This window comes from Cupressus sempervirens, chromosome 4 (genome assembly GCF_028749045.1).
Source record: "Cupressus sempervirens isolate cs-2001-9-10 chromosome 4, ASM2874904v1, whole genome shotgun sequence".
Lineage (NCBI taxonomy): Eukaryota > Viridiplantae > Streptophyta > Pinopsida > Cupressales > Cupressaceae > Cupressus > Cupressus sempervirens.
Window position 1 is genome coordinate 50,934,010 of NC_143121.1, and position 144,179 is coordinate 51,078,188.

The following is a 144,179-nucleotide window of genomic DNA, read 5'->3' on the forward strand; positions in this document are numbered from 1 at the left end:
AGGAATAGGAATGACATAGTTGGACCCATTTTTGTAGACATGTCAACAATGGCATGAAAATTTTTAAGGGAAAGGTGTATAAATAATACGGGGAATTTGAATAAGTTGATATATATAGTAAACTAGGATTTTGGGTTAATGGATGAGGTACATACTTGGGAAAAATACCTACAGGCCTTAACATCAATAAAAGGTCAAAGGTATTGTATGTTCATGGAAGTATATACAGCCAAGGAGTTGGATAAACTCGATGATTGGATTGAAAAGATATTTGCTGGAAATAAAGTCATGGAAAGACTACATGTAGATATTTAGAAATTAAGAGATCAAACTCAAGAGTAAATTTTGGAAGTAGAAAGGTACTACTATGCTACTTGCCTTGAGAGAGTCAAAATCCAAGCTCATTGCGACACAAGTAGTAGTCCAACCATTATAAGGAACACTCAAGAATGCTTCATCAGATGAAGACATAAGGCAAGCATTTAGAACTATAGAGTATTTTTGGAGCTAGATACAAAGCTTGAAGAATTTTTAGATACTCAGATCAAAGTAAGTAACTATCAGTAATTAGTAAAGGAAAAATATGAAGCTCTATATTTTCTAGAAGTTTCCCAAGTAATGGAGACAATAGAGAAATTCAAGAGAAAACATTCAAACATCATTTTGGTCTAGTAGGGAAGGAAACTTAGATGCTAGAAAAGTAGTTTTGACACTTAAGAAAATTTTGGATTTTGGAACCTGTCATCAAGGTGCACAAGTGTGTAGGTGAACTTTTCACAAAGGTGCACCAATGTTTTTGAAGAAGTAATGTTACAATAATTAATTGTTTGTTCCTAATTTAGAGCATTCCATGCACTGGAAACACATTTTAATAGTAGTTAAACTCCTAGAAATGCCTAGAGAAGGTTGAGCTTTCATTTTTAGAGCTTCCAAAGGCTCCTAGATCATCTTGAATTTGCATTCTTCTTATCTTCTCATTCTTTTATTCTTTTGTTTCATGTAAAGGCTCATGAACCCATTAATTTATACAAGGGTGGAGACCTACTTAGCAACATTTTGTGAGTCAATTTGTATATAATTAGATTTTTTTTATTAGTTTATTTAGCATGAGTTGCATTTTAATAAATTTCTCTCCTAACACAAAGGGAGGAGATAATTTCCTATAAATACATAGATGTAATATGTACTCTAGGCCATTATTTTTATGTAATAATATATGCTATTGGTGTTCTCATTCTAAGTGTAGTTATTCTTGGTGGAGTACGTTATTTTTGTGAATGCATGTTCATGAATAATTGTGGAGCCAATAGTTTTTTTATGTTTTTATGATTATGTGACCTTTTAGTCCTAATATTTGCCTCATGCTAATGAATTTCATTGACATATAGAGTTGGAGAAAAGATCACCTATTGTTCCTACATAGCTTCTTATCTTGCATGAACGTACTTTCTATGGCCTTGTGATTTGATGAGAAGTGAAATATCTTTTAGTTATTATTGAGTTCCCATCGAAAATTGCATTAGTGGAATTGAGGAAGCACTACTATTTTTATTAGTTTCCTACCCAATCTTTTCAAAAATTTAACTCATAGATGTATTGTTATTGTGGTTTATGTCTATTAGGAATTTCCCTTTCAAGTTATTTGTTTGAATCTCTCATTACCTTATCTTTTTATTTTCTTTTCTAACACTTTCTTAAAATTTGAATTCATATAGTTGCATCGATAAATTGCATTCATCATAAAATAGAAAATACCAAAAATATATCTCTTTTATGGTTACTTTTCAAATAGTAGATCAAACATCTTATCCAAAATTGTTCAAACCAACAAATGCCTCCTCATGAACATACACATTTATCTTCAATTGATTGAATTCTAGTAGGTCTCAAGATAATAGGGAACCTTGGAGTTGATCCTAGATTATCTTTTTAATGGAGGAGTTTGAAAGGATTTCTGTCATTAAGCATCATTCAAAATGACAACTCAATAATAATAGTTTCTTGATTTAGATTATGTTGGAATAATTAACTATTGTAGTAACATATTTTGCCTCTGTTGTAGACTAGGAGATGTAATTCTTCTTCTTGCTTATCCATGATACTAAGCTCTTTCCAAGAAATAATGCTCCTTCATTGGTGCTTTTCCTATCATCCATGTACTAACCTTGAAATTCTTGTAAGTTGAGTATGCAAGCAAATTTCTAACTCTTTCAAGTCTAGCCACAAGAGCAAAATTTTCTCCATAGTCAAATCCTTCTTGTGCATAACCCTTGCATACCAATCTTTCTTTGTTTCTTGTTACTTCACCATTTTCATTGAGCTTGTTCCTAAAAACCCACCTTGTTCTAATAATATTTTTGTCTTTAGGTCTTGGCACTAAGGTCTAAGTATTTCTCTTCTCAATCTAGTCAATTTCTTTGTTCATAGCTTGTATCTAATCTTCATTATCTAAAGCATCTTTTATTGTTTTAGTCTCAAACTCACATATTAAGCATGTGTCAACTTTGAGTTTTCTCCTTGTCTTCACACTTCATTTAGCATCTCCAATGATTTCATCAGGTTTATGATGTCTTCTCATATATTTTACTAATACATGTAGCTTTCTTCTTGGTTCTTCTTCAAGTTCATCTAGAAATATAATCTCTTGGTCATTGCCTCTTTCTTGTTTTGGTTCTAGTTTAGGTTATGAATGCTTAGAATTCACTATTTGATGGTCAACATTATTTTTCTAAGACTCAAAATCTTTAGTTTTTTTCTTAGGACACACTCTTTGTTGTTAAACAATTTTGCATTTGCATTTGATCATTTCCTATCTGATGGGAACTTGCAGCTTGAATTTGTTGTGATGTGGAAACTGGTCAGACTTATAGGTTTATTTAGCATAGTTCCCTCCAAATTATTTCTATGGGGGTTTGGGAGCAATGCCCCCAAGATAGGGCCAAGGGGCAATGCCCCTATAGAGTCTTGGGGCATCACAATACAAGGTGGGGTCAAGGGGCAATGGCCCCATAGGGTTTTCTGGGGTAACAGCCCCAAAGCCAAAAATGACCTTATATTGTAAAACACATCAGCTACTATTTTTATATTATTCTAGCCCTAATTTTGTAAGCAACAAAAAGCTTGTGTAAAAAGGCTTAGTGTTAGGAATTTTCATAATGTGTGATGCAAAAAATTGGTTCTTGTGGTAGTATTGAGTTGTAAGTGATTACAGATTGTAATCATTGGATAATAATAGTTTTGGACTTGTTGTTAGTGGGTGTAGCCCAAGAATTGGGTGAACCACATTAAATCCTTGTGTCTTGTGTTCTCTTATGTGTGATCTATTATTTTTTAAAATTGGATATATTTGCATGTAACTATTATTTTTGTCTGAGGTTAATCCTAACAAGTGGTATTAGAGCAAGGTTGGTCATCATTTTTTTTTAAGCCAGATCAATGTCATTTTTTTTAGTGATCCTTTGTAAGATGGTTTTACAGTTGAATGGGAGTCTCACAATTGAGTGGGAATGATGGTAGACGAAGGTAAGAAGAGGGTTGACAAGTTTAATAGGAAGAACTTTCAGTTATGGAAGATGCAAATGGAAGACTATCTCTATCAAAAGGATTTATGGAAGCCATTGGAAGGAAAAACTAAAAACTAAGGAACTATGACAAATGAGGAATGAGAGATTTTAGATAGAAAGGAATTTGGAAGCATTTGATTATACTTGGCACCATCAGTGACATTTAACATTACAAAAGTGAAGACAACAAAAGAGTTGATGGAAACCCTAGCAAAATTATATGAAAAGCCCTCTGCTTCAAACAAGGTATTTATCATGAAGCATTTGTTTAATATAAAAATGGTAAAAGGTGGATCTATTGCAGATCATTTAAATGATTTTAATACTATTAATAGTTAGTTATCTGCTATGGGTATTAATTTTGATGAAGAAATTAGGGCTCTCTTGATTTTGTGTTCTTTTCCTAAAAGTTGGAATCGATTGGTAATGGTTGTGAGTAATTTTGTTTCTAGATCTAATATATTAGGAAGTGCTTTGAATACACAAACTATAGGTAGAATGACCGAGATAGGAAATAATTCTAGAAATCATGGGAAATCAAGAGGAATTTCAAAGGGGAAGAGGTCTCAATCTAAAGGACCAAGAGATTGCTAGTACTATGGTAAAAAAGGGCATAAGAAGAAAGATTGTTGGACTCAAAAGAAAAATGAAGGAGGTAAACCCAAAGGGAACAAGAAGGAAAATGTGGTAAGTAAAAAATCTGAAGAGGATTCTTTTCTTCTCTCTTTAGAAAGTGTTGAAAATTCATGGGTTTTAGATTTTGGTGCTTCATTTCATGCTACACCTCATAGAACTTATTTTATTGATTATGTCCAAGGGGATTTTGGGCTTGTTTATTTGGGGGATAATGAACCCTATTAGATTTTTGGAAAGGGAAAAGTTAAGATTAAAATTTTGAATAGGAATCATTGGCTACTACATGAGGTAAGACATGTTCCAATGTTGAGTAGAAATTTAATTTCAACAAGGCAACTCAGTGATGAGGGTTGTATAGTTACTTTTAATGATAAAAATTGGAAGGCTTCAAAAGGTTCCCTTGTAGTAGAAAAAGATGAGAAAGTATGCACCTTATATCTTTGTAGAGGTCATATTGTGTCTTCTACTTTGATTGTTTTAGAGAAAAATGAATGTTCAATAATAGTTGCTGCAATTGAGTAGTGGGAACAAATAGCTACTATAGATTTTGATACAGTGCTATGGCACAAAAAACTTGGGCACATGAGTGAGAAAGGTATGAAGGCACTTCATTCAAAGAAAGTTATACCAAGTTTGAAATGTGTCAATGTGGATTTCAATGAAAGTTGTGTGTATGGAAAACAAAAGAGAGTGAGTTTTGTAAAGACTGGAAAGGAAAAGAAAAGTGAGAGATTAGAGCTTGTGCATACAGATGTATGGGGAATAGCTTAGGTATCTTCCCTTGGTGGATCTCATTATTATGTTACATTTATTGATGATATAACTAGAAAAGGATGGGTTTATCTCCTTAGATAAAAATCTGATGTATTTCAAACTTTTAAGAAATATAAATGCTTGGTTGAAAATGAGACTGGTAAGAAATTAAAATGTCTTAGATTTGATAATGGTGATGAGTATTATAGACATGAATTTGAAGATTATTTCTCCACTAATGGTATTTGTAGACAAAAAAACTATTCCAAGGACTCCACATGAAAATCAAGTGGCTGAATGCATGAAGAAGACTATAATGGAGCATGCAAGAAGCATGAGGTTGCATGTAGGTTTGCCCTTTGTAAGAATTTGGCTTAGGCCAGAATTCATCCAAGAACTAAAGAACTCAACACAAGAATACAGTAGACCAAAATAGATAGAGTATGATCCAAATGATGATATTCATTCAATGATTGGATGAGAGTACACTAGGAGTGCCTCAATATAAAGGCCTCAAGAGAGCTTCTAGAATGCATAGAAGTCAGCATCATGATATGTCATACAACTAGGCACATGTCCACCAAATATGGGTTATCCTCCATTAAGCATGGGATTAAGTGCGATGATGTGAGGATAAGCCTACAATGGTGTAGCATGCAAATCAGTGGTGTATACAACATGTACTAAATGAGGAGTGGGGATAACTGTGTTGTCATCATGACAACTCAGTGAATGATGCATACTCCTGTGTTGTAGACACCATGTGCATAATTAGAGTTGCATAACTCAATGAGAGTACACAAACTCCTTAGTGTCTCACCTAAAATAACAATAAAATAATGCAAAATAATTAAATAATCCATTAACCTAAGTAAAACTTAAGTAAGTGTAATAAGTATATACTTATTTACACCAACACCCCCCCTTAAGTGCAAGTTAGGGGAATGCCCTTAAGCTTACAAAATCTAGGATGATATGCAAGATGGGTCCCGACTACTAGGCCATATTAGGTAACCATGTACATAATGATATGTAATCTCCCATAAAGTGAGGAAATAGGGAAAACCTCATGGGAAAAACCCTCCCCCAAAAAGAGAGATAAATAGGGATGCATAGATGGATGGAGTGATCAAGACCCCCCCATTACGACATACATCTAGTATATACATAAGAGAATGATGAGAAGAGGAACAGAGATAGGATAGGCTCCCCTCCCAAAGAAGAATGCCGAACAGTGACTACTCTAATGAAGAAGCTGATGCAAGACTACAAAATGGTGTTCCTCCCCTTAGGAAGAAATAATGCCAAGGGTACAAATGAGATGCTTCCACTATGTGTGGAAAGAATCCCATGGATAAGTAATGTCTCTGAAACTTGCTCAACTGGCTGAAGAAACTATCCCAAAGAATTGTCTATCTCTACAACTAATGAAGAACCCTGCTGCAACTGCTGATCATAAGTATCCACAATCACTTCAACCTATGATGATTGATCATGTAGAGAATGAACAAGAGAGTGTGGAACCCTTGTGACACCTAAAGAAGGTAATTTTTCATCAAGAGGAAGAGGCAGATCATGAATACTATCCCCCAAATCTGTCACTGAACCTGTATCTAGAAGACTAGATGTACCTTGTTGTTCTGGACCTATCACTGTGGCAATGTATGCATGTGGACTGAACTGATGAAGTGACCTCTCACTATATCTGTTGATAGAACCCCACATTTATAAAGTTGTTGAAGTGTTTTCGCTGAAATCACTATTAGTTTCCACACTATATGATGTGCGAAGAGGAGTAGAGGACAAGCTTGGTGAACTTTCCTCAAAATGTACATCCTTCTCCACAAAAATTTGATGAGTCTCAGGATCTAGAAGTCTTACCTTTACACTATCTTCATAACCAACGAAGGTACAAGGCTAAGATGACTGTGCCTTGCATCCCCTAGAAGATCTCTTTGCCCATGTAGGACAACCGAAGACTCTGAAGTATGTCACAATAGGTTTTCTACTGCACCATGTCTCAAAAGGAGTTTTTCCATCTAAGGCTGGATGAGGAGAACAATTAAGAATGTGAGTGGCACTTGAGATTGCTTCAACTTCTAATGATGGATCAAGAGACTTGGCATGAATCATGCAACTTGCCATAGATTTAAGAGTTCAGATCCTCAACGTTGCAACATCTGTCTTATGTAGACTAAATGCTGTAGGAGTTTGAAGATCAATGCCCTCATGTTTGCAAAAGTCCTTAAGTCTTCTGTTCACATACATGCTACCATTGTCCATGCAGAGTACTTTGATGGCTCTCCTGAATTTCCATTCTACATGAGTCTTGAAGTCTAGAAACTTGTCCAACACTTCATTCTTGTTATGCAAAAAGTAGACCCAAGTGAACCTTGAAAAGACATCAACAAAGGTAAGTATGTAGCGACCCTAGCTAAATACAAAAGTACCTGCTAATACCATGTGAACCATTTGTAGAACACCTATTGCTTTAGAGGACTTCCCTCTTTGTAACTTCCCTTCTGGATGCATATCCATTGAATCTATTGAACATTCACCCTTAGAAAAGTTTATTTGAGGTAGACCTTTCGCCATGTGGTATGTACAAAGTTGCTAAAGATAGTGGTAGTCAAGATGACCATACTACTCATGCCATAATTGCATGTTTGAATTTGATTGTGATAGAGAGGCCTTTGAAGGAGACTTGGGTACAAAATGAGAGAAAGAGTACAATCTCTTGTGATCATTCAATTTCCCTACTGCAACCAAGGAATTGTCTTTAAGACTGTGCACTTGAACTGAGTTTGGAAGGAACTCAACTCTATGTCCATCTCCAAGGTGAGTGATTTGGTAGATTGATAGGAGATTTGAACTTAGATTTGGAACATAGAGAACCTCTTGAAACTCTCCATTTTCCATCTCCACGTTTCCTTTCCTTTCAACTTCCATTTTGCTATCATTCCCCATGAAGATGTCTAGTACCTTTGAGTGATTCAATGAAGAAAAATCCTCCTTTGAAGAACCCATATGATATGAGGCACTTGAGTCAAATATCAATTCTTTTGAAGAGTTTTCATTTTCCATGAATGGTTGCCCTTTGCTAATTGAATCTGAAGATGACCCTTTCTCCTTGTAAGAATTAGGCAATGGAACATTATGTTTCTTCATGATGTTGGTTAACTTATCAATTTTTTAAAGATAACACTCATGCTCTTCATGACCTGATTTCTTGCAATAAGCACCCTTTTTCTTCTCCTTATTGTTGTTGTCCCCTTTCTTGTTGGAATTCGAGGACTTTCATTGTTGATTGGATTGAGGTGTTGTCTTTTCTGTATCCTCATATTTTCTCTTCCATTTCTTCTTACCCTTTCCTCTATTTGAAGATTGTCCAGCTGAATTTTGAGAACCCTCATTGGCCACCAATGCTTTGGACTGAGGTGATTTGAAAATCACCATTGATCTCAACTTCTTTTCTTCATCATCCAATAGTTTTGCATATTCATCAAAAGTGACTTTCTTGTAGGTAGACCCTAAAGTAGTCTTTGAGGTTTTAAAAGAAGATACAAATGTGGAATACTCTGATGGTAGCTTGTTATGGATGAGATAGATTAGTCTGTCATCATTGATGGAATTCACACAATTAGTAAGCTTTGTCCTTAATTCATTCAAATTAATAATGAAGTCCTGTATTGAGTCATATGACTTAGGATCTAAGGATACAATCTCATCTACAATTTTAAAAACATCCTCTTCAGACACTTTACCATAAAGGATTTTGAGGGTATCCTAAGCTTCCTTGGATGTAGTACATTTCTTGATCTGATACATGATCTTATCATCTACCCCCAAACATATATCATCTAGGGCTTTCCTATCCATTTCTACCCAATTAGATATTTCACTTGTTGATACATTATCACCTACTGGTTTAGAAAGAGTACCATTTACATATTGTGAAACTCCATTATGCATTAAGTGATACAACATTTTGATTGACCATGAAACATAGTTATGAGGAGTTAATTTAGGAAACTTAAAGTTTCCCATAATGCAAAAAATGAAAGAAAAGTGCAAAAAAGAGAGAACACAACACCAAGAATACCCCCCCTTTTCACTAAATCAAGAAACCCCCCCAAAATAGATGCTTTGGGCACTTTATCAGTAGTATGATTACAATGGGCCACTTGCCAATTTTGGCCTTTGTGGACTTTTGAATTTTCTTGTTACAACCTCTTAATAGAGTACAAATTTGAAACTTTACAATGTGCTACAATTATGAAGCATTACAAAGCAAAGAAAGGCCCTATTGCTGAAAGTTACAATTTTGTCCATACAACACTACAATCTGATCCTAGATCTAGAAAGTAGACAAAAAAAATGCACTTTCAAAAAAAATGGAACCTATTTTTGACTCTAGATGTGCCTATACAAAGCATTTGAAGTTGCCAAATGTAGGATTATCCAGGTACAGTCGCAAGAAAATGCAATTTCTAAACAATTCGTGCACAAAACTAGAAAAGAGTTGCACCACTAAAAATTTAGAAAATTTTACCCAATTTTAAAAAGCAATGCACCTAATTTGGAGTTTGGATGTCCAAATTATGGCCTCTTGAAATTGGACTGCAAAAAAAAAAAAGAATCTAGAGAGGGGTTGCATCAGCGAATGATGGGGTTAAATTTGATGGTCATACAATCGTCACAATAGTGCAATTTGGCCTTGTAATGATGTCCAAATGGGCATCAATTTTAAGCTTTAGAAATTGATGATGTCAACAAACCCTTGGCCAAAGATGACATCAGCATGATGTGGCACTTGCTCCATCATACCATACGTAATTGTACAGAATCTATGACATGTCTATCCACGTGGCATATGATCTACTTACTCAGTAGATGAGGCAGATGTTGAATGCAATTCTCAGGTACACTGGCGTGTCTATCTATATCATTGCTGATTGGGCATGATGTGGGTGACAGTGCTAATGTGTATTGCAATAGGCATTGACTGGTCGTATTGCTGATGTCCACATGTCAAGCGTAGAATGGTTCACATGGACCTGTGATGTGGGTGTTGACTCATGGGGTGCCTGACTGAATTTGCAGGGAGCTAGAATATTCACCCAAAGATTCTCTGTGTTATGTCAGAGAACTCAACTTTCACTTGCTAAGTTTTAGAGAATTGTCCCACATTTGTGGGTATAGTGCATCAAGTTCTTTTTAATAGAAAACTGCCACCATTGAATAAGAAAAGAGGAGGCCCATCGATGAAGTAAGATTTACTGAAATGCTGTGGAAAAATGACATCGGGTATTCGAGGAAATATTCATCATTGCCTAGATTTGATTCACAGAGGTGTACAAGCTGAGATGAGTGGAATACAAAGCCTGCAGAATATGAATTTAAACCTTGCAAATAAAATACAAATATTCCCTACCAAAATAAAGAGCCAAGATGGGTGTCACTACTCGGTTTGGCAAAAAATTTCTTTTTCTCTGCCCTCAAATTTAAAAATTCTAAAAATAATAAATTCAAGAAAAAGTTTATAGAGAATAAATAAATGTAGATCTGAACATTAAATAATCAGATCAAATAAAATGATCATACCCAATTGCAAATCTGGGCCTCCGAGTTTCGATTTGCAAAAAAAATTTGCCTCATGATCAACTTTCACCCAAGATAGGCAAGTTTTTAGTGGATCTTCACTGAATTGACACTTTGGATGCAACAGTGAGGTCAGATCTGGCTCTAGATGCTCCCAATTTTGGCAGATCCTTTGGATTCATGTTGAGGTGTTGAAGCATGAATAGTCTCAAATGGCTACGTGATGAGAATCTCCCTTAGCTCTGATACCATGTAAGAATTTGACTTAGGCTAGAATTCACCCAAGAACTAAAGAACTCAACACACAGTAGACCAAAATAGACAAAGTATGATCAAAATGATGATATTCATTCAATAATTGGATGAGAGTACACTAGGAGTGCTTGAATATAAAGGCCTCAGGAGAGCTTCTAGAATGCATAGAAGTTAGCATCATGATATGTCATACAACCAAGCACATGTCCACCAGATATGGGTTATCCTCCATTAAGCACAAGATTAAGTGTGATGATGTGAGGATAAGTCTACAATGGTGTAGCATACAAATTAGTGGTGTAGACAACATGTGCTAAATGAGGAGTGGAGATAACTGTGTTGTCATCATGACAATTCAGTGAATGATGCATACTCCTATGTTGTAGACACCATGTGCATAATTAGAGTTGTGTAACTCAGTAAGAGTACACAAACTCCTAAGTGTCTCACCTAGAATAATAATAAAATAATGCAAAATAATTAAATAATGCATTAACCTAAGTAAAACTTAAGTAAGTGTAATAAGCAAATACTTATTTACACCAACACCCTTAAATATGTGGGTAGAGGTTATTAGTACTATTTTACATTTGATTAATAGAGGTCAATCTACTCCTTTAGGTTGTGGTATTCCAAAGGAAGCATGGACTAGTAAGAAGATGAGTTATTCTTTTCCTAAAACCTTTGATTGTGATGCGTTTTCTCATATTTGGTTTTTAAAAATAGAACCAAGCTAGAAGCTAAGTCAAAGAAATTCATATTTGTTGGATATGGCATTAATGAATTTGGTTATAGGTTTGTGATTTTGAAAATCATAAATTGTAAGAAACAGGGATGCCATAGTCAATCAAAAAGTGTTGTACAAAGATCTATTGCAAAAACATGAGACGAAAGAAGATGATTATGTACTATTGGATGATACTCCAAAAGATGATGTTCCAACAATTCTTCATTGATCTGCAACAACTACAATGACAAATACCATACACACCAATGAATGTTAGATGGTCAACAAAGCCAGGTAGACCTCTAGAAAGATTTTCTCATTCTTTGTACTCTATTTTACTTACTAATGCTGGTGAACCTAAAGGTTATGATGAAGTTGTGCAGGTGGATATAAATATTCAATGGGAGTCTGTAATGCAAGAAGAAATGGACTTTTTGCTGAAAAATAATACATGTGATTTATGCAAGTTGTCTACGAGTAAAAGGACTTTACAAAATAAATGGGTTTATTAATTAAAAGAAGAGGATGTAGGAAAGAAAATATTTAAAGATAAGTTATTTTTAAAAGGATTTGCATAGAAAAAAGGCATTGATTTTGATGAGATATTCTCTCCTATTGTTAAAATGACTTCTTTTCATACTATTTTAAGTATTGTGGTTACTAAAGATTTGCATTGGATTAGCTTGATGTTAAAACAACCTTCCTTCATGGTGATTTGGATGAAGAGATATATATGGCACAACCACAAGGATTTGATGTCAAAGGTAAGGAGAACTTAGTGTGTAGATTGAAAAAAAAATTATATGACTTGAAGCAAGCACCTCAGCAGTGGTATCTAAAATTTGACAAGTTTATGCATGAGCATGGATATAGTAGGTTTCATTCATATCATTGTGTTTATTTTAAGAGGCTAGATGATCACAACTACATTATTTTATGTTTATATATTGATGATATGCTTGTAGCTAGGTATAGCATGGATCACATTAAGGGGTTGAAGGAATAGTTAGCATCTTCATTTTCTATGAAGGATTTGGGGGCAGCAAAAAAATCCTTGGTATGTAGATTTGTAGAGATAGGAAGCATAGGAAATTGACATTATCTTAGTTTGATTATATTGAGAAGGTGTTGCAATGTTTCTCTGTGGAGAATGCTAAAGTTGTCAACACACCTTTATCTGGTCATTTGAATTTGACTAAGGAGATGTTTCCTAGACACAAAAAGAGGAGAATAATATGTCTAAGATACCTTATGCTTGAGCTATAGGAAGCTTGATGTATGCTATGGTATGTACAAGGCTAGATATTGCACATATAGTGGGAGTTGTTAATAGGTATATTATTCATCCAAGTGTTGAGAATTGGAATGCAATTAAATGGATTCTCAGATATTTGAGAGGAACATCTAGTAAGTGTCTTCATTTTGGGGGCTCTACTACTAATTTATAGGGATATGTTGACTCAGATTTGGCAAGGGATATTGATACTAGGCAGAGTACTATAGGTTATGTATTTATTATTAGTGGGACAGTAGTGAGTTGGGTTTCTAGGTTGCAGAAGGTTAATGCTTTATCCACTACAAAGGTAGAGTATGTTACTACTACAGAGGTAGCCAAAGAGATGATATTTCTTTAGTTCTTCTTGGAAGCATTGGGACACCATCAGAAGGATAATTATGTGCTTACAAATTGTCAGAGTGCCATTCATCTTACAAAGAATTCAGCTCTGCATTCAAAGACAAAACACATACAGTTGCAATACCATTTCATTTGGTTAGTTTTGGATGATGAATAATTAAAGCTAGAGAAGATACATATAGATGATAATCTAGGAAATATGTTTATAAACGTAGTAACAATGGAGAAGCTAAACTCCTTTTCAGCTTTGGTTGGTCTCCTAGACTAAACAAAATAAAAAAACAACAGAGTCTAGGGTGGTTTGATATATTCCAGTGGGTACTACAGATTTAGTGGTGCTATGATCAATCTTCAAGTGGGAGGTTATTATTTTGGAGTCTGATCAATCTCCAAGTAGGAGATTGTTGTGATGTGGAGCCTAATCAGACTTAGAGTTTTATTCAACATAGTTTCCCTCTAGATCATTTTTACAAGGGTTTTGGGCTAGCACCCCCAAGATGAGGTCAAGGGGCATCATCACTACAGGGTTTTGGGGTCGAGGGGCAATGCCCTTATAGGGTTTTCAAGGGAAACACCCTCTAAGCCAAAAATGACCTTATATTGTAAAAGGTATCAACTACTATTTTTCTATTATTCTAGCCATAATTTTGTAAGTGGAAAAAATCTTGTATAAAAAGTCTTAGGGTTAGGGATTTTCATAATGTGTGATGCAAAAATTAGTTCTTGCAACGGTATTGAGCTGTGATGGATTATAGATTGTAATCACTAGATAATAATAATATTGGACTTGTTGGTGGACGTAGCCTAGGGATTGGATAAGCCACATTAAATCTTGGTGTCTTGTGTTCTCTTATGTGTGATCTATTATTTTTTGATATTGGTTATATTTGCAAGTAACTATTATTTCTGTCTAAGGTTAATCCTAACAAACTTGTCTGTTCATTTTGAGTTTTGGGAGCATCATCATCCACATAGATGAATTTACTATAGTCTTAAGATATTTTTATTATATAAAGCATCACCATTTTCTACAAACTCATCAACTCTCACATTTGCACTTTCCACAACTTTGTTAGTGTTAGAATTTAAACACTTATAAGATTTTCTTTTTGTGGAATAACCTAGGAATATGCCTTCATCACTCTTTGCATCAAGTTTTCCATTCCTATTATCTTTCAGTAAATAGCATCTACCTCAAAAAATTGTGAAATATTTAATATTAAGAGCATAACCATACCATAGTTCAAAAGGTGTAGCATATGTACCTTTATTGACTTGAACTCTATTCAGGGTATAGACAATAGTACATTCGCTTCTCTCCAATTTTTTTTGATACATCTTTCTCTGGTGCATCATTAGTATTCTTGCATAGACCATTATTGATATGTTTCCTCTTTTAGGTATCCCATTCTAAGGAGGGGTCCTTGATGCTAACATCTATCTTTTAATTCCCTTATCATTGCATAATATATTGAACTCATGTGAAATTAATTCACCATCTTTGTTAGATCTCAAACACTTCAAACTCTTCCCTGTTTCTTTTTAAACTCTAGCTAAATACCACTTGAATAACTAAAAAACATCAGATTTAACTTTAAGAAACATCATAGTCATCATTCTACAGTATTCATCTACAAATAGAATGAAATATTGATCTTCACAATAAATTTTAACACCAATTGGTCCACATAAGTCAGTATGAACCAATTCCAAAATATCATTAGTAGTATATTTCTTACTCTTAAAACTAGACTTGGTCATCTTTCCTAATTGATACTATTTATACATAAAATTGTTAAGATTCTTTAGTTTAGGCAATCCTCTCACTTCATCTTAATAGTATTCATGAAATTATCAAAATTCACATGACATAATCTTTTATGCCATAACCAAACATCATCTTGTTTTGCAAATATACACGTCTCTCCTAATAGGTCTTGATAGAATAAGTTACCTCTTGTTTTCTCACCAGTTCCAATTATCTTACCATCATCATCATATATCTTGGCCTTGTTGTTGTGAAATTCAACTCTGCAACTTGATTAGTTCAGCTATGAAGCACTCAACAAATTATAGTTAAGTCCTTCAACCTAAAAAATATTTTCACATGTTATCTTGTCAATTAGTTGAATAATACCTTTACCTTTTATACCACATGGGATATCATTACCAAATTTAATGTATCCACCATTTTATGGACCAATATCTCCAAATTTTTCTTTATCACCAATCATATGATTGGAACATCCATTAGCAATTATCCATCTATCACTTTTGTTCACATAAGAAATTAATGTAGTTTTCTCATCTTCTTCAAACTCTTCTTTCATAGAAACATAGACAACTTCATCATCATTACTCTCAGATTCATTATTGGTCTTTTCTTTAGCAATATAAAAATATTTCTTACCTTTTTAATCCTTTCTTCTTTGGTAGTCTTTGTCATCTCTTCTTCCTTTGTACTTTCTTTTCTTCTTTTCATCTTTGTCTTCTTTGTCAGGACGTCTTGTAGCAATATGACCAAATGTGTTGCATGAAAGAAAAATGATAGGTAATTTACCTCTTCCTCTTCCAAACATTTTTACAATGAGGGCTTCAAGTTTATCAATCTCATCATCACAGCTATCACTTTCACTCTTCACATGTTTTTGTTTCTTCTTACTAGGAAACAGTTGTGACTTGAAAGCATATTCAATGGTAGCAAGTGTGTAGTTATCAAAATTAGACATCTTAAAAGTAGCAAGTCTACCAACTACACCTTATAAGGTCAAATTGTTAGTTGATGTGCATCTCAATTCCTAAATTGTAGAGACTCTAATGACATAGATAGGTACTAGAGTCCTCAATTCCTTGCTTATCATTGTTACATCTTTAATTGTTCCATTTTCTCCTCAAGTAGCATTAGCAACTTCTTTAACTCTTATGTAGTATTATACTATGTTTTCACCTTCCATCATTCTCATATTATCAAATTTACCTCTCAGGCTTTCTACTTTGGCTCTTAGTACATTCTCATCACCTCCATATACGATCTTCAATCTATCCCACATCTTCTTTGCAGTATTGTAAAATTTTAGGTCATTAAACTTGGCATAGCTTAGGGCTGAGGAAATCTCCAAAATTTCTTGGTTGTGATCTAACTTTTGTCTCAATTCTTTAGTGTTCAAAGGAGTAGTTTTTACCTCTACATATTCATTGATCAGAAAATTGATAGCAACATCAGTAATACTAGATATGTGCAGCTTCATTAGGGCCTGCCATGCAAAAAAGTTCTCCTTATTCATCTTTGGTACATCTCTCTTGTTTTGCATGATCTTTAGCTTTAAGTACCTTCAAAATTTTCTCTGTAAGCATTGAGATCTAATACCACATCAGTATTCTTCTTATCCTACTTTTGTTCAGTCACTACTATAAAACTATCATATACTTAACTTGCATTACATAATGAAAATATTATCACATGTAAAACATTCATAAGAAATTCATCACAATTTGACACTAGGATTTTGCATGGAAACCTAGTTTGGGAAAAACCACCAGCAACTTGTCACTCTTTTTCACTATTTTGAAGTGGGCTCTATTAGGAGCCAACCCTATTAAAGATTACAATACATACTATTAAATGTGACCTAGTTAGAGAATTTAATCACCCTATTAGGAGTGGCCTTGTAAGAGGACTTTGATCATTGCATCTAGAATGTCACCTAGTTAAAGGATTTACACAGACTGTTAATTCTCCAAATGATAGTTAGGTCAACCTCTGTTAAGAGGATTTCAATACAAACTATTTACAATTATAAGAAAGAAAATAGTAGGTTTTGATCTATATGATTAAAAATCACTTTTCTTGGTTCAAATCTTTGTTTAGTCCTTATGTTGGTTCACTGATAAGCCTTTCATTGTTATATCTGATCTTAATTTTCTTGGATGCCCTTCTAGAAATTAATCCACTCTTCTCATCAACACTTAAGTTGTCTTCTCAAATTCACTTATCAACAATATCATCACATCTACAAGCTTTCTCTTTTATCTTTGCATCCACTCACTTGTGTGCTTCTAATCAACCTTTCTCTATATGACTTCCTTCACATACAAACTCACATACACATTGGATGGGGCTGGACTAGACACCAAGTATTCAATTTTGTATTACCTTAAATAGGCAATCTGTGCTTTTCCATTTTCTACATCCACCATAGATCTTAGGATTTACAATCATATTCAACTTGATCCAATGTATTTGTACATCTTCTTCACCATCCTCTAGAAACTTCTCTAGAATCCTTCTATTAGGTCTTTACCTAATCATCACCTTGAATTCAATGATCCAACTCATCAATCTTATCTTCAACATGTTTTGCATATCCTAAGAAATCAACCGAGTTGGCTTGATCTTATGATTTCTTTGAATTTGATATTTTACTATCACTTAGAAATCATTCAATTTTGAGACTTGGTCAATATTGAAATACTTGGTTGTTGTTTAAGCCTTCTGGCTTGGCATCAACTAACTTTCTCAGTCGATGCTAATCACTAGTACATTTGACCCCATTTTTTGACCATCTATTAAAATGTTTTAGATTGGTCAGAATATGGAAGGAAAAATATGTTTGTTTTTAAATCCATGCCCGTGTTGGTAAAAATTTTGACCAACATGGGGTTGAAATTTCAACCAACACGAGCTTAACATGTCAAAATTAAAAAGGGTTTCAAATATTTCATTATTTTTTTTAACACATACATGTGAGAGCTCTTTTAAAGCAATATGAGAGGCTATAGAGGCTAATAGACTTGATATTTTGATATTGGGTACACTTTGACTCATTGATTTGGAGGTGGGTTTTGGGTGCAAGAATTTTTTCTTGAGGGTTGTTGCAGGATTCATAGCACCACAATGTCTTCTCCAAGCAAGAGGTGAGAGATGGATGTTATTAAATTGTAAGTAATTAATATTATTTTTCTTGATGTTAGCTTTATGATCTTAATGTTGTTCCAATGGGCATCAACATTTTAGACCACATTCCATTTTCCAAGATGAGTAAACTTATTATTATTATTTGTGTTCTTCAGTGTTGTCAATTATGAAGGATTTTATAATTTCCTACTTATTTTATTTTTGGGCTTGTTCTTGGCTCTTTGTATTGGTGGTGAATGAGTTTTGGGTGCTTTTGGCCATTGTTTTGAATCTCAAGGTACCGGTGAAGATTAGGTTATTGAAAATTTGAAAGGTAGGATATATTTTGTTATTTTTTCCTATTTTCTTGCTTCAGCGATTGCAAAAAATTGGGATGTAATTTTAGGAGCATGCCCATGTGATTTTAGCTGGCAAGATATTAAGGTAGCATTCATTGGGGTAGGGGAAACCTTCTTTGATGTTAAGAAGAAAAACTTTAGGGCCTCAAGGTTTACAAGGTTGTGATGATTCTCTCCAATTAGATTTATTCTGTGGCTCACTAGAACCACCAAGCCAGTTCTAACTAGGATGTATCCTCTGCTGGAGAAATTTAAAATCTTTGAGATTTGATCTTGGATCTCCTAAAAGTATGGGGAACATCTGATCCTTGAGATTTAGCAGTCCATAAGAAATGTTTCCTTATGCCAAAATACTCATGAACCAAACATTGGTTATATCCTCATAGAGGTTTTGATGTTTTGAAAAGAGCATAAATTGCCTAAGATTTAGATCCCATATTTGTTGACGAATATATATTTGGGTATCTCATTTATTCAGTGACCAATTTTGTAAGGAAAGCCCACTTATTGGTGTTATGAAAAGGTGATAGTATTGATACTTTATTGCTTGCATGGTAGGGTTGAACTTGCAATAAGTTGGAACCTCAAAATGTTGGGGTGATGTTGCTGTAGGCTGCATTTTCTATGTTATTGGATTGTCTTCCACTGTCAATATGTGAATATTCCCCAATGAATTATTTTCTCTGTATCTGATCTTTGAAGTTGGTTTTCTAAACATGAATAATATAGTCAATGCTTACCAATAGAACACTGAGCATTTGCATCTCAAAACAATTTAAATTTTTTTGTTTATTGGTATCTATGTGAACTGAGAGTTCTAAAATGTTTAAGCTAGGAAAATTTACCAAATCTATATTTGTGGACTTGACTTTTTGAGATAAAAATTCACTTAGCAATTTCAATAGTCATTAGGAAATGTTCCATATATTTTAAAATTTCTATAGATAATTCCTAGCTTGATGGTATTTGTTCTTGTTAGATGTGCATTATATTTCACAAGTGGTGGGCATTTTCTTGGAAGTAGTTGTCACAAGTTCATATTCAAGTGCATTTATGATTGTACTTATTCTTCAGGAACAATTTTTTTTGCACCTAGTTAACAATTTGCCAATTTTACATTTTTGATCCCTGGTTCTCTTAAAAATTAATCAAATACATTATGATGATTGATCATGATTTTATTGGATAGATTTGCAAAGTATGTTATGATTTGGTAAAGAGTGGATATGGTCATTGAGCTTTAGTACATGTGTGTCAATTATGATCTTGGTTTGTGCTAAACTAGATAGATTGGTTTACTTCAAACAATTGGATCCAACTTTGAGAAAAGTGATTCATATTGAGATGTGATTAATTGCTATCTAAAAGCACTATATCCTTTTTTATAGGGTTGTTTACCCAAATTTCACTCATTATTTCTAATGATGGAATTATTTTAAGGTACAAGGTGAAGAAATCTGGTCCTCATGATTGGTAAACAATTCCAGAATTCCTAAATTATACTATCCTAGATACATGATTCACATTGGTGGAATGCCATTCTTTCCTATTGTCAAATTTTTTACCCCAAAAAGGAATATTTGTGCTTGCTCTGTAGTGCATATTTGCTTAGTGTTACTATATTATTCTCAACAATTTATGAACAAAAAGATTAAGGATTTTTTTGATACCAATTATTCTGGATATATATGATGTATATTTTGATCTTTATTTTTGGAATGTCATAATTTCTCACAGTTATTACTTTATTTCATACCAAGGATTAATGCCATGTTCGCTATGCAGTGGACACATGCTACTCTATACAACTTGGTATGCTTGTATTAGGGTTAATGCCATACAAATGATAGTGACAAAGAAAGAGATTCAAAGATTTACTAATTAGTGTACTAATAAATTTGACAAACATTGACCATTCCTTTTCCGATATTTATTAATTACCATGTAACATGGTTGAAACATTTTCAATTAATGACCATTAAATTTAATTTTCAATTAGAATAATATGTCTAATGTAGTCGAGGATATTTTTTTTTGTGAGCCCAACCTTAGTTGGTGACCATTGACAATTGTAAAGTGTTGTCCAAGATTTTTTAGCCTGATTTTCTATGAATGGTAGGATTTATATAGAAGGTTGTGAATCTTAGTTCTTTGTTAGTGTTGCCTTAATACTTTTAGCCTTGATGTCATAATATGCTTAGGAAGAACTCTCCTACAAGTCAGTTCATCACCACTTAGATTTTTGTGCACTTTTATACCAGATTTGTTATGTAAAGTTTTACATTATCTAGAATTGGAATTCGCCCATCTTAAGGGATGCATCATTTTGGTAATCTTGTTTATTGTTCTATGACTATTCGATTATTTGCCATTAACAAAGGTCTCTTTTGTCAATGGTCACTGAGCATCTTTTTGCATATGTGGTTAAAATGTCTTAGCATTATTTTTAGTTCATGAAAATAGATAGAGAAGGTTATATTATAAGAGTATCAATAAACATTGTAAGTCTATAAGCTTACAAGCTATCAGGGAAGGCTAGGTATCTGGGACCAAACATATTCATGGACAAAACTATAACAATTATTATCTACCAAACAGTGTCATGACTGCCATGAGGACTAACAAGACCCTAAACAACCATGTCTATCTTAAGAGTAACATACACATCCAAAGATTAATAGGCTTAGAATGTCCTTTAGTTATTGACTAAAGAAAATTAAGTTTTAACAATAGCATGACTTAGAAATATCAATATATAATATCAAAATCTAGTACATCCATCAACTACATTCATTTTTTATTATCATAATCATGAGTAGTAACATAGAAATGTGTACGCAACACACTTTTCTTTAGTGCAAGGTTTTTCTATTAGAGGAATTCTACGAATCTTGTCCTTTTGGTAATAATATTTGAGAGATTTTCAAGGAGCACTAGCTAGATAAACCATTGGGAGAGTATTAGCACAGTGTTTGAAGTAAACTGTTTATATGCTTTCTTTGAAGTGTTGGTTGGCTATAGTGCTTTTGTAGGTTTTTCATGTTTTTGCATCATCTACATCTCATTTGTGGGTTGTTCTAATTTACAGTCCCAGCTGAAGATGAAAACATTTTCTTTTTCAAAATTTAACAACAGTATATGGATTTTCTATTAAGGAGTGGTTAAAAAGCTTGGTAGTGATTTGGTTTTAATTAATCAGGTATGCTTCATGTATTCAGACTTTGTCTACTCAGAATTTAGCTCTCGTTTATGGTCTATTATTATTATGAGTTTTATAAGTTTATATAGTTAATTTCTTTGTTCAAAATTGCTATTACATTTTGGTTTTCTTTGTGTTGTACATAATCCAAATTATCCTCACTGTCTTGAACTTCACTTATTCATCTACGATAGTGCTTTAATTTTTTAAAACATATCTCTCCCTTATGCCACTTTGCATCTTCCAGATTGGTAAGGGGTTTCTCCTTTTCTATTGTACCAAGCATTCCAATTGCATTTGATGATAGTGATTATCTATGCTATGGCCCTTTTTCTATGTTCTTTTTTGGGCTTCTTTTATATAAAATATCTATGATTTGATTATGATCTATAAGAATGGGGATTTAGGCAAGCCTCTTTGATAAGTGCTCAAATCTATTTTAACTAGAATCCATCTCTCTTCTTACTTGAGCTAAGTATAATTTATTAAGATTTGAGAAGGATCACATGCAATAGCATTGTTTTTCAAGATAGTTGAATGAAATCTATCAATGTATGAAGCGATGGCCTTTTTTTAGAGAGCCATCAACATACTATTTGAGAGTATACAATGTTTAAATAGGCATGAGACAAAAATAATTGTGGGGTGAAATCTTCTATTATGTTCTTTAGTTTATCTTCCTTTCAACTATTCTTTGTATGATCTCTTATTATAACTGTAAAATTCTATTTAATCTCTTTTTTTGTCATTATAAACATTAGACATGTCACTTGGAGTTCCATCTAAACTCTAACAAGTCTAAACAAATTGGCTATGGAGGAAGGAAGTGGTCTTGCTTACCCATAAGCATACATCTCAAGATTTTTAAGATTGGAAAAAGAGGTGATATAGAGGTGCTCTAGTATGGTTAGATTTTGTTGCTTACTTGCAAGCCCTAGGCTCTGCAATTTTTCTACATAATTGGAGTTTATAGCTAGGTGGGATAGATATAGAAAACTTGCCAAACTCTAGCGAATTTCACCTTTCTAATTACTTGGAAGCTAAGCATATTATCTATATTTCTTGGTTATTGGGTGACTTTCTTTAGCAACTCTGGTAGGGTTTCGTGTTTCTTCTAGTTCTTCCAATACTATGGTTATTGTCATTAGTATTGAGACCTGCCATGCCTTTTATGCTTTAGAATTATATGGGGCACAAACCTTACCAACACGTAAGGTTTAATGTTTCCATTTTTTTGTCTTTTTAATTGAACACTATAGATATTGCTAATTAAAATGATATTTGTTACATATTAAAAAATCTAGTAAAAATAGTCATACTTTGAGAGTCTGGACAGAATAATAGTCCAAAATAGAAATTGTTATATTTTTTACAAATGTTGTAATGTGTTGGCTTATCATTTTCATTCACCTTTAGTGCTGCAAGCCTGCATGTGCTCTACTTTGCTTTAAAATAACTCTCTATTGTGTTTGATTGAGTGTTGTTTCAGTTCTGTCAACATAGTTGTTTCTCTTGCAGCCATGATAATTGACTTTAATGGGTTTCTTCTGCACATTTTATAGAGAAACCTTTAACTTGTAGCTCTTTACAGTTTCTAATAAAAAAATTCTTTGTAACTACTATTGTTATTTTTAAATTTTATCCAGCTTAAATCCAATAAAAAACATACACTATGAGAATGTAATAATAAGGATCAATGCCTATTTTTTCCATATGCATCCTTTGTTTCCTTGAGATGCCTATCTAATCATTCACTGAATAAAATTTGAAAGATTTTTCAAAGCTTAAGGAATTTTACTTTTCTAGTTAAGTAAAGGAAATAAGCCTCTTCAACTTTCCAGTTTAGAAGTTATAATCTCTACAAACAAATCCCACTAAGATTAAACACAGTAATTGGAGTTTGACTTTGGAAACCACCTAAAAAACAAGTTAAAAAGAGTAGCTTGAACCTCCTCAACTCTCCAATATCAAATCACCATGACTAGGATCCCCTTGATAACAATCCAATTTTGTATCTAGACTAGCCATCTTGTCATAATCTAAGTTGGCCCACTATTCATTAAGTCACATCTTTTCTTTATTTTGCAATTTGTGTATTACTTCTCCAAAAACAAAAGCTTTAATTTTTCCTCTATTGGGAGTTTCCATGACTCTTACCTTAGACATTTTTACCTTATAAAAATTCCTTAAGTAAAGCTATAATTCTTGATCAGTAGATTATACTTTTATTTATTTGGAGGTTGAAATTAGATGTTCAATGAAAATGAGTATTATTACGTACAACTAGAAACAAATTCTAGATATGAATGAAAGCTAAAAGAGTGATGCAGGATTTATTTTTCTTCCATGACTGAGAAGCATTTTTTATCTTATACAGTTTTGGAAAGCATACATAGTGCATTATGTAAGAATTTTTGGCCTCATTCAGAAGATGAGATTTACTCCCCATAAGACTATGGTGCATAATTGCTTCTGCTTGTACTGGAAACTTTGTGATGATTTAAATCAAATTCTAATTAACAACTACTGTCATAGCTAGATGTGAATAAGTTACATACTTCTCCTACATTGGTTTGTACTAGTTTAGTGCTAATATCAACCATGGTTTCATGTTCCCATTGTAATGCATGACAAATCCACCATCTATCAACTACATATCAATGCTTGAGTAATAGGTTTATCTTATTAAATGCCACTAAGGATCAATTGGTTCAACTAGAATGTAAGAAAACCTGAAGCAAAAATTGCTAACCTCCAAAGAATTTGATCAACTTTCTCATGCTTTTAATAATGATATTAGATTGTCAATTAAGCTTTCTTCCATATAAAATAGGCCCACCCACAAACATCTGCGTTGAAATGAGAATGAATTTTGATGTCAAATAATTTGAGATATTTATGGTACCAATGAAGTGCATCATAATAGGTTTCAATGGAATTAGTCCCACTTTGATGCATATCTTTAGAATGAAAGTCTTGTGAAGTCTTTTTGACCCATAAGATCATCATCTAGGAAGACCACTTCCAACTATAGGGGATGGCTAAGGGATATGGAAACTTAAATGTTTTAGTATCGAGTGGTACTTTGGATTCTAAATCTTAACAACACTCTTCATATTCTTAGAACCTTTAAAGTAATAGCTATTTGTTTGCACATCTTGTAGGTGCTTCATAGTAGAGCATATGATGCATTGTGCCAAGTAAATTCATCTGCATTCTACACTTTTTTTGTTTCTCCCTTGTAGCCATTCATAGCGAACCAAGTCTTCATGGCACCATGATTGACATCATTGGTGTGTATGGAAGACAAGCTGCTAATGGTATTCAACATTCTCAATTGTTGAAGTTACCACCATAGATATTTTAGGCACATTATTTAATAATACATTGATATGTTAGGATTGTGATTTTGCCCATTTGTTTACTTCTGAAGTTTATTATTTTTGGACCATTCCTTAATCTTGTGCCCAAACACTACGTACTCTTGGGCATTGCCTTCATAGCTAACTATTCTAATGTTGTACTCTATAAAGTGGCCACTTTTATGTGTTCTACCAAAGATTTGGTGCCTCTTGTAGGTGCTTTATCTAGAAATATTAATTGAGAGTGTGAGAATTGGGGATAGAATTAAAAAAAATTCATGGTCAAATTAGTGAACAACAAATGAATTTGATGGGGGTTTCATTATTTGGCAGAATGTAAAGGACTTTAGAAACTTTAGCTAAGACTAATGTCTATCTATTGGGCTAGAGTCACCTCCTATTACCTAATTTATCAGTGCCCTTTAAATCTTGAATTTGTTGCACAACTAAAATGCATCTCCTTCAGAGAATATTTAGCCAATCCTCTGCTTCTTTTTTTTGGATCGGTAAAAGGCCAAGGCCCTGTTGATTGTGTATATTAAAAGAATGAAAAAATCAATCCTTCTCTTTTGAGTTCTAATTTTAGACTAGAAAGCTTTAAAAAAATCCCGCTAGGTGGAAATGAATTTGCATTTGTCTCTAATTGCCCATATTCTTTTTGGGAACTCTTAAGTTTTTCTTGTTGTCACAATCTTCCAAAGCTGCTGCTATGGAGATGAAAATTTTCATGAATGCATCTTTGAATTTTTCATTCATCTTCAAAATCTCTTCAATATTATTTTTCATTAATAACTCTAAATTATCGAAGAGTTGCACTAGAATTTGGAATGAATGCTGACACCACATAGATCCAAATATGGGGCTCAATAATACTAATGACAACATTTCTAATTTGTTAGAAGAGACACCACCAATTCTTCTATTGAGTGAGGAGCCTTTTACCATTATTTAATTAGGCTCTACTTTTCTTCATACTATTCATTGTTTAACACAATTCTTGGATAAGTGCATTTAAGTAAACATGTCAAGAGATATCCCATTATTCAACATCTAGTTACAAAGCTTCCAGGCATTATCCATAATTGGATAATAATAGTAAAAATTAATAAGATTACTTCATGTGAAATAATTGAATTGAAATACTCTATCTACTTTTTGGTTCAAAAGGTCATTGGCTTCTTGTTGTTTCCCTTCCTCATTCAGCATATAGTTTTATAAATAAATATTGTCACAAAAAATTCACATGCCTTGTCTATGCTTCTATTTTTCAAACATGTCTACCATGGAAATTGTGACTACAACATCTAACAAAAATTATTTATGCTTTAATGCATGCCCATAGCTTATTCCAAAGTTCTTGTTTCGGCACAGGCATTAATAATGCTGGCAAAGGTTGTGTGACTTAGCTTTATACCAACCAATTGCATTTGCTTGAATATAAACACACATGTTATATATGTGTTTAAACATATATAAACACATAGATTTCTTTCTTAGTTTCAATGGTGTGAGCTCTTTATTTGCCTCTTGGTCTATGGACTATAGAACTTTGAGCTCAATGGGCAGCCCATGGTTATCCCAACTAGGCACATAGTGCACCTTATACCCTTCCAGAAGCATATATCTATTGATAAAATATTTTAGTATCTTGTTCAAGGCATGCCCAATATGCAAATCTCCTAGCATAGATCCTACTCATGATTATGAAGGCACATATCCTACACATGACAAAGGCCTTGATGTGCATCACAGAGATGGAGGTACATATTCAATTTTTATTGAAAATTAATTATGTAATTATTAATAAAATTTGGCATCTTAAATTGCAATTGGTGTAACCTTTATGTGATAATTTTTGAGTATGGAGAATTTCATGGTAATGGAGTTGAGCATGATGTTAGTGTTGAGCATGTTCAGGTTGGGGCTAAACAAAATGTGGTAGATGATGTGGCACTATCAAGCAAAGAAAAATCCATGTTATTTTCTTTAGATTAATGAAATACTTATAACATTAAAAAAAAATGTTTAGAATTAAATTTATTTATTTCTTATTACAGGGGTGCATCAGCCTTATGCTTGAAAAAAGAAGAGGAAGCCTCATGTTATAATATTAGAACCACAAGAGCCATAGGAGAATGCCGAAGATAGTCATGATGTGCTTATTAGCCTTCATAATCATGAGTAGGATCTATGTTTGGAGTAGAAGGATGCATTTTATTATTATTCTCCTTAGCATAAATTGTTGTTTGTCCTCTAGAATTTTATATATATATATATATATATATATATATATATATATATATATATATATATATATACAAACTATCTTCCATAAGTATATATACCTATATATGTATACATATGCAGATCTGAATCATTCATACACTCTCCTTTGTATATGTATATTTCTATTTGTGACCAAAGCTAGAAGTGTAAGATGCTAAATAGTTTTATGGATTCCTATTTTGAGAATAGGTGACTTGTCAGATATTTGTTTTAGGGGGGTAAGACCTATTAACCCCTTACCCCCCTTCTTTTCATTGCCATGGAATATTTTTTTTTTATTGTAGGTTATTCAAGGATTGCAACATTTACCTCTAGTGTCCACCATTTCTTTAACCATACCAGAGATCTCAAAATTTTATCGCTCCAATTTCCTCCAATATTAATATTTGTAATCCCCAATATGTTGGGAAGGGAATCTGGCTGAGACGGATTTTGATCCAACCTTGTATTTTTTTTTGGAGGTTCTTCTATTAGAAATTCTCCCCTTATATAAAAGGAGGTATGCCTTCTTAAAGACCATTATAAAGGGCATCTATAATGTATACAGGACTCTGGTCCCAGGCTATACTAGGGGTTTTCTGTGCCCTTTTCTTTTTCCCCTAGTGCCTGTAGTTGAACAAGAAAAAACTTTTGTAAAATATTTTGATAATATAGTATAAAATCTTGATTACTATTGTGTATTAATGAATTTTATATCATATTAATGAATGTTATGTGATTTTATTGATTGAATGTTATAGTTCATAAATGGATGAATGAAATGAATGAAGTATGCAATTAGATGTTAATGGGGAATTTAGATTGATGTTAGGGGGAGGGGGCTGAGGCCAGATGGGTTTCCACCTTCACGTGGTTGGACTTATTAAGTAGAGAATATTATAGTATTCTTGAAACCAAGTGAATCTCAAACTAACATACCAAGGAATCGCAAAACCCAAATCCATCTACCTCTCATCTTCTCATCCCAATAAGTCATCTTTTCTGCCACTTTTATTTGGAAGGGTCTAAAGCTTGATCAATTCATCATCTACATATCCTAAAATCATAATGCTCCAAAGAAAAGAATGATGTGCTTGAATAATGCACACTATTTCTTTTACCCACTTTATTTGGATGCCAATTGTATCACCAAGTTGAGGTAGTGTAACTTGTAAGCTGCCCAAAATATGTGCTCATATCTCACCTCAATTGATGTAGAGTCTACAACCTTAATCCACCAAAATCTTCTTAAGTGCCTAGTAGCACCCAACCCACTACAAGATGCCATTAAACTCTTTAGCTCAAAAGCTATATGAAACAATGTGGGGGGAGAAATAAAAAGAAGATTGGATGAGGCCATGTGGAAGAAACCAATCTTGAAGCACTTGAGATGGTTCACAATACTCCTAATTTGCTTCCATCAATGCATGTCATTTATAATATGTACTTCTTTGAATACTGCCTCCCACTGGGGTAGTGTTTGCAACTCTATGCACTTTTTGATTGGTTTGACCCTATGAGAGTGACCTCTTTTTGCCACCCACCTAATCATATTCTATTAGAGCCTATGGTAGGAGGTAGAAAAACATTTACCCTACCTTCTGAACTATGGTGCACTTCATTTTGATACATTCTAGACATGCCTACCTTCAATGCTCATGAGAGAGAATTCCCACTTGAGAAATTCAATCAACTATCATTTAGTGATAACCTTTGAGGCTGCCATGGCTGTTAAATTCTATCAAAGTGCATGCTACTTCCAAAAAAAGTTTCTCTATCCTTCTTTCCTGACCCCCATCTGACTTCTACCTTCTCTAACCAAAGTCAAGGTGAACAGAATATTGTCAAAGTAGAAAGATTTTGTTTGAAGAAAATATTTATAATAATTAGTTTGCATTTAATCTATAGGTTGGAGATCTTAAAGGAATATTTGGAATTTTAATGGTCCAAATACATGTTTTATGTACAAAATTTGGTGTCTTGGACATGTCATATGGAGGTGGAACAGGAAAGTTCTTTAACTTAAGAACCATGCTGTGGGTGGCATTTTCTTAATGCATGGTTATATTCTTTCTTTTAATATTTTATAAATATGTCATTAGTTATATATTGCTTGTTGTGAGAGAAATTTGTTATATTGGTAAGAGCTGATATTTTGGCATGTGCAATCTTGGCCCTTCTATATATTTCTTTACTCGACTAATCTAAGTTTTTCATATTATGCAGCCAACATAGCACTTATATATCATCATGGGAAGATACTTGCACTTTTAGAGGCAGATAAGCCTTGTAATACTTTCTCTTTCTTCCCTTTGTCATTACAATATTTTTGATTGGTTAAGCCAGGGAATAGAACCTATTCAATTTGGGGATCCTTTGAATATAATAAAAGTGATTGAATAAAATTTTAATACCTAGTGCTATGTCTTATTACCATATAACAACACATAAAATACACAATGGTGAAATCTTCAAAATTTGAAAGCATATGTGGATATAGCTTGAAATCTTATTTTAATTCCTTAATCTCCACAACTGATGCCATTCACAGATAAACATAAATTTATAGTAGTAACTGACAATCTTTCTATTTTGTTCCTATCTTTATACTAATTTAACCAAAAATCAAATATTCTAGAAAATCAACTATACTTAAAAGCATCTTTATCACTTATAAGGATGAGATTGAAGATTAGGCCAACTGACTAGTGAAAAATTATAAGTAAGACTTATTTGGCTAAATAAAATATTTCACTTAATCACTACAGTGACATACAAGATAGATTAAGTCAAAGCACTTCGAACTCGAACACATTCACACTGAACCTATACATAGGTTCCTATATAACCTAAAAATTTAACAGTGAAGTACCAAGAAACTACTAACATGAATGACATTCTTCATCAATAGCTTGTCTATTAGCATATTTTCTACCCTATTGATTTTTTTTTCTTTTTCTCATTTCACAATAGGATACAATAGATAAGAAACTATTTAGTGTTTCAGGGAAGGAAAAGTAATCATATATTGAACTTATTTCTTATTTTCTCCTTTGTAGATGCTCTTCGATTCATTGAATATGGATATTTGTAGACTCTTGGATTGATGGATTATGATGAGAAATTAACTCATTCATTCATTACACACCCAAAGATTGATCCGAATACAGGTAGCAGAAAAAGTTATGTTTTGATAGTTAAAACTTAATGTAGTTAAGAATGTTCAAGTAAGAAATAGGCTAGTTTAGAACAAAAAAGAAGAATCAAATAACTTTAATGCACAGCCAAAGTTTGACTTGATCACAATAGAAAAACATGTTCAAATTTTATAGTAAATCTAATTACTCATAAAGGATGTTTGAGAAAGCTATAGACTACTTTAAAATATAGATTTATGTGCCTGATCACTTTTTCCATTATGTACAAGAGAAATGTTTACATTTGGCTACCAACATACTCCTCCCTATGCTACTTATCGAGTTGTCATGAAGGACGGAATAATGCTTGATCTAGTTCCCATTACACTTTCAAAGCCTATCATGATGCATGACTTTGCAATAATTGATAACTATGCAATTTTCATCGATCTTCCTCTCTATTTTGCCCCAAAGGTATTTTTATTTTAGAGTAGTCTTATATAATTGCCTTTCTATTTGAAGAGTATGGAAAAGTTATTGGAAACTATCTAAACTCAAATAATTCAGTTATATGAATAATGTATTTAAAGCCTTAGAACTTTAGATCCTTTTTGTTCTTCATAAAGAAAATATAGGATAGAGGTTGTCTATACATCTCTCCAGAATAAATCAAACTGCTCAATTTCACTTACTGCTATCTCAGGATATGGTGAAGGATGGAAAATTCATTATTTCTTACAATACTACAGTGAAAGCACATTTTGGTATATCACCTCGATATGCCAAAATTGATCTTCAGATGAGATGGTTTGAGCTACCAAACTACATCTTTCACAATGGTGATGTTAAGACACAAGCATTATATTATAGTATTGTCTTGATAACTTACAGACTTTTTTGCCTTAAGTTTCCTTCAAGACTCATTTTTCCTCACATTTTTTAATGTTATATTTAATAAACTTACATTTTTCTCTTTTACAACTAGTAGTGGATAAGTTCATATTACTATTGTTAGTTTTATGATTATCCTACATAGGCTGGTCAATCACTCTGAAAACAAGCTGAGATATCTCTTAGGAGTCTTATATATTTTTCTAATTTTCTCTCCATTTTTGGTTGATCTTATTGCCTTGGATACAAGTTTTATTGGGAAATATCTAATTCTACTTTATGATTGAAAATGCAGGTAGAAAATAGCATTATGTGTATGGTAATACACTAGATTCAGTAGCTAAGCTCAAGGGACTCGTAAAGTTTCAGATCAAAGTTGGAGGCAATGTACTAGGGATTTTTGACTTTGGATCTGCAAGATTTTTTTTTGAGGAAATATTTATACCCAAGGATTCTAGGTTAGATTTGGAGGAGGACGATGATTACTTGATCTATTTTGTTCATGATGACAACACTGGGTATGGTTCTAGCTTACACTTAGCTTTTTTGAGTCCTAAGTTCTCTTATATTTTTCTCTAGAGATGATAAGAAGAAACTTATATTTATGTGAAGGCTATTTTCTCTCAAATACATGATGAATAGGTTGTCTAGTACATGCCACTATTTTGAGAGATATAGTCTTTAACAAAATGCCTCAGAATAATAACAATACCATAGCCAATACTAAAACTAGGATTGGGATAAATCATAGTATTTACTATTAATCACTATATTAGTAGGTGACATGTCAGGAAAAAATTTATTATGTTAGAGAAATCAGCATTTATGAGATGCTCAATCAAGAGGAAACAATTGAGAGCTTAGAGTGACACAATTTTTAGATGATCATATGAAATGAAATGGGCATGTGAGTAGAAAGAAACTAGAAAGAAATTGTGTATAGATGAAGGCATGAAGTGGATGGTTTTGGAGCACTCAACACAGACACTCAACATTTAGTACATATCATCATTCGAGATCAAATGGGTGTGTGGGATTATATGCACAGTGAACAATAAAGGAGGGAATTGAACCCTTCCTGAGGCTTACACTTGTTGAGGTCTACTTCAGAAATGGCCCTTCCTGTGAAATTGTTGTCTAAAACCTTTCTAATAAGATAATGTTTTAGACAAAAATTTCATAGGAAGGGCTATTGCTGAAGTGGACCTCAACAAGTGTGAGCCTCAGGAAGGGTTCAATTCCCTCCTTTATTGTTCACTATGCATATAATCCCACACACCCATTTGATCTCAAATGATGATATGTACTGAATGATGAATGTCTATGCTGAGTGCTCCAAAACCATCCATTTCATGCCTTCATCTGTACACAATGTCTTTCTAGTTTCTTTCTACTCGCATGCCCATTTCATTTCATATGATCATCTAAAAATTGTGTCACTCTAAACTCTCAATTATTTCCTCTTGATTGATCATCTCATAAATGTTGATTTCTCAAAAAAAAATTGACCAAGCATTGGTCAAAGTTTCGACCAATGCTTGGAGGTTTTCCACCAAGAATTGGTTGAAGTTTTGACCAATTCTTGGTAGGTTTCCACCAAGCATTGGTTGAAATTTTGACCAATGCTATGTAGTTTTCTACTAGAATTGGTCAAAATTTTGACTAATGCTTGGCAGAAATTGTGCCAACAATTTTCAAAATTTTGACCAATGTATTGGTCAAAATTTTGACCAACTAGTAAGTTGGTTGAAATTTTGACAAGAAAAATTTTAACCAATTGGTTGGTCCAAATTTTGACCAACCTAGGTCAAAATTTTGAGCAATAGAGGTTGAAAAATGAGCCCAAATATACTAGTGAATGCTTGGTCAGCACTAGCTTTGGCTTGGTTGACACTAGCATTAATTGACACTCCTTAGTATTTTACTTTTTTTCTTGACTAGGCTTAGCTTCCTTGATATAAAAAAATAATTTACTTTATCAAAGTCTATCTAATCAATGTCCATTATAAATCCTTTTCACAACTTCAACCTTTCCTCTAGGTGCTATTGTTATAACTCTCAAATCCTCTTTATCAATCAAATAGATATGACATTTAGATTAGGTAGAAATGTGTCTCATTCATAGATTTTACATCAATGACAAAATAGCAATTGTTCTAATTGTAAGTTTCCAAAAATTTCCCTCGTTGGCATTGATGGAAACATCTCAAATATCTAAAATATTAACAATAAATTAGTTACCATACAATCCAAAAGATTTCACTTCCATGAGTGACCACTATATTTAGTTTCATTCTAATTCTCATCCATTCAAACTTTTAAACTCCCTCTATTAGTTTTCTCTCTTCCATGATTCTCTCCTTATGAGGTTTGTCTTTATTTTCTCATTAATCTTGTGAATTCTTAGTAATCTCTCCCTCTTTCTTCTTCAATCTTTTTCTAAAATCAATAATCTCTCCCCCTTTGACAATAATGTCAGACATGTAGTTGTCTCATCTGCAAATTCTTCATACATCTAAATTATGTGTATTTTTCATGTCTAGTTGATTTTTTCATCTATCTATGACTGATATTTTATGATGTACTGAAGTATTCTACCTTAGGAATGTCCCAGAGTAGAGTTGTTTTGCAACACCATGTAGAATGTTCTATTTAGCACATGTGTTGTAATTCAACTTGGCTTCTTAATTAGCATTAGTTAGGGGAATAACCCCTAATTTACCTCTAATATATTCATGAGCATCTTTGGGTAATGGTTTTGTGAATATGTCAACAATTTGTTCCTTTGTATTCACATATTCTAGCTTTTTATCTTGAACTAATTCTCTCAAGTAGTGATAATGGATAGCAATGTGCTTTGTCTTAGTGTGCATTACTGGATTCTTTGAAATTTTAATATCACTTGTGTTATCACAATAGGTAACTACTAGATCTATAATCTCTTCTTGCATGCCTTTCAACAATTGCTTAATCCATATTATATTTGAACAATTCACTGTAGCTACCACATACTCAACTTCAATAGTTGATTGGGAGATACAATTCTATTTCTTGCTTATCCATGAAATCAATCTCTTTTCTAGAAAGAATGCACCTCCACTAGTGCTTTTCCTATCATCAATATTTCTTACCCAATCTAAGCTAGTGAAAACCTTTAGTTCAAATATATCACTTCTCTTGTAGTATAATCCATAGTCTTATGTACCTTTCAGATACCTCATTACCTTCTTACAACCATTGTGATGTAGGCAAGAAGGATGAATAACTAGGGCCAAGGGCTCACCCAGCTATCCAAACCACCTTGCAAGAGTTAACACAATGGAAGAAAACACAAATGGACAACAACCAAAAGAGGAGAAGAGGAAATACTTCTATTGATTCATCAAAATATCTTCATACATGCCCAGCTGTGAGGCCTTTTGGGTTATGGCCAATTACAATACATTCACATTCAAAGATCCAACAGCAAATTCACACTTTCAGTTCTGCTCCGTCAAAACTTCTCTCTTCTTAAAAACTTGCTTAGCTCTAAGCCTAAACTCTCTATTTATACTTGCCAAAATGGCTTACAGATCATTCTAGAATCATTACATAAGAGGAAGGCCAACCCAACAATGGTCTAGACTCATCCCAATAAAAGATCTTAAATTAAATGAAGCAAATTAAAAAATTCCTGTAAGTTGGCTCGCAAAAATCACATCCAAATACTGGCACTCAGCATACACTAGGTAACTTAGCACATGAAGGATCACTTGGCATCCACTCATTAACTTGGAACCTGAAGGAATGCTACAGTAACTTGGCACTTGAAGAGTACTATAGTAACTTGACACTTGAAGAGTGCGACAAGAACTCAGCACCTAAAGAGTGCTATAGTAACTTAGCACCTAAACAGTGCTACAGTAACTTGGCACCTGAAGAGTGCGACAAGAACTTGGCACCTGAAGAGTGCTACAACAACTTGGCACCTGAAGAGTGCTATATTAACTCAGCACCTAAAGAGTGCAATAGGAACTTGGCACCTGAAGAGTGCTATAGTAACTCAGCACTTGAAGAGTGCTATAGTAACTCAGCACTTGAACTCGACACCAACTACAAAAGAAGCAAAAAAAGAGCAGGATAACAAGGCAACCCAAGATGCTCCTATATCAGACAATCGGGGTTGGAATAAATGATTCTCTTGAATCATTGAGATGTCCCAACCTGAGTTAAATCCAACTCAAATTGAGAAATCCATGAAGCATCTTCAATAGGTTTGTTCTTCCACTTCACCAAATATTCATAGTAATCTTTTCCTCTTGTACTCTTGCCAACTCTCTGATCCAATATCTATTCAACTTCCTCAATCTTTTTCTTAGGATAATCATCTAGTATAACAACTTCATCCTCTAATTCATGATACTTATATAAATCAGCAATGTTAAATATAGGAGATATATCCATGTCATCAGGTAACTCAACTTCATAAGCATTACCACTGTCAAACTTTTTCAAGATCTTACAAGGTCCAAATTTTTTCATCTTCAGCTTGCTATATGTTCCAACTGGGAATCTTCCTTTCTTTAGATGAACCATCACCTCATCATCAACTTTAAAATCATGGTGTCTTCTAGACTGATCAGCATTCTCCTTATACTTATGATTACTTTGTTCCAACCTCAACTTCACTTCTTTATGCAAGGACTCCATAAAGTCAGCAAATTCTTCTCTAGTAGCGCTTTTCTTTTCTTCACCAACAACATCTCTCAAATCTGATATACTTCTAGGATGCATTCTAATAACAATCTCAAAAGGTGTCTTCCCTGTACTCCTATTCACAGAATTGTTATATGCAAATTCAGCTTGTGCCAATACCATCTCCCAATTACTTGGCTTATTTCCAACCAAACATCTTAGCAAATTACCCAAGCTTCTATTCACAACCTCTATCTATCCTTCTATCTGTGGATGGAATGTAGAACTAAACTTCAATTCAGTACCCATCTTCTTCCACAAAGTCTTCCAAAAATAACCAACGAACTTACTATCTCTATCTGAAATAATGCTTCTTGGTAATCCATGCAATCTCACAATCTCTTTAAAGAAAAGTTCAGCAACATGCCCTGCATTTGATGTCTTCTTACATGGTATGGAATGAGCCATCTTAAAAAATTTATCCACTAAAACAAATATGGAATCATACCCCTTCACTATTTTAGGCAATCCAAGAACAAAATCCATATTGATATCAGTCCAAGGTTTCTTAGGAACAGTAATAGGTGTATACAAACCAATATTTTGACTCATTCCCTTTCCAACTTGACAAACTTCACAACTCTTTAAAAAATTTTGAACATCCTTATACATTTGTGGCCAATAATATTTCTCTTTCAACAAACTCAATGTTTTATCAATTTCAAAATGTCCAGCTAATCCATCACTATGGTTTTCCTTAATCAAATTCAACCTCATAGGACTTCTAGGAATACACAACTGAATACCTTTGAACAACATACATTCTTGAATGAAATACTCATCATACTTACTTATGTGATCTATTAGATTTGGTGCTCTGCACTCTCTCCACACCTCAGAAAAATTAGGATCAGCATCATATAACTCTTTCATCTCATCAAAACCAAGAACTTCAACCTTCATTTTAGTCAACAAAGAACATCTTCTACTCAATGCATCAGCAACTTTGTTAGTAACTCCACTCTTATGCTTGATCACAAATGCAAAACTCTACAAATACTCAACACACTTCATATGTCTTTGATTCAATTTATGTTGACTTCCCAAGTATTGTAAAGCTTTATGATCAGTGTACAACACAAACTCCTTAGGCATCAAATAATGTGTCCATTTCTTCAATGCTTGAACAATGGCATAGAATTCTTGATCATACACAGAATATTTCCTTTTAGTATCATTCAACTTTTCACTAAAGAAAGCAATAGGCTTACCTTCTTGACTTAATACAACTCCTATTGTGTTACCACTTGCATCACATTCAACTTGAAATACTTTGTTGAAATTAAGTAAAGCCAATACAGGTAATTCAGAAACCTTTTGTTTCAAACTCTCAAAACTCTTATTAGCTCTGTGTGTCCACTTAAATTCTTTTTTATCTCCCCTCATTGTTGCAGTCATAGCATTACAAACAACACTGGAATTCTTTATAAACTTTCTATAAAAACTAGCCAAACCATGAAATGATCTTACCTCACTCACATTCTCAGGTGTAGGCCATTCCAAAATTGCTTTAACCTTTTCAGGATCCATCTTCAAACCATCGGCTGAAATCACAAATCCCAAATACACAATCTCTTCTTGCATAAAAGAACACTTTTTCAGATTAATCATCAACTTTTTCTCTTTTAACCTCTGCAATACTTGCCTAATATGCTCAAGATGTTCTTCCTTAGTCTTGCTAAATATCATAATATCATCCAAATAAATGATCACAAACTTACCCAAGAATATTTTTAGAACTTCATTCATCAACCTCATGAAAGTACCAGGTGCATTAGTCAGACCAAAAGGCATAACCAACCATTCATACAAACCATATTTTGTCTTGAAAGCAGTCTTCCATTCATCAACTTCTCTGATTCTAATCTGATGATAGCCACTCTTCAAATCAATCTTGGTAAAATACTTTGCTCCAATCAAACAATCCATTATATCATCCATTCTTGGCATAGGAAACCTATATTTTTCTATTATCTTGTTAATGGCTCTGGAATTAGTACACATTCTCCATTCTCCATTCTTTTTAGGTGCTAATATAGCAAGATCAGCACATGGACTCAAGCTTTCTCTGATCAAACATTTCTGCAATAGTTCATGCACTTGTCTATTAAGTTCTTCATTCTCTGCAGGTGTCAATCTATATGGTGCTTTGTTTTGCAATCTAGCTCTAGGGATTAGGTCCATAAAATGACTTATACTTCTTACTGGAGGTAAACCATCAAGATATCTTCAGCAATAATGCCTTATACTCATTTAGCAACACTACAATTTCTCTTGGCACTTGGTCAATACTACCATCTGTCACTCAGTCAACACTAACTGGCACTTGGTTAACATTGTTTTTTGGCACTCAGTCTCTATTGAAAAAACTTGGTTTTCTTGGAATTATAGCAAAAAAAACTTGATTCTTTTTTACTTCTTTTTCAAATTGTTTCCCATTAACCATGCAAATTTTTATAGCAGTACAATTAACCTCATCTAGAACTTCAATCAAAGACAACAATGTTTGTTTCCTCCCATTTACCTAAAGAGTATATTGATTCAATCTTCCATCATGTACAACATATCTATCATATTGCCAAGGTCTACCCAACAAAATATGACAACAATCCATGGGTATAATATCACACAAAACTTCATCAACATAATGTCCAATTTTGAATTTCACAAGGCATTGCTCACTTACCAATATCTTATGCTCATCTTTGATCCATGAAACATGATAAGGTTTGGGATGTTTGAGCCTCTCCAACTGCAACTTTGTAACCAGCTCTTCTGATGCCAGATTTGTAGAACTTCCACTGTCAATGATCACTTTACAGCATTTTTCAGCCATCTTACATCTTGTCTTGAAAAGACTTCTCCTTAAAATAGGTTCCTCATTACCTCCCTTATTACATAAGGTTCTTCTCACCATCAAATTTTCTCCAGCCTCAGGTCCACTTGGTGAACCCTCATCATCTTCTTGAATCACAACATTTCTATTATTCTACCCACCTTCAGAATATCTACATTCAAAGGATCTATGCCCTTCTTTGCCACATCTAAAACAATTACCATGAAATCCACCTCTAGAATAATAATTACCTCTTCTTCGGTAAGAATTAGTGCCTCCTTGGTAAGAATTACCACTTTTCCATTCAGTCTTGCCTTTGTCATCATTCTTCCATTTAGATTTGCCTTTATCCTCCACAAAAATTTTAGATCTACCACTTTCTCCATAAGATCTACCTCTGCCTCTCTAGAATCTACCACCTCTACCTCTCTGTCTTTGTTCATGCTTCTTTTTCAAGATCTCCTTAGCTTTCAAGGCATATTGATATGCTTCTTCTACACTTTCCAGCTTCACAAAACTTATTTCATCTTGTATTCCAGATCTCAATCCATTAATGTACCTTGCAATTTTCTCAACATCATCATCCACATGTCTAGATCTGATGTCCAGTCTATAAAATTCCTTAGTATACTCTTTCACAGTCATGTCTTTTTGCTTCAAATTTTGCATTTTTCTCAAAAAGCTAACTTGGTAGTCAGCAAGAAGGAATTTGTTCTTTACCTTGTTCACCATCTTTGGCCAAGTTCTGATCTTCTCCTTTCCTCTTATTTGTCTATCAATTTGCAAGTACTCCCACCATAGGGATGCATGACCTTTCAGGCTAGTGATTTCTATCTTCACCTTTCTATTATTATGAGTATTTTCATACTCAAAGAACTTCTCCATATCAGAGATCCAATCTAGCACAGCATTGGTATCCAATTTTCCATCATAAGGAACAACTTCTATAGCAGGCTTTGAATTCGCTCTAGAAAATATTCTCAACAATCTTGCTTCATCTTGGTCTTCCTCAGGTTCTGGATTATGGTTTGGTGCTACTGCTTCATCATCACTTACATCATCAAGATGTGCTCCTCTCCTCTGGGCTATCTCCATAGCATCTAATCCGGCTGCAATTTGTCTCAACTGATCCAATATAGCATTATCAACATAATTTCCTCTACCATGAACCATCTTTACAAATCAGGTTCCTACAAGATCGTAACCCTTTGCAAGTTATAGGTCAAATCCACAGATCTGCTACCCTACAAACAAATCCAAATTAGGGTTCTACATGATCCAATCTCCACAAGGATGAACTTCAAGCTCTGATACCGACTGAAGCAGGCAAGAAGGATGAATAACTAGGGCCAAGGGCTCACCCAACTATCCAAACCACCCTGCAAGAGTTAACACAACGGAAGAAAATGAAAATGGACAGCAACCAAAGGAGGAGAAGAGGAAAATATTTCTATTGATTTATCAAAATATCTTCATACATGCCCATTTGTGAGGCCTTCTGGGTTACGGCCAATTACAATACATTCACATTCAAAGATCCAACAACAAATTCACACTTTCAGTTTTGCTCCCTCAAAACTTTTCTCTTCTTAAAAACTTGCTTAGCTCTAATCCTAAACTCTCTATTTATACTTGCCAAAAAGGCTTATAGATCATTCTAGAATCATTACATAAGAGGAAGGCCAACCCAACAATGGTCTAGACTCGTCCCAAGAAAATATCTTAAATTAAATGTCGCAAATGAAATAATTTTTGCAAGTTGGCTCGTAAAAATCATGTCCAAATATTGGTACTCGGCATACACTGGGTAACTTAGCACATGAAGGATCACTCGGCATCCATTGGGTAACTTGGCACCTAAAGGAATGTTACAATAACTCAGCACCTAAAGAGTGCTACAGTAACTCGACACTTGAAGAGTGTGACAAGAACTCAGCACCTGAAGAGTGCTATAGTAAGTTGGCACCTAAAGAGTTCTACAATAACTTGGTACCTAAAGAGTGTGATAGGAACTCAGCACCTAAAGAGTACTACAGCAACTTAGCACCTTAAGAGTGCTACAGTAACTCAGCACTTGAAGAGTGTAACAGGAACTCAGCACCTGAAGAGTGCTACAGTAACTCAACACCTAAATAGTGCTACAATAACTCGATAGCTAAAGAGTGCTACAGTAACACAGCACCTGAACTCAGCACCAACTACAAAAGAAGCAAAAAAAGAGGAGGATAACAAGGCAACCCTGGATGCTCCTGAATCAAATTGTGTGATTTTCTTTAGGATTTTTTGAAAATATAGCAACTATCCCAACTGCCAATGCAATATCTAGTCTGTTGTGAATAACATATTACAATTTTCTTTCATGGATCTATATAGGGTCTAGTTCACATTAGTAGAATCATCATTCTTAGATAGCTTATGTCTTATAGACATATGTGTGTTCACTAGCCTCTAATATCCCATGCCAAAAGTTTTCAATATTTACTTCATGTATTTGGTTTGTGAAATGAAAATACCAAAATTCATTTGACATATTTTTAATCCAACAAAGAATTTGATTTCACCAAACATAGACATTTCAAATTTCTTTTTCATTTTAGTAGAAAATGATTTACATAATGCTTCTCTTCCTCCAAATATGATATCATCAACAAATATCTTAGATAACAGTACTTTGTTCTTGCCATTCTTCAAATATAGATTTTTGTTTTCATTTTTCCTCTCAAAACTAATTTTCACTAAATAGTTATGTTTAGGAACAAGAGTCTAGGTATTGTTCCTTTTAATTTTCTCAACTTCTTCATTCATTTCCTCTATCCAACTTTCATTGTTTAAAGCATCTTTTACAGTTCTAGATTCAAACTCACTAAGAAAACAAGTACCTTTTATTTTGTTCCTTATTAATATGCCTCATGTCTGATCTCCAAATATTTGTTCAGGTGGGTGATGCTTTTTGACATATTTAGTAAGTACAGGTTCCTTCCTTCTAGATTCTAGACTTGTTTCACTTGGTTCACCATGTTCAATAATTATGTGATCTTTTAATCTTTTCTCGGGTTCCACTATCAAAGAATCAGTTCCTCCAATCTTTGACTTGGGTTCCTCTAACTATGACTTAGTTTGCACTATTTGTTCTCTGGTTACACTTGCTAGAACTTTTTTTGTACTACAAACTTGGGTGACTCAGGTGGTACAATATACTGTTGCCCAACCATATTTGTTTGTAACTTGGGCAGAGTCTCTGGCTCATAGTAAACAAAGTTTTTGTAGTCTTTAGGTTCCTTTTTGCAAACTCTTTTCTACAAACTCATCAATTTTCACATGTATACTTTATATAACCTTGTGAGTAGCAAGATTCAAAAATTTATATGTTTTGCTCTTATTCGAGTAGCCTAGGAATATGCCTTCATCACTTTTTTTATAAAACTTTTCTTTCCTTGCCTCTTTCAAGATATAAAATTTTCTTCCAAATACTTTGAAATAATAGACATTAGGTTTATAGCCATACCATAATTCATAAAGTATTTGATTTGTACCTTTCTTTAGTTGAACTCAATTCAAGGTATGAATTGTTGTGTTGATTGCTTCTTTCTAGTATTTGGTTGAAACATTTTTCTCTATCATCAGTTTTCTTTCATAATCCATGCTGGATCTATTCCTTCTTTCTATTATGCCATTCTACTGAGGTGTACCAAGTGCATATACTTATCTGTTGATCCTTCTTTCATTGCAGAACTCATTGAATTCATTAGAGATGAATTCACCTCCTCTATCTAACATTAGGCATTTTAGATTCTTCCCTATTTCTTTTTCAACTCTAGCCAGATACCACTTTAATTTTTGAAAACCTTTAAATTTTTCTTTTAGGAACATCACTATCATCATCCTATAACAATCATCAACAAACACAATGAAATATTTGTCTCCATTGTGGCTCTCTATACCTATTGGCCCACAAAGATTTGTATGAACTAGTTCCAAGACTTCTTTTGTAGTAATTTTTACTTTTGAAACTACTTTTACCAATTTTTCCAATCTAACATTATTTCCACATGGCCATATTAGATTTCTTCATATTTGGAATGCCTCTTACTATTTTGTTCTTTCTTATGGTAATCAAGTTACCAAATTTTACATGACACATTCTTTTATGCCATAGCCAACTTTCCTCTAGTTGTGCAAAAAACCATGAAATTTTAGTAAGATCTAGATATAATACATTACTTTTAGTTTAATTTCTAGTCCCAACTAGATTTATTTTTCCATCAAGCAACTTGGTTGTCCCATTCATGAATTCTACCTTGTATCCAATGTTGTTTAGTTGTGCCACACTCAGAATATTTTTCCTCGGTCCTTCAATCTAGTAGGCATTCTTTTCCTTTTACATAACATGGTTCATTATTTCTAAATCTAACACTTTTTCCATCATAGTGCTCCAAGTGTTCAAACTTAGTTTTGTCACTAGTCATGTGATGAGAACAACCACTATCTATTATCCATGTGTCATTTTTGCTAACATGAGAAATAAGTGTCATCTTTTTATTTTCCTCACTATCTGAATCATCCTTAACAACAATTTATACCATTTCATATTCATCATCACTATTAGAATCTTTTGCAATGTAACAAGATTTTTTACCTTTTTCCTTGTAGTCTTGGTAGCTCTTGAAATCTTTCTTTTCTTTGAACTTATTGAATTTTTTGTCAGTTTTTTTCTTTGTTTGGATACCTTGCAGCAATGTGACCAACCTCTTCACAAGAGAAAAAGATCAATGATATTTTAGCTTTATATTACCTTTGCCTTTTGGTAACCTTCTTGAAAAAAGGGCTTCAATAGCTTCAAGGTCATCCTCAAAATTATCATCCTCTTCATCAATATGTTTGCCTTTTGTGTTTCCTCCTTTTCTACCAAGAGTTGGTTTGTGTTTGAATGCAAATTCTATGTTGTCAGTATTAAGAAGATAGTTATCAAAGTTATCCAACTCAAAAGTTGTCAATCTTCCCACCAATGCATCCAAAGTTATATAATTTTTAGGATTACATCTCATCTCTTTATTAGCTGAAACTCTAATTACATAAATAGGAGGAAGAGTTCTTGATGCCTTGTTGACTACTATTGTACCATATTTTTTTCCTCCTACAACTTTGATTGCACTTACACTTACTTTGATTCTTTCATTGCATTTTGCACTATTTTCATCTTCTTTCATCTTCATTTGATCAAAGTAACCTCTTAGATATTTTTACTGTGCCTCTTTTCACATTATAATATCCTCCATAGATCTTTTCTAATTTGTTCCACATGACATGGGTAGTAGGGAAATCTTTGACTTTGTCAAATTTAGAATAGTTGAGAGAGGAAGAAATATCAATTATCATTGTGTTGTGATTCTTCATGTTCACCATTTGATCCATATTTAAAGGCTTAGGTGGTTCCACATACTGGTTCAACAAAAAGTGTATACCTATGATGTAGGAGCATCCTGGGTGTAAAGGCAATCTTACATCACCCAAAAATATTTTATTTTTAGCATTTTCCATTTTAATAAGGACTAGTAGATAGGGTGGTTACTATTTATGGAAACTTTTTATTTTTAGCAAGTTTGTCATACAAGCTCAGAATGTTCTCATTTTCTTCAAGAAGGTTCATTTTAGAGATATAAGCCTAACATAAAAATCTCATTGCTCTAGCTTAAGTATCAAAGATGTTATTGCAAATTTTTGGTGGAAGAAATTGTAGAAAAATATTTAGGCTCACCATTGGAGGCCTTAGAGTGCTCAGATGAGGGCTGAAAACTAATCGGAAGGGTGCTAGCATGATTTTAAGCCTGTAGATCAGAAGCTAGTATTTTTGAAAAGTAGTTATAATAGCCAATCAAAGCAATGATTCATGAGTTATGGCCTTTGAAAGTTGGGCTACCAAAATTTCTAAAATAATTTGTCAAAGATGTATTTGGCCAACTCTATGTGTATTGTTAGGGTCTGTTAGCCCCAGGTATTAAGTTTGAGCATCTAGAACCTTCCTGGGCGGCATAAAACCACCTATTTAAGAAAAGTCCAAACATTGTCTAGGATAGCTTTGGGTGATAGTTTACAACATTGTCTTGTAGATTACTATAATGAAAGCACCCATTTGGCTTAGCATATTATAATTGAGAATCCTATAATTCTACATTTGCAATGATAATAAGAAGTCCATATTTTGTTTCTTGCATTTGATGTTATTTCTTTGTTTTTGTTATGAGTTTATGGTATTAAGGGGAGTCCCATACATCAAGTGGTATTAGAGCTAGAGTTCTTGAGCATGTGGATAGATCACTGACTGTGAGGTAGATTGCACTAGGACCATGGTTTGGGCTAAGCATTAAGATAGATCATCAATTGTGAGGTAGTTTGCACTAGGGTTTTAGCAGAAGTGAAAAAATGCCTCCACGAAGAGAGCATGACAAAAGAGCTGCAAGTGTTACACCTGAGGGTTTTCAAGCCCTCTAAAGATAAATGCAAGTGTTGGAAAAACAAATTTGGAGAGGAATGAATCTTCCCATAAGAGATGAAAGCAAAGATGAGGATGAATTAGAAGAAAATGCCAAAGCAGAGGTAGTTCTAAACCTAGAGGAAGAGAGGCTTTTTAAGGCCATCTCCAAGATTGGAAAAAGACCTAAGTTTGAGGTTCTCATATTTTTAGGAAATCTTAACCCAGAAGAGCTGATTGATTGGATCAATGAACTAGAGGAGTACTTTGAGTATGAAGATATTGAGGATCTAGATAGGGTCAATTTTTCTAAGGAAAAATTGAAGGGACATGCAAAGATCTGGTGGCAAGAGGTTCAGTTGAAAGAAATAGAAAGGAAAAGGAATAAATCACCAGATGGGATTAGATGATAGCTAAAATGAAGTGAAAATTGATTCCTATGGATTATGAGCTTGATCTGTTGAAGAAGATGCAAGGAATGAAGCAAGTTGGAAAATATTTTCAGGAGTATACTGAGGAGTTCTACCAAGTTCTCATTAGAACTAGTCATGCAGAAGCTGATAAGGAGAAAGTTACCCATTATCTTAATGGGTTAAGGCCTAGCATATAGGATGAGCTAAATCTGGTTCGAATGAACAATATTGAGTAGGCATACCAATTTTCCTTAAGAGTTGAGGAGAAATTGAGCAAGAAGTGTGACAATAATAATAGTGGAAGAGGTCGTGGTAGAAGATCTGGTAGATGATCTTATGGAGGCTATAATAATGATAAGAAGAATAATGATAAGGCTGGAAGTAGCAACTAGAACCAAAGGGAAAACAATTCTAATCATTTTCATGATCAGAACAATAGAGATCAGAGAGGAAGGGGTAGAGGAAAAAGATTTGGAAGAGGAGGCTTCTATGGAAAATGTTTTCACTACGAGGAAGAAGGGCATAGAGAATTTGAATGTACCTAGCACCAAGGAAGGATAGATCAAAGAACAAAAGGTCAATCAAGATTTGTACATGTTGATGAAGATACTAGATCCTCACATTCTAAAGATGTTGAAAGAGGAGAACTCCTAGTTAATAGAAGAGTCCTATTGAGTGGTGAGAATGAACCTGATCAAAGAAGGATTTTGTTTCGAACAAGGTGTAGATGTGAAGATAAGTTTTGTGATGTGATCATTAATGTTGGAAGTACTAAAAATTTGGTGTTAGAAATGATGGTCACCAAGTTGAAGCTAAAGAGATGGAAACACCCACATCTATACTATATTGCTTGGGTGCAAGATGACCACAAGGTTATGGTCAATGAGCAGTGCTCAATGAAGTTCAAGATTGGGAGCTACCAAGATGAGGTACTTTGTGATATCATACCTATGGACATATGTCATATGTTGTTGAGTAGACCGTGGCAATTTGATAGGCATGTTTTACATTATGGGCAAGAAAATACCTACACTCTAAGGATGGAGTGAAACATAAGTTGAAGCCATTGAAGGATAAAGAAGAAAAGGTACATAGTATTGCAAGAATATGTTTTGTTGATGGAAAAGAGTTTCTTAAAGGTATGAAACATGAGCATATTTGTTTTGCTATAATTCCTAAAGATAGTAAAGAAGAAGTAGAGGAGGTACCTGTAGAAGTTGCAGATATGTTGGAAGAATTTTTTGATATTGTATTAGATAATGTGCCTGATGGATTGCCCCCAATGAGTAAGATTAGTCACCAAATAGATTTGGTTCCAAGAGCTAGTTTTCCAAACAAGGCAATGCATAGAATGACACCAGTAGAAAGTGAAAATTGAATAGGCAAGTTCATGAGTTGTTGTAGAAGGGCTTGATTTGAGAGAGTCTAAGTCCATGTGTTGTACCAGTGGTGTTAGCACCAAAGAAGAATGGAGAATGGAGGATGTGCATAGATTCTCATGCTATCAACAAGATCACCATCAAGTATATATTTCCTTTTCCAAGGATGGATGATATTACAAACTATTTGAGTGGAGCTCAGTATTTAACAAAGATAGATCTAAAGAGTGGGTACCATTAGATTTGTATTAGAGAAGGTGATGATTGGAAGACTACTTTCAAGACAATGGAAAGACTGTATGAGTGGTTACTCATGCCTTTTGGGCTAACCAATGCACTAAGAACTTTCATGAGGCTCATGAATGAGGTACTAAAGGAGTTTCTAGGTAAGTTTGTCATTGTTTACCTAGATGATATATTGATCTTTAGTGAGACATTGGAGGAGCATTTGATCCATATTCACAAGGTGTTTGAAAAGTTGAGGGAAGAAAAGTTGTTGATAAACCTGAAGAAGTGTAGTTTTCTAAAGGAGTTGGTGTACTAGGGATTTGTAGTCTTAGGAGAAGGTCTAAAAATGGACCCAAAGAAAGTGAAGGCTATCCTTGAATACCCTACTCCAAGGAGTGTGATAGAGGTAAGATCTTTTCATGGACTAGCTACATTTTACAAAAAGTTCATAAGAAGTTTTAGCAGTATTTGTGGACCCTTGACTAAAACAATGAGAGGAGATAGGAAAGAGTTTAAGTGGACTGTAAGAGTAGATAAGGGTTTCAATCTATTAAAATAGAAAGTTACTAAGTAGCCTATTTTAGCACTTTCTAATTTTAACAAGATGTTTCAAGTAGTCTATGATGCTAGTGGTACTGCAATAGGAGCTATTTTGAGCTAGGAAGGTAGACTAGTTACTTATTTCAGTGAGAAGTTTAATGATGCAAAAAGAAAATATTTTGTTTATGATCAGGAATTTTATGCTAAAGTTCAAGCATTGAAGAAGTGGAGACACTATCTTTCCCAAGGACTTTGTTTTGTATAATAATCATCAAGCTTTGCAATATTTGAATGGTCAAGGAAAATTGAACCAAAGGCATTTAAACTGGGCTGAGTTTTTGTAGAGTTATACATTTGTTTTGAAACATAGAAGTGGGGAGTATAACAAAGTTATAGATACTCTTAGTAGAAGAAAAATTTTGTTGACAAAAATGCAAATAGGGGTGGTTGGATTCAAGGAACTTAGTACATTGTATCTAGATGATCCTAATTTTGGTGAAGCGTGGAAGGCTTGTATAGAACCTATTACACTTGACAAGACAAAGTGGTTGGATTTTATGCTCCAAGATAATATGTTGTTCAAAGGAACTCAATTGTGCATTCCAAGAAGTTCAATGAGAGAGAACCTCATCAAGGAGAAGCATAGTGGAGAATTGGCTAGACATTTTGGTAGAGATAAAACTATAGCTTTGGTTGCTAAAAATTATTATTGTCCATAGTTAAAACAAGATGCGACAAAGTTTTTACAAATTTTTCAAGTATGTCAAATGGAGAAAGGAGTGAAGTAGAATATAGGGTTGTATCAGCCATTACCTGTACCCGAGAAGCTGTGGGAGAATGTTAGCATGGATTTTATTCTTGGATTACTGAGGACATAGTGTGGGCATGATTCTATTTTTGTGGTGGTTGACAAGTTTTCAAAGATGGAAAATTTTATTCCTTGCAAGAAGACTAGTGATGCTATTCATGTAGTAGAGTTGTTTTTTTAGAGAAGTGGTGAGATTACATGGCATGCCAAAGAGTATAGTTTTAGATCAAGATACCAAATTTGTTGGGTATTTTTGGCATACATTATGGAAGAAGTTGAAGATAGATTTGAAGTTTAGTTCATCACATCATCCGCAAACTGATGGAGAGACAAAAGCTATGAATCACAGTTTGGAAAACTTGCTAAGATTCTTGGTTGGAGATAAACAAATAGAATGGGATATGATTTTACCATAGGAAAAAATTGCATATAATAATTCCATCAATAGGAGTACTGGTAAATCACCATTCCAAATTGTATATGGGAGTAGTCCCAGAAATGTTTTTGAATTGAGGGAGTTGGATAAGGGAGAGATAAGTAGTGCTAAAGTAGAAGATTTTGCTAAACATTTGAAGAACATCCATGAGGACGTGAGGAAGCACATCATAAAGATGAATACACAATATATGACTAAGGTAGATATGAAAAGGAGATATAAGGAATTTCATATTGGAGATGAAGTCATGGTTCCTTTGAGAAATGAGTGTTTTATAGTAGGTACATATAATAAGCTGAAGATGAAGAAGTTTGGTTCATGGAAGATAGTGAAGAAGCATGATTCTAGAAATGTGTATGAAGTGGAGTTGCCTGTAGAGTTGAATATTTTAGATTTGACAAAGTATTATGAAGGAGGTGATGGAGATGAAGTTGCAGAAGCATAGTGGCATGCCAACAACTAGTTCGGCTACCAAGGAGATTGAGGAGATACTAGATAGTTGTATTGGAAAAAGTACTAGAAATAGAACTTATGAGGAATATCTATTCAAATGGAAAGGGAGAAGAGTTGAGGATTCATCATGGCTAGCAAAGGAGGAGGTAAACCATCTTGGTTTTCCTTTAAACACCTAAGTTGTGATGGGATCACTTCTAAAATTACCCTGGGTGTCTAATGTAGGAGCATCCTAGGTGTAAGGGCAATCTTGCATCACCCAAAAATATTTTATTTTCAGCCCTTTCTATTTTAGTAAGGACTAGTAGATAGGGTGGTTACTATTTATGGGAACTTGCTATTTTTAGTAAATTTGTCATACGATTTTGGAATGTTCTCATTTTCTATAGGAAGGTTCATTTTAGAGATATAAGCTTACCATAAAAATCTCATTTCTCTAGCTTAGGTATCTGAGAAATTATTGCAAATTGTTTGTGAAAAAATTTGCAGAAAAATCTTCAAGCTCACCATTGGAGGCCTTAGAGTGCCTAAATGAGGTCCAAGAACTCAATAGATGGGTGCTAGCACAGTTCTAATTCTTTAGATCAAGAGCTGGCATTTTCAAAAAGTGGTTATAATAGCCAATCAGAGGAACAATTTGGGAGTTATTGCTTTCGAAAGTTGGGCTACCAAATTTTGTAAAATAATTTGTCAAAGATGTATTTGGCCAACTCTATGTGTACTGTTAGGGTTTTTCGGCCCTAGGTATTAAGTTTGACCATCTAGAACCTTCTTCGGTGGCATAAAACTGCATATTTAAGAAAAGCCTGAACATATTCTAGGACAACTCTCGGTGATGGTTTGTAGCACTGTCTTGCAGATTATTGTAATGAAGGTGCCCATTTAGGTTAGCATATTGTAATTGAGAATTCTATAATTTTGCATTTGCAGTGATAATAAGAAGTCCAGATTTTGTTTCTCGCATTTGTTGTCATTTCTTTATTTTTGTTATGAATTTATGGTATTAAGGAGAGTCCCGTACATCAACCTATATCTCCAATGATTCACAAATATAGCTTCAATAGTTCCTACCATGCTGAAAAGTTATCTTGGTTAAGCTTAGGGAACTCTCTTCTACAAGACATCTTGATCTTTAGCCTAGGTCTTTGAAACCTTTCCTACAAGCACCAACAACTCTAATACTAGTTGTTAGAAATGCAATGAGTAACTAAGAGGGGAGGGGTGAATTAGTTACTACAAAAACAATTCCAAGTCCCTTAGATGTCAATACAAACTTCTCATTGAGTAAACCAAATCCTTTCTTTGCTTGGTTAGAACTAGATATTCACTATAACTTGGTTAACACATAATACTTATGATATTAATGTGTATTAACCTTTATTAACTTAGTTGCAAAAATATAAAGCATTAATAAAATAACATGAACACATGAGACACCAAGATTTAACATGGAAACCCAATTTGTAAAAACCACCAATGCAACTAGTTACAACTTTTAACTCTTCTTGAGTGAGCCCTATTAGGATCCAACCCTATTAAAGGTTACAAAACACATGGTTAAGTGTGACTCTGTTAGAGGATCTGAACACCATTTTAGGAGTAGCCTTGTTAGAGGTCTTAAAACACTTCAATATAGAAATACCACCTTGTTAGATTATTTATAAAATGATTGTTAAGACAACTATCTTAAGAGATTTCTTCATTGTTACAATTCTTAGAGAGTAATAATGATTGACCCGATTATTGAAGCAACTAACTTTGTATATTTAGATCATTATTCTAGTTTATCCTCTTGATCCTTCCTGGTCAAAATATTCTTTTTAGCTCCTCAAATGATCTTTCTTTAATCAAATGTCCTTATTTTGCATATTTCTCATTCTTCTCATTGTTCCAATTGTATTATTCAATCGAAAACTTTACCTTTCATATATATGAAACTCAATATCAAGTTAGCTTGAATACCCTTTCAAAAAAACATTCAACATTCATTTATTTAGTTTTTATTAACCATTTAATTTAAAAAATTAATATTTCTAATAGTCGGCTAACACTGGATTGATCACTCAGTTAATGCAAAAATTTCTTTGATAACTAAACAAGCTCAGTTAAGACTAACTTTCTTCATTGACTAGCCTAACTCAGTTTACACTAACTTCCTTTTATGACCAACTAAACTTGGTTCCTATTGAATTCTGCTCAATTGATACTAGAGTCTTCTATAGTATCTGATTGAGTTTAGTTAACACTAGTTGTGCTCGATTAGAGTGTGACATTTGTGTAACATCAATGACAATATATAATTGAATAATTATTTTCAAATAGATGATGCTGAAATTTTATTACATACCCTTAAGCTATTTCAATCTAGATAAACATGTTTGAAATCAGATTTAAGCAAATAAACACACAACACAAGATATATGGGGGAAAACCATTGTGGGAAAAAGACTACCCTCCAAAAGATAAAAATAATTGTATTGTATTATCAACAAAAACAATAGCTACAATATAATCCTTGAGCCAATGCTCATCATGAGATATTACAGCAATAGATAAATCTAAAGAATATCTGGCACAACAAATAACCATACAAAATGCAATAAAAGACTACATATTTATAGAGCTCAATAGAAGTGGAAAGAGCCAATGGTTTCCAAAACCATCTATAAGACCAAAGAGGTGTTTAGTGTCAACTTGAAAAACCAATGACATGTTTCACATATAAACTTCTAAAATAACTCAACCACATGTTGATCCCAATTGGCACTAAGAGGGGGGTGAATCAAAACCTTCAAGAAAATTGGTTGTTCTTCCCATTGGTTTAACTACGCTTAGGAAAGCCACTTGAAAATGTAAAAAAAAGATAACTGTAGTAAGGTAAAAGAAAGTAAGTTCACTTGCAAAGATATTCATCAAGTTGAGAAAAAAATTATACATGGAAACCCTTGACGAGGAAATTAAAACCAGAATAGGGATAATATACCCACTATCCCTTGTATTGCAAGTAAACAGTTACCTTCTTAGGAGCTACAAATATTTCTTCTAGAAACACATCCTATTAGGAATACCTATAACCTGTTAGGGTTACATAATTCTGTGAAAGTTGCCTAGTTAGAGGATTTACAAATCTCTTTTTGAGAGACATCTTATTAGAGGATTTTACAATAAGCTTATTGATTAAGATTTTCCTTTTAAGAGCTTGCAAATAGATGCACTAGTAAGAAATAATATTGTGATATTTCTATCAATACTTAACCGTGTATTTTTTGAGTCAAAATCCTTGATTCATGTTTCATGAGTAGTGATTCGCATGAATCCACATCTCATGACAATAAATGGAATACTTAGCACTCATTAGATCTAGGTGATGCTCACAAAGGTGAAGCATCAGGACTTCTTAGGAGGTCACCCATCCTAATACTACTCCAACTCAAGCACACTTAGCTAAAAACTTTCCTCTATGGTTAAACCCACTCTGCATGTAACCACATTTGAAAAACCTTCACCAAGTGTTGTGCCTTATGAACCATTCATTAAAAACCCTCTTAATATCATAATTGATAAGTAGGATATATATTTCCACAGTAAGTGAAATTGTGATATTACTATCAAGATTTAACTATGTAGTTTTTGAGTGAAATTGCTTGACTTATTTTCCATGAGTAGTGATTCACACAAGTCAATATCTCATGACAATTAATGGAACATTTAGCACTCATTGGATCTATGTGATGCTCACAATGGTGAAGCACCAAGACTTCCCAAGAGGTCAATCATCCCATACTACTCCAATTCAAGCATACTAAAGCTTGTAGTTTCCTCTATGGTTAAACTCACTCTACTTGTAGCCTTATTTTCAAAACCTTCACTAATTTTTTTTCCTTATGAACCATTCATTATAAATCCCCTTAAATTCATCAATTGATAAGTAGGAGATATTTTTCCATGAGAAGTCAAACTGTGATATTGCTATAAGGATTTGACTATGTAGTTTTAGAGTTAAAATCCTCGAATAATTTTTAATGAATAATGTTTCACACAAATTAATCTCTCATGAAAATAAAGGGAACACTTATCACTCATTAGATCTAGGTGATTCTCATAGAGGTGAAGCACCAAGACTTCTCAAGAGGTCACCCATCCCAGTACTTCTCTAGCTCAAGTACATTTAACTATAGAGTTTTCTCTATTGTTAAATCTTGTCTACTTGAAACCTTATTTCAAAAACCATCACCAAGTTTTTTTCCTTATGAATACTTCATTAGGAATCCCCTTAAGCTCATTAATTGATAAGTAGGAGATATTTTTCCACAGCAAGTCAAATTGCAATATTGCTATCAAGATTTAACTATGTGGTTTTTGAGTCAAACTCCTTGACTCATGTTTCATGAGTAGTTATTCACATGAATCCATATCTCATGAAATAATTGGATACTTAGTACTCATTGGATCTAAGTGATTCTCATAGAGGTGAAGCACTAAGACTTCCCATGAGGTCACTCATCCCAACACTACTCTAGCTCAAGCACACTTAACTATGGAGTTTCCTCTATAGTTAAACCCACTCTGCTTGCAACCTTAGTTGAAAAACCTTTACCAAGTGTTGTACCTTATGAACCATTCATTAGAAATCCCCTTAAGGTCATCAATTGATAAGTAGGATAAATATTTCCACAATGAATCAAAATGTGATATTGTTATTAGGATTTAATTGTGTAGTTTTTGAGTCAAACTTCTTGACTCATGTTTCATGAGTAGTGATTCACATGAATCTATCTCTCATTAAATTAAATGGAACACTTATCACTCATTGGATCTAGCTAATTCTCATAGAGGTGAAGCATCAAGACTTCTCGAGAGGTCACCTATCCTAGTACTACTCTACCTCAAGCACACTTAACCACAAAGTTTCCTCTATGGTTAATCCCATTGTGCTTGCAACCTTATTTTCAAAATATTCATCAATTTTTTTGCCTTATGTACTAGACATTCAAAATCCCTTTAAGCTCATTACTTGATAAGTAGGAGATATTTATCCACAACAAGTCAAATTGTGATATTGCTATTAGGATTTAACTATCTAGCTTTTGAGTCAAAATCCTTGACTTGTGATTCATGAGTAGTGATTCACATGAATCAATATCTCATGAAAATAAATGAAACACTTAGCACTCATTGGATCTAGGTGATGCTAATAGAGTTGAAGCATCACAACTTCCTAGGAGGTCACTCATCCTAGTACTACTCCATCTCAAGCACACTTAAATATAGAGTTTCCTCTATGGTTAAACCCACTCTTCTTGTAACTAAATTTGAAAAACCTTCACCATCTATAATGCCTCCTAAAAAAATCATTAGAAAACCCCTTAAGCTTATCAATTGATAAGTAGGATATATTTTTCCATAGAAAGTCAAATTTTGATATTGCTATCAAGATTTTCATGTGTATTTTTTTAGTCAAAGTCCTTTACTCAAGTTTCAAGAAAATTGATTCACCCAAATCTATCTCTCATGAAAATTAATGGAATACTTAGCAATCATTGTATCTATGTGGTTCTCATAGAGGTGAAGCACTGAGACTTCCTGGGAGGTCACCCATCCCAGTACTACTCCATCTTAAGTGAACTTAACTACTCAGTTTCCTCTATGGCTAAACCCACTTTTCTTGCAACCTCATTTGAAAAACCTTCACCAAGTGTTGTGCCTTATGAACCTTTCATTAGATAGCCAATTAATCTCATCAATTGATAAGTAGGAGATATGTTTCCATACTAAGTCAAATTGTGGTATTGGTATCAAGATTTAATTGTATAGGTTTTTGAGTCAAACTCCTTGATGCGGGTTTCATGAGTAGTGATTCACATGAATCTATATCTAATGGAAATAAATGGAAAACTTAGAACTTATTTAATCTAGGTGATGGTCATAGAAGCTTTGGGAATTCCTGGGAGGTCACTCATCCTAGTACTACTCCATCTCAAGAACACTTAACTATAGATTTTCCTTTATGGCTAAACCAACTCTACTTGCAACCTCATTTGCAAAACCTTTACCAAGTGTTGTGCTTTATGTACTAATCATTTTAAATTCCCTTAAGCTCATTAATTAATAAATGGGAGAAATTTTTCCACAACAAGTCAAATTATGATATTGTTATCAAGATTTAATTGTGTAGTTTTTGAGTCAAACTCCTTGACTCATGTTTCATGAGTAGTGATTCACATGAATCCATTTCTCATGATAATAAATGGAAAACATAAAACTCATTGGAATTGGGTGATACTAATAGAGGTGAAGCATGATGACTTCCCAGGAGGTCACCAATCCAAATATTACTCCAACTCAAGCACACTTAACTAAGAAGTTTCCTCTATGGTTAAACCCACTCTACTTGCAAACTCATTTGTAAAACTATCTCCTAGTTTAAAGCCTTATGAACCATTCATTAGAAATATCCTTAAGCTCACTAATTGATAAGTAGGAGATACTTTTCTATCGCAAGTCAAATTTTGATATTGCTATCAGGATTTAATCATGTAGTTTTCAGTCAAACTCCTTGACTCAAGTTTTATGAGTAGTTATTCACATGAATCCATCTCTCATGACAATTACTAGAACACATAGCACTCTTTGGATCTAAGTGATGCTCATAGAGGTGAAGCACTAAGACTTCCTAGGAGGTCACCCATCCTAGTACTACTCCATCTCAAGAACACTTAACTATTGAGTTTCCTCTATGGTTAAACCCACTCTTCTTGCAAACTCATTTGCAAAACCTTCACCAATTATTGTACCTTATAAACTATTCATTAGAAAGAATCTTAATCTCATCAATTAATAAGTAGGAGATATTTTTCTTACAATAAGTCAAATTGTGATATTGCTATAAGGATTTAAGGTACAACAATTGGTGAAGGTTTTTAAAATGAGGTTGCAAGCATAATGGGTTTAACTATAGAGTAAATATTATAGTTAAGTGCACTTGGGCAAGAGTAGTACTAGTATGGGTGACCTCCTCGGAAGTCCTAGTGTTTCACCTCTATGAGTAACACCTAGATCTAATAAGTGTTAAGCGTTCCATTTATTATCATGAGAGATGAATTCATTTGAATCAATACTTAGGAAATATAAGTCAAGGATTTTACTCAAAACCTACATAGTTAAATCTTGGTAGCCATATCACAATTTTACTTGCTATGGAAAAATTTCTCCTACTTATCAATTAAGAAATTATTCTATTGTATTTAGACCTAAGATGTAACACTAGATTCCCATGTATATCTTCACTTCATACTCTTAAAGATGCACTGATCTTCTTGTTCTCTTGGTGAGCTCCTCATTCTCACCTCTCCCCTTGGTTGATTACAATAGCATATTGTTGTCCCTTCTTCCTTTATAATTTATTTTTCTACAAGTCATCTTCATGTTTCTCTTCACATTCTATGTTATCTTCTACTCTTGATGTACAATATTAATGAACTTTTTTGATTAAATCATTTATATATCTATATTTTCAATGTCATAGTATAGTTACCCATAGTCAAATTATCCCACTCATTTTCAAATTTGAATTTTTAATTCCATGTTTGAACTATTCATGCTTTAATAATTTAGAATTACTAAAAAGTGGGTGAATCAATTATCCTCAAGTCCATGATGTACTAGTTCAATTTTTAACAACTTCAAATAACTTAATCAATCTCATAAAATAACTTGGTATATATCTCATATCATCAGTAATTTGACATTTTTTAACTCTCTATATTGTCTATGAGTGCCAACTAATAGTAAAATAAAAAAAAATTAAAATAGCATGCATAAATAAACATCAACACATGTAAATAACACTTTGACACCAAGATTTAATGTGGAAACCCAATTTGGGAAAAACCACGAAGTAGCATGCTAACTATTTTTCACTCTTCTAAAGTGAGCTTGGTTAAGAGCCAACCTAGTTAAAGGTTATACAAAACATTATTAAATGTGACCTTGTTAAAGGATTTAATCACCTTATTAGGACTAGCCTTGTTAGAGGACTTTGGATTATTTCATTAGAATGTCACCTTGATTAAAGAATTTTGACTACCACAATGGTTAGAATGTAATAGTAGGTTTGATCTATAAAATAAAAATCACAATGCAAATTTAGGTCTCCATTCACTCATTTGTTGGTTCATTGACTAGCTTGCAATATCATCTTCATCACTAATCTTCTTAGCATCCCTTTGAGCAATCATACCTCACCAAACTCTTCAAACTTATCCTCGGTTTCTCTTCTCTTTACATATTCTCCTTAATATTACCAATCAAATCTTTAAAAAACATCTCTTATGCCTCCTTAAAAAGTTAATTTCAATCATTTTCCTCTTAAACATCACTGTAGATCTTAGGGTTTGGTCAAATTAATTGAATCCTTCCATCATTTTATTCTACTTATTATTCTAGAAACTTATGTTCAAATCCTTGCCTTTGATCATATAAAAAATTCTCTTCATTCATTAAATACTCTATCTCATCAATCCTTATCATCCACACACTTTGAATAATCCAAAATTCCAAATATGTCAGCCTCAAATTCAATTCTTTCACAAATTATAACTTTTGTTTTCACTTAGAAATCACTATGTTCTTATGCTCAATCATCATTGTGTAGCTTGTCGTACACTATACTATCTCGCTTGACATCAACTAGATCACTTGGAAATTACTACACTTAGTTGCTACTAATGTTTCCTCATCAACTTGCTTGGAAATAACTATCACTTAGCTTTAACTATTTGTTCAGCTTGTACTTAATTTCCCTAATCTTCCACTTCACTTACTTCATTAACCAACCAATACTAATAATCTTTATTCTAAGAGTTTCACTCAAATCTTCTCATTTCTCTCATGCATCAATCCATTTATCTTCTTCACTTTATGTAATATTTAAATAACACATTATCTTTTCAAGGACTAACTTATTAAGTGGCCATTGTAATTCCATGATACTTCACTTTTGAACACTCAAAAACATCACCAACTCACCTTGTTATCTCTTATTTTCAAATCCACTTCATAAATCAAATGATATGGCACTCTACATTGTTAATAAAAGTCTCTCTAGTGATTTAACATTGTATCTTACCATTAGGTTTGGAATCAATGACAACATAACAATTGTTCTAGCAGTAGTTTCCAACAATCCCCCTCTTTGGCATTGATGACAACATCTTTTGTTACTATGCAATCCAAAATCTTCAAACTTGTACTACTTTCTCTCTCTTTGTTAATGTCCTTTCTTTCTTTATTGCATCTACTCTTAGTTTAGTGCCTTGATTTTCACAATTTTAGACAAATCCTAAACTGTGAGCTCATGGATCAATCTATAAGATATTCTAATCATAAAAATTGATGCAATGCAACATCTCTACTCGATTTTATTTAGGTAGGTGAATGACCTCTAACTTGCCTCTTAGATACTCAAAAGAAACCTTAGGTAGTGCCTTAGTGAATATATTATCTAATTGTTCCTTTTTATTCACATATTCTAATCTCACTTCCTTGTCTTGTACTAGCTCTCTTGACTAGTGACACTTGACCTCATTATGCTTAGTCTTTGTATGCATCATAGGTTTCTTTAATATACTTATAGAACTTGTGTTATCACAATAAATTACAACAAGTTCAATGATCTCTTCATACCTTTTAACAATTTCTCGATCTACATAATATTTGAACAATTCACTATTGCAGCAACATACTCAGCCTTTGTTATAGATTGTGAAATATAGTTATGTTTCTTGATTATCCACGAGATCAATCTCCTTCCTAAAAAGAAAGCTCCTCCACTCATACTTTTTTTGTCATCGACATCTCCTTTCCAGTTAGCATCTATATAAACTTTCAATTCAAACTTATCACTCTTCTTGTACCATAATCTATAGTCGTGTGTTCCTTTCAAATATCTTAGTATCCTTTTCACTATTGTCATATGATTTTCTCTAGGATTAGCATAGAATCTACCAACAATACCAACTCCTAATGCAATGTCAGGTCTATTGTTTACAACATATTGTAGTTTTCCAATCATTGAAATTTATAATGTTATACTCACCTTGGTTAAATCATTATTCTTTGACAATTTATGTCCGATCATCATATATGTTCCAACAAGTCTTGAATCATCCATACCAAAAGTCCTCTAATTTTCCTTGATATACTTAGATTGTCTAATGTAAATCTCTTTATTCATTTTATAGACTTTCAATCCAACAAAGAATTTTATCTCTCCAAACAATGACATCTTAAATTCCTTATTCATCTCATTAGGAAAATATTTTCTTAATGAATCTTTTCCTCCAAATATGATATCAACTTAAAAATATTTTAGTTAGCAATATCTTACTTTCAGATTCACTTTTTAGGTACAAATTTCTATTGTCATTAATTCTTGCAAAAAAAATTTTACCAAATAGTTGTGTAACCTTTCATACCATGCTCAAGGGGCTTGCTTCAAACCATATAAAGCTTAATGTAACTCACATACCATATTTTTTTGCTTGGATCAACAAATCCTTCAGGTTATTCAATGTAGACTTCTTCCTCCAAAATTCCATTTAGAAATGTAAATTTGACAACTATTTGGTACACTTTGAATCCTTTTTAAGTAGCATATGCAAGAAAATTTCTCACTCCTTCCAACCTTGCAATTGGGGAAAAAAATTCACCATAGTCAACTCCTTCTTTTACATATCCCTTACAAACTTGTATTGCCTTGTTCCTGGTGACTTCAACTTACTCATTTAGCTTATTTATGAAAACTTAATTAGTTCCAATCAAATTTTTATCCTTTGGTCTAGGAACCAATGTCCAAGTCTTGTTTTTCTCAATCTACTCAATTTCTTCATTCATGGCTCCTTTCCAATCTTTATTCTCTAAAGCCTCTTTGACTAATTTAGGCTCAAACTCACATAATAAGCATGCATCATTCTTCAATTTTCTTCTTTTCATGACTCTTGAATCTTTATTTCCAATTGATCTAACCTAGTGTATGATGTATTTTTTACAATTAACCATAGACAAAAATAACAATTATATATGCAAATATAACCAATGCCATAAAATAATAGATCACACAAAAGAGAACAAAAGAAACAAGGATTTAACATGGTTCATTCAATCATTGGGCTACATCCACCAACAAAAAGTCCAATATTATTATTATCCAGTGACTGCAATCAACAATCCCTTATAAGTCAATACAGCCATAAGAAGCTACAATATCACCATACATTATGAGATCCCTACCCCTAAGCCATTTTATACAAGATTTTGCCGCCTACAAAATTAGTGCTAGAATAAGTCATCTAATAGAAAATAGAAGCTGACATCTTTTACAATAGTCATTCCCTTTTGTCTTTGAGGGTGCTACCCCCAAAAATCCCTGGGGGCATTGCCACTCAACCCCACCCTATACTACAACAAGGAGAGTACCTAGGGCACTACCACCAAACATCCATAAAAATAATATAGAGGAAATCACATTGAATAAACCTTCGAGTCTGATTAGGCTCCACATCACAATAATCTCCTACTTGGAGACTGATAAGAATCCACAATAATAATCTCCCACTTGGAGACTAATCATAGCATCGCTAAACCTATAGCTCCCATTGGAATATCAAACCACCTTGGACTCCATTGTTCTTTTTTTTTTTTTAGTCTAGAAGACCAACCAAAGTTGAAAAGGAGTTCAACTTCTTTCTTGTTACTTCCTTGGTAAACATATTTGTTTGATTATCATCTATATGTATCTTCTCCAACTTTAACTATCCATCATCCAAAACTGATCGAATAAAATGGTACCACAACTATATGTTTTTTGTCTTTGAATGTAGAACAAAATTCTTTGCAAGATGAATGACACTCTGGCTATTTGTGAAAAATAATTATCCCTTTGTGGTGTCCCAATTCTTCCATGAATAATTGAAGCCATAACATCTCTTTTCCACCTCTATAGAAGAAACATATGTTGCCTCTATAGTGGATAAAGCATTCACCTCCTATAACTAATAAATCCAACTCACTTCTACCCCAACAATAGAAAATATATAACCTATAGCATTCCACCTTGTATCAATATCCCTTGTAAAATATGAGTCAACATAGTCTTTTAAATCAATAGTAGAGCCCCCAAAATGTAAAAACTTATTGGATATTCCTCTCAAATATCTAACTATGCATTTGACTGCATTCTAATGTTCATTTTTAGGATGACTCATATACTTGCTAACAACTCCCACTACATATGAAATATCTATCCTAGTACATACCATAACATACATCAGGCTTCTTATAGTTGAAGCATAAGGTACCTTGGACATCTTATCCTCCTCTTATTGTGTCATTGGATACATCTCCTTAGTCAACTTCAAACGATCAAGTAAAGGTGTGCTGACATCTTTAGCATTCTCCATAGAAAAATGTTGCAACAACTTTCACAATATAATTAGCTTGAGTTAAAGTTAGTTTTCTATTTTTCCCATCTCTGCAAATCTTCATACCAAGAATTTTTTTTTTGCCCCCAAATCCTTCATAGGAAATGAATGTGCTAACTATTCTCTTAACCCCTTAATGTGATCTATATTAGACCCAACTAAAAGCATATCATCAATTTATAAACATAAAATAATCTAGTTGTAATCATCCAACTATTGAAAAAAATTGATCAATTGTATATTGTCTTTAATAATACACAAAATGTCATATCTTTACTAGTTAGTGTATGTCAAGTTCACTCAGGTGATGAAGATAGTGTCTTGTGTCTATCAAGTAGTCCAGTGTTTGCTAATTTTAGAAAATAGTGGCTACCAAGTTCACTCTGTTGTCAAAGAGGACACAAAAGTTGAGTGTTAACCGAGATCACTTAGGTAACAAAGGAAACTTGGACGAAACTAGTGTTAACTGAGCTCACTCGGTTACCAAAGGAAGTTTTCAAAAATGAAGTGTTAATTAAGTTCACTTGTTTAACATAGGAAAATCATTTTAGTGTTAGTGTCTACCAAGAAGGGTCAGCTAACAAAGGATTTTCTTATTTTGGAAGATTGAGTTTAATGGATTTGTTTGTTGGTTCTAGCCGACTGAGGAGATGAATATTAATTATTCTAAGTTGTATTCAAGCTAATTTTATAATGTATATGATATAATTATATGGTCATATTTAGTATTGAATGTGTGTGAAAGTGTGGAAGAGAAGAAGACACTTAGAGGAAGTCCATTGGAAGGATAAGTAAAATATCCTTGCTAGGAAGAAAATATTAATCTACTTAGGGAGGATCAAGTATTCAAGACAAAATTGAGATTTGAAATCAGCAATACAATTGCATCAGCAACTAGGTCATATTACTTTTACTCTCTAATTATTGTAGCAGTGTATTGAATCTCTTAACCGAGTTGGCTTAACAACTATTTTCTAAATCCTCTAACAAGGTGGCATTTCTAGATTGAAGTGTCTAAAGACCTTTAAAAATGTCACTCCTAATAGGTTCACACCTAATAGTGTGTTTTATAACCTTTAACAAGGTTGGCTCCTAATAGGGCTCACTTCAGAAGAGTGAAGAATAGTAACCAATTGCAATTGGTGGTTTTTCCCAAATTGGGTTTCCATGTTAAGTCTTGGTGTCACTTGTGTTCATGCTATTTTTATTTGTATGAAACTAAGGTTAATCATAGTTAATATTGTAAGGTCCTCATGTTCATTATTTCCCAATTAATAGTTGATATTATAGTATTTTTTGAGTTATAACATATTGTTAGTGTTAATTGAGTGCCTGTGTGTTAATTGAGTGACAATAGTTTTAGAAGAGCTTATGTTTTGTATTGACATCTAAGGGATTTGGGATTTATTTTAGTGATAACTAATTCACCCCTCTCTTTTTAGTTACTCCTCTTATATTTCCAAAAATTGGTATTAGAGCTTTTGGTGCTTACAAAGAAGGTTTCAAGGACCTAAGCTAAAGATTAGGGTGTCTTATAGGAGAGAGATTCCCAAGTTGAAGAAAGATAACTTTGAGGCATAGCAAGAACTTATGAAGCTACATCTTGCAACCATCAATGATTTAGGTCTAAAATATTTGAGTGCTTAGTATAAGGCTCTTACTAGAATAATGACTATGAAGGAGATTGCTAAAAAGAAGAATCATAGCATTATTATAATTGACATTGCATCAAATCTTAACTATGTTGAATTTGATGAAGTCAAAGGATGTGCTACTACTCATGAGATGTGGACAAAACTTAAGGATATCTATGGAGGTAATGATAATGTGATAAGAGTGAAGAAAAAAAGTTTGAGAGGTTATTTTGATTAGATGAAGATGAGAGAGGATGAAAACATTACAAAATATGTTGAGGGAATCAAATCTAGTATCAATGTAATCAAAGCCTCTAGAGGGAAAATTGATGATGTAAAAGTGATAAGAAAGGTACTTAGAACCCTTCTTCTTATCTATTCAATTAGAGTACTAGCAATTCAAGAGATGAGATGTGATCCAAATAATAAGATAAACTTGGATGCCCTAGTGGGAAGATTGATTACATTAGAGCTAGATAACTATTATAATTATGTTCCTAGTTCTAGCAATCTTGAGTTTGCATTTGATGCCAAGTTGTCACTCAAGAAGAAATTTGCACAATCTAAAGGCAAACAATCTAAAAGTGAAGAGGAAGAAAACTCTGATAGTGATCTTGAAGCCATTGAAGCACTTCTTGCAAGAAGATATCCAAAAGGCAAGGGAAAATACAAAGGTAAAATTCCTCTAATCTATTTTTCTTTTGAAGAATTTGGTCACGTTATTGCAAAATGTCCAAATAGAGAAGACAAAGATGAAAAGAAGAATAGCAAGTATAAAGGCAAGAAGGATTTCAAAAGCTACAAGGCCTACAAGGACAAAGGTAAGAAGTCTTGTTTCATGGATAAAGATTAATATAGTATTGATGATGATGAAATGGTCTATATTGTTGCAAAGGATGAATTTGATAATGAAGAAGATAAAATGGCCTCATGTTAAAAAATATATACATGGATTATTAATAATGGTTGTTCTTATCATATGACTGGTGATAAGACAAAGTTTGAACATATGAAACACTATGATGGTGGAAGTGTAAGATTTGGAAACAATGAACCATGTTGCATAAAAGGAAAAGGTTGTATTTCTCTAACCAATGAACTTAGATGTGATAATGCTTATTGTATTGAAGCATTGAAACATAATCTACTAAGTGTGGTACAGTTGAATAATATTGGATTCAAGGTATAATTCATGAATGGGAAGGCCAAGGTGCCAGATTGAAAAGGAAATCTATTTGGGTCTGATAACCAAACAAAAGGTAACTTATTCTACCTAGATCTTAGTGGAAGTTCATGTTTCATTACTCAAGTAGAAGAAAGTTGGCTATGGAATAAAAGGTTATGTCATTTGAACTTTGATAACCTAATCAAGATAAGTAAAAAAAAAAGAATAAGAGGTATTCCTAGCCTAATGAAACTTGATATGGGCCTATGAAAAAATTGTGAAACTGGTAATATGGGCAAGAAAACTTTCAAGAGCAAAAACTATAATTCTGAAGAAGACTTGGAGCTAGGTCATACAGACCTTAGTGGACCTACTAGCATTGAGAGCTACTATGGAGATAAGTACTTTATTTTATTTGTTGATGATTACTCTATAATGTATCTAAAAGATAAAGTTGAAGCTTTTCAAAAGTTTAAGTGGTATCTAGATAGAGTTGAGAAGGAAACAAGAAAGAAGTTGAAATTTTTGAGATTAGATAGAGGAGATAAATTTATTTCTAATGAATTCAATGAATTCTACACTAAAAGACAAATCAAAAGACAAACATCATCCCTTGGTACACCTCAACAAATGGTATAGAAAAAAGAAGGAACATATCAATCATGGATTGTGCAAGAATGTTGATGGTAGAAAAGAATGTTGTAATCAAATACTAGAAGGAAGAAATCAATAAAACATTTCATACCTTAAATAGAGTACAACTAAAGAAAGAATCAAATCAAACTCCTTATGAACTATGGTATGGATACAAACCTAGTGTAAGTTACTTAAAAGTATTTGGTAGCAAATTTTATATTTTGGAGACTAGAAAAGGTAAATTTGATGTCAAAAGTGATGAAGGCATATTCCTAGGATACTCCAATAGAAGTAAAGCATACAAATTTTTAAATCTAACTACTCATAAGATCATAGAAAGTGCACATTTGAAGATTGATGAATTTGCAAAAATGAGTGAAGAGAAGAGCATCAAAGAACATGAAGATTACATAAATTTTATTTACTTTGACCTTGATATAGTGCCTAATCCAATTTGAAGTCAGCAGACTTCACCTCTCAAGTCCCCAAAATCTCCAGAAGCACCTAAGTTACAACTAGTGCAACCAAACTCATAGTCTCCAAGTCACATTTAGAGGCTACTAAGCTAAAGCTAGTGCAACCCAAGTATAAATCTAATATACTTGAGTCACAGACAATGGGACTCAATCATGATGCAGAAGATCATGGTGAGGCAAGTGGAACAATTTCTAATAAAAAAGTACTTGTATTAGCAAGATATGTTAGAAGGAACCATGCACCTGAGTAGATCACTAGAGACAAGTGAGATGGTACAATGACAAGGAAAAAATTGAAAGGTACATGTTTGCTTAACGAATTTGAACCAAGAACAGTTAAAGATGCTTTGAATAATAAAAGTTGGATTGAAGCAATGAATGAAGAGACAGAATAAATAGAAAGGAATAAGACCTAGACTCTTATTCCTTGACCCTGGATAAGAATTTAATTGGCACAAAGTGAGTTTTCAAAAATAAGCTGAATGAAAATGGAGAAGTTTCAAGAAAAAAAGCAAGGTTAGTATGCAAAAGTTATTCTCAAGAGGAAGGTATTAACTATGGTGAAACTTTTTCTCTATTTACAAGACTATAAGGTGTTAGGATATTACTTTCTTATGCTACACATAAAGGATTTAAAGTGTATCAGATGGATGTGAAATTTGCATTCTTCAATGCAATTCTATAAGAAGAAGTTTACATAGAACAACCTCAAGGTTTTGTAGATCCTAGAAAAAAGGATATGGTTTATAAACTTCATAAAACATTGTATGGTCTCAAGCAAGCTCCCGGAGCTTGGTATGAAAAACTTCATAATTACTTGATGAAGATTGGTTTTCAAAGGACAAATGATAACATCAACCTTTACATTAAATAAGGACTACACAAGAAGATTGTGTTGGCAGAAATCTTTGTCGATGACACATTGTTTACTAGAAATGATGATTTGTGCAAATATTTTTTAGAGGAAATGGGTAAAGAATTTGAGATTTCAATGTTTAGAGAAATAAAATTCTTTGTTGGTTTGCGGATTCAACAGAAGAAAAATGTTATCTACATTACTTAAACTAAGTATATCAAGGAGATACTGAAGAAGTTTGAAATGGAGGATTCAAGACCAATTGGAACACCTATGTCTAATGGACATAAAATTTCCAAAAATGATGATTCTAAGGAGGTAGATTAGACCACCTGCAGATCAATTATAGGCAAACGTCAGTATGTGTTGCATACTAGGCCTGATATTTCTCTTGTAGTTGGTATGTTGGCAAGATTTTTGGCTAATCCTAAAGAAAATTATATGATGGGCATAAAAAGAATCATGAGGTATCATAATGTACTAAATATTATGGATTATGGTATAAGAAAGGAGAAAATTTAGTTTTGAAAGCCTTCACTAATGTAGATTGGGTAGGAAGTGTTGATGACAGGAAGAACACTAGTGGTTGAGTGTTCTTTCTTTGTAAGAGACTAGTGTCTTGGATAACTAAGAAGAAAAATTGTATTTCTTAGTCTGCAAAAGAGGTAGAGTATGTTGCAACAACATTTAATTGTTCCAATGTTGTTTGCTTCAAGAAACTATTGGCAAGTATGAAGGTAGAAATAAAGGATCCATTGGTTATCTTATGTGATAACACAAGTGCAAATAATATATCAAAGAATCATGTGATGCATACCAAGACCAAATACATTGCAATAATATATCATTTTATGAGAGAATTCATGCAAGAAAAAGAGGTAAGATTGGAATATGTGAATACTAAAAAATAATTTGCAAACATATTCACCAAGCCATTACCTAAGGATGCATTCTTGTATCTAAGAAGTAAGGGGTTATTCCCCTATATGAAACTCACTAAATAAAGTTTAGTGATGCATTTTTTATTGATATATCAGTCAATTTTTTTATTGGTGTCGCACACTTATTCAAATTGTATATAGCTACCAAGCTTGTTGAATAGTTTATAGTGTTTTCCATGTAATTTAGGAGCCACTGAGTTCTACAATTGCTACCTAGTCCTTTGGACTGATTCCAGTGGTTACTAAGAAGATTCAATAAATGTGAAGTCTAACAGTTCATACTATGCATTTCAGTATATGTTGAGTTTATCAGTGGCTACTGAGCATTGCACTATCTACTATGTTCATAGTTCGTATGATGCAAAGCCAGTGTTAACTGAGCTATTTTATGCTAACCAAGTGATTTAGTGTTTGCTGAGTTGCACAATATCTATTGAGTCACCAGTGTAGACTAAGTTCAAGACTACTTAAAAGTGATTAGTATGGATTGAGCTTCTACATCTACCGAGTGCATGAGAATTCCAAGCATTGACATTGGATGTTTAGTATCAGAAGCTCATTGACTCAGTCTTCAGAACTCGAGTATCATCATGTGGGCCGACTTTGTAATATTTGTGTTAACTTGTATCATGGCTGACTTTATAATTTGAATATTTGGATTGGTATATATATGTAATGTATTGTACCATATCATTTGGAATGTGAGTATACATGGATGTAATGTGAATGTGGATATGAAAAGTTCAAGTTATGAATGTAGTAGATAGAGAGAAAATTATAAAGGCCATAATAGTATAAGTAGTAGTAGAGACATATCTATCATAGAAAGGTGATTAGTACACTAAGGAATATCTATCAGAAAAATTAGTTGCAAATTAGAGATCTACTACTTCATCCTAATAGGTGAACCAATCAAAATCCTTTAACAAGGTAGACCTAATAGCCTTTCATAAATCTCTTTACCGAGTGCATACTTCATTGTATGTTTGTAAATCCTCTTACAAGGTGGACCTAGCCATCCTAATTTCTTCTAATAGGGCAGATCATTAGAAGTAATTAATGTAAGCCTTAACAAGCTTACTTTATGTTGTAGTACTAAATTTTGTGGGTATCATCCCCAACCCAAGTTTACTTTCTATTTGGAAGGTTTTTGGGTCACCAAATCTTTGTGTTCAAGTGTTATGGATGCTTTCATGTTTTTAGTTCTCATGCATGCAATTAGATCAAATATGATGAATCAAGTACTAATTAAATTATTTGATTAAAATTATTAAAGTTTTAGAAGTTACTAATTCACCCCTTCCCTCTTAGTAACTTAGCATAATCTTGAATATTTCCAACAATTGGTATCAAAGCATTGTGGTTCTCAGGAGAAAGTTTAACAGCTTGAGCAAAGATCTATGATATGGAGATATTCAAACATGACAAAGCTATTGATAATGGCTATTTCTCAACTCAAGAAATATAAGGAGAAACTTTCCTAATCCTTGAAAAGAAGAATGGAACTTGCAAATCAAATGAATTATCATCTTTACATTGAAGAAAGAATTGAAGACTTTCACCCTTCAAGCAACCCAGATGAAGCAAATGATGCAATCAAGAAAATCCAAGAGAAGAATGGTTCCCTATAAGAAGAAGTAATAAAGCTAAAAAGAGAGAAATAAATTAAGTCAATAAAGTTACGTGAAGTCTTGGAACAGAGAAACAAGATGAAAGAAGAGATGGATGGAAGGAACAATGAAATCTAGAACCAATCCCTTTAGCAAGTAGATCTTATTGATCAACTATCCAATGCAAATAAGGAAATCATGAGCCTAAGATTTGAAAATGAAAGAATGAGGAATTATTTAAATTCTAAAAGGAGAATCAATGAAAGAATAAAAAATGATTTGAACTCTAAAAGAAAAATCAATGAAAGATTGAGGAATGATCTAAACTCTAAGAAGAAAATCAATGAGAGAATGATGAAATCTCAAGTAGACATGGATCAACTGAATGAGAAAAGCCTCTATAGGCGAAAAGGAAAAGCAAGAATTGGATACAAAGAAGAAGGTGAGTCCTCCCAACAAGGTGCTCAAAAGAATCAACGACCTACTTGCAATCACTATCATAAGATAGGTCATACATCAAAAAAAATTTGGAGCAATGGAAAAGAAAAATTCAATGGAAAATGCTACAATTGCAATCAGCATGGTCATAGGGCTAATGAATGTAAAGAGAAACCAAGATTTGAAGGTAGTTTTCATAAATGTAAAAAACATGGACACAAGACATCATAATGCAAAACAAAGACATTGAATCCCGTAGAGAAAATTGTGAAAGCAATATTTGATTGGGACTACAATACTTGGTGTAGATGTCATTACTGTGGAGAATTTGGACACATTGGTATGAATTGTGTTAAAAATCATATGAGGAAAAGAGATACCACTAAAAGATGTTTCATTTGTATAAAATTTGATCATCTTTCCAAGAATTGTATGAATAGTGGTCACACACTTATTCAAATTGTCACACACTTATTCAAATTGTGTATAGCTACCAAGCTTGTTGAATAGTTTATAGTGTTTGCCATGTAATTTAGGAGCCACTAAGTTCTACAATTGCTACCTAGTCCTTTGGACTAATTCAAGTGGTTACTGTGAAATTCAATCAGTGTGAAGTCTAACAGTTCATACTATGCATTTTAGTATATGTTGAGTTTATCGGTGGCTACTGAGCATTGCACTATCTACTATGTTCATAGTTCATATGATGCAAAGCTAGTGTTAACTGAGCTATTTTATGCTAACCAAGTGATTCAGTGTTTGATGAGTTGCACAATATCTATTGAGTCACCAGTGTAGACTAAGTTCAAGACTAATTAAAAGTGATTAGTATGGATCAAGCTTCTACATCTACTGAGTGCATGAGAATGTCAAGCATTGACATTGGATGTTTAGTATCAAAACCTCATCGACTCAGTCTTCAGAACTCAAGTATCATCATGTGGGCCGACTTTGTAATATTTGTATTAACTTGTATCATGGTTGCCTTTAGAATTTGAATATTTGGATTGGTATATATATGTAATTTATTGTACCATATCATTGGGAATGTGAGTATACATGGATGTAATGTAAATGTGGATATGAAAAGTTCAAGTTATGAATGTAGCAGATAGAGAGAAAATTATAAAGGCCATAATAGTATAAGTAGTAGTGGAGACATATCTATCATAGAGAGGTGATCAGTACACTAAGGAGTCTCTATCAGAAAAATTAGTTGCAAACTAGAGATCTACTACTTCATCCTAATAGGTGAACCAATCAAAATCCTTTAACAAGGTAGACCTAATAGTCTTTCATAAATCTCTTTACCAAGTGCATACTTCATTGTATGTTTGTAAATCCTCTTACAAGGTGGACCTAGCCATCCTAATTTCTTCTAATAGGGCAGATCATTAGAAGTAATTAATGTAAGCCTTAACAAGATTACTTTATGTTGTAGTGCTAAATTTTGTGGGTATCATCCCCAACCCAATTTTACTTTCTATTTGGAAGGTTTTTGGGTCACCAAATCTTTGTGTTCAAGTGTTACGGATGCTTTCATGTTTTTAGTTCTCATGCATGCAATTAGATCAAATATGATGAATCAAGTGCTAATTAAATTATTTGATTAAAATTATTAAAGTTTTAGAAGTTACTAATTCACCCCTTCCCTCTTAGTAACTTAGCATAATCTTGAATATTTCCAACAATCGGTATCAGAGCATTGTGGTTCTCAGGAGAAAGTTTAACAGCTTGAGCAAAGATCTATGATATGGAGATATTCAGACATGACAAAGCTATTAATAATGTCTATTTCCCAACTCAAGAAATATAAGGAGAAACTTTCCTAATCCTTGAAAAGAAGAATGGAACTTGCAAGTCAAATGAATTATCATCTCTAAATTGAAGAAAGAATTGAAGACTTTCACCCTTCAAGCAACTTAGATGAAGCAAATGATGCAATCAAGAAACTCCAAGAGAAGAATGGTTCCCTATAAGAAGAAGTAATAAAGCTAAAAAGAGAGAAAGAAAATAAGTCAATAAAGTTACGTGAAGTCTTGGAACAGAGAAACAAGATGAAAAAAGAGATGGATGGAAGGAACAATGAAATCTAGAACCAATCCCTTTAGCAAGTAGATCTTATTGATCAACTATCCAATGTAAATAAGGAAATCATGAGCCTAAGATTTGAAAATGAAAGAATGAGGAATTATTTAAATTCTAAAAGAGAATCAATGAAAGAATAAAAAATGATCTGAACTCTAAAAGACAAATCAATGAAAGATTGAGGAATGATCTAAACTCTAAGAAGAAAATCAATGAGAGAATGATGAAATCTCAAGTAGACATGGATCAACTAAATGAGCAAAACCTCTATAGGCAAAAAGGAAAAGTAAGAATTGGATACAAAGAAGAAGGTGAGTCCTCCCAACAAGGTGCTCAAAATAATCAAAGACCTACTTGCAATCACTATCATAAGATAGGTCATACATCAAAAAAAAAATTGGAGCAATGGAAAAGAAAAATTCAATGGAAAATGCTACAATTGCAATCAGCATGGTCATAGGGCTAATGAATGCAAAGAGAAACCAATATTTGAAGGCAATTGCCATAAATGTAAGAAACATGGACACAAGACATCATAATGCAAAACAAAGACATTGAATCCTGTAGAGAAAATTGTGAAAGAAATATTTGATTGGGACTACAATACCTGGTGTAGATGTCATTACTATGGAGAATTTGGACACATTGGTATGAATTGTGTTAAACATCATATGAGGAAAAGAGATACCACTAAAAGATGTTTCATTTGTATAGAACTTGATCATCTTTTCAAGAATTGTATGAATAGTGGTAGAATTGAAGATGAGAAGAAAATAAAGGATGATAAGATTTGAAAGCAAATGAGATAGCAATGGATTCTTAAGTCTACCAAGGATACTAGTCCTAGCAATGATGGTCAAGTCACTCAAAAATTGGGTGACACTACCATTTCTAATTAAGTTCTCAAGGAAGAACTAGAACTATGCTATTAAAGAAGACATTTGAATCAGTTCTAGTTGAAAGGTAACAAAGATTCAAATATGTATACAAGATACAAAGGGATCACTGAGCAACATCTATATCAATTATGAGTATATTGTAGAAATGGGTGAAAAATATGGGTGAAAACTATGGTAGAATCATGGACAACTACTTCAATGTATTCAAGGAGAGAATGAACAATAGGTTTAGGATTCTGAAGAAGTTAGTTAAAGACTATAAGGATGATGTATGCTTCATGGTGGATAGTGACAAGGTATATATCTAGGTAGTTAAGCCTAGAGTTGCATGGGTGAAGCCTCTTGGCTACGAGGTAAATATTGATGAGACAAAGGATATCAATGAAGCCCTTGTCAATGAACTTGTTGATCCCAAGGCCCCTTATTTTGGAACTTATGATGAAGCCAAGGCTAGAATTGAGCTATAAATAAAGCTCCCATAGGTGGTTAACAAAGGGAAGAGAAGGATAGAAAAGCTGAAATCAAGTGCACCTCTCTTGTTAACTAAGGGAAGAGGTGAGGATGTGGAAGAAGTAGAGGATGAGGAAGAATCTGAGAAAGAAAAAGAACCTTTGAATAAAAAGGGTAAGGTGATCATCACCAAGCTTCCGAATTCATCCACTACAGTCTTCACAAGGAGGTCACAAAAGAAAGGAGGTGACATTGTATTCAATAGACCTCCACCCACCTTCTAGGATAGGCTAAAGAAATTGGAAGAAGGAGTAGGAATAAAGAACTTTAAATCATTGAAATATGAGATTAGGACTGAGGCTAAGTAGAAGCAAGTTTAAGACTTGGTGCTAAATAAAATGGGTAAGTGGAAGTACTCACTAGATCAGATCGCTTCTCAAGTCCCCAGTGAATTACTAGAGAAGATAAATCCAAGATGGGATTTTTATATGCAAACAATCAAATAAATATATGCACAAACCCTTAGGTAGTTATTATTGAGCATATCATATGTTGAGGTGAAAGAGTTATTAAAGAAAAATGAAGAAAAAATGACTCCAAAGTTTAATGCCTGTTTGGTTTTGATCAAGGACATAGAGCATGTTGTTAGGAATTATACGAACACTTGGAAAAATATCTATCATCTTCATAAACCAAGTGAATTTCTAGTTAAAGTAAAGGATGATGATGAAGAAGACGATAAGGAGAAAGTTGAGGAAGAAAATTTTGAAGAAATGAATCACTTTGATAATAAAGAAGATGAAAAGGATCAAGGTCCAGAAGCTACCAAGGAAGAAAAGCAAGATGATGAGGAGACTGACCCAGTCAAGATAGTTGCAATAGTCATTGCTTCACTTCCTCACTCCCCGAACAAACCATTGACTACATCAAGTATGGAGATAGCTTCAACAAGTTTGGTTGTGACTACTAGTGATACATCAAATGTCCAATCACTCTTTGCCCCAACTCAGCTTAGCATATCATTGACAAAAGTGACTTCCACTTCATCCACCGAGCTGTAGACTCCTTCTTCATCTACCAAGTTGATTTTTTTAGTTTTCAGCTCTCCAATTTTGACTTCTTTAGTTTTAAGTACATCAATGGTAAGCTCTCCAGCTTTGACTACTTCAATTTTGGATTCTTCAGTTTTGACTTCTTCAATTTTGGATTCTTCAAGTATTTCTATAAGTATTCCATCAGTCGGTATAGTATCAATTTTCACTACAAGTCCAAGTATGTTTACTATTGTTTCCATTCTAGGTACAAAAGCAATAAGTGCAAGGATAGTTGAGCCCAGGGTTCAACCAAGCATAAAATTTTTGGGGAAAGGAAAGGAGATAGAGGAAGACATAGATTTAGATGAAGAAATAGTAATTCCCAAATGGGATATTTATAATCTTACTCCAAACCAAATGCACACATTTGGTGAACTCCTCTAGGAAAAGGCTAAGTAGCAAAGATCAAGAGAGGAGAGAGATAAAGAATTTAAGATAATTGATAATGCCAAGAATATTTTGACCAAGGCAATAGGAATTGAGATTGACTCTTCTCAACCTATTCTATATCAACTAGCAGAAGCAATCCAAAAATTCAATGAGGACTCTAATGTTCAAGATAAGCTAGTTGCAAAGGTTGAAAAGAAATTTAATAATAAAGTGTTGGAGCACATTACAAAACAAATAGCCATTTATCAAGTTGATATTTCTACAATTTTTGTCAATCTTGAGGTGTCCTATTCAAATGTGTCATCACTTTTTGGGAAATTATCTGATGTCACTGAGTATACAAAGGAAATAAAGGACAAATTTTCCAAAATAGATATAGATCTAAAGGCAAGTGCTTAGCAGTTGCAAATTGACCCTAGTTCAAGCTCTACACATTTCAAGAAAATTATATTTTTGTCAAACATGCAAGATGAATTACTCAAAGAAGAAGCAAGGATCCGATCAATATTGATTGATATACAAAATATGATCCTTCCAATCATGGATGCTATGCAAAAACATATTGTATATTCAAAGACTTTGATCCATGATAATAACTTCTCTATTGTAGACCATATGATTGAACTATTAGAAAAAGTACAAATTGCACTTCATACATGCAAGGTCCTACAAGAAAATTGGGATAACACCTTGGAAATCACTCTCAAGGTACATTCTGAATTCTTATCCCATTTTGGTGTTTCTATGTAAATAAGTTAGAATAAATCTTTGACATTACTGTCAAAAAGGTGGAGAAAATTTATATTTGAGAAAGCCACATAGTATGGGGGAGAAATATGCTATGGTGGAGAACTTGTATCAGTAAGACATGTTGTATATAGAAAAAGATGTATAGTATACTATATATAGTATACTCTATCGAGCTAGTATTAGGTGGTGATGAATACAAGGTATTCAATTTTGGCTAATAAGTGTTTTTGTCACTAATGCCAAAGGGGGATATTGTTGACATATCAGTCAAATTTGTTATTAGTTACACACATTTATTCAGATTATGTATAGCTACCAAGCTTGTTGAATAGTTTATAGCATTTTCCATGTAATTCAGTAGCCACTGAGTTCTACAGTTGCTACTGAGTCCTTTGGATGAATTCTAGTGGTTATCGAGCAGATTTAGTTAGCGTAAAGTCCAATAGTTCAAACCATGCATTTCAGTATATGCTGATTTTATCAATGGTTACTGAGCATGCAGTGTCTCCACATTTGTAGTTCATATGATGTAAAGCTAGTGTTAACCAAGCTACTTTATGCTAACCAAGTGATTCAGTGTTTGTCAAGTTGTACAATATCTACTAAGTCACTAGTGTAGACTGAGTTCAAGACTGCTTGAAAGTGATCAGTATGGACTAAGTTTCTATATCTACCGAGTGCATGACAATGCTAAGCATTGACAATGGATGCCAAGTATTAGAACCTCACTGAGTCAGTCTTCAAAACTTGAGTATCTTCATGTGGGGCGACTTTATCATATTTGTGTTAACTTATATCATGGTCGACTTTGTAATTTGAATATTTGGATTAGTATATATATGTAATGTATTGTACCATATCATTAGGAATGTGAGTATGCATGGATGTAATGTGAATGTGGATGTGAAAAGTTCAAGTTATGAATGCAGTATATAAAGAGTGAATTATAAAGGAAATAATAGTATAATGAGCAGCAGAGACGTAGCTATCATAGAAAGGTGATCAGTACACTAAGGAATTTCTATCAACAAAATCAATTTCAAATCAAAGATCTACTGCTTCATCCTAACAGATGAACTAATCAAAATCCTTTAACAAGGTAGACCTAACAGTCTTTCATAAATCTCTTTACCGAGTGCATACATCATTGTATGTTTGTAAATCCTCTTACAAGGTGGACCTAGTAGTTCTAATTGCTCCTAATAGGGTAGATCATTAGAAGTGATCAATGTAAGCCTTAACAGGCCAACTTTATGCTACAATACTAAAGTGTGTGGGTATCATCCCCACCCCAATTTTACTTTCTATTTGGAAGGTTTCTGGGTCACCAAATCTTTGTGTTCAAGTGTTATGGATGCTTTCATGTTTTTAGTTTCTCATGCATGCAATTAGATCTAATGTGATGAATCAAGTGCTAATTGGATTATTTGATTAAAATTGTTAAATTTTTAGAAGTTATTGATTAACCCCTCCCCTCTCAGTAACTTAGCATAGTCTTGAATATTTCCAATAGCATCAACCAAAGCTTGTTGAGGATCAGTCAAGTTGATGCAGTAATGAAAGGGAAGATTTCATATGAATTTGTACATTAGGTACAAGGATATTCATTGAATATTTTCTTTGGCATAAGATATCAAAGAGGGAGAGTTTACTATCATAGTCATAGTCATATCACAATTTTTTTTTTAAGGTTGTTGTTTAATAGTTTGTTCTCCTATTAGATTTTATAATCTTGACTTTTTGATACCCAATGCTTGGAGAGACAAAAGGATGTTTACCAACAAATGGGTCAGTGTATATATTCTATCACTGCCCTCTAAATTGACTAGGTACAACTCCCCATGATTTGCAATGATATGCAATGAATATATTTTTATGAGATTAGAATTCTTGATATTATAAGCTCTTAATGTAAGAGTAGTAAAGGGTAACCAAATTGTTTGTAGGCACAAAAAATTCATGCATAATAGATTTGGACAACATATCACACCCAATGGAATGATCGTAATAGACCGTCTTGAGATTCTTGACTCTTACTTCTATTCTAAATGCAATGTTAATCATCTGAATGCAAAGAGGGGTGAAAAATGAGATGCACATGAGGGAAAATAGAATTTATTTGACTACTAGACTTGAATGAAATGGAATTCAACAAGTTACCAATAGATTCATACACATCTATTCTACAATTCCTATTGAAACTATCTAACATGATATGAAGTGAATAAGAGAGGAAGCAAAATCATATATGAAGAAAGTAAATGGAATCACTCCTATTGCAAATATCAAAATGAAATGGAATCCACTTGATTATCACAAGATAGTTGAAAAAAGATTGATACAAGTATGAATAATGTGTTTCAATCATTTTTTTGTCAATGATGTCAAACCTGCTACTTGCTAGTAAGATAATTGCTTAGATGATTTGAGTAGTATCATTTTTTTAATTGATGAAGAGGATTTGATCAAATGAGGTAACAATAGAACCTAGAGGAAAGGTTGAGTTATGATATGGAAAAGAAGTACAAGGATCAATTAAAATAGTGATATTATAGTGCATTGATTATCTACTTAAGGTTGTAAAGGATGGATACATTGATTAAGTTCAAAAGATAAAGTTAAATGAATTATGTCTACCAAGCTTAACAATATACATAGTAGGTGGCAAGAAAATTTAGTATAAGCTGAGTAGAAAATCATTTGGAGCCAAGAAAAGTCAAATTTTAGTGTAAGCCACGTAAAGTTTAGTTGATGTCGAGCACTAGTAAACTTTAGTTCATGCCGAATGTTTTGATAGTGGATGTTGAGAAATGCACTATGTGTCAAGCATCAGAAGCTAGTTAATGCCAAGTGTCAGCATTATGAGAAAGATTGTGAATTTGATGAATCTGAGATGACAAGTTTGATTTACTAGATTCTGTGAACCATGCGGAAGATAACCTTGATGATCTAGTGGTACAAAATTCAAGATGAGTCATTTTGAGGTGAATTAAGAGAGGATTGAAGGAGAATTTTCTCAAAGGTAATAAACTAAAAAGATGGGTAGATTCATTGAATCCTACCTAATCCAACCTAACCCTAAAATGGACGATGGAGGTTGAACAACAAAAGATCTTAATTTTCTATTTATAGAAATGGTTGGTCAAAAGAAAAGGTTATCATGTGCAAGAACCTAAGGAATAGAAGGAGAATAGGGTATTATTTTATTTAATTACCTAAGAGAAGATACTTCTATTGGCAATAAAAGTAAGAAGGCTTAATGTTTTGGATGCTTGAAGGGTGAACAAGCTATTAGAGATGAAGTGTGTGAAAGCCAAATAGAATAGAGGACTAAGAATAGAGATCTATAATCTACAAGTGTGTTGTAAGTTGTTATCAAATCAAGCCTTATTACTACCTTCTAATCATTGTACCAATCTAGAGAAAATCCTTTGGATTAAGGTTAACCTAATAGTCATTTGTAAATTCCTTTAACCAGGTGACATTCAAAGTGAATGATTTAAATTCCTCTAACAAGGGTCACTTCTAACAAGCTAATTGAAATCTTTTAACCATGTCACATTTAACATTGTACATTGTAACATTTAACAGGGTTGGCCTTTCACAAGACATCACTTCAGAAGAGTGAGAATGAGTAGCATGTTATTGGTAAATTTTTCCAAATTGGGTTTCCACATTAAATCATTGTATCAAATGTGTTATTGAATCTATTTTTTTTCATGCTTACATTTCTACCAAGTTGATTTGACAGTAACCTACAAGTTAAAGTGATTGTATGATCTAATGGACGCATGCATGATGAAAATGATTTATGGATATGGGTTCACTAAATTGTGAGAATTTTTGTTTGTATATTTGGACCTTGGATAACTGATTCACCCCCCTAAATTATTCTAAAGAATTCCAACAAGGATCACATATAATTTTCCTTTAACTCATAATTTCATAACTAATCTAAGAATGAGCAACAAAACATGACAAGAAAATAGGATAAATAAAATTAAAAACCAATTCACCATCAAGTTTTATGATCTTTTTATTATCAAATGAGGTTACATTTATAGTTTTTTGTTATCCTTTCTTAATTATGGCAAAGCAATAGTCATATACAAGAAAATAAAATGAGAATAAAATATGAAATTATCTAATCTGCATCGTGATATGAGTACGTGGTATCTCCTCTATTGATGATTCTAAATCCATGGTGTTTCTAAATACACATGATGACTATTCAACTTCATGTAATCTTAGAATACTGTGTACAAAATTATTTATTCTTCATCTTCTTTTGTTTTGTGCCAAACCCATGCATTTCATATTCCAATGAGCACTACATTTTTAAATTCTTTCCATTGATCTCAAATTAATGATTACAACTGAAATGTTATGACCTTTCTTTATAAATTCCTTCATCGGTCCCTCAATGTATATGAGTCTTTCCATTATTTTTTCACATAGATTATTTTTCTTGCAACTTTACCTAGCAAGATGGCAACAAATGTAGATTTTTTTCCTATTTGATGATGGTAATAAAATGATGTTAACTCTATTTATTTCATGGCATGGGTCCACTTTCTAACTAGGTATGTTGTGTTAGACATATGGTAGTAATTCATTGCTAGGGGAGTTTGACAATGGTAGAATGTAATGGGTCTATCAAGACACATGCTTTCACATCGCTTTTTTGCATAGATTATCAAATGGGTATCTTTTAATGATGATATAATGACCTCCATAGGTCTTCTTTGATTTGACGGTGGCAAAAAAAGGTCTTAACCCTTTGTTATTTTTCTGCACTATGGGTCCATTTGCTAGCTATACACAACATGGAAAATAGTTGGTACTTTTCATTGCCTGGAGAATTTGACATTGACTTGCCTTGCTTCATGGCACCTCATGACTAGATTCTAACTACACTTCATGAAATGTGACTACCCATAGGAAATTTTTCATTCTATCACTATGTTGCTATGAATAATGATCAAACAACTTTTAATAGTGACATAATGATGATTGTGGATCTTATAAGATCTGATGACTGAAGGAATTCAAGTTTTGTTTAAAATTTGAATGGAATTCAATCTAACAAATAAGAATTTGGACCTTTCAACTCACCAATAGCACGCATTCTTTCATTCAATTTAATTTTCAACTCTACAATGTATATGTGTAGATTAAATATTAACCATCAATTTCATTTCAAAAAGAGTCGTACCACCTTTGACTTGGTTCCTTCACCATTTCTAGATTTTTGAGCATTCACTTTGTATTGAATTCAACTAATCTTGCTTCTAACTTGTTCTCATGATCTTTATATCAATCTTTAACCTCAATCTTAAATGTTCTCTATTGCATTTTCTCCAAATATACCTATGATCTCTTTAAATGTATCACTCCTTTAGATATAAACCTCTGACCATGAAGTTAGAAACTTTCAAAGATTTAGAAATGATTTCATGAAGAACTACTTCACAACATGAATCTTTTTCTTCAATATGATTAGGAACAAGAAAATATGAATTAGTAAAATATCAAGACCTTCTTCTCATCAGGATAACACATAACAAACCCTCCAAACCCTATCACCTAGCTTTGGACTAATGCATTGCTCATATGATTCCTACATTAGGTTGACTCAAAGAAATGATGAGAAGAAAGATCATCCTATAGGAAATCTAGACTTAGACTCAAGACATTGACACTTGACTTGACTCAAAATTCTAGGAAAAAAGATGTGAATTGAAACTTGGACAAAAAAGGTGTCAGAGGGAGTTCACACTAATAGAGGGAGTTCTCATGGATAAGAATCAAAATAAAACTAAGTATATTTTCTCTACTTTATTTTTCTTTGATGTATTATGACATTTTTTTTCCATCAATGACAAAGAGGGAAATGTTTGAAAATAAATGATCAATTCTATATTTTCTTTGATGTTACACAAAATGCCATATCTTTATCAGTCAATGTATTTTGAGTTCACTCAGGTGATGAAGATATTTTTCTATGTTTTTTGATCATTATAGTGTTTGATAAGTTTATAAGATAGTGTCTACCAAGTTCACTTAGGTGTCAAAGAGAAGTGCATAGAAGTTGAGTGTTAATCGAGCTCACTCGGGTAAAAATAGGAAAGTTGGATATAACCAATGTTAATCGAGCTCATTTGGTTACCAAAGGAATTTTTTGAAGGTGTAGTGTTAACTAAGTTCACTTGGTTAACATAGGAAAAACATTTTAGTGTTAGTGTCTACCAAGTAGGGACAGCTAACAAAGGATTTTCTTGTTTTGACATATTGAGTTTAATGGATTTGTTTGTTATTTCTAGCCAACTTAGGAGATGAATATTAATTATTCTAAGTTGTATTCAAGATAACTTAACAATGTATATGATATAAGGTCAAGTTGTGTATTTAATGTGTGTGTAAGTGTGGAAGAGAAGAAGATTCTTAGAGCAAGCAAACTGGAAGGATAAGCATATTATCCTTGTTGGGTAGAAAATATTAATCTAATTAAGAAGGATCAAGTATTGAAGCTAGAATTGAGATCCAAAATCAGAAATATAGTTGCATCAATGATTAGGTCATATCATTGTTACTCTCTAACCAATGTAGTAGTGTATCAAATCTCTTAATTGATTTTTCTTAATAGTTATTTTCCAAATCCTCTAACAAGGTGGCATTTCTAGATTGAAGTGTCTAAAGACCTCTAACAAAGCCACTCCTAAAAGGGTGATTAAATCTTCTAACACAGTCACACTAAATAGTGTGTTTTGTAACCTTTAATAAGATTGGTTCCTAACAAGGATCACTTTAGAAGAGTGAAAAATATTAACTAGTTGCAATTTGGTGGTTTTTCCCAATTTGGGTTTCCACGATAAATCTTGGTGTCACTTGTGTTCATGTTATTTATTTTGTGTATGAAACTAAGGTTGATCATAGTTAATATCTTAAGATCTACATGTTTATTATTTTTTGAGTAATAGTTGATATTATAGTATTTGTCGAGTTATAACACATTATTAGTGTTAACCGAGTGCCTATGTGTTAAGCAAGTAACAATAGTTTTAGCAGAGTTTATGTTTTGTATTGACATCTAAGGGATCTAGAATTTTTTTTAGTGGTAATTGATTCACCCCTCCCCTCTTAGTTAATCCTCTTATATTTCCAACACCACCCTCTTAAAATAAACACAATGATTTGGAAATTGAGTGTAAGCATTCTCATGCATAAAATTGTCAAATTTAAGATATGATTATCAAGGTGCTTACTTCAAACCATATAAAAAATTTTTAATCTGCACACTAAATTCTCCTTACCTATGACCTCAAATCCCTATGGTCATGCCATGTAAATCTTCATCCAAATCACCATGAAGAAAGGTTGTTTTAACATCAAGCTTTCCAAATCCAAATATTTAATAGCCACAATACTTAGAATAGTACAAATAGAAGTCATTTTAAAAACAAGAGAAAATATCTCATCAAAATCAATTCCCTTTTTCTATGCAAATCCTTTTACAACGAACCTTAGTTTAAATATTTTCTTATCTCCATCCTCTACTTTCAACATATAAACCCATTTATTGTGTAAAGCTCTTTTACCTATAGGAAACTTTCATATATCCCACGTCTTTGTTTTAGAAAAGAGTCCATTTCTTCTTTCATTACAAACTCCCACTGAATCTTTGTATTCACCTACACGACTTCATCATAACATTAAGATTCACCAACATCTATCATTAAATAGAATACAAAGAGGGAGAAATTTTTTATGGAGGTCTACTTAGCCTTGTTGACCATCTAACATTCATTCAAGTGTGTGGTATTTATTTTTGTGGTTTTTGCAAAGCATGAGGAACTATTGGAACATAATAATTTGGAGTATCATCCAACACTACATAATCATTTTCTTTCTTCTCATGTTGTTGCAAAAAATATTTGCACAACACTTTCTCATTGAATATGACATCCTTGTTTCTTACAATTTTATGATTTTGAAAATCTGAAAGCTTATAACCAAATTCATCAATGACATATCCAAAAAATAAACATTTCTTTGACTTAGCTTCCATCTTGATTTTATTTTCAAGATTTTAATTTGAAAATGTTTCACAACCAAAGGTTTTGAGAAAACAATAACTCACCTTCTTACCAGTCCATGCTTTCTCTAGAATACGATAGCCCAAAGGAGTAGAGGGACCTCTAATGATCAAATATTTAATAGTATTGACATCCTCCACCCACATGTTCAAAGACAACCTAGCATGCAACCTCATGATCATTGGACACTCTAGAATTTTCATGTTCATGCATTCAACCACTCAATTTTCCTGTGGAGTCCTTGGAACATTTTTATGTCTACAAATACCATTAGTTGAGAAATGATCTTCAAATTCATAACAACAATACTCACAACCATTATTCTATTAGAGTTGAGGAAAGCCAACTTCAAAGACATCCAAGATCACCTACATGCGAGAACCTGTCAAAGAGAAGCCAAGAAGAGGAAGAGCATGGAGCAAGGGAAAAACCCTAAACGGACATGAGAGACAATATGTGCAAACACAAGAAGAAAATGTATTTACAATGAGAATTAATGTGATAATATGATGATGTTATAAAAATACAATTAGAGAGCTCGCTTATAAAGAGCTCATGCAAGCTTGTAGAACAAGCTGGAAGGTGGTAGAAGATAAGGATGACAACTCAGCACATATCCACAAAAAGGTGGAACATACTAGAAGGGAACAAACTCCCATGTTGTCATCAACTAACCATTACATGCATTAAATATAAAATATTAAATAAATGCATTTAGCTAAAAAGCTTAAGTAATAGAATAAATAATTAGTAAATTAATTATTCACTCTAACACCCCCCCTTAAGTGCAACTTAGGGAAATTCCTTAAGCTCACAAAACTAAGATGAATGCATAATGGGTCCCGGTAATGAGGCTATGTTAGGTACCCATGTACAATGCAAAAAAATGTAACCTCTATAAATAGGGAAAGAGAGAAAATCACATGGGAAAAACCCTCCCCCAAAAAGAGGTAAGAACCTAGTGAAGAACTAAGGAAGTCTCTAACTAGGGAAATGTTCCCTAAAACAGGAACAAGGAGTGATCATGAAGAGCATCACTGAAGCATGAATAAGCCACAAATTTTCCAAACTGTTGATCAAAAGAACCTCCATGGAAGAAGAAGACATGAACCAAGCATGTTTATATGGTAGATGATTCATCTCACCGAAATGCATAGGTAGCTAGCCACTGCAATCGCCTTGTATATAGGATCAACCACTAAATACATAGTTCACACTATTGAACCATTGAACCATGGATGCATTAGAACAATAGCATAACCCCCCCTTAATTTAGATGGGGTGTGATGATAGGCAATTGAGAAGGTGAGCCAAAGTCTCCTACACACGAACCAAGAATGACAAGAGAGGAAAAGAGGTACAGAAACCTATAAAGACATGGTCAAACTAACTCTACATGGGGCTAATGTCATGGAAGGGACACTCATTTGACAAAGGGCGAATGCCTAAAATAGCAAACAACAATCCCCCCATGGTGCTTTATGAAAATAGTGCAAGTACAACTGACTCAAAACATTGTTCATGACTCTCGAAATGCAAAAGTGGCACTTTATCTTAGTGTAATACAAAAAAGTGCTTCAAAATGATAGCTACAATGATCAAAATTGAAAACAAGCTGATGCAAAAGAAAGTACAGCCTAAAACAAGAGAATCCATGCTAGGAAAATGATCCTTGGGCCTAAAACACTCAAAATATCCACCATATAGAAAAAAATGCCAAGACTATGATAGAAAGAGCATGGGCCAAAAACTCAAAAAAAGGACCACATTTTTTAAAAGGTGACAAAAGTAGCTTTCCAAAAATATAAATTTTTCAAAAAACAAGCATGGGATGCAAAAGATATGCTTGCTGGAGTCAAAAATAGGACTTTAGACTTTGACTGAACAAATAGGCAATAAAAAAGCATCAAAACCTAAAAATACCTACACCAAAGTCTCCATCTCAGAACCAGCTTTTTGACACTTCTTTTGGATTGAAAAAATACGTCCGTATGCAAAAGTTATGGCCAAAAAACTGCAAGTAGGTCCAAAACAAAATCAAGAGAGATGCATGCAAGGATGAATGATGCAAGCACTAACCTCATGCGGATGTTAGCAAATGACGAGAAAAAATTTGATGGCTTGTCAGTCGTCGCAGCAAAAAAGAGGTCACGTGGCAGCCACGTGGCAAAATGCTGACGTGGCAGGATATACATGGCAATGTGCCACGTGGCACCCTACCACATGTCTCAAGCAGATTGGCTACTTAGGGGCTGACTGGACCAAATGTCTGACTGTGCAGAACTGACAGTAGGGTACTGACATGGAAAAAATTATTGAAGTGGTGCAAAACCCGCGAACAGAAGACTCTCCACGCATCAGAAGCAGATTGGACCAAGAGGGGAGGCAGAGCGAACTTGGCGGAGGTGGTCGTAGATGGTGAAAACAGACCTGCTAGTGGAGCGTTGGTGGAGACAGGGAAGGCACTGCTGGAGGAGGTGCTTAGGTGGAGCCACCGGTGAAAGACTGAGTGCAAGCAGAGAATGAGTGACTGCCAGGTGGCACTTCGACGCTGCTACGACAATGCATATTTTATATTTTTTTTGAATTTTTTTCGCACTACGTCCGTACGGAAAAGCCCTAGAATGAAAAAAAATTTTCCTCCTGAAGCTCTGTCTCCAAAATTGGAAAGCTTTATATGAATCCTGATTGCAAATGGCCTTCCGGATCCAATCATGATGTCCGTTTGGCCCCAATGTGCTCCAAAAATTTGTTGATCTCCTGATTTGAAGAAAAATGCACAAACAAACTAGAGTTTGTGACTTCAAATCACGGCTTCAAAAATTTTCAACGAAGCAGTAGTAGGAAGGCTCTGATACCATGTTGGAGTTGAGGGAGAAAAACCCTAAACAGACATGAGAGACAATATGTGCAAACACAAGAAGAAAATGTATTTACAATGAGAAGTAATATGATAATGTGATGATGTTATGAAAATACAATGAGAGAGCCTGCTTATAAAGAGCTCATGGAAGCTTGTAGAACAAGCTGGAAGGTGGTAGGAGATAAGGATGACAACTCAGCACATATCCACAAAAAGGTGGAACATGCTAGAAGGGAACAAACTCCCGTGTTGTCATCAACTAACCACTACATGCATTAAACATAAAATATTAAATAAATGCACTTACCTAATTAAGCTTAAGTAATAGAATAAATAATTAGTAAATTAATTATTTACTCTAACATATTCGATCTAAGACATTTTAATCTCTTACTAGTCTCATTTTCAACCAAGCATTTCCATTTCTTAAAAGTTTGAAATACATCATATTTTTATCTGAGGAAATAAACCAATACTTTTCTACTGACATCATAAAAAAATATAACATTTGCATGCACAAGCTCTAATTTCTCATTTTTCTTTTCCTTCCCACTCTTCACAAAACTTACTCTCTTTTGTTTTCCATACACACAACTTTCATAGAAACCCATATTGACACATTTCAAACCTAGTAAAACTTTATCTGAATGAATTAATTTAGTACCTTTCTCACTCATGTACCTAATTCTGTTGTGCCATAGTGTTGTATCAGAATTTAAAGCAACTATTTGATCTCCCTTCTCAACTGCAACAACTGTTCGTAAATATTTATTTTTCTCTGAAACAATTAAAGTAAGAGGAATATGACTTATACAAAGATATAAGGTGCCTACTTTCACACCTTTTACTACTACCAAGGAACCTTTTGAAGCCTTCCAATATTTATCATTAAAAGTAACTATCCAACTCTCATCACCAAGTTGCCCTACTAAAATTAAATTCCTCCTTAGCTTTGGAACATGTCTTACCTCATGTAGTAGCCAATAATTCTCATTCTGCAACTTAATCTTAACTTTTCCCTTTCCAACAATCTGATAGGCTTCATTATCCCCCAAATAAATAAGCACAAAATCCCCTTGGACATAATCAATAATAACCTCTATGGGGTGTAGCATGAAATGAAGCCCCATAATCTAAAACTCAAGAATCATCAATGCTTTCTAAAGAAAGAAGAAAAACATCCTCTTTGGATTTGTTACTTACCATATTTTCCTCCTTATTCCCTTCTAGTTTATCTCCTCCATTGTTCTTTCAAGTCCAAAATTATTTCTTCTTATGTCCTAGTTTCCCATAGTACCAACAATTTCTTGGTCCTTTGGATTGAGACCTCTTCCCCTTCGATGTTCCTCTTTATTTTCCATGATTTCTAGAATTAGTTCTTTTCTTAATCATTCTGCCTCTACTTTGTTCACTCAAAGAACTTCCTATTGTAGATCCACCTTAGGTTTTCCTATGAGTTTCCTCACTCAAAATAACATTAATAATATCATCAAATTTTTAGGTATTAGATCCAAAAGAAAAATTACTTGTAGCTATTCCAACTTTCAGGAAAAGAACACAAAATTAAGAAAACCCTAATTTATTCATCAAGATTGACATCAACAGAAGATAACTAACTAGTAACTATATTAAACTCATTTAAATGATCTACAATAGATCCACCTTCTGTCATCTTCATATTAAATAAACACTTCATGAGAAATACCTTGTTTGAAGCAGAGGGCTTTTCATACAATTTCATTATGGTTTGCATCAACCCTTTCATTGTCTTTGCTTTTGTAATGTTATCAAGCCTCATCAAATACTTCCAAGTGCCTTTCTATCTAAAATCTCTCACTTCTCATCTATCATAGTTCCATGTTTCTTTGATTTTCCTTCCAATGGCTTCCATAAATCCTTCTTATAAAGATTGTTCTCCATTTTCATTTTCCATAACTAAAAGTTTTGCTAATTAAAATTCTCAACCTTCAAATTACCCTCATCTGCCATTTCTTCCACTTAATCGTGAGACTTTCTTACAAAGGATAGCTAAAAAAAGATGATAGTTGTTAGGCCCTAATACCACATGTTAGGATTAACCATGGATAGAAATAACAATTGCATGTAAACATAACTAATATCAAAAAATAATAAATCACACAAAAGAGAACACAAGACACAAGGATTTAATGTGGTTCACAAAATCTTTGGGCTACGTCTACCAACAACAAGTCTAATATTATTATTATCCAGTAACTACAATCCACAATTTATTACATCTCAATAGTGTTGAAAGAAGATACAATATCACCATTATGAAATCCCTAACCCTAAGTCATTTTATACAAGCCTTCAACTTTTACAATAGTGAGTCATTTTTAGCTTTGGGGGCGCTACCTAAGGACCCTACAAGGGGCCCTACCCCCAAACCCCTGTAGAAATAATCTAGGGAGAAACTATGCCAAATAAAGATTTGAGTCACCATAATAGCTTTGCACTCCAATAGGACCACACAAGTCAGTATGAACCAACTTCAAAATATCATTAGAAGAATAAGTCTTTTTCTTGAAATTGGACTTTGTCATTTTACCCATTTGACATTGTTTGCACATCAATTTATCAGGTTTTTTAAATCTTGGTAACTTTGTAAATCTTCCAATTTCACATGACATCGTCTCTTATGTCATAACCAAATATCTTAAAATTATGCAAATAGATAAGTATCTTCATATATGTCTAGGCAGAACATGTTACCTCTTGTTTTGTCTCCACTTTCGACTAGTTCATAAGTAGCATCATAGATCTTTTCCTTTTTGTTTTGGAAATCAAGTCTGAAGCCTAAACTTATCAACTGTGCCACACTCAACAAGCTATATTTCAAACTATTAACCCAATATGCATTGTCACATTTGATCTTATCATTTAGTTTGATTAATCCTTTACCTTTCACATAACATGGTTCATCATTTCCAAACTTAACACTACTTTTATTATAATGTTATATATTCTCAAACTTACTTGTATCACAAGTCATATGATGTGAGAAACCATTATCAATCATCCATCTATTTTTCTTATTGACATGTGAAATCAATGTAGTTTTCTCATCTTTGTGAGAGTCATCTTTCATTACAACATAAACTACTTCTTCATCATGATCATCAGAATTACTATCAGAGTCATCTTCTTCACCAATGTAATAGGATTTCTTACCTTTAGCCTTGTAGTCTTTTTTAATATTTGTTACCTATGTTGTTAATGTTGAAGTTGATGAAATATCAACCCCACAGCTCCCAAGAATCACCTACATCAAACACCTATTGTATATGCTACTTTAGTATGTTAGAAACACCAAATTAAAAAAATCAAAAAGCATTTGCATACTAATTTAACATAACTTCATGAGAGACAAAGTGAAGTCCTCAAATTAGAATATGAACCATGGGTAAGCTCTCTCAATGAGGATGATCACTTGATGTAGAGGTGTGTCTAATAGCTAAGATGACTTGATTATGTATGTATGCTCAAATGCTCAAATGAGCTTCAATGGAGGATTTTTGATAGATTTTGGTGAATGGATTTGATGTAAAAATGGCTTCTCAAAATGGCATTATGGCTTTACTTTCTAGATCGTGTTAAAATGGCTTGGGAGAGGATTCCTTAAATAGGCAAAGGGCTTGAGGGATCAAAGGCTAGGATGCAAGGATGGGAGAAAGCTTATGGAAGGTTTAGATTGAATAAGAGGAGAGCACATGGATTGTGCTTCCTTACAACCAATCAAGGAGTGACACATGTCACAGGGTCATTGGTTACAGCAAGAGGGGTTGAGGGGTCAACAAAGGAGGCTCAAAGCTCATAAATATCCTCATAATGGCTTGTAAGAGCAATGAATGGGCTTGTAAGAGCCATTTATGGCTTTGTGGGCTTCATAAAGTTTTATGGTTGAGATATTTGTGAGAGACTTGAGATATTTTGACTTGGGTTGGATTAAGAAAGTCTTAAGCTTGACTTAGGAATGTGCAAATGATTAAGGCTTGGATTAGGCTTGGGTTAAGATTAGATTAGGCTTGTTAGAGATGGGCAAGTGGATGGAATTTAATGAGGGTGGGTGAAGGAGGAGATATTTGTTGGCTTTGGCTTGGGTTAGCAAGTGTTAACCTATGTTTAGGGAATGTGACAAAGTTGGGGGGGATTAGGATTAGGGTCAAAGATAAGGATTGACATCTTCTAGAAGAGTCTAGGCTTTGGATGAGGATGAAGACTTTCTAGAAGAGTCTAGAACTTCCTAGGATGAGGATAAATAAAGTTTTTAGGAAATTAATAAAGTTTTATTTATTTCAAGGGTTTGGGTTGAGGAGATATTTATTAAAATATTTTTAATAAACATGAGGATTAATATTTAATCTTAATTAAATATTGTGAGTTGGGATTAGGGGTAGGAAATGATGGGATTAGCCTTTAATTGAAATTAAAGAAGGATTAGAAGATTTTGGAAGAGGTTAGTGGTCTTAAGAAAATTGGTCAAGTTGCGGGCAAAAAATAAATTATTTATTTATTTTGGAATTTTTGGTCAATTTATTAATTAAATAATTAATAAATAAGGAAATAATGTTTAAATAAGATTTAAACATTTTTGGGAGAGATTCCTTAATTAAATATTTTTAATTAAGATAAAGAGATTTAATGGCATAAAAATAAATTAATTAATTAATAAATGATGATGTCATCAGGGACTTTTTTCAAAAAATAAAAATATTTTATTTTCTAGAGGATTTTTAGGTGTCTACATTTTGCCCCTTTTTGATGTGATGCCGCAAGTGGCATGGCATCAAAGATAAGAAAATAAGATGCCCAAGGCTAGAGCAGAAGAGGAGAGAATGGACTGGGAGATGCCCCCTCAAGAAGGTGGTGGGGAGAGAAAGCAAGGCTCAATAGCTTCTTAAAAAATACAAGAATCTTGGTGGGTGGGAGGATGAAGAGTGGCTTAATAGAAGAGGTTTAGTTAGCTCAAACTCTCACTATGGGAGAATGATAAAGGGGAAAATTAGAGGCATAAGATTAAATAAGCTTAAGACTTTTAGGATTGGGGGGAGGATGAAAGAGCAGAACGTTATAAAAAGGAATCCAAGATAAGGGAAGGGATGATGGGATGAGATAAAGCTGAGGCAACAAGATTTCAAAGAGTCAAATTGGTGGAAGATAGGTTTCAGAGATCCCTAGGACTAGGATTGTGGATCCCTAAAGCTAAAAGTGAAGATTGATTCAAAGAGATACTGATGCATAAGCTTGGGCTAGGAGAGACGGATGCTGGAGATGGATGGGGGATAATGGAGATGAAGGGAATCCATTGAAGTTTTTTGAGTAGGGGGATACTTCAAAGAGAAGTACCACCATGTAGTTGAGCACTAGATTTGCTATAGGACTGTTGGTTAATTGCCAAGGTTACCAAGAACATCAAGGTCATGTCACCAACCATTCAGAGGACTGACAAAATGAGTCAAAACAAACACACAAGGATTGCCCCAACATCACACATGAAACTCAGAGGAAACAGTGTGGAACCGACACTGGGTAACCCACAAGCAAAAAAGAAACAAACAAAAGACTTGATCAAAACCGTATGCTCAAAGTGCCCCATTCACAGCATACCATGATATGGAAGATCATGTCAACCTTGAGGAGGGAACAAAAAGATTGCTTGGAAAAGATACTTCAAAACCCAAAAGGGAAGATTCTAAATCAAAAGAAAGTGAAAATCCAAAAGAGAACCATTTGCCAACGAGATGGGTAGGACAAGGTACTAACAGACAAAGATCAAACATGAGGAAAGCTATATCCTACAAGGATCTATTGGATAGCACCTAAGCTATTGGATTTGGATTAGTGATGCACTTGGAAAGATGAACTAAGAAGGATAACACTTTGGTGATAGGATATCTAGCTAAAGGATGCATTGGAATAGCTAACCAAGGGTTTGTGTGATGTGTGCAAGATGCTGATCAAGGATGAACTAATACGAAAGCTAGATAGATACAATGGTACTAAGCTAAAGAGGATGTACAATCTGATGGACCAAGATATGGTACAAATGTACAAGTTGTTTTGGACAAGATTGGATATACAAGATATGATACAAGGTATGATACAAGCATTGGATACAAGATTATTTACAAGCTGTACAAGAGCTTTGGATGATAAGATAGCATGATGGCTCAAGTTGGTGCAAGATGCAGAAGCTAAGGATGAGGTGATAGCAGAAGATATGGATTTGGTAGGATGCATCCAATGATGATGATAGATGTGTGACCAAGATGGGGACAATGCTAAGGTTGGTGGTAGCTGAGCTAATAGATGGTGCTAGAGTGAATGGCTAATGAGAGGATGACATTGGATTTGCATGAGGATAGCCTAGAGTGAGATACCAATGACAAGGGAGGATGGACAAGACAAGATCTCCAAGGAATACAATGCCTCCGGTCAGAAGATGGCATGCAGAAGGAGGTCTTATGATGGATGTGATAGGATTGAAGCTAGGATGGAAAAGCTAAAGGCACTAGGGAGATGGATGATAGCTGGGATGATGGGGTGAGGTTGTAGAAGATAAGTGGGTAGTGATAGATAAAAGTTGGAGGATGAAAGATAGGTGGATAAATTGGAAGATGGAGCTGGATGGCAAGATGTGACCAAAAGCATGAGGATGATAGGCTAAGTTGGGGATGGCTGGATTATGCATGACGCTTGTTTGCCAAATTTTCATCATGGTACTTGTCCAAGGTGCTTGAATTGTCAAGTTTTCACCAATGGACACTTTATTTTTCTTTATTTTTTTGACTTTTTGACTTTGGACTTAGCTGGAATGATTTTGGCTTTCTTCAACTATTTTTGGCTTTTTTTTTGGGATTTTTCACTGGCTGTTGGAATGTTCAATTTTGTTGCTAGCTGTTGGTACATCGGATGTGTGATTTATGTAATAGATCAAATTAGATGGGATTGATGGTAGGAGATGGAGGGATGAAAAGGTTGGAAAGGAGCATGAGATGGGGATGCTTGCAGGATCAACATTGGCACATGTTGGGATGGGTGTGAAAAGAGCATATGGGGGATAAATGGTAGATGCGGGCTTGATGGATGATTTGTGGAAGTGTGCTTGGGGATATAGGCACCCAAGATTGAGTTAGGAGATGGAGGACACGAATTACTGGATGGGGGATTAGCAATGGTGGATGCCATTATGCATTGGGTTTCAAATTTTTTCTTTGGGATCCAGATGGTTTTGGATTTTCTTTTCATAGGCTTTTGCATTGTTTTGCATTCTTTGATTGGATTTTTCATTTTTGGAGTATGTCTTTTAGAATAGACATATGATTTCCTAGGATGTGGATTTTTATCTTTATGCATTTTGAACTTGGCATTCACATTGTTGTGGTAAGCTTTGGGAAGATGGTTAGGAGAAGCTTTGTGAGATGGAGAGGATATGGAAGAGCATGTAGGGGGATGATGATGGATGATGTGCCCTGATATGTGCCTTTGTTGATCTTGTGTAGGAATGGAGGGAATAGGATTTTTATGATGGTTGATAGGAGGATGGAGGATGGTAGATTTTGGGACATGGGGACCCAAAATGGATTTAGTGGATGAAGGGGGGATATGGTAGGTTGTTTTGGGTTGCAAAGATGGTGGAGGGAGGATGACATAAGATTTCTTGAAGGAGTGATGGGAGGTTGGCATGGTGGGCCTGGAGATAGGCTTGGTTTGGGGATGGCATGTACTAACACTTTTAGATGGTGAGCCTTTGGATACATATCCAAGACCATGAAATCCTAGATTCTTTTGTGCAATAATAGGCTTTCTGATTCCTTGCTCTTGTGGTCCTAAACCTTGACCTTGATAATGCCATCAATTGAGCATTTGAACAAGCTGAGGAAAATTTTTGCTTGTAGAAAGTGGTAGAAGTGCTTTATTAGATGTATTGCAACAGGGAGATACTATTCTTAATTCTTTCAATGAGAAGGGGCCACCATGGATGAATGTAAGTGAACCAAGAGGGTAGATTATAGATGGTGGAATAGTTTTGATAGGTGGTAAGATGGAAGCATGGAGCGGAGGAGATGGTAGGATAGGATCTTGATTTAGCTGATGGGATGAAAAAATATCCTGTAGTAGAGGAGGTATGGCTTGAGGTTTTGGAGATGGAGGGGATGGTGACTACACTATGGATGGAAGACATGGTACGATGATATCTTTGTTTATGCTTTGGGGGATGTCAACATGCTTTTGGGTAGGATCTTGATAGGATTGGATTGGAGTGGACGGTGCAATAGGAGGTGAAGGGATGGATTCTTCAAAGGCAGTAGATGGATAGATGGGAGATTCGGTAGTGGAGATGGGTGAGTAGAAGATGGATGCATAAAGGTCATTATGGGAGATTTGGGAAATTCTTGGAGGTGATGTGGATAGGATTTGGAGGGATTTGACAGGTGGTGGGATTTTGATGCTTGCGAGAAGTGGAAGGATTTTAAACAATTTGATGGATGGTATGGGGATGATAGCTATGGGCGATGGAGGTGATATTATAGATGGAGAGGCTTCATCACTAACTACTTCACATGGTTGGATTAGATGGCATGGCTTATCGATTGTTGGAGGTAGCTTTTATTGTATTTCCTCTAGGAGATTCCTGGGAGACTCGTGTGTCGGAGGTGGAGGTGGTGGATTGATAGGAATAGCTGGTGTGATGGGGGTGGAAAATTGGAAGCTTGGTTGATTGGGTGATGGAGGAGAAGTTGGGATATGAGATGGCATGACTAGATAGTTTGAAGGAATGCTTGGATTTTGGGGGATGGTTGGTAAAAGGTATCTAAGGCTCTCAAGATACCCATCATAGTCAAAAAGATTTTCATCATCATTGGAATAGGATGTAGCAGGAGAAAGGACAATGAGACCAAACTCATCATGACACGCTTGGAATTTAATGTTTTGATGATCAGTTGGATAGCGATGGGGTCTTGCATATTGATGAACATGGAAGCTCATGGTTGGATTTGGATTAAGCACATATTTTGGATTGGCTGATGAAAGATTTCCTAGGGAGAGTCAAAGCTACATGACAGACCTAAGGAGGATTGGCTAGAGATTTTTGGCTTTCCTATGGATGGAAGACTTCAAGGGTATGCTATCAAAAAGTGAGAGTTTTCCTTTCCTATGTGTAGGATTGGTGGCTTTTAGTGTCAACTTGAGGATAGACAAATGATCCTATGGGCATGACATGAGATTGACCGCTTGTGGATCCCAACCTTTAGCTTAAGGTGATGAGGGATGACAAGTGACAAGGCTAGATTACCCTAGACAAAGCTCTATCAAAGGGATAACCTTGGGGAGATTGAGGGATTTGGATAGATTGATTGGATAGCAAACTCTGGCAGAGTAACAACAATTCCTTAAAGGCTTGGGTGATTTTGGATTGTCTTGCTAGCTGGCTGGGGGGATGATTTGGATGGACTTTGGATTTAGGATTGTTCTAAAAAAAAGAACTAGATAGATTTGGTTGTGGCGGGGGAGCTTGGATGATTTTCTGATGAGGCAGTGACTATGCTAAGTATGCCTTAAGCTGGAAGATTTCTACTTTTCTTGGATTTTGACCAAAGTTGGCAAACATTCATTCAAAAGCTATGAACAAACAAGCAGAAAAAAGTTTGGAGCAAGCACGTCAAACACACCAACATCCTAGGAAGCTTTCTACAAGGATGAAATTTGGTTTAGCTAGGGAGTCCTTGACATACTCAAGGTATGTGAGGCCCAAATCCATAGATGAAACTAAAAAGATGTCACATAGCTGAGAGGAGCGGTAACCCACTTCTCCTCTTTCACTTCTCAAGGGTATAAAGTTCCTTGAGGCTTAGCCTGAGTGACAGAATTTTGATCCCAAGAGAGGTGTCTTTGGATTCACCAGCTGATCTTTATACTCCTCTGGAATGCTAGAGTTGAGGTTGTCCCAAGGGGTGATGTAATGCCCCGCCAAGGGATCCAAAGAATTAACATAGAATTTTACTAAGTTTGGTAACATTTTTTTTTTTTTGAAAGTAAATACCACATAGAACTTATGCACAATAACAGAAGCAATAGCAATGTCCATCTAAAGAGTAAACATAACATACACAACAGATTACATTCTTTAAGATCCCTTAATGTGAATTACTTACATGAATCCATCTAGTAAAAAATCCACATGAAATAATAATGATAAGTCCAATGTTCAATTATTACATATCCAAATGCTCATTCATCCTCTGTACATGTCACAGGGTATGAAGGCTTAAAAGAATATACATATGTAGAATAAGGTACATCATCCTATTCTAATCCATGATACATCAAGTAAAGATAATCACATGATACACATGATACATCATCATAAAAGTCATATACATCCATCATAAAGATCAAACAAAATAAACTAAGTGTGTGGTTCCTCCTAATAGTTAACAGCATCATTAGACCATCGTAGGCCCTAACCACCCCTCCGTGCGTAACATCCCAAATCACCGAAGAGATCATCGGTATTAACATAGTAGGAATGTCACTCCTAATAAATACAACATCATATGTAGACATAATCTAACATGAAAATATAAGCATAAGATAACATCATCTAACATATGCTAATCATCAATGAAAGGATACATATCCACCATCACTAAGGACGCATCAGCCACGATGTCTCAATGAATCTCAAATGATAAGAGTGGAAAACACACTACCACCCAACCGCGTGGTACCTAAGTGGTCCACTCCCACCATGCTGAGGAGATAATCTCAAGTCCCAAACAGGTTATCAAAATCACATAGCACAAGTCTCTAAAGTCCAGGAATCCTAAAAGTATACTAACTCAAAGGTTCCAATCACAAAATAGACATCTACTTCCCAGAGGCACACAATGACATGTAGGAACCTACTATGCAAGCAGGAAAGTGTCATCGCATTTATCTCGTACAAGTTACCCTGGAAATTAGCTAAACTCCATGGGTCCATAAAAATCTCATGCGGCCACTAGTATCCTTTCATACTGACAAGGCATACTATGGAATGCAAGGTCATAACCATGCGTTCTCACTAGTCCCATCCTAGCCTGTACAAGCACTCAAGGCATGGCAAGAACAATAACTCTTATCTTTTAAGGTTCATTTAGTTAGTATTAGGTGTGAATGTTATCACTTATTAATCCAACTTACAATGAGTTACCCTAGTAGCCTCTTAGGTCCCCGACCCCCATTGCAAGCCACTTCCCGAAACTACATGCAGATGTCCTACCCTAATGCTCATGGTATCATAAATCATCAAGATCACCAAAGAAAATCCATAATAAAATCATCAAATATCCACAAAATGATTCATCAAATATCCATGATAAAATTATCAAATATGCATAAAAGCATCAAATCTCCATGAGCAACATCCATAGAAAATCATGACCACAACAACTCTCTATTGGCAACTGAAGTATCACTGATAATCAAAGTTTCCATTGGTTCTCAATAACCAAGATATATCTCAAATTAGATCACCATATCCATTGGTTCTCAACAAGCAACCAAGAATATCCCAAAATCATACTAATCGAAGACTCCAAAATGGTTGAGTCAAACATGTCACAACATGACATCATTAAGAATAAATCCACATATCAATCCCATCATGGCGACTAGAATATAACCAAGGATAACTGATCGAAGACCAAAAATAATGGTTAAGTCAAGTATCTCAAACATAAAATCTCAACTTAGCAATCAGTATTCACAACCAATACATAGAGCATTCCATCACATAATCATGGTTGGGTTTATAAAGATCGAGATTAAAACATCATCACGACATCACATTCACATAACCCCCAAGCCTCTGGTAGACGTCCTATACTGGTCAACACTAGTCAACCCAAAATTCAAAACAATAGTATATGGAATACACAATGTAAACACATGTTTTGGTTTTGCTAAGTTTTCAAATTTGAATTCAAAAGTCTCAGTTTACGTTTTCCCAAAATTAATATCAAGTGGAGAAATTTCACGTTTTACCTAACCCATGTATTTACTTGATAGATAAAATTTCCTCCATTAGATTCAATTTTCTAATTGATCCAATAATATTTTATTTATAAAAAACTTCGTTTGAGAAATAACATTTCCAATAATCAAAACTTCGATTATATATATGCTAATAATTAATCTTAATTAAAACTAATGTTTAATTAAATTAATTATTAATATCTCTACTAACTCACATCTTTTATTAATATAATAATTATTTGTTATAAATTACATATATACATATATACTTTTATATATATATATATATAAATACATATATACATATATAATAATAACAAGAAAACGAAATATATAAAAATCGGAATATTGATAACCGATTTCATATAACATAAAATGTTTTATAAAAATTGAAATGTTAAAACAAATCGTATATGATTCAACTTCGATGTCGCGTGGTACATGGTACCTGCTATCGCAGGTCTGCCCAACAGCAGGTATAGAGAACCCCTGCAATGGTAGGCCCTCTACGTACCCGTGGGGTGATACGGCTCCGCCGAATTCAAAAAAAATTTATATAATTTAAACGTTTTCAAAAACGCTTCCGCCCGCGCGGTGCGATTTGGTTTTTAAATAATGTTTAACATTTTTTCAAAAAACATTTTTGATTAATGATATTCAATTTTTTTTAATATATATTATATATACATATATATATATATATACATATATATATATATATATATATATATATATATATATATATATATATGTATATATATATATATATGTATATATATATATATATATATATATATATATGTATATATATATATATATGTATATATATATATACATATATACTTGTAGAATTAAAAATATCACAGCATATAAGCACACACACACACACACACACACACACACACATATAGATATGTGTGTGTGTGTGTGTGTGTGTGTGCAGAATAAAAATATGTATACACACAGTTTATTTAGAAATTCTAATCTTCAGAAATTTCCTATAAACTTTAATCTCAAATTAATTCTAAATATTAATCTAATGAATTTGGCCATAATTTAAAAAACCTAGCCCCGTTTTCCTTTCGGATCTATGAATATAAAATTATCAAATAAATTTAATTGCCCATATTGAGAATGCATACAATATAAATATGAAATTCCTCAGAAGACAGGGAAAGCAAGATGCGGAAATAGCATAAGTAAAATCACAAGAATCTACCCGGATTCTGATGCTAATTCGCTCTTCCTCAGAAAACCCGCAGAGCAAGCTCCCTTCTTCAGAATTCTCGAATCCTCCAATGCTCCAATTGCTCTCCACACTATCCACGCTATGTCCAAGCTTCTAAGGATGCCTGAATATAAAGAGCTCTAAGGAAACCTCTAGAATGCTTCTAGAAATAGCTAGAAGGTGTCACCAACTAAGCATGGGTCTTTTCCAACCTTTTTGATGAGCCATAGGGTTGTAGACACCATGTGCTTAATTGATGCACTAACCCCCGTGTTGTTGACACATGAGAAATAGAGAACTGCGTCAACTCTCATGCATGCTTATAACTCCAATTACTTTTTAAATAATTTCCATTTAAATATTTATAACTCCCATTTTAATTTTATAACTTTTATTTTTTAATTTTTATAACTTTTATTATTATTATTTGTTTATTAATTTATTAATATTTTATAATTATTATTTATTTTAATTTCTAATTTTCTTTTTATTTAATTCTTTTCTCTCAATTAATTCTCCTTTAATTAATTATAAACAAAATATCAAAGATCATGATATTTAATTTTCTCAAATAATTAATTTATTAATTAAATCTATTTGTTAAGACTTAATTAATAGAAAATTCACCATAGACCTTCAAGACAAAATATGAAAACCCATCATAGGACAATTCATACAAAATCAGTCTAAAGGATTAAAAATCATGAAATATGTCATCCAACACATTCAGTGGGTACTCAACTCTGATACTTGTCTTAACTCACTAGGACAAATGGTTTTAGGGTTTGGGATTTGGACTTGAGAATTTATCTCCCCTCTCTTATCATTGAGGTAGTATAATCGGGTACGCTCATCCTGGCAATTCAGGGAAGTCGATACCCGGTACTTGCAACCTGCAGAAAAACCATGCATGTACATACAATATATATCATGCTAAGCTAAGCAGACAATGGCAGGAAGTGGTGCATCGTGTAGATCTCGACTAAGTAGGTGACTACGACTCCCTTCCTTAACCACATCATAAATGCCATACAATAAGAAAACACGCACACCATACACATGCAAGTATGGGGTAAGTATCCATAATATAACACATGAGATAATAAACCTTCTAACTAATCATCAGCAATAACTGAAAATAAAGTAATAATCATCATACATACATGAAATGTTAAAGTCTAAATGATCTCATCATATAACAACTGAATCCATAACATAATGTCTGATAGTGTCAAAACAATACCACTAATCCATTAACATAAAGCTAGTCTATCATAGTCTAATAATAATAGCAATAATATGTCTAGAAAAGATGTGAACAAGGGTAGGCACTACATCCACCCCCCCTTTGATTAGGCTTACTCCTGGAAGCCTACAAACAAGTAGGGATATAACTCCCTCAATCTAGCTGCATCCTTCCAAGTAGCTGAAGAATCATTAGTAGTGTCCCATTAGACCCTTACCTGCTTGATGGTTCGACCCCTAAGGGTCAACCGTCGCTGCTCCAAAGCCAATTGCATGTCCTCTACCTGCAATGCATTCCAATCAAGAACATGCACAATATCAGGAATATACTACCTAAGCACTAAAACATGGAAAACATCATGAATATGAGCTAGGCTAGGCGGTAGAGCAAGGCAGTAAGCAACCAGGCCAATCCTCTCCAAAATCTCGAATGGTCCCACAAAATGAGGTGCTAGCTTAGAACCCTTTCCGTAACGGATCAGACTCTTTCGCGGTCGCACTCTCAAGAAAACCTTATCTCCCATTGCAAACTACTTATCAGTCCTATGAGCATCAGCATACTTCTTCTGCCTATCCTGTGCTGTAGTCAAATGCTCGCAGATACGCACTACCTGTTGCTCCATATCATGAAGCATCTCAGGACCCAACAGAATGCGATCCTCAAGGTTGTCCCAACTCAAGGGTGTACGACAAGGATGACCATATAATGCCTGGAAAGGTGCCATGCCAATAGAACTATGATACCCATTGTTGTAAGAAAACTCCACTAGATAGAGATAGTCCTCCCAATATGTCTGCCTATCCATCACATACATCCGTAACATATCCTCCAATACCTGATTCACCCTCTCTGTCTGACCATCAGTCTCTGGATGATATGTCAAACTGAAGTTTAACTGCACTCCAAGTTCATGCTGCAATGATGTCCAGAATGTAGATGTGAATACAGGATCCCTGTCAGAAATGATCTTTCTAGGAATACCATGCAACCTCACAATGTCACGCATGAAGACATTAGCTACAAAAGCTGTTGTGTAAGAAGACTTGATAGGTGAAAAATGTGCCACCTTAGTCAAACGATCAACAGTGACCATGATAGCATCATGACGTCGAACTGTCATAGGTAATCCTACAATGAAATCCATAGAGATAATATCCCACTTCCAAGAAGGAATGAGATTTGGCTGCAAAAGTCCAGCCGCGTGCTGATGTTCTGCCTTGACTCTCTGACATTCAAGATACCTAGCCACAAAATCAGCAATATCTCACTTTATTCTGGACCAAAAGAACAAATGTCTCAAATTAGCATGCATCTTCTTAACACCTGGATGTGCTGAGTATGGTGTACGATGGGCTTCTGCTAGAATCAAGGTGCGAAGCTCATCCAGTAATGGCACATAAATCCTCCCCAAATGTCTCAAAAGACCATCTGATTCTCAAATGTAACCTACAAACTTACCTTCCAAGGGTCTTCTTGAATCTATCTCTCTAAACACATCCTGATACCATGAATCCGTAGGAAGTGCTTGAAGAATCTGACCCCTCAAATCGACACTAAGAGTCATAGATGATATCACATGTCTCCTGCGACTCAAAGCATCTGCCACTAAATTCTCCTTACCTTGAATTTATGGCAAGCATTCAAATTAGGCTGCGTAAAAATATACTGAAGACTGCGATGATCGCTATGTAGCTCAAATCTGTGCCCCAACAACAAATGTCTCCATCTTGTCAAAGCATGAACTACTACTGCTAACTCAAGATCATGCATAGGATAATTTAACTCATGATCCTTGAGCTTGCATGATTCATACACTATCACCCATCCATTCTACATCAACACTGCCCCAATCCCTTCAAGAGAAGCATCTGTACATACCATGAAATCTCCCTCTGGATCAGGTACTGCTAAAATTGGTGCACTAGTCAAAAGCTCCTTGAGCTTCTGAAATGCTTCCTCACATTTCTCTGTCCACGCAAACTTCTTTCCTTTCCTTTGAAGAGAAGTGATAGGATGTGCTATCCTAGAAAATTTTTGGACAAATCTGCGATAATAACCAGCTAAACCCATGAAACTATGAATCTTTGACACGTTAGTCAGTGTAAGCCAATCTATTATTGCCTGAATCTTTGCAGGATCCACTGAAATACCATCACCTGAGATGACATGCCCTAAATACTGAATCTCTGATTTGAAGAATTTGCACTTAGCTGCATTAGCATAAAGCTGATTATCTCTCAAACACTGCAATACCAACCGTAGGTGTTCCTCATGCTCCTTCTGATTCTTAGAGTATATCAATATATCATCAAGAAACACAAGTACAAACCTGTCAAGATATGATCAAAATACACAATTCATCAAACTCATGAACACTAATGGAGCGTTAGTCAACCCAAAAGGTACCACTGTGAACTCATAATGCCCATAGCGAGTATGAAAAGCGGTCTTGTGAATGTCAGCTTCCTTAATGCGAAGCTGGTGGTATCCTGACTTAAGGTCAATCTTTGAGAATATTGTAGCTCCCTTGATCTGATCAAATAAGTCATCAATCTTAGGCAAAGGATACCTGTTCTTAATAGTCACCTTATTCAACTGTCTGTAGTCAATACAAAGGCGCAAAGAACCATCTTTCTTCTTCACAAAGAGCACTGGAGCTCCCCATGGTGATACACTAGGTCGAATGCTCCCTTTGGCCAAAAGTTCCTCTAGCTGAAGACGTAGCTCACCTAGTTCCTGTATAGTCATGCAATAAGGAGCTTTAGAGATAGGCTCCGCTCTAGGAATTAGATCAATGCTAAAATCGATATCCCTCTTTGGAGGCATGCCTGGAATCTCACTTGGAAAAACATCTACGTACTCTTGCAAAATCGGGTGATCTAAAGTCTTCCTCACAGGATCTTCCTCATCAAGATCGTTTACCATAACAGCAAATATTTGACATCCCTTATGGAAAGTTCACTTCATTTGCATAGCAAAAATCATCCACAGAGATATAGGCCTTGGTATGCCAACTATCTTCACATCATTCCCTTGGTCATCTTGGCACATAACTATCTTCTTCCTGCAATCTATACTGGCTCTATGAGTTCCAAGCCAATCCATGCCTAAAACCACATCATAGGAACCAAGGGGTATGACTCAAAGATCCACTACAGAAACAAAGCTTCCTAAGCCCACACTTATGAACTACAGAGTTCGTGGAGACCTTGATACCTGAGGCTAGTTCCACTTGCCAACCATGATCTTGCTTCACCACATCCAGCTTACACTTAGAAACTATATATGGTGAAATAAATGAATCTATAGCTCCTAAATCAAATAATACTGAAAGAGATATACCTTGAATAGCACCTGTGGTCTCAACCACTGTTCCCTGATGATCCATCTGGCAGTGATCAACTGCTGCAAATACTCTATGAGCTCTACCTGCATCACCAACTGTAGGCTCTGAAGCTGTAGGCCTAGGTCCTAAAAACTGAGGTGCTTGCAGTGGACACTGAGTTGCATAATGACCAATCGGTCCACATGAAAAACATTATGTAAATCTGCCAGATCCTCTACCCATAGGTGGTACATTCGATTGCTGTCGATTGTTCCTGCTAACAAATGACTGACTTCTCTGAGCTGGTTGATTGGGCTGATTTTGTTTATTGCGTTGGGTATTGCGGTTGTTCTTGAAGTTAGAACCTTTACCACCACCTTGAGCCTGGGAATTAAATCCCTTCTATTGTTGCGTCTGTCGAGACTATTGGTGAAGCTGGTTTCCCTTAGAAGAGAAAGGCTTCTTGTTACCATCTGAATTGAAGTTTCCTTTAGATCCTAACGCTGCTGGTGCTCCTACAAAACCACCTTGACCAAGGTTGACACTTTTCTCAAGAAGGATTGCTTGATGTACCACATCCTTGAGGGTTTTTGGCTCAAATACTTTGACACCCCCAATAATACGATTGTTCAAACCCCTAATAAAGTGTTGTGTCAACTGAGCTAAATTTTCACTGAATCTTGAAAAAGACATGAGCTCATAAAACTTATGCTCATACTCGGTCACTGACATAGTGTACTGCTTGAGATTATGAAATTCATCTGCCCTTTGTTGATTCCATTCCTCTGGTAGGAATCGTTCATGGAAACTCTCTAAGAATAGTTCCCAAGTGACACTGCTCATATTGATCCCCAGCTTCTTCTCCTCAATTGTCCACCAAGTGGCCCCAAAATTCTCTAAATTGGTGATCACAAATCTTACCTTAACATTGTTGTCAAAGTCCTGCATAGCAAAAATCCTATCGAGGGAAATCAGCCACTGCTCTGCCACATAACCAGAACCTTGTCCATTAAAAGGATTGACCTTGGATCTTGAAAGATCCTTCATCTGAGTGGACACAATGGACCTCTGATGATCCTTCTGAGGACTTCTAGACCTGGGTCTATGCTCTTGTTCTGTCTGATGCACTTTGGGCTGCTCTTGAACAGGAGCTAGACATTCTAGAATAGTCTGCATCAACTGTCTCAGACCAACCTCTTCAGACTCAGCTTGGTCCTCTCTTTGGCTCTCTTCCTGCTGCCTATTAGAGTGCTCTTCCCTGCTCTCTATACGAGCCAATCCCTCATGGGCAGAATCATGGGCACTAATGGTTCTACCATGACCACGACCTCTTCCATTGCCTCTACCACGGCCTCTAATAGAAGACCTAGTCCCAGATACCATCCTGCAATAGTACAAAGTACTATTACAATCAAAAGACACATGTTGCAATAGACTAAGTTTAGTTCTATGTTTAAGTCTAAGTAGAATTTCAGTTTTGATGACTAAGTGTTGAAGTATGAAAAATATACAAGTAACAGTTCAAGTTCTGTTTTCAATTCACCTAGTTTCAAGTTGAAGAGATACACTTAATAGTTCAAGTTCTAGTTGTTCCAAATTACCCAGAGCTCCCAATGTAGAAACTCAGGCTCTGATACCAAATGTAATGCCCCACCAAGGGATCCAAAGAATTAACCTAGAATTTCACTAAGTTTGGTAACATTTTTTTTTTTTGAAAGTAAATACCACATAGAACTTATGCACAATAACGGAAGCAATAGCAATGTCCATCTAAAGAGTAAACATAACATACACAATAGATTACATTCTTTAAGATCCCTTAATGTGAATTACTTACATGAATCCATCTAGTACAACATCCACATGAAATAATAATGATAAGTCCAATGTTCAATTATTACATATCCAAATGCTCATTCATCCTCTGTACATGTCACAGGGTATGAAGGCTTAAAAGAATATACATATGTAGAATAAGGTACATCATCCTATTCTAATCCATGATACATCAAGTAAAGATAATCACATGATACACATGATACATCATCATAAAAGTCATATAAATCCATCATAAAGATCAAACAAAATAAACTAAGTGCACGGTTCCTCCCAACTGTTAATAGCATCATTAGACCATCGTGGGCCCTAACCATCCCTCCGTGCGTAACATACCAAATCACCGAAGAGATCATCAGTATTAACATAGTAGGAATGTCACTCCTAATAAATACAACATCATATGTAGAAGTAATCTAACATGCAAATATAAGCATAAGATAACATCATCTAACATATACTAATCATCAATGAAACGATACATATCCACCATCACGAAGGACGCATCAGCCACGATGTCTCAATGAATCTCAAATGATAAGAGTGGAAAATACACTACCACCCGACCACGTGGTACCTAAGTGGTCCACTCCCACCGTGCTAAGGAGGTAATCTCAAGTCCCAAACAGGCTATCAAAATCATATAGCACAAGTCTCTAAAGTCAAGGACTCCTAAAAGTATACTAACTCAAAGGTTCCAATCACAAAATAGACATCTACTTCCCAGAGGCACACAATGACATGTAGGAACCTACTATGCAAGTGAGAAAGTGTCATCGCATTTATCTCATACAAGTTACCCTGGCAGTTAGCTAAACTCCACAGGTCCATACAGATCTCATGCGGCCACTAGTATCCTTTCATACTGACAAGGCATACTATGGAATGCAAGGTCGCGTAACCATGCATTCTCACTACTCCCATCCTACCCTGTACAAGCACTCAAGGCATGGGCGAGAACAATAACTCTTATCTTTTTAGGTTCGTTCAGTTAGTATTAGGTGTGAATGTTATCACTTATTAATCCAACTTACAATGAGTTACCCTGGCAGCCTCTTAGGGCCTCGGCCCCCATTACAAGCCACTTTTCGACACTACATGCAGATATCCTACCCTAATGCTCATGGTATCATAAATCATCAAGATCACCAAAGAAAATCCATAATAAAATCATCAAATATCCACAAAATGAGTCATCAAATATCCATGATAAAATTATCAAATATGCATAAAAACATGAAATCTCCATGAGCAACATCCATAGAAAATCATGACCACAACAGCTCTCTATTAGCAACTGAAGTATCACTGATAATCAAAGTTTCCATTGGTTCTCAATAACCAAGATATATCTCAAATTAAATCACCATATCCATTGGTTCTCAACAAGCAACCAAGAATATCCCAAAATCATACTGAACGAAGACTCCAAAATGGTTGAGTCAAACATGTCACAACATGACATCATTAAGAATAAATCCACATATCAGTCCCATCATGGTGACTAGAATATAACCAAGGATAACTGATCGAAGACCAAAAATAATGGTTAAGTCAAGTATCTCAAACATAAAATCTCAACTTAACAATCAGTATTCACAACCAATACATAGAGCATTCCATCACATAATCATGGTTGGGTTTATAAAGATTGAGATTAAAACATCATCATGACATCACATCCACATAACCCCCAAGCCTTTGGTAGACATCCTATACTGGTCAACACTAGTCAACCCAAAACCCAAAACAATAGTATAAGGAATACACAATGTAAACACATGTTTTGGTTTTGCTAACTTTTCAAATTTGAATTCAAAAGTCTCAGTTTACGTTTTCCCAAAATCAATATCAAGTGGAGAAATTTCACGTTTTACCTAACCCATATATTTACTTGATAGATAAAAGTTCCTCCATTAGATTCAATTTTCTAATTGATCCAATAATATTTTATTTATAAAAAACTTCATTTGAGAAATAACATTTCCAATAATCAAAACTTCGATTATATATATGCTAATAATTAATCTTAATTAAAACTAATGTTTAATTAAATTAATTATTAATATCTCTACTAACTCACATCTTTTATTAATATAATAATTATTTGTTATAAATTACATATATACATATGTACTTTTATATATATATATATATATATATATATATATATATATATATATATATATATATATATATATATATATATATATATATATATATATATATATATATATATATATATATATATAATAATACCAAGAAAATGAAATATATAAAAATTGAAATGTTAAAACAAATCATATATGATTCAACTTCAATGTCGTGCGGTACATGGTACCTACTATTGCAGGTCTGCCCGACAGCGGGTACAGAGTACCCCTGTCATTGCAGTCCCTGAGATGGCAGGCCCTCTACGTACCCGCAGAGTGATACGCCTCCGCCAAATTCAAAATTTTTTTTATATAATTTAAACATTTTCAAAAACGCTTCCGCCCGCTCGGTGCGATTTGGTTTTTAAATAATGTTTAACGTTTTTTCAAAAAATGTTTTTGATTAATAATATTTGATTTTTTTTAATATATATTATATATTCATATGTATATAGATATATATATATATATATATATATATAAGTATATGTATATATATATGTGCATATATATATATATATATATATATATATATATATATATATATATATATATATATATATATATATATATATATATATATATATATATACTTGTAGAATTAAAAATATCACAACATATAAACACACACACACACACACACACACACACACATATATGTGTGTGTGTGTGTGTGTATGCAGAATAAAAATATGTATATACACGATTTATTTAGAAATTCTAATCTTCAAAAATTTCCTATAAACTTTGATCTCAAATTAATTCTAAATATTAATCTAATGGATTTGGCCATAATTTAAAAAACCTAGCCCCGTTTTCCTTTTGGATCTATGCATATAAAATTCTCAAATAAATTTAATTGCCCATATTGAGAATGCATACTATATAAATATGAAATTCCTCAAAAGACATAAGGAAGACACGAAGAAGACAGGGAAAGAAAGATGTGGAAATAGCATAAGTAAAATCACAAGAATCTACCCGAATTCTGATGCTAATTCGCTCTTCCTCATAAAACCCACAGAGCAAGCTCCCTTCTTTAGAATTCTCAAATCCTGCAATGCTCCAATTGCTCTCCACACTATCCACGCTATGTCCAAGCTTCTAAGGATGCCTAAATATAAAGAGCTCTCAGGAAACCTCTAGAATGCTTCTAGAAACAGCTGGAAGGTGTCACCAACTAAGCATGGGTCTTTTCCAACCTTTTTGATGAGCCATAGGGTTGTAGACACCATGTGCTTAATTGATGCACTAACCCCCGTGTTGTTGACACATGAGAAATAGAGAACTGCGTTAACTCTCATGCATGCTTATAACTCCAATTACTTTTTAAATAATTTCCATTTAAATATTTATAACTCCCATTTTAATTTTATAACTTTTATTTTTTAATTTTTATAACTTTTATTATTATTATTTGTTTATTAATTTATTAATATTTTATAATTATTATTTATTTTAATTTCTAATTTTCTTTTTATTTAATTTTTTTTCTCTCAATTAATTCTCCTTTAATTAATTATAAACAAAATATCAAAGATCATGATATTTAATTTTCTCAAATAATTAATTTATTAATTAAATCTATTTGTTAAGACTTAATTAATAGAAAATTCACCATAGACCTTCAAGACAAAATATGAAAACCCATCATAGGACAATTCATACAAAATCAGTCTAAAGGATTAAAAATCATGAAATATGTCATCTGACACATTCAATGGGTACTCAACTCTGATACTTATCCTAACTCGCTAGGACAAATGGTTTTAGGGTTTGGGATTTGGACTTGAGAATTTATCTCCCCTCTCTTATCATTGAGGTAGTATAATAGGGTACGCTCATCCTGGCAATTCAGGGAAGTCGATACCTGGTACCTGCAACCTGCAGAAAAATCATGCATGTACATACAATATATATCATGCTAAGCTAAATAGACAATGGCAGGAAGTGGTGCATCGGTAGATCTCGACTAAGTAGGTGACTACGACTCCCTTCCTTAACCACATCAGAAATGCCATACAATAAGAAAACATGCACACCATACACATGCAAGTATGGGGTAAGTATCCATAATATAACACATGAGATAATAAATCGTCTAACTAATCATCAGCAATAAACTAAAATAAAGTAATAATCATCATACATACATGAAATGTTAAAGTCTAAATGATCTCATCATATAACAACTGAATCCATAACATAATGTATGATAGTGTCAAAACAATACCACTAATCCATTAACATAAAGCTAGTCTATCATAGTCTGATAATAATAGCAATAATATGTCCAGAAAAGATGTGAATGAGGGTAGGCACTATAGGTGATGAAATCCCCAAGTAGGCCTCCTAAAAGCTAATATAATATTTTGGATCCTAATCTTATGCACCCAAGATGGCCTCGAAAGATGACAAGGGGAGAGAAGACTTGGATGATCTTGGGCTAAAAGACAGAGTGCTTTTCTGACTGATGCTTTAAGTTTTCTGATCTAGACCTTTTGAAAACACACGTGATTTAAGATGAAAAGGTTCAATTCAAATTTGAAATGTGCCAACAAAAGAGAAGTGATCGAAGAATGAATACACCAAGAAGATTTAGGGTCAACAAAAAGTAAACTCGCGCGCTCGGAAGCCATCCACGTCAAGTATCGATTGATTTTATTTAAGGCATTCAAGATTGAGTGTGAGTTTGTTTTAAGCCCAAAAAAAAAATGTGTGTAACTCTTTATTTCAAGCACGTGCTTGAAGGCCCTCCACATCAAGATTTGTTCAATTTTTATGCCCAAATGAAGTGTTAGTGAGACTAATGTGCATTCAAGAAATTTTCTATCTTAGAAAAACTAATAAAAACACAAGTGAGTGGAATTTGATTTTTGGGGAGCATTTAACACCTTCTTAGGTAGACCCATCCCCATATATGGCACTGATATTGCAACCAATGGTTAGAATGATGGGTGATTAAAGAGGGTGAGTCCAACAACAAATTGACTCAAAGTGTCTTTATTTGTTTTTATAACTTAGAAAGTTTCTTAAATGTGGATTATTTTTATGCCCCAAAAGATGATTATTTGATCTATGGCATTCAAGATTGGATTTGTTGTTTTAATCATGCATTCATAAAAAAAAAAAACTTGATTTTAATCCATGGCACTCAAGAGTGATTTTAGCAACATGCATTCAAAGACAAGCGATAAATATTCAAGTTTTTTCCTTTGACCATTCAAGATTGAGATTTTGCGTGTTGTTTTAAGAACTTTGAAGTGCTTTGTTTTAACCTTAGATCATTCAAGATTGTTTTGGACTCAAAAGTGAAAATGAATCTTTGGACTTTGATTTTCATTCAAGATTTTGTGTTCTAGTTTGCATGTTTTAAGCCTTAAAAAAAAATGATATTCCTAAATTGTTTTGATGCATAAATAAATTACAAAGAGATTAATCCTTATAAAAAGAGATCAAAACCCTATCAGGAAAAACCTAGGTTGCATGATAATAATTTTAATAAAAGATTTAAGTATTATATGCCTAAAGTTTAGCTTAAGTAAAATAGAGATAATAAGTGACTTAATAATTAAATCAATATGATTTAATTAATAATAAAAAACTATATTACTCTAACACCCCCCCCCCCAAAAAAAAAAAAAGATAAACTTAGGGAGTAGTTAAAAACCTAGAAACTACTACTAAAAGTAAATTTGGGTCCTGACAATAAAGCCTGATGAGGTAGCCAAGCATGACCAAATCTCTAAAAAGAGGAGAAATAGAAAAAACCACATGAGAAAAACCCTACTCCAAAAAGTGATGGAAAACATGTTGAAAGAAACTAGTGAAGGAATGAAGAATCCTCCAAAGTAGCAAATGTCCCAGAAAATAGGAACAAAAGATGATCATGAAGAACACCATTGAAGTATGTAGAAGTTGCAAAGCTCTGTCAAAAGTAACTATTGATATAAAGAACCTCCACTTCAATAGAACCTGACTAGGTAGAGAAGATTGTAATTTTCAACAAATTAGGAGGCATGCAAAGGAAAACAACTGAACTTGAAGATAGAGATGGCATAAAACACCAAAGCCTAAAGAGCTGATCAATTAGACATGGAAGGTTGAAACCAAAGCAGGAATAAAATGAAGAGTGTCTATATGGTAAATGATCCATCTCATTGAAATGCATAGGTACCCAACCACTATATCCACCTAGTAGATAGGAACAAAAACCAAATACATAGCCTACTCCATTGAACAAGAGAAGCATGAAAAAAATAGAAGAACCCCCCCCCCCCACCCCCACCCCCACAATGTAGACAAGTGTAAGGCAATAGGTGTAGGACCAGAAAATGGGCTAATATCTAACATACTATGAGAAAATCACAAACTCAATAAACATACATTGACATCCTCTAATCTACCATGAAATCCAAATAAACAAAAAGAAGCAACATGAAGTTAGAAACCCCCTCTTTCATTTGTAGCTCCCATGTCCTCTTTTCTTCTCTATATGATGTAGCTCTGATTGCCTATAATGCACACAATTAGGAAGCAAAAGCCTATGATAATGATATGAGAGTACTAGAAGAATTGATTTAAGCTTGAGAGAGAGAAAGACCAAGGACTAGGGGTTTAAGACTTAGGGCTCAAGGAGTAGAAATGAGAGGAATTATGCTCAATTTATAATCAACACACACGATGAAAGTGTACATAGTGTGAACGCATATTCATAAAACTTTAGTGTAGAATGCAAATGGACTGACGATGAACTATACTAGACCCAAGATATCATCATTAGAATGTAATCTCTACAAGAATCTCATGTTTCCCTAACTACAATTGCTAAAATAGCTCTTAGACCAGCATTCTAGGGACAATTCTACAATGGGATTATGATAAAATGTAGATCTACAATGAAAACATGCAAGATATATGACTAAATGAAATTCAAATCCTAGAAATGCTCTTGAAATGATAATGCCATGAAATAATATGCAATAAATCATGCTAAATGACACAAAATGATGCTAAAATGCTATGGACTTGCTACAATGAAAATGCTAAAATGATGAGTTCAAATGTGCCTATAGTGTAGATGCATAAAAACTTGGGTCCCTTGCTTCTTAGATTTCCCTCCTATTTATAGAGTTTCGAAAGGGGTTGGGGTAAGAATCAAGATTTTCACCTTTGACTAGGGGTAAAAGTGAAACTAAAAATATCTCATAAGAGACCAAGAGGAAGAGTCCAACAGACTTGATTTTTAGGATAATTGAAGATATTTCTAATTCTTTTAAAATAAAAAAAGGAGATTTTAAATCTTGTGACGATAAATGATTTTATTGATTTAATAAATGATTTATTTTCAACACTTTGTCTTTTTCTTCCTCCCTTTTTGAATTTTATTTCATGTAATTGAATTGTTTTCTTCCTCTTTTAATGTTGATTTAGGTCTTATTGATTTGATAGGTGATTAATGACCTGATGCAATTTTTGATTTGAAAGTCTGTTGTGTTTCTTTTGATTTTTTTCTTTATTTTGGACTTGATTGATGAGAATTGCATGATTTAGGTCTTTGCCAATTTTTGGGTGTCTACAAATGCCCCTCTTTGAGCTAATATGTGAAGCATATTAGTTCAAAGACTATCTTGATTTTCTGATTTTAGGTCAAATTCTGATGATCGGATGTCTGTTCAATGATATTCTGACATTTCGCCATTGTTGTGGTCTCTATCTATTGATGGCTTGATGTTTGATCATTGATGATTTGATGTCTTGATTATCATTCATTTGATGATGTTGATTTGGTGTTGCAATATTTTTTCTTGGACATCCCAGTTTTGGTAGACTTGATGTTTGAAATTTTTTGGCTGGGGTATGATGTTTTTTATGTTTCAAAATATTTTAATGCTCCAGCTAGGATGCCCGATTTGGTTGCCCCAGTTTGATACAGCTATAGTGCCCCCTCAGAAACAAAATTGGAAGAAAGTATGGAAGTGCAAAAGTTGAGCAAGTTCTAATTTTATTTCTAATATGATGGGAGATTGGCAAAAAAGATAGTGAGATTGGTTTGATACAATACCCAAGTCAATTTTGGTGAACAAAAAGGTGCGAATAGGGGGTAAATCATTTGAAAAGTTGATATAAATGCCACTTGGGAGGGTTAAATAGGTCAAAAAGACCTTTTTCCCTTGTCATTTTCACTTTTTCCTTTTACATTTGGTGATTTGGAGCTCTAATTTAGCAAGGATGGTAGTTTTGTTGTGAGATCATAGATTTGAGAGGGGTCATCAGTATGAGCATCCAATAAACTACAAGGTCCCAATAAGTTGTTGAGATTCTCTATGTTTGAGATTTAGCATTTTTACCTATATTTTTGAAGTTTTGCATGGATTTTTAGGGTAAATGTTGTGATTTTAGTATTTTAGCGCATTTTAAAGTTCTTTTAGTGCATATCGATTACTTTAGCGCATTTGAGTAGGCTTATAGTGCATATGTGGGGTAGTTTAATGCATAATAAACCCTAGTAATAGGGTAGATTAGCACATATAGTAGTTTTTGTGGTGCATATGGAATATTTAATTGCGCATGTGAATCTTTTAGCTCATACATGTTGTGAAATAGTGCATTGGCAATATATTTGAGCCCATATAAACAAAATAGTGCTTCTAATTATGGAATAGTACCTTTGCAAAATATGTTAGTGCATATACATAGTATAGCGCAGAAGGGTAATAATGTAGCACTTATAGCCCATGCTTTACTACATGTAGATGTAATTGTGCTTCTGAATGATCAAATAACACTTATGAGTTTTTCATTAGTGAATACATATCGTATAGCGCATATGAGATATATAAATGGCATCTTTTGATGGTATAGTAGAGTATTTGAATGTTGTAATGCATGTGACTAATTCATTAGTGCATATGGCTAGGAAATGATGCAAAAGATTATTAGAGGGAAAAATTTGGGTATAGGTCCTATGTTGAGCATAATATAATGCCAAAGACTAGATTCTTGGTCTGTCAGCCAAGGATAGGCATAACAAAAAAACCTTAGTAGTAGGGTATTCATGAAGTGATGTAGGATCGATCTAATAATAGATAGGTGATGCCCCAACACAGGATAGAGAGTAGGGGAGACAAGAAAATCTAAATTAGGATAGAGAAAGATGAGCAATAGGTCTAAGATAGAATGGCTAGCTAGGTAATAAGATAGGGATATGAGATTGATTTTTGACGATCACTTTGTGATGAAAAACTAATGCATTGTTGTAAGAATTTGCCTAAGGGAAAAATTCACCCAAGAACTAAGAACTCAAACACAAGCACAAATGAAGACCAAAAATGGAGAGAGTATGATCAAAATAACAATGTATTCAATAACTCGATTCTAGAGTACACTAGGAGTGCCTAATTATAAAGGCTATAGGAGGGCTTCTAGAATGCATAGAAGTTAGCACCATGAAGTGTCATACAACCAAGCACATGTCCACTAGATATGGATTATCCTCCATTAAGCATGCAAGTAAGTGCGGTGATGAGAGGATAAGCCTACAAGGTTGGGACATGCAAAATAGTGCTGTAGACACCATGTGCTCAAATAAAGTTGCATACTCCCGCGTTGTCAACATGACAACTCATAAGGTGTGTAAACTCCTAAGTGTCTCATAAATAAAAATAATAAAATAATGCAATATAATTAAATAATGCATTAACCTAAGTAAACTTAAGTAAGTGTAAAAAGTCAAGTACTAATTTACACCAACACCCTCCCTTAAGTGCAAGTTAGGGGAATGCGCTTAAGCTTACGAACTAGGATGAAGATGCATAATGGGTCCCGGCTACTAGGCCATGTAAGGTACCCATGTACATAATGAAAATTCAAATCTCCCATAAAATAGGGAAAGAGGGAAAACCTCATGGGAAAAACCCTCCCCCAAAAAGAGAGATGAAAGAGGATACATCAATGGATGAAGTAATCAAGACCCCCCCATTACGACATACATCTGGTATATACAAAAGAGAATAAGATAAGGAAGAGAGATAGAATAGGCTCCCCCCCCCCCCAAAAGAAGAATGCCAACAAGTGAAAACTCCTCCAATGAAGAAGCTAGTCCAAGAATGTAGAATGGTGTTCCTCCCCTTAGGAAGAAACAATGCCCAAGGTACAGTCCTGAAGATGTGTGTTGGTCCTGAAACCTGCTCAAGTATCCCTGTACTAATGCTGAAGTTCACCCCTTCCAACTGTGCTAAAAAGAATGAATGCAGATTTGTCAAGGATGTCTATTGAACTTGTTCCACTGAACCATCTATCTCCTCTACTGACAAAGATCCCTCCACTAATTGATGTTCATAAGGATCCACAATCATGCCAACTTGTGAAGATTTATCATGTAGAGAATGGACATGAGGGTCAGAGTGAGCCCTTGCAACAACTGTAGAAGAATCATCATCAATGAGAAGATGTAAGTTCTCAAGTCTATCTCCCAAGTCAAATGAAGCTGGAGCTGGAAGATGAGATGTACCATGCTGAGATGGACCTTTCACTATGGAAATGTAAGCACGTGGACTGGACTGATGTGACCTTTCACTGCAACTGTTGACAGAATCCCACATATCTAAACCTATTGAAGCACTATCACTGGTGTCACTATCAGTTTCCACTATGTATGATGTGCGGAGAGGAGTAGAGGATAAGCTAGGAGAACTTTCCTCAAAGTGAACATCCTTCTCTTCAAAAATCTCATGAGTCTCTGGATCCATCAATCTATAAGCCTTCACATTGTCTTCATATCCGATAAAGGTACAAGGCCTAGGTGTCAATGCCTTACAATTCCTGGAAGAAAGGTTTGCCCATGCTAGACAACTGAAGACTCTAAGGTGACTCACAACTAGTTTTTTGCCGCACCATGCCTCAAAAGGAGTCTTGCCATCTAAGGCTGGATGAGGAGATCTGTTAAGTATGTGAGTAGCACTGCTAATGGCTTCAACTTCTAATGTAGGATCAAGAGACTTGGACTTTATCATGCAACTTTCCATGGTCTTGAGAGTCCTTATCCTCATAGCTATAATATCTATCTTATGGGGACTGAATGTTGATGAGTTATGAAGATCAATGCCCTCAATTTTGCAAAAGTTCTTAAGTCTTCTGTCAACATATCTATTCTCATTGTCCACTCTTAATACTTTGATGGCTTTCCTTGACTTGTGTTCAACATGAGCCTTGAAGTCTTGAAGCTTGTGAATTACTTCATTCTTATGATGAAGGAAGAAGACCCAAGTGAATCTTGAAAATTCATCAACAAATGCGAGTATGTAGCAGCCTTGGCTGACTGAAGTCATTGCAAATGGTCCTGCTAATACCATGTGAACTAGATGAAGAAAAATTGATGCTTGAGAAGACTTCCCTTTATCATACTTCTCCTTGAGATGCATATCCACTAAACAAGATGAACACTGCCCCTTAGAAAAGTCGATATTGGGTAGACCTTTGACCATGTGTTTTGAGCAAAGTTGCTAAAGAGAGCGAAAGTCAAGGTAACCAAACCACTCATGCCATAAGGTGATTGAAGTAGAGTGAGTTAACAAGGCTTGAGAAGAACTCTTAGGCACAAAATGGGAGTAGCAATAAAGCCTCCTATCATCATTGACTTTCCCAACTACTACCAATGAATCATCTTTTAGACTACACACCATCACTGAATCAGGAAGGAACTCAACCTTATAACCATCTCCTAGGTGAGTGATTTGGTAAACTGATAGGAGATTGGAGCTTAGATTTGGAACATAGAGTACATCTTTAAATTCCCCATCTTCCATTTCTACATGTCCTTTTCCTTCAACTTCCATCTTAGCATCATCTCCCATGAAGATGTGTGGTACCTTTGACTGCTTCAATGAAGAAAAAACTTGCTTTGAAGAACCCATGTGGTAAGAGGCACCTGAGTCAAGTATCCATTCCAAAGAAGAACTCATGTTGGCCATAAGTTCTTGACCTTTACCTTTTGAAGAGTTAGGAGTAGAATCCTTGGAAGTACTTGGCACTTGAATATTGTTCTTCTTGAGTAGATTTTATAACTCATCAATTCTTTTTGTCTTGTAATGATGCTCGTCATAATTTGGCTTTTTGAAATATGCACAAAAGAGTTTGTCCTTCTTGTCATTAGTTCCTTTCTTGTTTGAAGAAGAACTGCCTTGTTGAGAGGAGTCATGTTGTGTCTCAGATTATGTTTTCTTCTTCCACTGCTTCTTCTTATTCTTACTTTTTCCCCCTTGACTAGATGTATGATCATGATGAGCTACTAAGGCTTTGGTCTTAGATAACTTGAGAAGTCCAAAATCCACCAAGTGAGATTGTTCAACAATCAACATGTCTGCAAATCCATCAAAGGAAGGCTTCTAGTAAGAAGATCCCATGGTCAACTTGTGAGTATTAAAGCTTGAAATGAAGTTGGCATACTCAGTAGGTAGCTTCTTCAAGATGTGATGTATCAACCTATCATCCTTCATGGGATTTCTACAATCTTTTAGAAGTGCCCTATACTCATTGACTTTGATGATATAATCCTGAATTGTGTCATAATTCTTAGGATCCAAGAGAAGTAGATCATCCTCAATCTGAAATCCCTTTTCTTCATCCAGTTTACCATACAACTGTTCAAGTTTATCCCAAGCTTCCTTAGATTTTGAACAATTTTTAATGTGAAAGAGAAGATCCCCATGTACACAACTCCTAATTACACCTAAAGCTTGTCAGTCTAGATTTGTCCAATCAATGAGTTCTTTAGCATCAGTAGGTTTGGTAATTGTAACATCTACATAAAGACTAAATCCATTTCACATTAATCTACTCCATGCAATATCTTTCCATGTAGAATAGTTGCGTGAAGTTAGAGGAGGACATTTAAAACCCATGATGCAGAAATGAAAGAACACAAAATAGAGAGACACAAAAACACAGTTCACACCCCCCCTTTTCACTCAATCAAAAGACCCCCCCAAAAAAGATGCTTTGGCACTTTATAAGTAGTGCATTTACAATGAGCCACTTGTCAAAATGAACAAAGTGGACTTTCTGATTTTGCTTTTACAACTACCTTATGAGGCTAAAATCTGTCACTTAAGCATTGTAGCTTAGTCTTACAACAATTTTGAAAAAGAACCAAAGATTTATAATGCCAAAGAAGGCCTAATTTTGAAAGTGAGAAATTTGTCCACACAACCCTCAAATCTGACTTTAGATCTAGAAAGTAGACGAAAAAACACACACTTTCAAAAAAAATGAAACTTGAAAAGGTGATCAGATGTGCTCGTACAAAGCTTTTGAAGTTGAAAAAAGCAAGATTATGCAGGTATAGTCACCAAAAAACACAAATATTGCAAAATTTGTGCACCAAAACTAGAAAACAACACCACTACTAGAAAATTCAAGAAATTCTACCTGATTTCAAAAAAAATTACACCTGAATCAAAGTCCAGATGTGCAAGTTATGGGCTCGCAAATTCAGGCTGCCAAACTGAAAACCAATCTGGAGAGGGGTCTAGAGGAGAAACTACAAGTCTAAATTTGATGGTGAACCATCTGTCAAATCTATTCAAAAATTCCCTAGAATGACGTCTAGATAGGTGTCAAATTTAACAGCGTATATTGATGACTTCAGCAAAAAAAATTGTGCCATGTGCTGACATGGCAGATGACTCGGTGTACATCTTGTACAGAATGACATGTGTCAAAACTCCATACGATGACATGGTATGTAGATTGGGTTCCACATGGAAAACATGGCAGTCCCAGTGTGCTGAGGTGGCAGATCCATGTTAGGGACACATGGCTCTGCATTCTCGTGTTGGCCGTGGGTGGGCTTTCACGTGGCTCCAATGACGTGGTGATGTGTGGCTAAATTTCCAAGTCTACATTTCTTGAAAAAGCCTGTAGAGTCATTGAGCTTCTTTAATCGTTGTCGGATTACTCTATTTTTTGTTACCGGATATCGCCACCAATTTTCCTGCTCAGTGCCGGAGATAGTAAAATATTGTCTGATTTTCAGCGATTAGTCCCACGTTGGTGGGATCTGCAGTGTCATTGTGCTTTTTGTGTGCAAGTCTGCACAATGTAAACAAAGAGGGTTGCTAGAGTGTGAGGATGTTGGGCTTCTATGTGCAGAGTTCTCAATTTTCAATAATTATCGTTGGTAGTTAGTCTGTCAGTTGTGCAGTATGGTTGTTGAATTTGGAAAGTGGAATTCGCAGTGGGTATTTCGCAAAATTAATCCAAAGAACCTTGCAAAAAATATAATGCATCCACCACAAATGTGCAATATGGGATCTGACAGCCCGTACTGCAAAAAAAATTTCTCTGATGGGAGAGTAATTCCAAAAAAAATTCAATCCAGAGAAATAAACATTGATTCAGATCTAAAAATAATCAAATAGATCTGAAAAAAGATCATACCCAATTGCAAATCGGTGCCTTCAGGTGCCGCTTTACAAAAAAAATTTGCCTCACGGTCGACTATGGGCCAAAGTAGGCATGCTTATAGTCAATTTTCATCGGTTCAGCATTTCGAACGCAATGAAGAGGTCAGATCTGATGCTGGACGCTCCTAATTTTTGTAGAACTCTAGATTCGAGCTGAGGTGATGAAGCGAGAGGTCTCGAATGGCTTGTGATGAGAAAATCTCCAAGCTCTAATACCATGTAAGAATTTTCCTAAGGGAAAAATTCACCCAAGAACTAAGAACTCAAACATAAGCACAAATGAAGACCAAAAATGGAGAGAGTATGATAAGAATAACAATGTATTCAATAACTTGATTCTAGAGTACACTAGGAGTGCCTGATTATAAAGGCTACAGGAGAGCTTCTAGAATTCATAGAAATTAGCATCATGAAGTGTCATACAACCAAGCACATGTCCACCAAATATGGATTATCCTCCATTAAGCATGGAAGTAAGTGTGGTGATGAGAGGATAAGCCTACAAGGGTGGGACATGCAAAACAGTGTTGTAGACACCATGTGCTCAAATAAAGTTGCATACTCATGTGTTGTCAACATGAAAACTCACAAGGTGTGCAAACTCCTAAGTGTCTCATAAATAAAAATAATAAAATAATGAAATATAATTAAATAATGCATTAACCTAAGTAAACTTAAGTAAGTGTAAAAAGGAAAGTACTAATTTACACCAACAATTGTGTTTGTTTGATGAATAATAGGTGTGTGAGTGAAAGCTCATGGTACAAGGAATCTATCCATGGCCATTAGAGGTAGTGGGCCAATTGTCTGATGCAGATAGGCAAGTGATAGATAGATGGTGTTTCACCTATTTATTACAAATGCCCCAGTTCTAAGTGAATAGGGGATTATTGACAGCTATGGCCAAGCAATGGCACTCAGACCACAACACATTTTATTTTTCGATGGGGGAGATGACGGTGACTCCCAAGGACATATACAAGATTTTTTTGATCTTGACTGGAAGGGATTTGGTTTATTATGATTAGACTATTGATGGTGCAGCATTTCAAGACTTGGTCAGGGATGACAATATTGGTGATGATAGTGTGTCCTAGTTTCAGATGTTACAGTATGATGCAGTGTCAGTAGTATTGGCAGGATTAATAGGAGGGTTTTTCTTGCTAGATCACTAAGGGTGAGGGTGTCAAGTTGCATGGGGCTAGCTAAATTAGGAGATGATTGATGAGCCATAAAGATTTGCATGGGATAGCTATATTTTGGCTCATTTGTATCATGATTTACACTAGGTTGTATATTTTGAGGCCTCATCGCTATCAGTAGGGGTCATTTTGTTATAGATATGGACATGGGAGCATCTACCCATTACTCGTCTAGTGTGTGTATGTCAACAACTGTATATATATATATATATATTTAGTATGGTCCAATCATGCAACCCCATTTGGGAAAGATAGAGTATTGGCATTGAATTCTAGATGATATTGATGAGGTCATATGGAGACCTTAGAGGTTTATAGAGCCATGGGTAGAGGATGATGATGAGATGATGTATTTCTTTAGCCCAAGGTATTTGCTTGGGTAGATTCCTTCTATGATAAAGTAGTTCTTATTTAGGCAAGTGGTGAGATAGTTTGGTTGGCGGCAGGGCATGCCACAGGGGACTACACATTATGCCTGAGTTTAGTCAAAGAGAGTAGTGTGGGGTTTGAATCTAGAGTATGAGGCCTATCTGGAGGCCTTTTTATAGATGATAGATATGCCATAGCCTTGGGCCTTGTGAGATGGGGTAGAAAATTCAAGGATGGAGGGCGATTATGCATGGTGGTTTTGGGATCATCTCTTCCCTAGATACATAGATCTGGCTAAGCCAATTCTAGGGATTGATGATCCATTGAGTGGGAGAGAGGATTATGATGATGAGGGTGGTCTAGCATGAGGCAAAGGGAGACAACAAGCTAGGGTCAAAGTGGTAAAAGCACAGGGGAGATGAGGTCGGGTAGCCATGGTGTTACCATAGAGGGGAGTGGCATGAGGCCCAGTGTAGGGACCAGTAGGTGTAGGGAGGGTTAGAGGTATTCACAGCTGGGGTGGTGCATAGATGAGGGGAGGGATGGTTGGTCAGTGTGATGGAATAGAGCAGGTGAGAATGAGATTGCCAGAGGATGTACAGTTTGTCCACCGATAGAGGTCACAAGTGCAGGATCCTATCAGAGATCCACCAAGTGTATAGCCATAAGGATAGAAACAATTACCACCAGAGGCACAACCACCATCGGAGAGGCCTAAAGGATCAACTAATTTGGAGGTTGGGATGAGTGCCATAGAGGCTCAAATGGGTGAGGTGTTGAGTACCTTACAGACATTCATAGCGGTGATGACAAAAGGGTTGTCACTGCCACCACTACCACCGAGGATAGATGGGGCATCATCAAGTCAGACTATTATGATTGGACCAATTGCACCATTGATAGATGTGATAGATTAGGCATGGTGAGAGGATATGGGTGCCCCCAGTGATCAGGGACCATCAGATTAGGCAACCCCACATGGATGAATGTATATTATGTATTGGGGCCTCATTCTTCATGATGTATGATTATTCACTTGATGTTCAATGGACATTTATGCTAATGCACTTGGTGGAGCCTTGAATTATGTACTTTCATGTTATATGATCATGTGATGTTCATGTTGATGTATTTTATCTTATATTCATGTAATTTTAGCTTCTTGATGTATCGTCTGATTGTCATGTTTCTTTATGAGATATTCGAGCTTATTGTTGTGGTAGATGTGTGTACTCATTATATCATGGACTTACATATGCATGTGATTGTTTGATTTTATGATTATGGTGCCAGTGGATGCAGATGTGTATATATTTGTGAATGATGAATGTAGATAGATCATGAGTTAGAATAGATAGTGTGTCATTGATGATGTGATACTATGAATGTAATGATAGGAAATGAAATGTGGTGAAATAGAATGTGATGTGATGAAAGTGGATGAAATGAAATAATAAAATGTGATATAATGAAATATAACATGAGGTAATGAAAATGATTTGTAATGTAATGTAATGGAATGAAATGGAAAATGAATTGTAATGAGCTGAATGTCATGGTAATGGAATGAAGTGTGATAAAAATGTGTGGAAAAGAAATGATATATGATGAAATATAGGGTGATTTAATGAGATGAAATAAAATAGAATGAAATAGGGAATGAAATGAAATGAAATGGAATATGTAATGAAATGAAATGAAATGAAATGAGAAATGAAGTGAAATGAAATGGAATATGTTATGAAATGAAATGAGATGAGTAATGAAGTGAAATGAAACATAATATGTAACCAAATGAAATGAAATGAGATGAAATGTAATATGTAACAAAATGAAATGAAATGATTAATGAAATGAAATAAGATAAGTAAAAAAATGAAATGAAATGGAATATGTAATGAAATGAGTAGTGAAGTGAAATGAAATGAAATGAAGTGAAATGAAATATAATATGTAATGAAATAAAATGAAGTAAAATGAAATGTAATATTTAATGAAATGAAATGAATGAGTAATGACATCAAAATGAAATGGAATATGTTATGGAATGAAATGAGATAAGTAATGAAATGAAAATTAAATGGAATATGTAATGATATGAAAATGTAATGAAATGATATGATATGATATGAAATGTAATGATATGTGAGGCCTTGGTAGGTACTGAAATGAAAGGAAAGGGGTGTTGAAATGAAATGAAATGTGATAGGTAATGGATTGAAATAGGAAATGGGATGAAAATGAAATGACATGACATGTAATGCAATGAGATGGATAGTGATAGGGAATGGAATGTCTAAGGAATAAAATGATATATGATGAAATGAGTAGAAGTAATGAAATGTCAAAGGAACAAAATGACATATGATAGGATGACATGGAATAATGAAATGGAAAGAAATGTCTAAGTGTGGGGGTGGGATGAAAGGAGATGAAAAGATAAATGGAAATGTGATAAAAAGGGATGTGAAAAATGAGGTGTGAGTGAAGGTGAAAAATGGAAGGAAATGAAATTGTTTGAGATTCAAAGGTTCTAAGGTGTAGTGTCAACTTTTGAGATTCAAAAGCCATGAAATGAAAGGCTGAAATGGAAAGATGAAGGAGATGGAGGATGAGAAAAGATGATGCAATGAATAAGATGAAATGGAAGGTGGTTAAATGAGATTTTTTGAGATTCAAAAGCCACGCAAGGCAACAAATGAGGTGGTGCAATCTAATAGTGACGAAAGTGTCAAAGAGTCAAAGGCCACATAATACAATGAGTAGAATTAAATGGTGAATTCATAAAGTGTAATACTATTGTGGATGGGATGAAGAGACAAATTCCATGATAGTTGAGTGCTCAGAAGCTTGCTTTGAGGTGGATGTTGATGTTGTCTATTTTGTTAATAACCAATCGTAAAGTTGCTAATTAATGTTGGTGAATTATATCCTAATGTATGTGCCAACCATTGTTTTTCAAGGAGCCTAAGATGAAAAATAAAAACTAGATGAATGCAACTAATCATCACTTTTTTAAAGAGATGCAAACTAATTGCCATCATAGAGCATGTGATAAAAACTGACTAAGTACAACCATCACTAGCTCAACTATAGTGATATGAATACTATGTCATGCCAAGAAGTACCAGAAAGGGGGAACAATGTACAAGAAAACATGACAACCACTAAGAAACAGAAGCTATAGCCATAGGATAATGAAAATAGGCACACTAACTAGTCATATGTCAGATAAAAGACCTCACCTAAGGTAGAACACAAAATTGGTCGAGGTACACATGGCATTCCATCTGAGAGGAGGCACTTATAAGTGGACACCAATAATGTGCAAAACCAAAGGATCACAAGAGTTAAATAGTGAAAAACAAATAAAAATATCATGATTTTATCCTGGTACCTCTAGTCAAACACATCATCGAGGTACTAAAAGCACATGATAGCATAATAAACCATTATTTTCAAATCAAGCATGCTTCTAGTTGTGTGTAATAGTGTCAAGTTTTCTCCAGTTTACTAGGGAGTAACCTATTGTACTAGGCAGATGGGAAGGCCTGGGATGTGTTAGCAGTGATTTAGCAGTAGAATTTGGTGGTTGGTGTACATCATAAAAAATTTGGGTGGCTAAATGTCAAAGCCAAGGGTCAAGTGTACTAGGTACTAGTGTGATAGGATGTGGAGAGTGGATATGTGGAAGACTAGTATAGAACAAGTCTTAGATGAGTGATGGCTATAAGGAGGAAAATACTATGGGAATGAATAAAGGTGAAGTGAGGAGTAGGATGTGATTATTGGATGAATTAAGAAGTTCTATGAATCATGCAAGTGAAAATATGTTAGGCTCACCAGATCAGTCATAGTAGGAGGGTGATGCTAGCCAGGGAAGGTGGATGAGGCAAGGTCGAAGAGGGAAGCACATTCGGCAAACCTCCAAGGAGTGGGTGGATCAGTAAGAACTCCAAGTGTTAACTCCATGTTTGAGTGAGGCAAGTTAACTAGGACAAGGGCTGACACAACCCAAAGAGGTGGGGATGGAGGTGGAAGAAAATCCCTTGTCAACTTTAATGATGTTATTGGGGACTATAGTGCAAAAGGCATTGCATGTAGTAGTAGATGACAAGCCAATGACATAGGTGGATGATCATCTTCCTAAGAAGATCAAGAGTATGTCAGGAATGGAAGAGGAGGTGGGGGAAATAAAATCTCTTGAAAAGATTGTGGGAGAAACTTTGAAGGATGTGGGAGGTGTTTGTGGTAGTGAAGTGATGAATGGGATGCATCAGTGGATTAACCTCAAGCCAATAGGATGAGGCTCAACAAAAGGGGCAACAAGTGATGTAAATGCAGGGGAGCCATAGCTAGATATGGGAGGCAGAGATCAATCATCACGAGACATGGAGGGATTATAGAGACTATTAGCTATAGAGAGAGTTCAAGCAAAGAATGCTAAATAGGAGGTCACAATTTTTTTGGGATTGATGGAGAAGGCACTGTAGAATGGGGTACAAATAGAGGCAAGATGACTGCAGGTGGTGGTAGATGTAGAGCAAGTGTAGGTGCAATTGCTAGAGATAGAGTTTCATGTGGAATATGTGCAAGTAGAGGGAAGTGATGCAAGAATGTAGGCCAAATGGTTATAGGCTCAACGGTTGCAAGAATCACTAAAAATGGTGTAAGTGGGTTTAGAGAGCACTTAGAATGAGCTTATGTTATTGCAATCACAGTCTGAGTCATTTAGGGAGGTGATTGTGAAGGCAAACTCCTTAGAGTTGAAGTTTCAAGAGAAGTTAGCATTAAATGAGGGGAAGGTGAGGCAAAAGTGGACATGGAGCTTTGGCAAATGATGATTGATCAAATGTAGTAGGAGCAGGATGTGGCCCAATGAGAAATCACTTCACCAAGGGTAAGCAAGTTGGTGTTGAATGTGTTCATGGAAATGCACTGGATGACAAAGGTACACCAGGAAACCACTTATTAGATGGGACATTATTATCAAGCATTCCTGAATGAGGACTGGTGAGAGTCATAGTTTATAGATAGGGAATTTACACATCTTTTGAACATTCCTATGTATGCGGTGTGGACACATAGGGTGTTGACACCAGGGGCTCCTTTGTTTGGAGCCAAGCTAGAAGAGACACCATTGATTGGACACCCTATTGTACCACCTCCCTTGGGAGGTCAGAATAAATAATCTGCTAGACACTGTTGGAATGTAATGTTGTCATTGCCATTGTAGGAGAATAAAAATTTTGTGCTTGTTGTTGTGGAAATCAAAGGGAAAACTGATGTTGATTGTAATGCATTGTCATGTTTATTTTTGTTATTTTTGAAATATATTCGGTTGCTTTTGTGGTTTTGTCAAATATTTAAATGTTTTTGGGATGTTTGGTAGATATTTGAATGTTTTTTTGTTTTTGAGATAAATGTTGGAACAATTTGACTCTTTTAAAAGTGGGAACAATACAATCCATAGAGTGAGGGTAATCATGACTGGTAGGCGAGAATGTCTATGTGTATATTAAGAACCATTACAAATAATAATAAAGCCAATGTGGGGGCGTTTCTCTAGGTGTGTGATGAGACAGACATTTTTGAGGCTTATGAAAAGGTGTTTCGGGCCCAAAAGAGGACACTTGGGTCTCAAGTAGGCGAAATAGGTCCTTGTAAAGGTGCTTTAACCTAAAAAAGGCATGTTGGGGGCCCAAAAAACATCAGGGGTCTTGAAAAATGGTGAAACGAGGCCTATAAAAATGCGAATGGGCTGAAAAGATCATTTGAGGGGCCTAAAAAAGGCATTCAAGGGGCCTAAAAAGGTGTTGGAGAGGTCCAAAAAGGACACTTGGGCCTTGAAAAAGGCATTTGAGGGCCCTAAAAAGGTGCTTTGGGCCTAAAAAGGCACTAGAGGGGTTCAAAAAGGACACTTGGGCCTTGAAAAAGGTGCTAGAGGGGCCTAAAGAGGCTCTTTGGGCCTAAAAAGGCACTAGGGGGGTCCAAAAGGATGTGTGGGCCTTGAAAAAGGTGCTAGAGGGGCTTAAAAAGGCACTAGACGGGTCCAAAAAGGACACTTAGGCCTTGAAAAAGGTGTTTGAGGGGCCTAAAAAGACACTAGAGGGGTCCAAAAAGGACACTTGTGCCTTGAAAAAGGTATTTGAGGGACCTAAAAAGGTGCTTTGGGCCTAAAAAGGCATTAGAGCAGGGGAGCCAAGCTCGCACGCTTACGCTTACTTATTCTGTGCCTCTAGTTGAGTGGAGATGAAAGAGTCCGATGGATATCTAGGCTTTCAAGATAGCATTGATATATTTGTTGAAGGGAGCTAGAATAATTGTGGCCACTACAACTTAAATAAGACTAATGATCCATGGGGAATTGTTGCTCTTGACAAGAGGAAGGAAACGAGGGCACCTCTTGCGCTATCCATGTTGTGCCAGATTTTTCAAAGTCCCACAAAATGTTTTAGGACATTACTACACTGCTTCTTAATATTAGTGAGGCATGTTGGGTTCAAATATTTGATGTCTTGCTATATAGACTAATTGAGCTCAAGCAAGGTAGTAATTGATAGGAATTTTGGGGTGCTGTTAATGTTTTGAGTTTTCATGGCCATGTTAAGCAATTATGACCCCCTTTTGAATGCTTTGGGCAATTTGTGAAATTATTTGATATTTTGAGAAGACTTTTGAATTTTTTTTTTTTAAATTAGGTAATTTTTGAATATTTTTTTTGGTAATTTTGGGCAATTTCTAAATTTTTTTAATAAGTTCAAGCAATTTTTGAATTTTTTTGATAATTTTAGGCAATTTTTGAATTTTTTTGGTAGTTTTAGGCAATTTTTGAAATTTTTTGATAATTTCAATCAATTTTTTATTTTTTTTGGTAGTTTTAGGCAATTTTTGATTTTTTTTATAATTTTAGGCAATTTAAAAATTTTTTTGGAAGTTTTAAGCAATTTTTTAATTTTTTTGGTAGTTTTGGATTATTTTTGGGTTTGTGGGGGTGAAACAGAGGATGTGAGTGAGATTTGTTGGAATACGAGGGTAACCAGGACCATGCAAGGTACCTAAAGAGGCAATAAAGGGGGTTTATGACATCAAATGGGTCGACTAAGGGCTAAAATAAACATTGGGGATCATTGGCCAAGGTGGATAATAGAGATGTGCATTGATTTTCCTATAATTCATGTCCATGTTATCTCAATACATAATTGGACTCCCTGTGTTGCTGAATTTGTTTTGCTCTCCTTTGTTGTTGTCAAACTGTCTGTTTGTGCTGCTGTGAACTACATTTGATGCCAAAAGACCTCAAAATTGTAACCCACGAATGTTTCTTGATTCCTACTACTCCTACTTCTAGTTCTAGTTCAGTCTTTACTTCATGGTATGGACAAGAGTTGTTGTATGAACATAAAGAGCTATGGGTGTAGGTTCAATCAAGGAAAAGGGCTTCGATTTTCTCTTGCTATTGTTATTGCCATTATGGGCTCTATTTCCCTTGCTCTACTACTGTTGTCATACTTGTTATTTCTACTATTGTGAACCACATTTGATGCCAAAAGACCTCATGACTATAACCCATGAGTGTTTCTCATTTGGGTATGTGTGAAATTAACTCGATAGTGCTTGGTACAAGCAAAATTTGTCCAAAGACGGTTGCTTGAGGGCTTTCTTGACTATTTTTCAGCATTGAAGGACTTGTGTTGTTTAGGTAAGTCTAAAAGTGTTGTCTCTCACCCCTTTTCAAACCAAAGGTGGCATTCTCACTTCTTTTGCACCAAATTTTTTTTTGGGGTATTTTTTGATTTTTTTGGTATATCAGATGTGTTTATCAAAGATTTTAGACATAAAACCATTTGAGATGGATGTTACTAATAGGCTCTACTAATTTTGTACCATCACAATGTGAAATTCTATAAGTAACGGTCCCAAAGGATTCTATGATAAGGTAAGGACCAATCCAATTGGCCTCCCATTTTCCTTTCTTTTCCCTCACTGCTTGGTTCTTAGGGTTTTCTTTGAGCACTAGGTCACCAATCTAAAAGACATAGGGTTTGACCTTTTTGTTCTAATGTCTTGATAATCTATTTTAATACACTTTGAGATGTTCATGTGCTTCTAACAAATCTAGTTGTTCTAGATGGGCCACTCTATAATCGTCATCTAATAGGATGTCTTGAAGAGTAACTCTCAAGGATGGGATCTCAACCTCTAAAGGGAGAATAGCTTCATAGCCATAAACCAAGGAGAAGGGTGTCATGCCTGTAGGCATCCTAACACTCATTCTGTAGGCCCAAAGGGTGGGGTTCAATTGTAAATGCCAATCCCTACCAATGTCATTGAGAGTTCTTTTAAAGATTTTTGATAATGGTTTTATTGGTGGCCTCTACTTGGCCATTGCTTTGGGGATAATAAATTGATGAAGATTGGTGTATAATGTGAACATTTTCACATAATTCATCAATTATTTGACTTTTAAAGTATAGGGTGTTATTTGTGAGAATGGCATAAGGTATGCCAAACTGACAAATGATATGGTTGAGAATAAAAGAGATATGTTTTCTTGTAGAGTCAGAAAGTGGCACCACTTCAACCCACTTGGTGAAGTATTCAGTGGTGGTGATAGTCCATTTATGCCCACTGGAGGAGGGTAGATGGATGGCTCCAATCAAATCAAAGCCCCACTGATAAAAAGGCCATGGTGTGGCCAAAGGGTTGAGCTCTTGGGCTGGTGTGTGAACAATGTCACCATGGATTCGACATTTTTTGTAGGTTTTGACATAGTCAATAGAATCCTTTTCCATGGTTGGCCAAAAATAGCCCATTCTAAGAATCTTCTTTGCTAATGTGAACCCACTGGAGTGCAACCCACAAATCCTTGCATGGACTTCCTACAGAGCAACTCTAGACTCATCCTTTTCAAGACATCTAAATAAAGTACTATCAAGACTTTTCCTATATAGCATATCAGCCACCAAGGTGTAATGGGAGGTTTCTCAATTGAAATTTCATTTTTGGTTACATGAGAGGCTAGAAAAATGGTGTTATCATGGAGATAAGTGATTATGGGACTGTACCAAAGGGAATTGGGAGCATCTAGGTGGAAAATGGTAAGCAAATTAAGTTCAATAGATGCAGGTTGAACCACCTCCTCCACTAGGAACTCATACCACTCATGCTACTTTGGGAGCTAAAGTAAGGAGGCCAAGGTGGCCATAGCATCTACTACTCTATTCCTTTCTCTAGGAACTTGTTCAAAAGTAATGTGAACAAAAAATGCCTTGAGTGTATTGACCATATGTTTATAGGGCAATAATTTTTCATCTTTGGTCTGATAAGTGTTAGTAACTTGATTGATGATTAACTAGGAGTCCTAGTGTTGTCAGTTTCCATTCCAAAGCTAGCTTGAGACCCATGTCCAAAGCTTCATATTTGGCCATGTTGTTGGTGCAAGGGAAGAGCAGTTTGTTAGATTTAGGGATGGTAACACCAAGTGGCATGATGAACAAAATATCGGCACCTAATCCATGGTGTGTGTAAGAACCATCAAAACAAAATTTCCATGTTACTAGCTATGTCTGAAGAACGTGCATATTAGGGAAGTCAACTAAGATAGGATTGGAACTCTCTATAGGCACATCTACCAATTGATTGGCAATGGTCTATCATTTTATCACCTTCCTATCAACATACTCAATGTCAAATTCACTTAGGATCATCACCCATTTAGCCTATCAAACTGTTAATGCTAGATTGCTAAGAAGGTATTTGAGAGGATCAATTTTGGAGATGAGCTTGATTTTATGTGTTAGGAGATAATGACATAGTTTTTGGGAAGCAAAAACTATGGCTAGGCAAGCCTTTTCAATGAAAGAGTAATTAAGCTCATAGTTGACCAAGGCACGACTAATGTAGTAAATGGATCATTCTTTTCCTTGGTCATTTTCTTGCACTAGAAGATCTCTAATTGATTTATCCATTAGAGAAATGTACAATAGTAATGGTTGTGTGATACAAGAGGTACCAACATTGGCAGATTCATCAAATAGGTTTTAAGTGTGTCAAAAGCTTTTTGACACTGATCATCCCACTTAAAATTTATGTCTTTATGTAGCAAGTGTGTGAAAGGTATACACTTTTCTACCAATTGAGAAATGAACTAGCGAACTGATTGAATCTTACCTTGAAGAGAGTGTAACTAACTCAGGTTGTTTGGAGGTTGCATATTGATTATGGCTTGTACCTTTTTGGGGTCAACTTCTATCTCATTGGTTGAGACAATGTATCCTAGGATCTTTCCTAATTTGACACCAAAAGTGCATTTCTTGGGATTGAGCCTAACCTTGAATGCTTTTAGGCAGGTGAATATTTTGGCGAGTATGGGAAGATGCTCTTCTCAACTATGGGATTTGGCAAGAATGTCATCCACATAATCTTCCATGAAGATATGCATCATACTATGAAAGATAGTGGTCATGGCATGTTGATAGGTAGCCCCAACATTCTTTAACCCAAAAGGCATTACATTCCAACAAAACATGCCCCATGCACAATTAAAAGTTGTTTTCTCTTGATCTTTTGGTACTATTCTTATCTAATTATACCCTAAAACCTATCCATGAGTGAAAACATGAAATGACCTGCTATGAGATCGACAATGGTGTCAATATTAGGGAGGGGAAAGTCATCTTTAGGACATGCTTTATTTAAGTCTTGGAAGTCAATACAGATGTGCATGTTGCTATTCTTCTTTGATATGGGGACAATGTTAGATATCCATGATGCATACACTAGGGGCTGGATGAAATTGGTGTTGATTAATTTTTCCAATTCCACTTTGACTAATAGGGCTATATGGGGATTCATCTTTCTAAGTTCTTGTTTTATTGGCTTGACCTCTGGAGAAATGTTAAGATGGTGGAGGATTAAGGTTGGCTCTAAGCTAGGCATGTCTACATAAGACCATGTAAAGTTTATCTAACTTTCTTTGAAGAATTCAATGAATTCCTTCCTTTCTTCTGTGCTCAAGGACTATTTCAAATAAATGACCTTTGGTTCTTGTTCTCTATCGATGTTGACTGGTTCTATTAGCTCAATCAGAATAGAAGATCACTCCTTGGAATTTTCTAGTAAGGTATCAATTACCCCATCTGCAAGTGTCACAATTGGGTTTTCACCTTGGGATTGCATCACTTATGTCTATTTCCATTTTTTTGTCAAGATTAGCCACAACTTGGTGGTGGGCACTAAGGTTGTGGGATGCTTGCCCTACTCTAGTGTGACTGAGGTGATTGATACCCAACCTGACTATATGCTCCTCTTCCATTCTTTGTTGATAAGATGGCTCAACCATGTTAAGGTAGATGAAAACATCATGGTCAGTGTCAAAATGAGGGAGGTGATGAGGCTCAATTGTATCCTAGTTAATGAGTTTGGGATGGACTAGGGAAAGCAATTCGTAGCATGGGAAGGGTTTAGTGGGGTTAAAAGAAATAATTTCATTAGATGGCTCATATGTTGTATCTATCAGATCTATGACATGGACTTCTTCTAGAGTGTCGAGAAAAGAAGAGCTTGCAAGAGGCTCATAGGAATCATCTTTGACTTCTATTGGAAAGAAGTCAATGAATAAGGTTTGAAATTGAAACCCTTCAACATGTTCATCATCTTCTAAGCTACCTTGATGTACTCTATTTCTTGGTGAAGTGGATCTTGAACTATAAGTTATTCTTTGTGTAGCCAAACTATCAGGGGTGGGTATGTGGACAACATCACATTCTTTATCATGGAGAGACTCCTCAAATAGTGACTCAAATTCTCATTTAGCAGAATCATCATCTTCTTCATTGTTGGAGGTATTTATGGGTGGTTCTTCTATGGAATGTGAACTTGAGAGGACAAATTCACATTTATGATGTTAGTTGTTTCCGATGTATAACTTTCCTTTCATTTGGGTACCCACACCAAAGTAGAAGAGGAAGGGTCATTATGCTTCAAGTGAGCTTCAGAAGAGGTTTGTGCCTTGTCTTGTCCACCATACCCTACCCCTATTTTAGACTTGTTGGACCTAAACTGTGCCTTTAGAGGTTTGATGATGCCTATCCCTTTCCCTAAGGGACCATCTCCCATGTATCCCATTTTTTTCATTAAGTTAAAGCCTTTCTCATGTATGTGGGAGATGTCAATGTTCTATTGATTGATGTCTTCCACTAATTTTGGAGGTGTGTCACTTGCTTTGATAAAATGTGCATGATATGGCTTGATGGTGCAAAATTTTCCATGAGACCTCTGAGAAAGTGGGGGATCAAATAAGGAGACTGAGTATTCACCTACCCCTTTAGGTTAAACTTACACTTTCTATCAAATTCTTTCATTAGTTTATCCATTTCTTCATAGTGTGATTGTTTAGGATCTTTTGATGATGACGATGGTGAAGGAGTGGAAGAACCTAAACAAACCACTTTCTCTTTACCCTTAGTTAATATTGATGAGTGGTTGCTTATTTGGCTAGTAGATTATGAAGTGTATGTACCTATGGACTGGTTGATGTCATCTTTCAATGTGCCAGTTTCTTCCCTATTATGAGGGACAAGTGAGTTACAATACTGGGCAAAGTGTTGATCTCTAAGTATGGCCACCTCTTGACCCATGTAAGGAAATTTAAGGCACTAGTGGTAAGTGGAGGGAATAGCTTGCATTTCATGAATCCATGTTCTTACCAATAAGATGTTATAAGTTAATTGTAGGTTTAAGACCTAATAGATAGTCTCTTTGACAACTGGTCCTACTCTAATTGGTAATATAACCATGCCTTTGGAGGATCTTTCTTTATTGTCATAAGCCTTGATGCTAATTTTTTTTCTTGGGTCAACAGCATCCTCTATGTACCCAAGGGCTTTTACTAAATTGAGTGTGCAAATATTGAGACCAGCCCCACCATTGACCAATGTTCTCTTAACTCAGTTCCTATGGATGAATACTTCAATATGCAAAGGATAATTTTATGGCTAGATGACAGACATGTTGGCTTGAGTTAAAAAAGACATGTAGTGAGGGGCAACTAGATTGTTTACCATGTTCTAAAATCTACTCACATCTAGGTCATTTGGCACTAAGGCTTTGGTGAGTATTTCTTTATGCTCTAAGGAGATTTGCAAGAGTTCAAAAATAAAGATGTGGGCCAGAGTCTTGAGTAATTTTTTAACTAGGTTGTACTTGGGCAAGGAGGAGCTTGTAGCTGCAGGGTCAAAATTTGTCATAGGTCTTGATAAGATAGCTCTAGAGGCTTGACCTCAGGTAATGATCTTTGAGGATTGTTTTTTGTTTGTATCTTTAACTATGATGACATTTATGGTATCATCAAAGTCAAAAATCATGTTAATGGTGTTATCATAGTGATGCACATAATTAACCTTGGTTTGAGGAGGTGTATTTTGATTGCCCTAGGAAGGCTCCCCCTTTTCATGAATCATGAAGGGGTTCTTGAAGGCTATATGGTCTTCATTATTTCTGAAGATTGTTTACTTCAATGATTCCATCATTTATTAATTTTTGGATGACCCCCTTAAGGGAAAAACAATTTTTTGTTAAGTGCCCTTGATTTTAGTGATAGGCACAAATGTGTTTCTCATTCCACCATTTTGGCTTGACTTGGGGTTCATGTGGTTTGGCCTTAGGTAATTCGATGAGTTCATCGGCCAAGAGTGTTTGTAAAGCACTCTCATAGGACACCCCTATGGGTGTATACTCCTTAGGTATATCAAAAGATTGATATCTTCATGGGGGAGGAGCTTGGTTGTAAGCAACTTGTTGATTAGACGTAGAGGGAGTCTTTGTGTTACATCGATAAAATGGGCAAGCATTATTTTGTTGAGTTGGGAAAATGGGACCTGGTTGATTTAAAGGGGATTGAGTTTGAGTTTTAACATGGTTGGCTTCAACTACCCCATCATTTGTGGTGTTTTTGTTATTGTTTCTCCACCACAATTTCTATTTATTAATGGACCAATCAAAGGAATTGTGCATTTGTGTGGAATTGTTGGAGAAATCTTTACCATCTTTAGATAATTTAATTATGTCATTGTTTACCAAGGTTTCTTCCACCTTAGTAGCATTTTCTAAGGTGATTTTAAAATCTTTAGTCCCTTGGTGTTGGAGCCAATAATTCATTGGTTTTGAGAGATTATTGATGAAGATATCTATCTTATCTTTATCTAGTATGTCTCTATGATATTTGGCAAACATGTGCCTCCACCATTGTAGGAAGGCCTTGAATGATTCACCTAGGAGTTGTTTTGTGTAGCATAGATCAATCATTGTAACTCATCTTTCAATATTTTAAGAATATTAGGTGATAAAAATGGAGGCCAATTGATTAAAGGTTTTAATATTGGAGGGTAATTTGGAGAACCACTCCATGGCTTGGCCCCTAAGGCTCCTAGGAAATAGACACATTAGGTACATTATGTTGTGTAAAAACTCCATACTTAGCATATAGAATTGCCTAAGGTGATCTTGTGGATCTAGTGTGCCAAAATATTTATCATATTTTTGTATCTACACATTTGGAGGGAAAGGTGTGAAGGTAATGCTTTTGTCAAATGGTAGGGGACACACCATTTTGAGGCTAAACTCTATGGGTTGTATTTTCCCTCTTTTCATCTTGTTCATTTCTAATTATAAGTCTTTTAATTTTTGTATGACACTATCTAAAGGTGACTCTTCTTCATCTCATTTTAAATTTGTCACATCAAAGTCAAATGGTAATTTTGCACCTTGTTGTACTAATGTGAGTATGTAGCATTCTTTGTATTTTTCCAATATCTTTTCCATGATATCAACAAGTTCAAGATTTTGTTGAAAATATTTGATGTTAGATTCAATACTTTTGGCATCCCATGCATGAGATGAACCCATTGTGGCTAATGATTCCAAATTTTGATTGAATAAGGGTGACTTGGGAGTAACTGTGTTCTGTGCATAATCCGTTGATGTGGAAGATTTGAGGAGATTTAGAGGTTCTGTGTGTTTGATGGTTCTACTTGCTAACCTAGAACTCACTTATATGGGTGACCATTTCAGTTTTGTTGGTACACCTATTTTGCGTAGTGGCATGAAAGGTGAGTTGGATTCTTTAGTTTTTAGGTATTTTTTAGAAAGTGAAGGTTTTGGTTAATTGTGATTTTTTTGTAGCAATAAGCTAGATTGGACAGGGTGTTTTCCAATGTTGATAGGATAAGGTTCACTTTTACGAAGTCAAATGGAGGGATGGATGTGTGTCTCTAAACATCTTTGACTTGATGTGCAAAGTGAAGTAATGGTAAATGTTGGGTTGATGATGATGTTTTTAGCTTTACTTGTTTCAAAATATGTCTTCGATCAAACAAAAAAATTCTCAGACTTTGTAAAATACCAACAAGGAAAAGGGTATCCAAATTTATTTTTTGTTCACAAGAATCATGTTTGTAGATAGCCTCTATTTTATGTTTTTTCTTAGATGTGTCATAAGAATGGTCAGATGCATTGTCTCAGTAATCAAATGCATTGTTTTATTTTTCATATGCACTATTTAAATACTTAGATACACTATTTTAACTCCCATATGTGTTGTTTTATGAATCAGATGCATTGTTTCAAGCCTCAAATGTGTTGTTTTAAATGTATATGAATCATAACAAAAATTAGAAGCGTTAGAGAAATATTTAGAAGCACTATTCAGCAATGTCTTCATCTTAGACTTGGTTTCTTGATACCAATTTGAGGTTTGTCTTTCTGGAAGGTTTATGATCCAGACTGGTGTTCATTATTAAGTTTCAAAGAACTTCCAAGAACAATAGTAATGAGACCAAAACAAAATGAAAAATTGCACGCACCTACAAAAATGGAAGAAAAATGGCTTCCTATCAAGGTAATCTAAAGTCGGTCACTAGTGGGTCTTAGTGTTCCAACTATGTTTGGATTTACCTCTCCTATGACAAAGAGCTTCCTACCAACACCAAGGAGGTTTGGTGAAATCCCTTGCGAGACTACTAGAGGAAGGCTATGTTCTAAACACAAGTGGCTTGAATTCAATTAGGAATACAAGATTGGGGGGAAATCCCTCTCACTACCCCTACTAAGGAAACTTGGGAGGTAGCCCTTCTATGGCTAGATAATCCTACCTAGTGAAAACCAAGAAATGGAAGTCACAAATAGGTTTGGAAATCTGATCACTTGAGAAGAGTAAGAGCATATTCCTACTATTTTGGCTCCCTAAACATGATAGACACAAAGGTTTAATTACTAGCCCTTGTCCTACTAAAGACAGAGGGGCTCTTTATTAGACTATGTCTAGGTTCTTTCCTTGTTCAATTGTGATTGATCTTTATAGAAGGTCAAGCATTCTGATCAACTTGAAGGATTTGAGAGCATAGGCCTACTTCTTTATCAAATTAGTAAGATTGAATGCTTTTATTAAGCTATGTTTGAAAACATAGAAATGCCACACTTTTAATCAATGAGAGCCAAGGTCCACCTACCTGATTTGGAGCTAGCAAAAGCTAGGCACATTTATGAGGGTCATCATTCTTGTTGCACACTGCCTACAATCTGAAGGCTTTTTTGTTAACACAGAAGGGACCTACAAGAAAAAGATATTTGGATCTAGAATTTAAATTTAGAAAACCACAATTTTTACCAAATGCGCTACAGAAATGCTCATATGTGTTACAAGAAACATTATATGTGTTATTTTATCATGCAAATGCGCTAAAAAAAAATTAGATGCATTGTAAAATGCTTCATATGTGCTACAGAAATGAATAAATTTGTTATAGAACTCTTCAAAAGTGTTATAAGAAGATGTAGATGCATTATAAAACTATGCAAATGCATTATAGAATATGTTTATGCACTATAGAAAGATTAAATGCATTAAAATAGAGTTCAGAAGCATTAAAATATCTCTTGAAAGCATTGAAATATAGTGCAGAAGCATCAAAAAATTTAGATCCATTCCTTTTATGCTTGGGGAAGACTTTGGAATGTTGTTCTTGTTGATATGAGGTCTTTCAAATGTTGTAGAACCTATATTTGATCAGATCTTCATAAGAGAATAGAAAGAAATATAGATCTATACTAGAAATGAAAGATTAGACTGAAAATTTTGAAAATAGAAAGGCTTTTAGTTCAACCTGACAGTGGGCGCCATTTTTTATATGGTGTGAATGCGTATTCATGAAACTTTAGTGTAGAATTCAAATGGACTAACGATGAACTATACTAGACCCAAGATATCATCATCAGAATGTAATCTCTACAAGCGTCTCATGTTTTTGGAACTACAACTACTAAAATAGCTCTTAGGTCAGCATCTTAGTGATAGTTTTAGAATGAGATTATGCTAAAATATAGATCTAAAATGAAAACATGCAAGAGCTATGACTAAAATTTAGAATATATATGAAATACAACTCCAAGAAATGCTCTTGAAATAATCATTCCATGAACTAATATGCAATAAATGATGCTAAATGACACAAAAATATGCTAAAATGCTATGGACTTGCTACAATGAAAATGCTAAAATGATGAGTTCAAATGTGCTTATAATGCAAATGCATAAAAACTTGGGTCCCTTGCTTCTTAGATTTCCCTCCTATTTATAGGATTTTGAAAGGGTTGGGGTAAGAATCAGGATTTTCACCTTTGACTGGGGATAAAAGTGAAACTGAAAATATCTCATAAGAGACTAGGAAGAAGAGTCCAATAGAGTTGATTTTGAGAATAATTGAGGATATTTCTAATTCTTTTAAAATGAAAAAGGTAGATTTTCAATCTTGTGAGGATAAATGATTTTATTGATTTAATAAATGATTTATTTTCAACATGTTGTCTTTGTCTTCCCCCCTTTTTTAATTTTATTTCATGAATTGGAATTGTTTTCTTCCTCTTTTAAAGTTGATTTAGGTCTTATTGATTTGATAGGTGATTAATGACCTGATGTGATTTTTGATTTGAAAGTCTTTTGTGTTTCTTATGATTTTTTTCTTTAATTTGGACTTGATTGATCAGAATTATGTGATTTAGGTCTTTGCCAATTTTTGGGTGTCTATAGAGAGCATTGGACTTCTCACCTTGGATATTTGACTTGGAAAGAGATTTCATTGAGAATCCATGACACATATGACACAAGATTCCAAATGTAGGATTGTGTGAAGCTTGGAAGTCAAACATGGCTATAAATGGAAGAGGATATATGATGCATCATGTGATACCTCAAACCCACTTAAAGAAAAGAATCTATGACAATGGAAGCCAAATATGGACATGCATAAGGAATAAGAATACATGGATTATGACATATCTTAGCCAAGTGTAAATGGAAAATCCATGACGTGTCATGCCCATCTATCACAATGATGTCAATTTGATATAAAAATCCATTATTCCACACAAATAGAAATTAGTAAAAATGGAATTAATGGTCGAAAATATGGCTTGGGAAATTGTGAATTTCCATATTTTATGAATGATGAATCAATTAACTAATTTAATTAATTAATTGAGGATCATAATTAGGAAGAATAATTAGGAAAATGACATAGGATTAAATTATGGATTATTTAATCATATAGCAAAAATTAGTAAATGATTGACCAATTTGATTAAATAAGTGTGACAGTATCCTTTGAGAAAATGTGAGAATTATTGAGATTGACTAGGATGATGATAGGTAGACCAAAGCCATGGTAAAATTTATTGATTGATTAAAATTAATAACATGCCAAGGATACATGACATGGATTAAAGACATGTAACACTTAACTAATATCATAAATGCTACAGGATCAAGATTGATTGAAATGGTTGATCATAATAACATTGATGGATGTTGTCAATGTTATTAAGATGGTTTTATGATGTCATGATCTGACACTAAGGGACTTGACATTGTCCATGATCAAATGAAAAGAATGGCAGTTTGACCTAGCACTAAGAGCCATGACAGTACTAAGGTCAAATTGATAGGTTTTATAGATTGATAGATTTTTGAGGCATTGAAAGCCACAAAAATGCCTAAGATTGGACAAATGATGATAGATTTGGGATTTTTGACACATTCCAAATTGATTAAGATTGATTCTGGGTGATTTCAGCTAGATTTGGGGTGATTCTAGGTTGATTTGATATGATTCTGAGTTGATCTAGAATGATGCGAAAGAGGATACAAATGATGATGGACATTGTTCAAATATAATCAAGTTAGCCAAAAGATTAGAATTAGTGAAATGAGAAAATGGGATGAGTTAGTATGAATAAATAATGGAACCCTAGATTCTAACCATTTTTTAGTGTCTACATTTTGCCTCTCTTTGATATAATGTGATGTAGAGCATTGTGTTAAAGAACATTGATGAGAAAGCCATAAAAACATGCTCTAGTAGGGATGACATATATGGGTTCCAACTCAAGAAATTAATTAAGAAATTTATATCATAGGTCAATTTATTGACAATGAGAAGACAAAGCCATAGTGATTGACGAATCACAAATCGAAGCTAAAATGTGAAAGTTATGAGGTCTAGAGTGTAGAATAGGGGTTGATTAGGGGCCCAAAAGTAGTTTCAAGGGTTACTAGTAAATAAAGTGAGAAAATAATGAAAATGATAGCTCAATTTTTTCACAAAAAAGATACAAATCAAACACAACTAATATTTTCTAAATCAAAGTTGAAACACAAAAGTTATGGGCTCCAGAGTACAACATAGGGCTCCAGGAGCAATTCTAGGCATCTAACTACCCCAAGTGCACCCAAGTGTGCCTAGGGTGCACTTGGTTAACCCAAGTTTTCTGTGATAGTATCAAGTATGCCCTGGGTGCACTTGGGAAGTCCAACTACACTCTAAAAGTGCAAACTACACCCCAAAAGGCTCTAGGTGCCAAAATCAGCCAAATTGGACTCGAAATGACCTAAAACTTTGTGTTCATTATGATAGTATCAAGTATGCCCTGGGTGCACTTGGGAAGTCCAACTACACTCTAAAAGTGCAAACTAAACCCCAAAAGGCTCTAGGGACCAAAATCAACCAAATTGGACTCAAAATGACCTAAAACTTTGCATTCATTACCAAAATTATGGAAATATGTCAAAACATAAGTAAAATCAGTCAAACATGGTTATATTTGGTCATATTTGGTCAAACAAACATCACACTAAGGTTGGACTAGGTGGAAAGCCACAAAAGGTTTATAGATAGTGTACGATGATGTAGGAATGTAGGAATGTAGGATGAAGATGATTTGGTGTATCAAAATACATGATCATGGTGTTGAATGAAGAAATGAATGATAGAAGACCAAGGAGATGAGATGAGGACCAATTAGAATTAGGTGAAGACTTTTGTTTTTAGAAAGTGCACTATATGTCAAATGGAGCTTTATTTTGATATGATAAATGGAATGTAACACATCATGGCATAAAGAGCTAGAGTGAAAATGTAAACCTTTTGCATAAACAAGCATGATGTAGATAGAAAATGACCTTGTTCTTCCGAAGGCATATATGCATGCCCCATAATCTCAAGGGTACATTTTTTAACAGATGGAAATTGAAAGATGACCATGAACCATCCCAACCACTCTCATAGATCAATTTATATCATCAAGTGGCTTAATAACATGATCAAAGAAAAATAAAGAAAAAATAAATCACTCACTAAAAAGTGTGAGGCAACGGCTATTCTTGTCCATTATTACTTTCCTTTTAGTGTTTTAGATCTTTAGATAGTGTTTGACAAGTTGATCATGTGATAGTTTTATTTATGGATTTAGTTGATAGGTTCATAGTGACATGTTGGATTAATTTTTGGTTCACGTTGCTTAGATAGGTGTGATTTTCATTGAAGTGTAGTGCTTTGATTTTTAGTCTATAGAAGTGAAAGTGTTTATGCAAAAGGAGTAATAATCCTCAGTGACTATTTACAAGGTTTATTACAAATTTTCAATGGCTTTGTGATTTTTTTAGGGTTTTGAGGATATTTGATTTTTTTGTGTTACTCGTTTCTTCAGGACATTTTACAATTTTTAGGATTTACTTTAGGATGTTTTATGATTTTTAGTGATTATTTCAGGACATTTTATGATTTTTATGATTCTGTTTAGGTCATTATTTGAATTTTTAGGATTTTTTTAGGATCATATAAGCATACAGAAGTGTTGGCTTGAATGTGATATGTAATAAATCCGATGGATAATAAGTTCTTAGGGCTATGCCCCCAATTCAAATTCAAACTCATGCACTATGGAGGTAATATGCCCTCATACAAGATGCAGACTATGTACAAAGGACAACGACAATGTATGTATAGACTTGTGATGTTTAGGTAAGATAGCAATGGCCATTAACTAGTTTGTGGGCCATGATAAGGAGCCAGGGATGTTTGGCAATATGAAGGATATGACCAGGGAATGATAAAAGGGGAAAAACTACATGGAATCCCGATAGATGAAGAAGGAATAATTGATTACACATGGCACCTATTTGTCAAGTTTTCACTTTCGGACAAAAAAATTCTCTTAACTCAAATTTTCATGCCAAGATGCCTGTTTGTCAAGTTTTCATCAAGGCGTCCATTTTTTCATGAGTTTTTTCACTTTTTTTCTTTTCTTTTTACATGACTTTTTGCTATTTCTTTGATTTTTTTAAAAAAAATTAGACAAAATCAAGTATAGTACTTATGGAGATGCATGTTTTTGATGGACATGGGAAATGGTTCACCCTCTAGAGTTGCAAGCTGATATACCCCAAACCCAAATGCTGTAGTAACTACATAAGGTCCTTCCCAATTTGGTTCAAATTTGCTTGGTTTCTCTCTATGTTGTTGAGTCTTGTAGTTCAATTTTAG

At 34.5% G+C, this 144,179-nt stretch overlaps 1 pseudogene; it reads left to right on the plus strand.

Moving 5' to 3' along the window:
• Positions 1-29,000: 29,000 nt before the first annotated feature.
• On the plus strand, positions 29,001-86,077 carry LOC149559882 (carotenoid 9,10(9',10')-cleavage dioxygenase-like; annotated as a pseudogene).
• Positions 86,078-144,179: the final 58,102 nt, after the last annotated feature.